The 134717-nt window shown below is 43.2% G+C and overlaps 1 protein-coding gene and 1 long non-coding RNA gene across 4 annotated transcripts; both read right to left on the reverse strand.

Annotated features, from left to right (window-relative positions):
- Positions 1-28004: 28004 nt before the first annotated feature.
- Positions 28005-107931, reverse strand: LOC118401379 (potassium/sodium hyperpolarization-activated cyclic nucleotide-gated channel 2-like). The gene is made up of 8 exons (XM_035798839.2): positions 107175-107931; positions 95556-95979; positions 81780-81941; positions 72004-72222; positions 44551-44697; positions 44044-44284; positions 41459-41623; positions 28005-30218 (listed from the first exon to the last, which is right to left on the reverse strand). Exons 1-8 carry the CDS (start codon positions 107252-107254, stop codon positions 29242-29244), a joined length of 2415 nt encoding a protein of 804 aa, XP_035654732.2. The 5' UTR covers positions 107255-107931; the 3' UTR covers positions 28005-29241.
- A 10278-nt stretch (positions 107932-118209) lies between these two features.
- On the reverse strand, positions 118210-133805 carry LOC118401380 (uncharacterized). 3 transcript variants are annotated; one of them, XR_008075538.1, is made up of 4 exons: positions 133506-133805; positions 120942-121057; positions 120729-120843; positions 118210-120472 (listed from the first exon to the last, which is right to left on the reverse strand). It is a non-coding gene; the product is annotated as an uncharacterized LOC118401380 (long non-coding RNA). The 3 variants fall into 3 exon arrangements; XR_004829247.2 differs by having other exon boundaries at positions 118210-119792; positions 133506-133737; XR_008075539.1 differs by lacking the exon at positions 133506-133805 and adding an exon at positions 131060-131874.
- Between the last annotated feature and the right edge of the window lie 912 nt (positions 133806-134717).

Below are 134717 nucleotides of genomic sequence, written 5' to 3' on the forward strand. Positions count from 1 at the left end.
CATTTGGCTTTTCACCCCAATAACAATTACATTTTTTCTTCATATTTTATCATTTCAAATTCTTTGTACTGAATGATAATTTGGGGAAATATAGATTATCTTAGGTCTGAGTATTTGTTACAGTGAAATAGGAAATGCAGCTCTGCCTCTGCTTCTCCCCTGGAGCAGAGTGAGCACAGCCTGTCCTCTCTGGGCAGCCAGGTTTGCCTGTGACGACAGGTCTCTATAGCCAGACTGTGCTCACTGAGTCTGTACTTAGTCAGTGTTTTCCTCAGTCACAGTGGTCAGATAGTCTGCCACCATGAACTGTCTGTTTAGAGCCAAATAGTATTGAAGTTTACTTTTTTGTTTACTTTTTTGTGGTGTCTTTCCAAAAGGTGGTATATTTTTATTTTTGTTTTGTGATGATTTGGTTGGGCCAGATTTTCCTAGTGATGTCTTGAGACTCTATTGGGTTGGTTTTCTTGACCTGAGCCTCAGAACCAGCTGGCTGAGGGGACTCCTCTCTTGTTTAATCTCTTGAAATTATAGAGCTGTGTGATGGAGTGTTTTGCAGTCACTTGTTTTTAGATGGTTGTAAAATTGTATGGCTCTTTTCTTCTATTCGAATAAGGAGGGGGTATTGGCCCAATTCTGCTCTACATGCGTTATTTTGAGTTTTTCTTTGCACTTGCAATTTAGTCTTGCAAAACTCTGCAAGCAGCATTTCGATTGGATGTTTGTCCCATTTGGTAAATTAATTATTAGAGAGCGGACCCAATACTTCGCTGCCATATAGAACAATTGATTCTATTACTGATTTGAACATTTTGAGTCAGATTCTAATTGGAATTCCGATTTTAATGTTCCTTTTAATGGTATAGAATGCTCTTCTTGCTTTGTCTCTCAGCTCATTCACAGCCATGTGAAAGCTACCTGTGTTGCTGATATTTAGTTCTAGATATGTGTAGTTTTTGGTGTGTTCAAATAGAACAAATCTTTTTTCAAATGTACACCTTCATTGCTGTTTGGAGAATGTTGAGGCTAAAAAGTTGTCCAGGAGAGATTGTCTTTTTTTACAACTAATTGCTTTTTGGTATATTTCTGTACTGTTTGCACTCCATCTATTGGCCTGTTTAGTTCCATGTAATTTATTGGGCCGTGATGCTTCATGGTTGGGTTCCCCTCTTCTCAGATACACTGTTACTGTGGTCTGAGAGAGGTGTTGGTGGGCTGACTGTGAAGTCTCTGAGAGACTCTGGGTTGAGATCGGTGATGAAGTATTCTACAGTACTGCTGCCAGGGGATGAGCTGTAGCTGTACCTACCAAAAGAGTCCCCTCTCAGCCTACCACTGACAATGTACAGACCCAGTGTTCGACAGAGCTTCAGAAACTGTACTCCATTTCTGTTTTTCACTTTGTCCTACTTGTTTCTCGGGGGGTACGTGTGGCGGGAAAGGTTGTTTCTTCCCAGTATGTGTTTGCCCCCATGACTGTTAATAGTGTCTGGTTCTTCTGCTGTTCTACCATTCAAGTCTCCACAGACTAGTATGTTGTCTTGGGCCGGAAAGTGACTAATCTCCCCTCTAGAAGGGAGAAACTTTCTTAATTGAAGTAGGGTGACTCTGAGGGGGGAATGTATGTGTCACAGAGGAAGACGTTTTTATCTGTTAAGACAGCCTCCTTGTTGATTTTTAACCAGATAAAGAATTCTCCTGATAAAGAATTCACCCAGGAACAGGTCGGCCTGCGGTTTAAAGCAACGTCCTTGGGAGTCTTAGCAAGGAAGGGGACTGTCTCAATGTACAGGTGAACATGGTCACAGAGACAGTCCAGACCCCTCTCTCTCTCTCTCTCTCTCTCTCTCTCTCTCTCTCTAATTAAAGGCTTAAAATAATGTAAATAAGTAATGAGGTGGAGTGATTTGCTGTGGCTACAGCCCTCTACCCATCTCTCAGGTACATGACCAACACTCAAATAGACTGGCTGGTGGTAGTGGTCTAACTCATACAATAACCAGCCCTGGAGTCACTAACTGTTGCTAAAATGCTTTTAGCTAAACTCACAGTCTATCCCGTTCTATCCCGAGTTTACAGCCTAGATAGGTAGAAGTTGCCCCTGAGCACTAATACAGGCTGAGCACTGATACAGTTCCAGCCAAATAGCCCAATAGGGGAGTGGAGTTGACACCTGTATAGATGGCATGCCTGTGTCTAGTCTGTGCTGCTGGGTGCAGCCCAACCTATTATCCCCCTGTACTCCATCCCCATTAAAAGTGCACTGGAGCAGAGGATTGGAATGGCAGGGGCCCATACTAATGAGGATAATGTGTGCATATACAGATTGAGAAAGTGCTCATTTTCAGCAGAGGTCAATGCACATTTACATTTCTCCAATCTGTCAGTTGGAAGACAGTGGCCAAAACAGCTACTAAGCCTGCAATATGTTTTCCTTACTCGCCAACACCCAATTAGCTGGGAGCTTACTAGTGATGGGGAAATCTATACAGTTACATATCAGGATATTATGTTTGCCAATATATTGTATCGATTTGGCATTATCGCTATATTATTTTTGTGCTAGTTGGCTGTACCTGCATCAAAATGCCAGTATTTTTCCTTCATAGCTTGTTCTCCAGCTTCTTTTTAAGTAGGGAGTCAACATGTTTTCAGGTTTTTTATTTACATGACTGATCAAAAGTCATTTTTTCTCATGGCTCTCTCTTGTCCATCAGCAGCAGACGTATGGTGAGCAATATGTTTGGAACATCGAACCGTAATAAAATCACAGTATTGATACGCAATACATATAGAATCATCAGAATCGCAATACATATTGTATTGGCACCTAAGTATCGTGATAATATCGTATCGTGTGGTCCCTGGCAATACCCAGCTCTAAAGCTTAAACACGACCTCTACCGGAAGTGGAAGTATAGAGTGCAGTTGTGTTGGTAAGACGCCTTCTTTGTCAGTTGAACATCGGTCCTGTTTGTTTGTCATTAGTTCATAAATCATACTGTGACCTACCTGTGCACTGATTCATGGACATAGACACCGGCTTTTCAGGCGCTTGCATCATCAGGGTCTTAATTGTGTGTGTGTGGCTGTGGCTGTGGCTGTGCGAGAGAGACACACTGTGTGTCTTCTCCTGTTGTGAACAACTGTCCTGTTTTCTTTCCGCAGGACGCCACAGTGACACCAAAGAATGCCTTCCCTCCTGAACTTCATCCACGCTCTGGACTCTATACACATGATGCTGACCGCTCTATCAACATTCAGCTGATACACTGTCTCTTAATACCCTTCGGAAGTCTCCAGGGAAGACCCATCTAAATAACCATCTCTGTTTGATCCCATAAACTGCTGTCGTAGTATGTCAAATCTCAGTATGTCTCAGGCTGTGTAACCTCATGTTACGGTATCCAGTTTCCACCACAATTTATTTCCACCCTATCCTATCCTATCCCTACGTCTCTTATCTACTTCTCTGTGCATCTCCAGCGCCAGCCTGATGTTTGGCTCTGTCCACGACTGCTTCTGGACCTATCCCCTCACAGTCGACATTAAGAACAAGGTACTGAATCAATCTACAATGATTAGCATTGAAAGGGTTATTTCACAGTATTGTTATTTCTTGTCATGTTTAAATCTCAAAGTGCTCTTCCCTCATTACATAGCCAATTGAACACGCAAGGGTCAGTGCTCTAAAAACATGATCAGGGTCTGTGACTGTCTTCCTATCCTTCCTCTCAGAGGGATTGTATTTCTGAGGCTCCATCAACCTAGTTTAGATCTTCTCATTCACACAATATAGACAGACTGGAGAGGACAAGTTGAGCGACCCCAAAGGAGACCATACCATAATTCACTAAAGCAGTCTGACTAGTCCTGTGTCAATTAAGCTGGAGAGTTAAGTAGTGGTGTTGGTTCGTGTTAGTGTTCTATCATCAAATCAAATCACATGTTATTGGTCACATACACATGGTTAGCAGATGTTAGTGCGAGTGTAGCGAAATGCTTGTACTTCTAGTTCTGACTATGCAGTTGTTACTGTAATTTAATTATGCCAATGTGCTTTCATCAATTGAAAGCCCTTGATCTATTTTATGAGAATTTGTAAGATTTCTTGTTTGCATAAAATAGACGCAGACCAGTCTTTAAATAATAGGTAATAGAATTTATTCTAGGAGTGCGCTCCCACATAAACACGTGCAGCAGTTTATATACAGATCATGCCGTCATTTCACTGCTTTAACAGAATCCCCTCCTCTCGACCGGGACAAAGTAAGGTGAAAAGTTCATTCTAACTTACTAACACACTCCCAGATAACTTTTGACCCCTCAACATTATCGATCACCACTGAACTGACAGTTTGAATTAACAGAAAACCTAGGAATGCACTCACTGCCTTATCTAAAACCCCCAGAGCTAAGTTTCAGTAGGGTCAACCATAGGCTAATGACCTTATGTGTTTACACAGTCCACAACCCATTTGTTTCTGCCTAGTTGGAATGGTGTTCATTAACTTTTTATTACTCCTTGTCCGTGTCACACAATCCCTTCTTATGAACTCATATTGTCAATCACTTATAAAACCAAGTATAAGTTTACCTAGTTACAATTCTATTTAAAATGGGGATATTGTTTATTCATTTATCCATAATAAATTCAACACAAGTAATCTAACGAATTCACAACTACTTTGTACACACAAATGTCAAGGGATGAATGGAATATGAACATACAGTTGAAGTCTGAGGTTTACATACACCTTAGCCAAATAGATTTAAACAAATACTGAAATTTAATCCTAGTAAAAAGTCCCTGTGATTTCTTTCACCACATTCCAAGTGGGTCAGAAATGTACATACACTCAATTAGTATTTGGTAGCATTGACTTTAAATTGTTTAACTTGGGTCATATGTTTTGGGTAGCCTTCCACAAGCTTCCCACAAAAAGTTGGGTGAACTTTTGCCCGTTCCTCTAGACAGAGCTGGTGTAACTGAGTCAGGTTTGCAGGACTCCTTGCTTGCACACGCTTTTTCAGTTCTGTCCACAAATTTTCTATGGCATTGAGGTCAGGGCTTTGTGATGGCCACTCGAATACCTTGACTTTGTTGTACTTAAGCCATTTTGCAACACCTTTGGAAAAATGCTTGGAGTGCTTGTCCATTCAGCTAACCTGATTTACCACGCTTTTCATGATTTCGAGCCAGCTGTCTCTGTGAATAAGCAACATCACTTCTCCTTGCAGTCGTGCAATACGGTAGTTGAGATTAACTTCTCTTGCCCTTCGGACACTTCCGCAAGCGCTGCAGCCGTCTCAGCAAGAAAAACATTGATACGCAGAGTATACTTTGCTTCCGATGATACACCTTCCGCTTTGTGTGGGACTGTCACCCCTTACAATGACACTAATGGTGTCAGTCCAGCAACTGACCCGATGACTCCCACTGGTGAAACACTTGGCGATATCACAGACCCATATCCTCGTCTCAGTTTGCAGGTACTGAAGAGGTTGCCACATGCGGACGCGGTGGTGACTGACAGGCTTGACAGCCACTAAGGGTGTTGAACCACAAACACCAGGAGATTTGGTTGAAAGGTTACAGCCATTCTCATAACGCGGCCGCTGACAACTCGTACATAGGGTCCGACCTTTTCGTTCGCGCCTCGGACACCAACACCACCTGCTGGTGGGGGGGAATAGTAGCCCAGACCCATGATGAGCCTCATCGAGGCCGGTGGGGGGGTCGAGACTACGGACAAAACCAAACGAGGCCGCCAGAGCATGAATCAAATCTAGTTGTAAACTCCCCTATGAGAACAGTGAGGAGCAGACAGGCCCCTAGACAGGGATTATCTTAGAACACATCTAAGATAGTACTGAGGTGTACCACACTGGTCGTAAAGGAAGTCCAGTGGACTTGTCCACCTCCAAAACAAATGGCAACAATAATCATTCCTTGCCATGTATAGGTTCAACTACAATACAACTAGTAAAATGCTCCAATCATGTGTTCCGATCAGGAGGATAATCGGGAGGATAACTGGTCCACTTGAGTACCAGTACCAATACCAGCAACAGTCAGTCCAGCTACAATCAGTAAGAAGGTTAGAGACCAAGCCAATCAAATTACCCTTGACAAGAGCGACATAGTAGTTAGGAGTCACTCAGAGTGCAACACGGGGAAGGGAATCTCCAGGGCACTCTTCCAATGATTAACACACATGCCACTAATAAATAGAATCCTCCATTCAGGAGGGAAATTATTAGAAGTCATGAACCATGATCACACCACGTACGACTGGTCCACGGGGCGGCAGGGTAGCCTAGTGGTTAGAGTGTTGGACTAGTAACCGGAAGGTTGCAAGTTCAAATCCCTGAGCTGACAAGGTACACAGCTGTCGTTCTGCCCCTGAACAGGCAGTTAACCCACTGTTCCTAGGCCGTCATTGAAAATAAGAATTTGTTCTTAACTGACTTGCCTAGTAAAATAAAGGTAAAATAAAATAAATAAATAAAAAATACTTAAAGAGTACTCCAGTCCTGAGGTCAGCTCCTCCGTGGATAACATAGCTATGAAATAGGCTTCTTCATACCTATCGCCACTACAACAGTGGAAGACACAGTGACTAGTAGTAAAAACACTACAGACTCCCTCGACACCAATTCTGACTGACCTCCAGGCATTGACCTGAAAATTACCAGACTCATTCTGAGCAAGTTGTAATCTGTCAGGGTACTTGGTTTTCTTCCCTTGACATGTGCGCTTGAGTATGCATAAACACACATGCACAACGGAACATCCAATTAGGATTTATGCTAGGATCACTTAAGGGTCCAAGCAAAATACCAGCCTTAGTAAAGTTGAACGTTTACTTTGAGGCCTTCGACTCTACAGCACTCACCAGTTTTCTTCCCAGAAGTCCATAGGTCATCCTTGTAGACTGCCCAAAACTAGTGCCTTACAGCTCTAGACTTATCATATAGTTATCAACTTAGGATAGTGCCTAAGCAACACACCAAGTAGGAAAACCTTAGATATGGCATTAGAGACAATGCCATGATAGTCATTTTGCCAGGATATTGGACGTATATAGAATACAGTTCAATTAGATGATTTTTGTGTAAGAAATATATTTTTTATATCTTTTGTTTATGCTTTCATTCCTTTTCGGTTCAGTTCCTTTGACACTTAGGAAGTGATAGAGCCATAAACAAAGTCCCCATATAACCATCACTTAGGGCCACAATGCCGCTCATTGGGGAATTAATGTAATTATATATATTTCATGAGTGTGTGTGCATTGTTAACATCTGCCTAAGTTACTGCCCAGATCTTCCAGTCTGGACGTCCATGCGACTGGTCTGGAACGGCGATGCCAAATCCGGACACCCACTGCCCATCCTTGTGGCAGCATGCCCCGCTGTCAGAGAGCCTACCAAGGTAGACCACTAGAGGGGACCGCAACGGCGATCACCAACCGGACATCAACTGCCCATCCTTGTGGTGGACTGCTCCGCCTTCAGAGAGCCTACCACGTTCAACCGCCAGAGGGGACCGCAACGATGATCTATAAATAGGACATCACGTGGTCATTATTTTTATGTTGATTTGTAACTTTGCAGGATAATCGCAAGATCCAAACCACAAGGGGGGACTATCATGACGTGGCCCTCTTTGGGTGCAGCAAGCACCATCCCCTCTCTCTCTCGCCGCCTCTCTCTCTTCCCTCTGCACCCAGGCTCTGTTGGGCAGGTCATAAATTCCTAGAGGAGTTCTCCCTCCTCATGTCCAGAGTTTAGAGTGAGTTTTCATAGAGTGAACAAAGGAACTTCTTCCACATCAGAGAACTTGAGAACTGAACAATATCCATGTTCTGGAGAAAGTATAAACAGTTGGTGAAGTAGCCAGCTACAAACTGGTCTGTTTTGAACAATTTGGTGACCTCAGGAAAAACAGTACAGCCACATTACCATAACTCTGTCGGTTGTGTAGCTTGCATCTAATTGTTGTATAAAATGAATGAGTAAATATGAAACTATTTGAAATTATGTGATGTGATTATAAACGGTTTAATGAAGGAAACTCCAATTCCCTTTGGAGTTATCTAGGTCATGGGCCTGCCCCCTGATCACAGACATTGGCCTGGTGTCATGGGACAGCCACTTTCTTTTTCTTTTACATTTTTTAATAATTTTTTTACCCCCTTTTTCTCCCCAATTTTGTGGTATGCAATTGTTAGTAATTACTATCTTGTCTCATCGCTACAACTCCCGTACAGGCTCGGGAGAGACGAAGGTCGAAAGCCATGCGTCCTCCGAAACACAACACAACCAAGCCGCACTGCTTCTTAACACAGCGCGCATCCAACACGGAAGCCAGCCGCACCAATGTGTCGGAGGAAACACCGTGCACCTGGCGACCTTGGTTAGCGTGCACTGCGCCCGGCCTTCCACAGGAGTCGCTGGTGCGCGATGAGACAAGGATATCCCTACCTTGGTTAGCGTGCACTGACTAATTGATCAGATATTAAAATGTCTGAAAGTTACAAGAGACACCTGAAACCCCACCTCTTCAAGGAATACCTAGGATAGGGTAAGTAAGGGTAAGTAATCCTTCTCACCCCCCCAAAAAAAAGATTTAGATGCAAGTGGCTGTTCCACTGGATGTCATAAGGTGTATGCACCAATTTGTAAGTCGCTCTGGATAAGAGCGTCTGCTAAATGACTTAAATGTAAATGTAAATGTTATATTAGGAAAATTATACCTTTGTAATCTGAATATTTCTTTGGTGCTCCGACTTCCTAGTTAACGACATTTACCTGATTAGTTAATCACGTAATAATAATTACAGAGAATTTATTTGATAAACTATCCGTCTTCAGTTTAATGATGCCAAAGACACGTCAGTGTGTAGATTGATAAGGGGGGGGGGGAGATATTCAATCAATTTTACAATAAGGCTGTAACAGTAACAAAATGTGGAAAAAAGTCAATGGGTCTGAAAACTTGTGGGAGTCGTAGAGCAAAACGGAGAACACCATCGTGTTTGTGACATTCTCATCTTTACATGGAGGGGTCATAATTCGGACGCTACGAATTATTTTATGAAAAGACACATTTTTATTTTATGAAAAGACGCACTCTCTATGCATCGTTCTCGCCCTCTGCATCTCTCTCGCTCTCTCTGTTTATCTTTCTCTGCTTCGCTCTCCCTCTCTTTCTCTCTATATCGCTGTCTCTCTCTCTGTCTTTCTCTCTCTCTGCCTTCTATGCAACCTGTGTATTCTGTCCATCAGATCCCAGGTATAATCCCCACAGCACAGACGATGATTGATTACAGTGTCAGTTGTACTGTCAGCACCACATCTGCCCTCCCGTCAGTTCTGAAGGAGGCTTTTGTGGTTGTGTAACCTCTCTCCGTCCATCTGTAGAGGATGGTTGGTACCAGCAGCTGAATTGCATAAAATTGATTACCATTAATTGTCTTCCCACCTCCATCCACCATGCATAATCTTCTTACATGTCTCAGGCAGGTGTGATGGTCTGCTTTGTGTCCAAACCACAGAGGCCATCACCAAGGTAACCCCTGGCTGCCTCCTCTAACAGGATACAGGGAATGAATACTAGTTGTACATTGTTATACAACAGAGGTACTCAAATACTATATGAGAAGGTCCTGTCACACAAATGTCTTATGAGACAATGGTCTGGGTGGATATTGTCATTTACTGGCATAGTGACTCATGCGACCCCAAACTGTTCAAACTGTTCACTTCCCTCTTGTTTCCAGAGACAACATTTTGCCGTTTTAAAGGAAATTTTCTGCAATTATACATATCTTGTCATGGGGCGTAGAGACACCGTAGCAGTTTTAAAGCTAATTTCCTGCAAAACCAGCGGACCAGTCTCGGGTCCACCAGTTGAGCATGGCTGTGATACAATATAATCAGATCATTTTGTTCCTCTCACATAATAGGTTCACCATCATACAGTACATGTAGTAGTTAAGATAGAACAGCTATGCACAGAGTGAGTGCCTAGCCTAGCTGTAATTTCCCCAACTCTGAATTATAGAATCAGTATAGTCATGACTGGCCTGTTCGGGTCAGGTTACCGTAGACCACACAATCCAACGTCACAACATATATGGCGCCCCGTGTTAATTCCATACCAATTGTGTAGCAAGATACACATATACCAATAATAACTATATGAAGAATTATTGTTGAGAGGGGCATATGTGTGGTTTTCCTTTAGACCCAGATACTGTGTTTGTGTTGTATATCTGACGAAAGCCAGTGTGTGTGGGTATTTACTGAATGCTACGAGCTATGGCATATGTACCAGCCGATGCAGACATTCTGAGAATAATACTGGTTGGGCCCAACGTAGTGTTTCAGTCTAGCGCTTTCAGGAGCGATAGAGCTGAGGACATATGAGCCAGCCATTACGGAAATTTGAGTAGATATATTAGTTTGACCGAAGTGAAGTCATTATCTCTCTACCTCTCGTGTTTTGGTAACGTGAAGAGCTTAAGGGTTGAACATGAGACGTCACTTAGTAAACCTGTTCCCTTGTTGGAGGGAACTTTCCATGTACTTGAACGTGGAAATCCCACACAAGTGAAGCTAACCATTGCACCTGATGCTAAGCTAACAAAGGGATGCTAAGCTAACAAAGGGGAGCAGCCCCTTTGTTCAAAGTGAAATCCCGCGTAGGGCGGGAATCCCGTGTGATTTCAGCGTGTGCTAACAGTGATCTCTGGTGGAGAATCGTAATTGTTTTTAAATAATTCAGGTTACACTGTATGGTGTCCAACAAATCTCAACTGATTGGATACCATTGTCTCGTTCAATTTCATACATAAGTTAAATTGCCATACCACCTTTTCAGGTTGTTTATTGAGATAATACACAAACTGATGTGTTCCATCAAATGAGACATTACTAAACTTACAGCAATGCTTTCAGGTTAATTCAAATTTAATTTCCAAATAGCCTATACAGGTTTGATTTATCATTCAAATGTATTAATCAATGAAATTTGCTTTTGCAAGTTTATTAATAGCCCAACTTCCACATTACTGGCCCAGTCTTGATGATTCATTGACATTTATAAACAGATTGAAATTGTGTTTGCAGCTTCCAGCTCAAAACCCAAACTTTACATACATGTAAATAACTGATAATCATAATAATGATGTCACGATTCCCACCGAAGGTGGCTCCCCTGCCTGTTCTGGCGGCGCTCGGCGTACGTCGTCGCCGGTCTACTATCCGCCACTGATCCCTTTTTCCTTTTCTGTTCGTTTGGTCTTATTGGTTGCACCTGTCTCTTATTTTGTTTCTTGATTTATATCTATTTAAGTCTGTTAGGCCCGCCTATGTTTGTGCAGGATTGTTCCTCTGTTAGATTGTGGATGTGCATTTGTATTTTATTTTCTCCGGACTGTTTGGGTCCTGTGTTTGGGCCTGTCAGTTTTATGCGCCTAGTGTTTTGGCGTGACCGTTTGTACCGGAATAAAATACGATTGTCCGAACCCTCTGCTCTCTGCGCCTGACTCCAAACCCACTACTCCTAGAAGATGTGACAAATGAACACACTATCAGATGGGTTTCCACCCATTCCCCCTCTAATAAGTGAACCTTCACCCACTGAAAGATTGATCGCTAACCTCAGCAGCGATGCAAATCCTAACTATGCATCCCAACTATGCCAAGGGGCTGAAAATGTTGGATTTAGATTGCCATAGGCGGAAAAAATGCAGACATTGCGACAGACACTCTCCATAATAGACCATCAGTGACAGGCCTTGTGAAGGTTCTCTACAGTTTAGCCCTCAACTATGTCCACCAGCAGAGATGTAAAGTCGTCCAATACCTCAGTGCCCAGCAGAGGCAAGAGCAGGAAGCTGTGGAGTTCAAGGGACAGCTGGAGAGGACCAAGAAGTTGGTGTTAAAAGCCAAAAAAGACAAGCTACTGCAAGCCGAGGAATTGCGTTTGAGAACAGATCAATTGAATGTTCTGGCTAACACTTATGACAAAGAACGCGAACAAACTCTTGACCAAGTCTGTATACTACAAGAACAACTAGTTTTAGCCAAAACTAAATACAATGAAATCCACGCAAAACTAGATGAAGTTGACGAGCGAGCTAAAAACAGGGACAAGCAACTTGATGCTCGGGCAAACGGATTTGAATGAAACCATTCAAATCAATAATGTTCTATTCCAAAAGTTACAGACCAAAGACAAGCAGTTAAAGAACACAAAGTTGTATGGCAAAACAGCAGAACTCCTTGAAGTCGCTGATTTAATGAAGGACGAGATGACCAGGTGAGAAAGTTGGAAAATGTGACCTCTAAGCAAAAGGAGGACATCTCATCACTGGATCTCTCGCTCCACACTCGAGACCTCTCCCTGCAAACCATGACAGATAAGTATGAGGCCAAGCAGAGTAAGTGCAACACCTATGTGTCTAAAATGAACACCCTCTACTCCCAGGTGGACTCTGCGACGCAGCAGAATACCACCCGTAGGTATCATCTGGAGTAACTCCAGAACAGTCACGCGTTATCGTGGGACGACCGAATCAAGCAACCTAGCTCCCATCCGGAGCTCAGGGAACGAGGGAATGTAGACGACAGGAGATGTCAGCCTTTTCCTCTTGGCCATTCAGCCCAGAGTGACATGGTGCCTCTTCGCCAACACAACCACAGCTTGACTTGAACGGGGTGCAGATTCTCCCCATGCTCTTGGCAGAGATCGCCTTGACAAAATCGTAAAAAACTTCTCCTTGACCCCATTCCAGGAAAGCCAAACGACACTGAGACATTCTTAGCAGACATAGAGGACACCTTGGATGGCTACCCAAACACTACGAATGCCGACAGGACAGGCTCTACTTGTTGAAGCGAACGTCCAACAGACACATGACAAGGTTCATCCGTCTACAAGAGCAACACGTGCAAAACAACTAAGGTAAACTTGCCACGGTTTTGAAAATAGAATTCAGTGGTTCTGCAACTCGCAAACACTACAGCTAACAATATCAAACAAACTCGAAATGAACACCCACAAACCAACGGAACATTTTTGAGAAAGAGGACAAGGATAAGTCATCATGACTAGTCGCTCTGGATAAGAGCGTCTGCTAAATGACTTAAATGTAAATGTAAATGTAAATGACTAGGCGTAAAATTGTTGTCCGCCGAAATTCACGCAATTAGTGAGGACGTCAACATTCCCATTACCCCCGCCCTCACTCAAATCCCTGTCCAGGGACCGCTCATTCTAGACACAAGCCCGCAGGTTTTGTCTACAGACTTTGATACGAATGTGGAGACGCACAATGTAAGCAGCGTTGCAACAGATGATTACTCTCCTATTCCAATAGAGGACCCACTGGGTCACGAAGGTGGGTTATCTGTCTTGAAAATCGACACAGATCGACACAGATATGATGAGATTAACCTCTTGCTCCTACCTGACACGCAGGCGTCCCATCTAGACATCTGGAAATGCAAATGCGCTACGTTAAATGCTAATAGCACTCGTTAAAACTCAAACGTTCATTAAAATACACATGCAGGGTATTGAATTAAAGCTACACTCGTTGTGAATCCAGGCAACAAGTCAGATTTTTAAAATGCTTTTCGGCGAAAGCATGAAAAGCTATTATCTGATAGCATGTAACACCCCAAAAGACCCGCAGGGGACGTAAACAAAATAATAGGCATAGTCGGCGCTACACAAAACGCACAAATAAAATATAAAACATTCATTACCTTTGACCATCTTCTTTGTTGGCACTCCTAGATGTCCCATAAACATCACTATTGGGTCTTTTTTTTCGATTAAATCGGTCCATATATAGCCTAGATATCGATCTATGAAGACTGTGTGATCAACGAAAAAAATAGCGTTTTATAACGTAATGTCATTTTTTTAAATTAAAAAAGTCGACGATAAACTTTCACAAAACACTTCGAAATACTTTTGTAATGCGACTTTAGGTATTAGTAAACGTTAATAAGCGATCAAATTGATCACGAGGCGATGTATATTCTATAGCTGTACGTCTGGAAATAATGTCTGCGTAAATCTCAACCAAAATATCCGGTCAGAGACCGGAAGAACTGCGCTGCCTAAATCAAATCAAATCAAATCAAATCAAATTGTATTTGTCACATACACATGGTTAGCAGATGTTAATGCGAGTGTGGCGAAATGCTTGTGCTTCTAGTTCCGACAATGCAGTGATAACCAACAAGTAATCTAACTAACAATTCCAAAACTACTGTCTTATAAACAGTGTAAGGGGATAAGGAATATGTACATAAGGATATTGTGTCTGTTTGACCAAGAAACAAATTGTAGACAAATGACAAGACTGTTGACATCGTGTGGAAGCTGTAGGTATTGCAACCTCGGCCCCATTTAATGTGGTTCACGTTTAACAATTGGTTGAAGTGGCGCATGGATATATTTTCCCATTTTCAGTGATCAGATTTTCCTGCACTTTTCAATGAAACGCACGTTCTGTTATAGTCACAGCCGTGATTGAACCAGTTTTATAAACGTCTGAGTGTTTTCTATCCACACATACTAATCATATGCATATACTATATTCCTGGCATGAGTAGCAGGGTGCTGAAATGTTGCGCGATTTTTAACAGAATGTTCGAAAAGGTAGGGGGTAGGAGTAACAGGTTAAACCAACTCCAACAGGCCATACCTCAGAGCAGTCTTAGAGGACTGTTTGACCTGTGATGCTATGATAGATTTGGGTTCGACAATTTCCCTCATTTCTGAAATTTTGCTGGATGAACTTAAAAGGGCAGTAGACCCAGCAAAACATTGTTTGAAAACGGAACGTTGTGACACGAATCTTCAAAGTTTCACTCAAGCTACCTCGCCCATGACCAAGCATCTCCAACTTAAACTCAACTTCGAAAGGATGTCACTGATCCAAACTGTGTACATGACTTGCATAGACACTGAAAGATATGCATATAATTATATTATTAGTAGATTTGGATAGAAAACACTCTGAAGTTTCTAAAACGGTTTGAATGATGTCTATGAGTATATCAGAACTCATATGGCAGGCAAAAACCTGAGAAAAAATCCAACCAGGAAGTGGGAAATCTGAGGTTTGTAGTTTTTCAACTCTTTGACGATCCAATATACAGTGTCTATGGGGTCAAATTGCAGGCTTCCACTAGATGTCAAGTCTTTGGAACTTTGAGTGACGCTTCTACTGTGAAGGAGGGGGGAATGGGAGCTGAATGAGTCAGAGGTCTGCCAAAGTGGCATGAGCTGATCACGTGCGCTCACGAGAGTTAGCTTGTGTTCCATTGCATTTCTACAGACAAAGGAATTCTCCGGTTGGAACATTATTGAAGATTTATGATAAAAACATCCTAAAGATTGATTCTATACTTAGTTTAACATGTTTCTACGAAGTGTAATATGACTTTTCGTCTGAACTTTCGCCTGGACTTGCCCGCGCGTCGTGAATTTGGTTTTGTGAACTGAACGCGCTAAACAACAGGAGGTATTTGGGCATAAATTATGGACTTTATCGAACAAATCAAACAGTTATTGTGGAACTGGGATTCCTGGGAGTGCAATCTGATGAAGACCATCAAAGGTAAGTGAATATTTATATCGCTATTTATGACTTCTGTTGACTCCACAACATGGCGGTATGGCTCGTTTTGTTGTCTGAACTCTGTACTCGGATTTTTGCATGGTTTGCTTTTTCCGTAACGTTTTTTTAAATATCTGACACAACGGTTGCATTAAGGAGAAGTATTTGTCTAATTCTGTGCATAACACTTGTAGCCTATATTAAAGTTTATGATGACTATTTCTGTAAATTGATGTGGCTCTCTGCAAATTCGCCTGATGTTTTCGAGGCACAACATTACTGAACAGTAACGCGCCAATGTAAACTGAGATTTTTGGATATAAATATTAACTTTATCGAACAAAACATACATGTATTGTGTAACATGAAATCCTATGATGAAGATCAATAAAAAGGTTAGTGAATCATTTTATCTCTTTTTCTGCTTTTTCTGACTCCTCTCTTTGGCTGGAAAATGCCTGTGTGTGTTTTTGTGACTAGACTCTGATCTAACATAATCATATGTTGTGCTTTCGCTGTAAAGCCTTTTTGAAATCGGACACGATGGTGAGATTAATCTGTTATGGCTGCAATCACCCTATCGGGATAAGTGTCATCAGCAACCGCTGAATAGCATAGCATACAATAAATATGACTATAAATATTTATATTCATTAAATCACAAGTGCAATATAGGAAAACACAGCCTTTTGTTAATCCACCTGTCATGTCAGATTTTGAAATTATGCTCTACAGCGAAAGCAATCCAATCGTTTGTGTAAATTTATCGATCGCACGATAAAACATTACGTACACTTAGCATCAGGTAGCTCGGTCACGAAAATCAGAAAAGCAATCAAATTAATCGTTTACCTTTGATCTTCGGATGTTTTCACTCACAAGGCTCCCAGTTACACAATAAATGTTCCGTTGGTTCCATAAAGATGATTTTCATATCCAAAATACCTCCGTTTGTTTGTTGCGTTATGTTCAGAAATCCACAGGAAAGAGCGGTCACGACAACGCAGACAAATTCCAAATAGTTTCCATTATGTCCACAGAAACATGTCAAACGTTTTTTACAATCAATCCTCAGGTTGTTTTTAAAATATATCATCGATAATATATCAACAACAAATGTCTTTCACAGTAGGAGAGGGGAAAACAATGGCTGTCCAAAATCTGTTGCGCAAGCAAAACTCATGTGACCACTTGATGCGATGTTATCGTTCTGGCTCATTTTTCAAAAGCCTGAAACTATGTCTGAAGACTGTTGACACCTTGAGGAAGCGATAGGAAAAGGAATCTGGTTCATATCCCTATAAATGGAGCAAATGGAGGCTATGGAACATGGAGTTTTCAAAATAGAAGCCAATTCCTGCTTTGATTTTCCTCAGGGTTTCGCCTGCAATATCAGTTCTGTTATACTCACAGACAATATTTTGACAGTTTTGGAAACTTTAGAGTGTTTTCTATCCAATACTAATAATAATATGCATATATTAGCAACTGAGACTGAGGAGCTGGCCGTTTACAATGGGCACCATTTCATCCAAGCTACTCAATACTGCCCCTGCAGCCATATGAAGTTAACAAGAAGTTCATCTTTCATTTGGTGTATTGCACTTGTTAATGTATGAAAGTTACATATTTCAAAAAATATTTTGGAATTTCGGGCAGCGGAATGCTGTCAAGGGGAAACCCCAAGCCATAAGAAGTTTTTAACTTGTCTCATTGTAGAAACCCAATCAATTTGGATACTATTTAAAAGATCGACTTGAAAGGTAAATCTGGCAATTTCACTTGTTAGTTAAATTGAATGAGACGTCGATATCCAATCAACTACGATTGGCTGGATATCTTAATGTGATCCACGTTTGGGTGTCACATACTTCTTTTTCCAAGAGATGTACTGGAGACTCTTCAGCAGCCGTGATCACAGAATGCTGAAATCAAATGGAAGTACAAAAGGTGGGACTGCCGTCACGCCAGGCGGAGGAATTTAAACAGGACACAGGAAAAATAAAAATAAAATCCCCGTTGTTAGCTTAGCATCTCGTGCAAGCTAATCCTACTTTGTTCAGAAATCTCACTTCCAAGTGCAAATTAGGGTCCCCTTCACCCTGGAAAGGTTTTTTGTTTTACTAGTGACGTCTCACATTAACCCATTTGGCATACTTTGCTGGCCTTTTATTGGCATTTTATTTTATTTACCCACACTGCGGTAGGCCGACAGAATACTTTGGCTCGGTCGCCGAACAGATCTATAATCTAATTTATAACCTTACTGGCTCTATGCCCTTACTTACAGAAATTAATATTGACCGACAGAAATATTCCCGTTTGGCCTGACTGACTAAATCATGGAATTTATCACTCATTGCTCTGATGCTAACAACACACGACCCGAGGCACTCTCCGTAGCTTGTTCAAATGGAAACACACAAGTAATTAATTTGTATACAAAGCAGTCTGTTTCTACAATTTCACAATTGATTTATAAAATTCAACAGCAAAGTCCAATTCTATCTTAGATTCCTCGCACGGGGCATCATATAAGTTGCATCTTTAGTATCATTAAAGTGAAGACGGTTATTTTATCAAATCAATTCTCTGCAATAATTATTACGTGATTAATTATTAAACTAATCATGTAAATGTAATTAACTAGGAATTCGGGGCACCAAGGAAAATCTTCAAATTGCGTTGTGCAGACCGCACCACCCTCTGGAGATCCTTGCGGTTGAGGGCGGTGCAGTTGCCGTACCAGGATGTGATACAGCCCGACAGGATGCTCTCGATTGTTCATCTGTAAAAGTTTTAGTTCCCCGGCGTAAATATCACAGACAAACTGAATTGGTCCACCCACACAGACAGCGTGGTGAAGAAGGCGCAACAGCGCCTCTTCAACCTCAGGAGGCTGAAGAAATTTGGCTTGTCACCAAAAACGATTCACAAACTTTCCATCTTCTCCACTACTGTCCCGTTGATGTGGATAGGGGGGTGCTCCCTCTGCTGTTTCCTGAAGTCCACGATCATCTCCTTGTTTTGTAGACGTTGAGTGTGAGGTTATTTTCCTGACACCACACTCCTTGGCCCCTCACCTCCTTCCTCCCTGTAGGCCGTCTCGTCGTTGTTGGTAATCAAGCCTACTACTGTAGTGTCGTCTGCAAACTTGATGACTGAGTTTGAGGCATGCATGGCCACGCAGTCATGGGTGAACAGGGAGAACAGGAGAGTGCTAAGAACGCACCCTTGTTGGGCCCCAGTGTTGAGGATCAGCGGGGTGGAGATGTTGTTTCCTACCCTCACCACCTGGGTGCAGCCCGTCAGGAAGTCCAGGACCCAGTTGCACACGACCCATCCTAGCTGTTGAAGCAGCCTAGGGCTTTTAGCATGGCTCAAGCAGTAAGGCAGTGTTTCCCAATCTCGGTCCTGGAGTCCCCAATAGGTGCCTGTTTTGGTTTTTGCTTTTGTGCTACACAGCTGATTCAAATAATCAACTCATCATTAAGCTCCCCAGGACTGAGTTTGGGAAGAACTACTGTAAGGGATCAAAATGTCCCCATGTGCTAGCCATTGTCAGATAGCCAGGCCACTCACTCATTGAGAGAGCACTTACAGTCGTCTGCCAGGCTCCTCCAGTATCACTGCTTATCTGCTGCCCCGTGGCGTGATGTGTGTCCACCTCTCAGCAGGGCCGGCTGGGGGGCTCTGGGACTGGCAGCCCCAGAGGCGGGTAAGGGGGCAGTGGGCAAGGGTGCAGAGAGGTAGAGTGCTGTGCCTGGAGGGTAGAGTCTGGGGAGGAGTGTACTTGTTCTGACCTTGGGCTCTGACGCACAATGATGGGTGGCGTGGCTCACTGACTGTCACACACACCTCATCACTGATGCAGCGAACCTAGCTACTTTCACTGACTGCTCAATACAAGCCATAGAGTTGGAGGAGTGATGAAGCAGCTTGAGTGTGCCTGTGTGTGTGAATCCGTAATATTATTGGGCTGGGACATCATTGCGTTGAGTAAATTGACATTGGAAGAATGTATTCAAAACCTTGCCAATATTTCGCTGTGTACAATTATAATTCAACCAAGAACAGTCTAGAGGATGTTCCATCAATATAGACATTGACAATTCATGTCATGGGTCATGACCACTTAGTCATGTTGATGCAGTTAAATTGTCATTAATGGAGGAAAAAGCAATGCGATCTTATGAGTCAATGCTTTATTACACAATAAATGGTGTATTTGAAATATGTCCATCAAAAGTAGGGGTGCGGAGAACAGGGAAACACCAGTTGATTATTATAACAATATAAAAATCCCTTTACACATCTATTAGTAGTGCAATGTGTGCATTGTTATGATCTGGTCAGAAAACAACAAACATTGTCATTTAAATGGTATTTATTAACTTTCCTCATTACATGTAGTGCAATCAGATATAAATCACAACTGGGTTGGTTTGTATTTGCAGACCTTCCGTTTTATAGCCACTCACAGAAAATAGTCTAAATGTACAGTATATGGGAACTAGGTAAGCTAGGCACTAGGTATATACAGTACATGTTATTGGGGATGACTTTTAAAGAAATATGACACATTTACTGTTCTATAAAATAACTAGGACCTTATTCCCATGAGCATTTGTACCTTTATTGTTTCTGTCATAGTCTGTAATATCCTCTGACTAGCTGTAAGTAGCCTATTTGCTTCATGGCAAGCCTGGGTTTCCAAAAAGCTTTTAAAAGAGGCCATCAGCTGTTAAATTAATTGAGTGCTGTAGTTTAGGGCCAAGGTTTGGCAATGACAGTCTATGCTGCCACTTTGTGCTCAAAGCGTAATTTGTCTGGTCTCCTCCCCCCAATCTCTCTCATTGTCCATATACACTCAAACACTCACTCAAATGTTATCAATAGTCTGTGACACAGCTAAAAGGGGCAGGTTACATGTGTTCAGCATAGAAAAGAACAGTAAAAAAGCAGCATACTGTACATGTTGCATTCATGTAATCACATCAGTCACAACAGTGTTCACCAATAGAGATGTCATAATGGACAGCACCAAACAAACAAAAGTCAACTGTTAGTTCTATACAGAGTATTCTCCAGAGAGAACTACTGGATGAGAGTAAGATATGCAGGTTATGATTATGAGAAACAACACTACACACAAATCTGTGGCTGAACATGTGAACTGATCAGAAAAGAGAGATTATTTCCTACTTGCTACTTAAACATACAGCCCTTTTAGAATAACATTCATGAATACCATCTATCTTGTTGCTTAAAGTTTAGAATATCGGTAATAAACCAAGAAAAACGGATTTTGTCCAAATAAATGTCTCAAATATTTGTGTAATATGGCATCACTTGCACACAAAGTTCAACTGAAATGAATAACTGATCATGTATTTGATTTGGTGGAGTGATTATTCCACAGGCAGGTATTTTCATTACTTTCACATACATTTCAAAGTAAATATTTAGATATAATTGCAAAGAAAGTATACAGTGCCTTGCAAAAGTATTCATCCCCCTTGGTGTTTTTCCTATTTTGTTGCATTACAACCTGTAATTTAAATTGATTTTTATTTTTCAAGTAGTGGACATACACAAAATATTCCAAATTGGTGAAGTGGAATGAAAAAATAACATGTTTAAAAAACAACAAAACAAAAAAACTGAAAAGTGGTGTGTGCATATGTATTCACCCCCTGAGCTATGAAGCCCCTAAATAAGATATGGTGCAACCAATTACCTTCAGAAGTGACATAATTAGTTAAATAAAGTCCACCTTGTAACGGGTTTTCTTCTTCCTCCTCTGAGGAGGAGTAGTAGGAAGGATCGGAGGACCAAAATGCAGCGTGGTATGTATCCATAATGCAATTTAATGGAAAAATGAATACAAAATACAAAAGAACAAGAAAATCAAAATGAAAACCGAAACAGTCCCGAATGGTGCAAACACTGAAACTGAAAAATAATCACCCACAACTCAAAGGTGAAAGCAGGCTACCTAAGTATGATTCTCAATCAGGGACAACGATTGACAGCTGCCTCTGATTGAGAACCATACCAGGCCAAACACAGAAATCCCAAATTATAGAAAAAGGAACAGACTGCCCACCCCAACTCACGCCCTGACCATACTAAAACAAAGACAAAACAAAGGAACTAAGGTCAGAATGTGACACACCTGTGTGCAATCTAAGTGTCACATGATCTGTCACATGATCTCAGTATATATACACCTGTTCTGAAAGCTCCAGAGTCAACACCACTAAGCAAGGGGCACCACCAAGCAAGCGGCACCATGAAAACCAACTTTCCAAACAGGTCAGGGACAAAGTTGTGGAGAAGTACAGATCAGGGTTGGGTTATAAAAAATATCAGAAACTTTGAACATTCCACAGAGCACCATTAAATCCATTATTAAAATTGAAAGAATATGGCACCACAACAAACCTGCCAAGAGAGGGCCGCCCACCAAAACCCACAGACCAGGCAAGGAGGGCATTAATCAGGGAGGCAACAAAGAGACCAAAGATAACTCTGAAGGAGCTGCAAAGCTCCACATCGGAGATTGAAGTATATTTCCATAGGACCACTATGAGCTAAAAACCCATTGCATAAAGAAAAGAATAAGCAAACACATTTGGTGTTCACCAAAAGGCATGTGGGAGACTCCCCAAACATATGGAAGAAGGTACTCTGGTCAGATAAAATAAAAGATAAGATAAAGCTTTTTGGCCATCAATGAAAATGCTTTGTCTGGCGCAAACCCAACACCTCCCATCACCCCGAGAAAACCATCCCCACAGGGAGGCATGGTGGTGGCAGCATCATGCTGTGGGGATGTTTTTCATCGGCAGGAACTGGGAAACTTGTCAGAATTTTAAGGGATGACGGATAGTGCAAAAGGTGGCTCTACAAAGTATTGACTTTGGGCGGGTGAATAGTTATGCATGCTCAAGTTTTCAGATTTTTTTTCTTATTTCTTGTTTGTTTTAACACAACAAAAAAAATGCATCTTCAAAGTGGTAGACATGTTGTGTAAATCAAATTATATAAACCCCCCAAAAATCCATTTTAATTCCAGGTTGTAAGGCAACAAAATAGGAAAAATGCCAAGGGGGTGAATACTTTCGCAAGCCACTAAAAGTAGTTGAATATTTGGAAATGTATTTGGAAATACACTTGGAAAATATTTTATTTTAAATTTCTCAAATACACAGACAAGTGTAATTTCAAATATAAGTATTCAAATACATGCATTTGAACCCAGGTCTGCTTGGTCCTATGGGTATTTGAAATGTATTTGGAAACAATTATTTGAAAATCATTTCAAATCGTATTTATATATATTTTGATAATACCTTCAAATACTTCAAATAGAAATAGTTGATTCAGCCAAATTATTGTAAAATACCAAAACACACGAAAATTTAAAAAAATAAACACTTAAATAAGCTTATATTTCTACCCAGGTCTGGGCCCCCACCACGCAGAAATGTCAATGGGATTTATTTAAAAATTCAAGTTTGTATCTCAAATTTGAAATTAAGCCCTACTGTGTTTGTAGTAGTTCTGGCCCCGGTCAGGATGTCTGTCTAATTGTGAGTTAATATCTCCTCTAGAATTGAGTGTGAGGTAGATTACAAAGCCTGAAAATGTCAACTCACGCAACACTTTCTCCAAACACTCTCTCTTCACCATGATTGGCCCACTCTTCAAAATTACCCCGGAGCAACTATATGAATATTTCATTTGTGAGCATTAAATCTCTGTGTCATCCTTCTCTAATCCACGTTCTTCCTGGATTTATCTCCCAGCTTTACATGCTCATTCTCCACAATTACTTACTCAGCATCATAGAAAAAACTGCCAGTAATACAGTGCATTGGAAAAGTATTTAGACCTTAACTTTTACAAATTTTGTTAGTCTTATTGTAAAACAGATGCAATATGTTTCCCCTCATCAATCTCCACACAATGCTCCATAATGACAAAGCAAAAACAGTTTAATTTTTATCAACCTTATATAAAAAATAAAAAATAAAATACATTTGCATAAGTGTACAGACCGTTTACTCAGTACTTTGTTGAAGCACCTTTGGCAGCGATTACAGCCTTGAGTCTTCTCGAGTATGACACGACAAGCTTGGCACACCAGTATTTTGGGAGTTTCTCCCATTCTTCTCTGCAGATCCTCTCAAGCTCAGTCAGATTGGATGGGGAGCGTCGCTGCACAGCTATTTCCAGGTCTCTTCAGAGATGTTCAATCGGGTTCAAGTCCAGGCTCTGGCTGGGCCACTCAAGGACATTGAGACTTGTTCCCGAAGCCACTCCTGTGTTGTCTCGGCTGTGTGCTTAGATTGGTTGTTGTCCTGTTGGATGGTGAACCTTCGCACCAGTCTGAGGTTCTGAGCGCTCTGGAGCAGGTTTTCATCAAGGATCTCTCAGTACTTTGCTCCGTTCATCTTTCCCTCTCCCAGTTCCTGCCGCTGAAAAACATCCGCACAGCATGATGCTGCCACCACCATGCTTCACCGTAGGGATGGTTCCAGGTTTCCTACAGATGTGACACTTGGCATTCAGGACAAAGACTTCAATCTTGGTTTTATCAGACAAGATTTTTTTTTTCTCATGCTCTGAGAGTCCTTTAGATGCCTTTTGGCAAACTCCAAGAGGGCTATCATGTGCCTTTTACTGAGGAGTGGCTTCTGTCTGGCCACTCTATCATACTGATTGATGGAGTGCTGCAGAGAAGGTTCTCCTATCTCCACAGAGGAACTCTAGAGCTCTGTCAGAGTGACCATGGTCACCTCCCCTGATCAAGGCCCTTCTCCCCTGATTGCTCAATTTGGCTGGGCGGCCAGCTCTAGGAAGAGTCTTGGTGGTTCCAAACTCCTTCCCTTTAAGAACGATGGAGAACGCTGTGTTCTTGGGGAACTTCAAAGCAAAATTATTTGGTACCCTTCCCCAAATCTGTGCCTTGACACAATCCTGTTTCGGAGCTCTACGGACATTTCCTTTGACCTCATGGCTTGGTTTTTACTCTGTCAACTGTGGAACCTTAATTTAACAGGTGTGTGCCTTTCCAAATCATGTCCAATCAATTTAATTTACCACAGGTGGACGCCATCCAATTTGTAGAAACATCTCAAAGTTGATCAATGGAAACAGGATGTACCTGAGCTCAATTTCAAATACGATAGCAAAGGGCCTGAATAATTATGTAAATAAGGTATTTCTGTTTTTTATTAGTACATTTACAAACATTTCTAAAAACCTGTGTTTCTCTTTTGTCATAATGCGGTATTGTGTATAGATTGAGGAGAAAAATATATAATTTCATCCATTTTAGAATAAGGCTGTAACCTAACAAAATGTGGAAAAAGTCAAGGGGTCTGAATAGTTTCCGAATACACTGTACATCAGCATCTCCATAAGTTACCATATTTTTCAAACCGTCACAGTTCCTATAAAGTACACTGAATTCGGACAGGGGGTAATAAACTATTTGGAGAACATAGACACTTAACTTAGCATCGGGGTGACATTTTTAAACTTTCTCTGAAGTCTGACAGTGAGAAAATGTCTACACCAGAGTCAGGTGGTGATTGGTTTGAGGATACTTCAGGAGAAGTGTTCAGGAAAATTTGCAAAGCTGAGAGACAACAATGCCCTGAAGATAGTATTTACATATATTTCATGTTAGAATTGTTGTATTGCACCGGAAAAATAACTTGATGCTTTCAAAAATAAATAAGCAAATATGCACATCTGTCAAATTCTTGATAGAGTTGCTGCTGTGTATAGAGTTGAATAACACAGTGCCACAAGTTTAATAATTTCAGTTCCTCTGAATAGAACAAAAAATATACTAATTGTTATAAAACATGACCCATATGTACAGTTAAGCCTCAAGGCTTAAAGTTAATTAAAAGTCTCTCCCTGGAAATGTAAACCAAAACATCAATAACTTTTTCTTATTTCACTTGTTATTGCTTCATATATTTATTCAAATTACAAGTTACATCAAACATCCCAAGAAAGATGTTGGAAAAAGGCTAAACACATGACAGCAATATTAGCTATTGGAGAGGATAAGTGTTATTTGAGAAATTAGACCCTGAAAAAAATGTATATAGGGGCTTCAGAACGGATTTGCCATGTACTTTTAAGAAAGGCTTCCGAAAACAAACATTAATCGGCAGTTCAAAATTCCACAACATTTTATGATATTGTATTTATAGATTTTTTTTGTAAAGGTTCCTCATTTATTGCTCTTCAAATAGTCTGACCAGAATTTAGCCATTAAAACCATCTACAGTGCCTTCAGAAAGTATTAACACCCCCTTGACGTTTTTCACATTTTGTTGTGTTACAGCCTGAATTTAAAATTAATTAAATGAAAAAATGTCTCACTGGCCTACACACAAAACCCCATAATGTCAAAGTGAAATTAGTTTTGCCTCGTAAAAAAGGGCACCTATTGGTAGATGGGTAAAAAAAAAGAAGCTGACACTGAATATCCCTTTGTGCATGATGCAGTTATTAATTACACTTTGGATGGTTTATTAATACACCCAGTCACTACAAAGATACAGGCATCCTTCCTGTTGCTGGAAAATAAGGAAACTGCTCAGGGATTTCACCACGAGGCCAATAGTAATTTTAAAACAGTTACAGAGTTTAATGGCTGTGAGAGGAGAAAACTGAGGATTGACCAGCAACATTGCAGTTACTCCACAATACTAAATACAAATTGGGGCGGCAGGGTAGCCTAGTGGTTAGAGTGTTGGACTAGTAACCGAAAGGTTGCAAGTTCAAATCCCCGAGCTGACAAGGTACAAATCTGTCGTTCTGCCCCTGAACAGGCAGTTAACCCACTGTTCCTAGGACATCATTGAAAATAAGAATTTGTTCTTAACTGACTTGCCTAGTAAAATAAAGGTTAAAAAAAAAAAAAAAATCAGCCTGTATTGAATACACATTTTCCAAAACATGTATCCTGTTAGCAACAAGGCACTCAAGTAATACTCCAAAAAATGTGGCAAAGTAATGAACTTGTTATCATGAATACAAGTGTTATATTTGGGGCAAATCCAATGCAGCACATTACTGAGTACCACTCTCCATACCATGTTATGGGTATGCTTGTAATCGTTAAGGACTGGGGAGTTTTTCAGGATAAAAAGGAAACAGAATGGAGCTAAGCACAGGCAAAATCCTAGAGGAAAACCTGGTTCAGTCTGCTTTCCACCAGACACTGGGAGAGGAATTCACCTTTCAGAAGGACAATAATCTAAAACACAAGGCCAAATCTACAGTGTAAGAAGACACGGCTTACTAAAAAGACAGGGAATGTTCCTGAGAGGCCAAATTACAGTTTTGACTTAAATCTATTTGAAAATCTATGGCAAGACCTGCAAATGGTTGTCTAGCAATGATCAACAACCAATTTGACAGAGCTCAAAGGATTTTGAAAATAATAATTGGCAAATGTTGCACATTCCAGGTGTGGAAAGCTCATAGAGACTTACCTAGAAAGAATCACAGCTTTACTCGCCGCCAAAGGTCTTCTACAAAGTATTAATTGTGACACAGGGGTGTGAATACTTACGTAAATGATTAACTTTGCCATTATGGGGTATTGAGTGTAAACGGCTGAGAAAATCAATCCATTTAATCCATTTTGGATTCAGGCTGTAACACAACAAAATGTTGAATAAGTCAAGGGGTATGAATACTTTCTGAAGGCACTGTACTTCCCCTTAAAGCACATGAAAGTTTCCAAATAAGTTTCACTGGGCATAATTTCCAGCAACGGATCCTTTCCAAACCCACAACCTTGTACTACTGTCTTTCACCACCCTCAAGGTGAATGATACAGTAAAACTCATGACGAAACACAATTGAAGGAAAGTAATAACAGTCAAAACTAAATGGGGCCTGGGGGGGTCCAATCTTCTCTCTCATTACATAGTAATGGAGGGGGAAGGGCGGGTGATTGAGATGCAGATAAATTGGATATTGGGGCTTGGGAAGCATCTTCCTCTAATGCTTTTGGACACTAATCAGCGGAGGCCACTCAGGCCGATAAACACATTTAGTGGCAACACTTGGGGTAGGAAACACATCACCCTCCAAAATGTCTGCACTGCCTTTGCTACAGATTAGAATAGAATGGGAGCATTTAGCTGGGAGCATTGCAGAAGCATTATGCACATTGAACACCCCGTCTACCTTAATGAGATGTTATATTACTGTATGACTTTGGTTTGAAAGTGGGGAAAAAATTGATTTGTTTAGAATTTCTATTAATCTAAAAAAAAATCTTATAATGGATGGACAATACAGACGAGATTAAATTTATCAATGAAATGTTTAATGTATTCATTAAAAGGAATTATTTATGCAATCTAACCTCGAGGCATCAGTCTCTGTCTGGACATGCTCTGTCTGGATATTAGCATCGTCAATTACATTGCAAAGTGCATTCATAACTTCAGCCAGACTATTATCTTGGATATATTTCAAAGAAAGCAAAACTATGAACTGCCTATTCTAAACTTAACTATGCAAATAACCTGATATGAAATTACATCAGGGTTTATTGAAATACAGTATGTTGATTTACAGTATGTTGATATTCATGTGACTCATAACCCATATCAACATGCATATGCATGTATCACTTGATCCCAAGCTGTAGTGTTTTGAAAAGGCAAAGTCAGAATGGAATGTCATGTATGATATGGTAGATCCCATAGCAAAAAAATTAAACATACCTCCACCATCTTCTGCAAAGACCATTTGAGAGAGGGGGGATGAGTTATATATTATATGAATTCCCTATGAAGAAACTCAGTCATACTTATACCCATACACACACTTATGGACGAAGGGCATGGCTTCAAATGTTACAATCATAGTTTTCTTTTCTTCAGTGATATATTACTAATCCCAGGCCATATAGTGTTTGTACAAGTCTTGATTAAAAATACAAATGTCAAACAATTCCCTTTATAGCCTTTGAATGCATTCATTTAAGATGTGGTGTGGAAAAAAAATAACATTTAGCCTTTTCTTGTTTTCTGAAACAATATTACGGTGGCATGAGTAGAACTTGTGCTAAAGCCGGTCCACAGACAAAAGAGGAAATCTCAGAACACTTCTGCAAAGTGTGGATGTCATCGTTGTCATCTGAAGCAGGTCACAGATTTTCTTCTTGTCCCAGCCAGTTTTTATTGTTGGGAGTATATAGATAGTGGGTGACAGATGTTATGTATGTTGAATATGGTTACAGTGAACACAGAAAATAAAGGAGAAGAGATGTGGGGACAAGGTGCTACCATTACGTATGGTCAGTATCTGTCTGTGGATGGAGTAGAAACATCCCAACTTTGACAATAACTCTGTATACAGACTTCATATGGTTAGTCATACATTTTCCATCAGCTCTTTTCTCTCTCTCCCTGTTATCACCAGTCACACAGCATACATTTTAAGTCAGATTTAGGGAGAATTATAGGGTAGAAGGAAGAAACGACTAGAGTTCCCACAACCAAAAAGCACTGGCTCTGCAGGAATCTAATAAAGGTCACAAATTGGAAGAGAGCCTCGATCTGGCACGGTCAGTCTCAGGGAGGCTGGCTATAAAATCACTCTTGGGTAATCCTGAGTCCAGCAGGGCTGGTGCCAAGCCTGCCCCCATGCCCACTCCCATGCCCATGCCCATCCCCATGCCCATCCCCAGCGATGTAACAGTCCCCGGGAGGGAGGCTAGAGGGAACGCCCCCGCAGACATCTGGTGAGGAAGCACCATCCTATGAGTCATAGCGCTCCTGACCCCTGCATTGCCCGAGGAGGCCTGAGGGGGCCCGATGGAGGTGGAGGAGACACGGGCGGACTGTGATGGGCAGGGAGCCACGGGCTGAGCCTGGGGCAGGGAGGGCTGAGAGGCGGACAGTGCCCTGGCATTCTGACCCAGACTGCCCATGTGCAGAGACCGGGTGCTGTTATGGATGTTGGGCCTGTGTGTGGGGCTGGGCACAACTTGCTGAACCAGGGAGACCTGGGAGCCAGAAGAGGGCCCGTACTGGAATGTCCGTCCCCCAGCCGCTAAGGGGCTCTGGATGGGGGGGCTGGAGAGTGCCGCGACGAATGCACCACTGGCGTATAGCTGGGGATGCATGGTCTGCTGGGTCTGGGGGGGAGGGGAGGCTGGCACTGGGCTGGATACACTCTGCATCACCTTGAACCTCCGCACCATCCGAGGGGACTGCAGGCCCCCACCCCCTGCCAGAGGGCCTACCATGGGGGGACAGAAGCTCATGGCCACAGCCTGCTGGAGAGTGGCGATGGCTGAGCTCTGGGGAGGGCCAGGGGGGGTGAAGATGCCGCCATGTGTGGGTGGGTTGGACATGGACATGGCACGTGGCCTATTCAGGTCCACCTGCTGCACCATCTCACGGTCATATTTCACAATCTCCTGGATCATCTCGTTCTCCCGGTTGTTGAAGACGCCCGAATTGAGGTCATGCTGAACCTTGTGCATTAGGATCGAGTTCGTCTTCCCTGCGGAGGTGAGACAGAAGACGGGAGATGAGACTGAGCAGACACTGTTCCTCTGTAGAATCAGCATAATCAATACATTATACAAAGTAATAGCCAAATGGTTCAATGACTACTCCTGATAGTGCCCTACAATTCTCCCCCCTAATTGGTTGGTATTAGAGCAGTAACTGGCATAGCAGAAAAGAGTCTGGGGCAGCTGGAAGCAAGACAGACATGTATTTATACACTGTTTCAGCCTGCCTATCTGGAGGTTAGTCTTTAATTGAATTCACAGACGGTAATTTTGCACTGACAAGGGAAGAGACACTTGAGCATCAGTATGTGTGTCAGTGAGTTCACTGTAGATGTTTTGACTTGTGTGTGTTTGTGTTGTGTGTATGCCCCCAAGCTGAATTGTAAACACAAATTATGTCACACACACAGATCTCTTGCGGTGAGGATGGGTGGCCAGTATTTTTGCAGAGTCACCCAGAAAAGACGTGAGTAGGAGGAACACGTGCCCATGGCATGAGTGTGTGTTTGTGGTGTGTGTGTGTGTGTGTGTGTGTGTGTGTGTGTGTGTGTGTGTGTGTGTGTGTGTGTGTGTGTGTGTGTGTGTGTGTGTGTGTGTGTGTGTGTGTGTGTGTGTGTGTGTGTGTGTGTGTGTGTGTGTGTGGGGCTGGGTTGGTAGTGGTGTAGGGGGAGAAACCAATTTGCAGCTGAAATTGCTTCCTTCACGGAGCTTACACAGGCAGCCAGTGAGATCCCAGATCCATCTCTCCCCAGCTTTCAAACCATTTCTAATTGAACACACATAAAAACTCCTCTGATTATTACTTCCGCTCCCCTCTCATGTTTCTGAGTTGCATCTTTACGCTTTGTTTTTCCCATCAGCAGGGGATTTTCAACTTGTCTGTCTCTATTGGGCTCTTAAAAACAAATAGCGCGACACCCACATAAAAACATCAAGTAGAATTGGGCTCCAACTGGTACATGAGATAGTCTGAGGGACTGGGAGGAGATGGAACACAGTCTGACAGGCACATACATTAACTCTCTCTTATTCAAGCTGCATAACTAGCTAGTATGATACAACTTAGTCTAGTTCACAGCAGTGGGCGGATGCTCTGTACAGTAGCCTACACGTCAAGTCAAAAAGGCTAATTGCATGATGAGTCTTTAGGGTCAGGATAGAGTTCAGTGAATCCGGTCTACTTCCAGCAAGCCAAAATTGGTTCAGTGAAAGTTACCAGAGCGTTTGTTAGGTCTGGCAAATGTTCTCATAACACAAAAAGTGTCCAGTCGTCCTGATAATTATAGAATATTTGAATAAAACATTTGTCTGGTGCTGCAAAAACCTTCCTAGAACCCCTTTAATCTTTAAAGGTTTTCCAGAATTTTTCATTGGATTGTGGGGACATCACAAACGATATACAGTACTGTGCAAAAGTTTTAGGCAGGTGTGAAAAAATGCTGTCAAGTAAGAATGCTTTCAAAAATAGACATGTTAATAGTTTATATTTATCAATAAAAAAAATGCAAAGTGAGTGAAATTAAGAAAAATGTAAATCAAATCCATATTTGATGTGACCACCCTTTGCCTTCAAAACAGCATCAATTATTCTAGGTACATTTGCACACAGTTTTGGAAGGAATTCGGCAAGTAGGTTGGACCAAACGTCTTGGAGAACTAACTACAGTTCATCTGTGTATTTAGGCAGCCTCGAGTGCTTCTCTCTCCATGTAATCCCAGACAGACTCAATGAAGTTGAGATCGGGGCTCTGTGGGGGCCATACATTTACATTACATTTACATTTAAGTCATTTAGCAGACTTACATACCATCGCTTCTAGGACTCCTTGTTCTTCTTTACACTGAGGATAGTTCTTAATGACTTTCACTGTATGTTTGGGGTCGATGTCATGCTGCAGAACAAATTTGGGGCCAATCAGATGGTTCCCTGATGGTATTGCATGATGGATAAGTATCTCCCTGTATTTCTCAGCATTGAGGAGACCATTAATTCTAACCAAATCTCCAACTCCATTTGCAGAAATGCAGTCCCAAACTTGCAAGGAACCTCCACCATGCTTCACTGTTGTCTGCAGACAATCATTCGTGTACCGCTCTCCAGCCCTTTGGCAAACAAACTGCCTTCTGCTACAGCCAAATATTTCAGCTTTTGACTCCTCAGTCCAGAGCACCTGCTGCCCTTTTTCTCCACCCCAGTTCCTGTGTTTTCATGCATAGTTGAGTTGCTTGGCCTTGTTTCCACATCGGAGGTATGGCTTTTTGGCAGAAAGTCTTCCATGAAGGCCACTTCTGACCAGACTTCCCCGTACAGTTGATGGGTGTACCAGTGTCCCACTGTTTTCTGCCAATTCTGAGCTGATGGCACTGCTGGACATCTTCTGATAGCAATGGGAAGTAAGCATGATGTGTCTTTCATCTGCTGCAGTAAGTTTCCTTGGCCGACCACTGCGTCTATGGTCCTCAACATTGCCCGTTTCTTTGTGCTTCTTCAAAAGGGCTTGGATAGCAAATATGGAAACCCCTGTCTGCCTTGAAATTTCTTGCTGATGCAGTATAACTACCTTGGGTCTTGTTGCTGTGCATAGTCTTGCCATGGTGTATGATTTTTGACAGTAAACTGTCTTCAGAAACCTCACCTTGTTAGCTGAGTTTGGCTGTTCCTCACCCAGTTTTATTCCAGCTACGCAACTATTTCTGTTTCAGTTAATGATTGTGTTTCAACCTACATATTGGATTGATGATTATTAGTACCTGTTTGGTATAATTGTTTTATCATACACCTGACTATATGCCTACAAAATCCTTGACTTTGTGTAAGGGTAACTACCCTGGTCAACCTACAACCAAGCAGCACAGGAATTAAATCATCAACATGTATTGATCACATCTTTACTAATGCTGCAGATATTTGCTTTAAAACAGCACCCAAATCCATAGGATGTAGTGATCACAATATAATAGCCATATCTAGGAAAGCCAAAGTTCCAAAGGCTGGGCCTAAAATAGTGTATAAGAGGTCATACAATAAGTTTTGTAGTGATTCATATGTTGATGATGTAAATAATATTTGCTGGTCTGTGGTGTGTAATGACGAGCAACCAGACACTGCACTTGACGCATTTATGAAACTACTTATTCCAGTTACTAATAAGCATGCACCCATTAAGAAAATTACTGTAATAACTGTTAAATCCCCGTGGTGTCACGCCCTGGTCAAGAATTTTGTGTTTATCTTTATGTATTGGGTCAGGCCAGGGTGTGACATGGGTTTTTGTATGTGGTGTGTATATATTGGGATTGTAGCTAGTGGGGTGATCTAGCAAAGTCTATGGCTGTCTGGAGTGGTTCTCAATCAGAGGCAGGTGTTTATCGTTGTCTCTGATTGGGAACCATATTTAGGCAGCCATATTCTTTGAGTTTGTCGTGGGTGATTGTCCTTAGTGTCCTTGTTCCTGTCTATGTGTTAGGTTACACAAGTATAGGCTGTTTCAGTTTTCGTTACGTTTTTTGTAGTGTTTGTATTTAGATTTGTGTTACGTTTTGTTTTATTAAATTATGGATCGCAATCTACACGCTGCATTTTGGTCCGACTCTCCTTCACCACAAGAGAACCGTTACACGTGGATTGATGAGGAATTAAAAAATTGTATGGTTGAGAGGGATGAGGCAAAAGGTATGGCAATTAAGTCTGGCAGCCAAACTGATTGGCAAACGTACTGCAAATTAAGAAATCATGTGACTAAACAAAATAAAAAATAAACTACACTATGGAACAAATATAAATTATATAAAGAATAATAGTAAAAAGCTTTGGGGGACCTTAAATAGAATGTTGGGGGAAAAAGCCAACTCGGCTCCTTCATTCATTGAATCAGATGGCTCATTTATCACAAAGCCCACTGATTTTGCAAACTACTTTAATGACTTCTCCATTGGCAAGATAAGCAAACTTAGGGATGACATACCAGCAACAAACGATGACACTACACATCCAAGTATATCGGACCAAATTATGAAAGACAAGAATTGTACTTTTGAATTCCGTGAAGTCAGTGTGGAAGAGGTGAAAAAAATATTGTCTATCGACAATGACAAGCCACTGGGGTCTGACAATCAGGATGGAAAATTACTGAGGATAATAGCAGACGATATTGCCACTCCTAAAGTTATTCCGATACCCAAGAATAGTAAAGCCCCCTTTACTGGCTCACATAGCCGACCAATCAGCCAGTTATCAAATTGTGTTTGACCAGATACAATGCTATTTCACAGTAAACCAATTTACAACAGAATTTCTGCATGCTTATAGGGAAAGACACTCAACAAGCACAACACTTACACAAATGACTGATGATTGTCTGAGAGAAATTGATGATAAAATGATTGTGGGGGCTGTCTTGTTAGACTTCAGTGCATCTTTTGACATTATCGATCATAGTCTGATGCTGGAAAAACGTATATGTTATGGCTTTACACCCCCTGCTATAATGTGGATAAAGAGTTACTTGTCTAACAGAGCATTGTGCTCTTTAATGGAAGCCTCTCAAATATAATCCAGTTAGAATCTGGAATTCCCCAGGGTAGCTGTTTAGGCCCCTTGCTTTTTTCAGTTTTCACCCACGACATGCCACTGCCTTTGAGTAAAGCCAGAGTGTCTATGTATGGGGATGACTCAACACTATACATGTCAGCTACTACAGTGGCTGAAATGACTGCAACACTCAACAAAGAGCTGCAGTTAGTTTCAGACTGGGTGGCAAGGAATAAGTTAGCCCTAAATATTTCTAAAAGTAAAAGCATTGTATTTAGAACAAAACACTCACTAAACCCTAAACCTCAACTAAATCTTGTAATAAATCATGTGGAAATTGAGCAAGTTGAGATGACTAAACTGCTTGGAGTAACCCTAGATTGTAAATTGTTATGGTCAAAACATATTGATGCAGTAGTAGCTAAGATGGGGAGAAGTCTGTCTATAATAAAGCAATGCTCTGCCTTCTTAACAACACTATCAACAAGACAAGTCCAACAGGCCCTAGTTTTGTCACACCTGAACTACTGTTCAGTTGTGTGGTCAGGTGCCACAAAAAAAGGACTTAGTGTCACGGCTGGCTGAAGTACTGGACCAAGATGCAGCATGGTAAGCGTACATTTGAACTTTATTTAAAAATGACGCCGACAGAACTTCCCACCACCAACGGACCAAGCAGCATGGTAAGGTGGACTCCTGGACATGGGAGGACGTTCTGGACGGCAAGGGAGTCTACACGTGGGAGGAGATCCTGGTGGGAAGGGATTGCCTTCCATGGCAACAGGTGGAGGCAGCTAGGAGAGCAGAGGCAGCCGGAGAGAGGAACCAGCGGTATGTGGGAACACGGCTGGCAAGGAAGCCCGAGAGGCAGCCCCAAAAACCTTTTTGGGGGAGCACACGGGGAGTGTGGCAGAGTCAGGAAGTAGACCTGAGCCAACTCCCCGTGCTTACCGTGGCGTGCATGGGACTGGTCAGGCCCCATACTATGGGGTGATGTGCACGGTACTGAGGCGGAGTATTCACAGGCCTGTATGCTCGGTGCCAGCGTCCCGCATTTGCCGGGGGGAAGCTGGCATCCAGCCAGAATGGGTGGGGCCAGCTCTGCGCTCGAGATCGCCAGTGCGCCTCCATGGCCCTGTTTATCCAGTGCCTCCACTACGCACCAGGCGTACGCACCAGGCCCCTGAACAGGCAGTTAACCCACTGTTCCTAGGCTGTCATTGAAAATAAGAATTTGTTCTTTAACTGACTTGCCTGGTTAAGTAAAAGAAAAATAAAACAAAATTATATCAGATTTGATTACATTCATCATTTTCCCAGTGGGCCAGAAGTTAACATACACTCAATTAGTATTTGGTAGCATTGCTTTTAAATTGTTTAACTTGGGTCAAATGTTTCAGGTAGCCTCCCACAAGCTTCCCATAATACGTTGGGTGAATTTTGGCCCATTCCTCCTGACAGAGCTGGTGTGACTGAATCAGGTTTGTAGGCCTCCTTGCTCGCACACGCTTTTTCAGTTTTGCCCACAAATTTTCTATGGGAATGAGGTCAGGGCTTTGTGATGGCCACTCAAATAAATTGACTTTGTTGTCCTTAAGCCATTTTGCCACAACTTTTGTTGTTGTTTCTCTTTGCTTTTTTGAGCTTTTCCTGCCATAATATGGTATTTTACCAAATAGGGCTATCTTCTGTATACCACCCCTATCATGTCACAACACAACTGTTTGCCTCAAAGGCATAAAGAAGGAAAGAAATTCCACAAATTAATTTTCAACTAATGCATTCCAGGTGACTACCTCATGAAGCTGGTTGAGAGAATGTCAAGAGTATGCAAAGCTGTCATCAAGGCAAAGGGTTGCTACTTTGAAGAATTATTTTGATTTGTTTAACCGTTTTTTGGCTACTACATGACTCCATATGTGTTATTTCATAGTTTTGATGTCTTCACTATTATTCTACAATGTAGAAAATAGTGACAATAAAGAAAATCTACAATCAATCTAAGCTTGATGCCCTAAATCTCACACAAATTATCAATGAACCCACCAGGTACAACCCCAAATCCGTAAACACGGGCACCCTCAAATATATCATCCTAACCAACTTGCCCTTCAAATACACCTCTGCTGTTTTCAACCAAGATCTCAGCGATCACTGCCTCATTGCCTGCATCCGTAATGGGTCTGCGGTCAAACGACCATCCCTCATCACTGTCAAAAGCTCCCTAAAACACTTCAGCGAGCAGGCCATTCTAATCGACCTGGCCGGGGTATCCTAGAAGGATACTGACCTCATCCCGTCAGTAGAGGATACTTGGTTATTCTTGAAAAGGGCCTTCCTCACCATCTTAAATAAGCATGTCCCATTCAAAAAATGTAGAACCAGGAACAGATATAGCCCTTGATTCTCTCCAGACCTGACTGCCCTCGACCAGCACAAAAACATCCTGTGGCGTTCTGCATTAGCATCGAACAGCCCTCGTGATATGCAACTTTTCAGGGAAGTTAGGAACAAATATACACAGGCAGTTAGGAAAGCTAAGGCTAGCTTTTTCAAGCAGAAATTTGCATCCTGTAGCAAAAACTCCCAAAAATTCTGGGACACTGTAAAGTCCATGGAGAATAAGAGCACGTCTTCCCAGTTGCCCCTCTTCCCAGCTGCCCACTGAACGTAGTGGGCAGCTGGGAAGAGGTGTCATCACCGATAAATCCACTATAATTGAGTATTTTAATAAGCATTTCTCTACGGCTGGTCAAGCTTTCCACCTGGCTAACCCTACCCCGATCAACAGCCCCCCACCCCTCACAGCAAACTCCTTCACTTCTCCTAAATCCAGATAGCTGATGTTCTGAAAGTGCTACAAAATCTGGCCCCCTACAAATCCGCAGGGCTAGACAATCTGGACCCTCTCTTTCTAAAATGATCTGCCGAAATTGTTGCAACCCCTATTACGAGCCTGTTTAACCTCTCTTTTGTATCGATTGAGATTCCCATAGATTGGAAAGCTGCCGCGGTCATCCCCCTCTTCAAAGGGGGAGACACTCTAGAACCAAACTGCTACAGACCTATATCTATTCTACCCTGCCTTTCTAAGGTCTTCGTTAACAAACAGATCACTGACCATTTCGAATCCTACCGTACCTTCTCCGCTATGCAATCTGGTTTCAGAGCTGGTCATGGGTGCACCTCAGCCATGCTCAAGGTCCATCGATAAGAGACAGTACTGTGCAGCCGTATTCATCGACCTGGCTAAGGCTTCCGACTCTGTCAATCACAACATTCTTATTGGCAGACTCAACAGCCATGGTTCCTCAAATGATTGCATCGCCTGGTTCACCAACTACTTCTCTGATAGAGTTCAGTGTGTCAAATCGGATGGCCTGTTGTCCGGACCTCTGGCAGACTCTATGGGGATACCACAGGGTTAAATTCTCAGGCCGACTCTCTTCTCTGTATACATCAATGATGTCGCTCTTGCTGCTGGTGGTTCTTTGATCCACCTCTACGCAGACGACAACATTCTTTATACCTCTGGCCCTTCTTTGGACACTGTGTTAACCAACCTCCAGACGAGCTTCAATGCCATACAACTCTCCTTCCGTGGCCTCCATCTGCTCTTAAATGCTAGTAAAACTAAATGCATGCTCTTCAACCGATCACTGCCCGCAGCTGCACGCCCATCCAACATCACTACTCTGGACGGTTCTGACTTAGAATATGTGGACAACTACAAATACCTAGGTGTCTGGATAGACTGTAAACTCTCCTTCCAGACTTACATTAAATATCTCCAATCCAAAATTAAATGTAGAATCAGCTTCCTATTTCGCAACAAAGCATCCTTCACTCATGCTGCCAATCATATCCTCGTAAAACTGACCATCCTATCAATCCTCGAGTTCGGCGATGTCATTTACAAAATAGCCTCCAACACTCTACTCAACCAATTGGATGCAGTCTATCACAGTGCCATCTGTTTTGTCACCAAAGCCATAAATACTACCCACCACTGTGACCTGTACTCTCTCGTTGGCCTTCGCTTCATACTCATCGCCAAAACCACTGGCTCCAGGTCATCTACAAGTCTCTGCTAGGTAAAGCCCCACCTTATCTCACCTCACTGGTCATCATAGCAGCACCCACCCGTAGCACACGCTCCAGCAGGTAAATCTCACTGGTCACCCCCAAAGCCAATTGTTCCTTTGGCCGCCTCTCCTTCCAGTTCTCTGCTGCCAATGACTGGAACAAACTGCAAAAATCACTAAAGCTGGAGACTCTTACCTCCCTCACTAGCTTTAAGCACCAGCGGTCAGAGCAGATCACTGTACCTGTACATAGCTCATCTGTAAATAGCCCATCCAATCTACCTCATCCCCATACTGTATTTATTTATTTATCTTGCTCCTTTGCACCCCAGTATCTCTACTTGCGCATTCATCTTCTGCAACATTCTTCCATTCCAGTGTTAAATTGCTATATTGTAATTACTTCGCCACCATGGCCTATTTATTGCCTTACCTCTTATTCTACTTCATTTGCACATGTTGTATATAGATTGTTCTACTGTATTATTGATTATATGTTTGTTTATTCCATGTGTAACTCTGTGTTGTTGTAGGTGTCGAACTGCTTTGCTTTATCTTGCCAGGTCGCAGTTGCAAACTAGTTGCAAACTAGCCTACCTGGTTAAATAAAGGTGAAATATAAAATTAAATAAATAAAAAGGAGAATATGTTCTCAGTCAACTTACCTGGTAAAATAAGGATCAAATAAAAAATCTAACAATTCCCACAATGTTCCACAATTTCCAAAATAGTCCATTTGATGTGGTTAAAATAACATATTTGTTTTAGGTTTAACATAATATTCCATTGATGTTCACGCAATATACATTTTACCTGGTCTTGGAGGTCCTCAGAAAATGTCGGTTTTACCACAACATTCTCAGCACACAAGTTTGTAGCTCCTTAAAACTTAAGCAGATTGGAAAACATCTCCATTATGTTTCTCTCCAGATTTAATGGCAATTTACATTGTATAATTATTCGCATAACTGGACAGTTTCTTCTGTTTTAAAACATATCTTTTGTGACGCCCCCACATGTGTTCTGGAAATGTTCTGGCAACATCAGGTGAATATTTTATACAAACATTGTATAATCATCAGCACGACTGGACAATTTTATGTTAACATTTGCTGCAATTAACAATTAACCATGTTAACATTTGCTGCAATTAACAATTAACCATGTTAACATTTGCTGCAATTAACAATTAACCGTGTTAACATTTGCTGCAATTAACAATTAACCATGTTAACATTTGCTGCAATTAACAATTAACCATGTTAACATTTGCCGCAACCTAACGAATGTTCTGGGAACTTTCACAGAACCATTTTCTTCTGGTAAATTGGGTTATTACATTACCTGGAAACCTAATGAGAACTTTTGAGGAATGTTCTGTTGTGGTTGTTAAAGATGTTGTGCACAACATTTTTGTGAATGTTATGCGAACACAAATATATGTTATCAATTGAATGTTTTTGGGATGCTATCATACTAATGTTAGATAAAACCCTAACTAGAAAGTAATGGGTATCTTAGCTAATGTTCTGGGAATGTTCCCAGTTTGCTGGGCTGTCTCTCCCATAGACATCTAAAGGAGCCAGAGCATTGTAGTACACAATATGTAAACTGTGAGACAGCAGATATTAAATATATAAACATGATTTCTTTGGGGCTTCAGTTGAAGATCTCGGAAAAAGACTCTGTGTTCCAAAAAAACTCCTAGGTTGAAAGATAATTGTCATCCTCCTTTGAATTTCTGTTTAGATTTGGAATTAATTAGCTTTCTATACTTGTTAGTCAGGCCACATGAAATACTGAGCCTTTGATGCAAGAGACTTCTGCTGTCAGGAAACAGCAGGCAAATTAAACAGAATAGTCCTAGTCCTATGTTCCACTATGCTCTGTTCAGGGTAGCTGTTAGCCTGTTGTCAATGACCAAAGACACCTTAATCTCCTCCAAATGAGTGAAACGAACAGCTCGTACGTGATGTGGAATCTAGCTGCCATGGCAACCACTGGCAGGTGGGGGATGCAGGGCCCCTTTTGTAAACATGTGAAGTCACGTGAACGAGGGATAACGTCATCATCACATTAACCTGGGCGAGACAGGGGGGCTTGCCTGCTCCGTTTAGCAAAAATATATGATTTGTTTACACTCATGGCACGGAATTCACTAACCAGGTGCTTTCCGATGACAGTTGAGTGACTGACAGCGTAGTAACACTGGCGGTAAGAGCAGCAACTGAGGGAAAACGGCTCCCTCCTTCCCACAGCATAGACAGCTGTTTAGACAGTGTGCTGATAAATCACTTTTACAAATGAGCATCACTCATCCTGTGAGCACATTTAGTGTAAACCCAGGGGAGTATGGCACACTCAAGTCATAGACAATAATCATATCTTGCAAAAGTCATATCCTTTAGATAGCTATAAATATGACATGTTAATATGACATATAAAAAAGGGAAATCAAAGATTAATTTATTAGTTGCATAGTTACAATAGGTTTCATCGATAGATATGTTCGTCTTTGTTCTGCTGATTCTATGAATGACACAAAATGCCTCAACTATGCCCATAGCTAATCATGTATCAGCTTTTTTTATTGGTGGTAGGCTGGTCTCACCTATCCGGTCCAGTCGGTCGATGGCCACAGTCTCGAAGGCTCGTCTCATCATGGGATACTCCTCCAGCACCTCATTAAAGTTATCCACAGACAGGGAGTAGAGACGGCAGTACGTGTCCGCTCGCACACTGGCCGTCCGTCTGCCTCGGGTCAACAGACAGATCTCTGTGGGAGGGAGAGAGAGACTGGAGTGTCAGAGACAGACACAATTACTACACAGCCAGAGGGACCATCATTAATGTATCTCAGCTACAGAAACATGTCAAATAAACATGAGCCATTTGAATGTCATGCTCATGACAAAAGTCACTTGGACATGACACGCTCATTTAGTCCTGTTGTTCTAACCTCAGAAAAAACATGGTTACACTAGTAGGAATCAAATACAAAGCACACACAATCTTACAGTATCAATTTATCGCACATGGAAATGGGTCATTTACTGAGGAGATGGGTCTTTGTTTTAACGGCCTAACTGTGACAGCTTAGTGAAGGGAGGGAGCTGCAGGGCTGGAGAGGTGGTGGAGCCAAGGTTCATTTCATTCAGGTGTTACCCTTCCTTCTCTGGCCTTGTGACTGACTGTTGTCTTGGCAACCATGTGCTCTTTACTCCGCTGCCTCCCCGGCTTTCCCGACTCACTCCCCTGTCACGTGTGAAAGGTATCTTCTGGCTCTTAGTGAAGAAAACCCCCCACTGGAATGTAATATACTGTATGCAGTAATTTACTTGCTTTTACTCATTTTTAGAATATCGCCTTTGTGGCTTTGGTAACAAGTGGAAACCCTGCACTGGCTCCACTGTACAGATCAGCCTCTCCAGCAGTAGGCAAAACCCCTGGGGGCCATAGAAATAGAGGAATTAACAAGCTCAGTCAATATCAGCTTCCACCCGCGGGATAGACGCCCACACACCATTAAATAGCAACAAAGTGATGTTCTATACATGAGTTATACATTTACATAATAACCTCAATGACCTTCTCCACCCCAGATCTGCTCCCCCACTCTCGAAATGGCTCCTTATTCAGAGGGTATTAAAGTGTGACCTTGAGTGTCAGCGCAGCCATGTGTCTCTTCGCTATTTAGTGGGGGATTTACAGTTCTTCACAAGATTAAACATACTCTGTTTTCTCAGCTGTGCTGAGCGATGCAGAGGCAAGCAGCAGAACTCAATGCTGGGATGTGACTTTTCTGACCCTACACCCACTTACTCACCCTTTAAAAACAAATATGGGCTATGTCATGTAGAGATGACATATACTTCCCTAATGCCCACATTTAATCCCTCATCATTGAAAATAAGAATTTATTCTTAACTGACTTGCCCAGTTAAATAAACGTAAAATAAAATAACATCTTTGATCAACTATTACATTATTTTACTAGGCAAGTCAGTTAAGAACAAATTCTTATTCACAATGAATGCCTAGGAACAGTGGGTTAACTGCCTTGTTCAGGGGCAGAACGACAGATTTTTACCTTGTCAGCTCAGGGATTTGATCAAGCAACCTTTCAGTTACTAGCCCAACGCTCTAACCACTAGGCTACCTGCCACTCCATTAACTTGTTTCTACCTTCATTCCATATTCCCTCTTCCTATCTTCTCCAGCAATAATATAAATTGTCAGCAATAGCAGATGAATCAACCACAAACACCACCACAAATCTAACAAATATTCTGATCAAGTATTCTCCTCTTAACCCATGCCATGTAAAAAAGGTTGGCTTCCTAGTGGTATATAATGGCTCTGTCATCAGTGTTCTGTGGACTAATTAGCTGTTATTAATGGGCATTTGTGCTGCTGTGGATCTCAGACATTCCTTCAACACCCGCCCATGCTCCACACCCGCCCATGCTCCACACCCGCCCATGCTCCTGTCACCTCACAGCCCAACCCACAGCACCACTGAAGTGAACTCTGCTCTTCTAAAGGGTCGTCACTAGTTACCACAGCCACAAAGTCATGGACCCTGCCTAATTTCTACAATTGATCTTCTTAAAATGTGATTTTAAACCTAACGTTAGCCTAACCTTGACCACACTGCTAAGTGATTAAAGCTAATTTTCGATTCATACATTTTCACAAATGCCTTTGTGGCTGTGGTAATTAGTGGAAACTCATCTGAAGAGGAGCCGGGTGTGAAGAATGTCCCCAGACCCTAAGAAAATGACTGCTTTTTTGTGGATCAACAACAGCGCTGAGTCCCCAAACAGGCAGGGGGGAGGACAGGCTGCATGGGGAAGTGGGATAAAACTGGTTGCGGGGCGAGAAGACTAGCGAGAAGAAGTCAAACTCAAATGTCAGGGTGTTTTTCTTTTCCTTTTCATTCTCTTGTCTGCTACAGTTTTAATGTAAACCATTGGATTTATACAGAGCAAAGAACATGAATTAAGTCTACATGAATGTACTGTAATGTATGCAACTTCTGTTCTATAGTAGATGTGTGTTATTAGCACCGTTATAGAATAGAATAATATAGAATCTATTTATCCCAGGTTTTCCAGCAACAGCAGATCTTAGGAAAGTTGTAGAAAATTAAATCCTAGAAAAGTAGTAATACTGTATATTGTTGACCATCCACACCTCCAAAATAGGATCCATCTGAGAGCTTCATGCCCATGGTTCCTTTGGTCAGGACACTGGTCACACCATGTTGGGTGAAGTACATCTTCTTGCCGATGGTGCCCTCCCTGATGATGTAATCTCCAGGCTGGAAGACCTCAAAGCGGAGCTTAGTCAACATAGCCGTCACAAAGTTGGGGTCGGTGTTGGCAAACAGGGGCATGGACGCCACCAGCTTACGGCAGTTGAAGTTGACAATTTCCTAAGGGTAAATATCATGACTTTCACTGAATTGCAATTTTGTTAGGTCTAAATCTAACATAGCAAAGGTGGGGAAATGGAAACAAAATGTATGGACTCATTTGTTTGGTTTAATGAGGCTCAGAACTTCAAATGTTGTTAAGGGACATATTTGCAAAAGACAACGATGAAGCTTTGTAGAGAAATCAATTTATTTTTGGTTCCTTTGTTCCACTCTTTAAGTGTGAGACATTGTCAGAGTTTTGATGGTGTGTTTTGTTGTTTTACCTCCCGCAGTGGTTCATTAAGCTCCTCCAGGATGCTCTCCTCATCAAACATCTTGCCCTGGTATCTGTGCTCGTAGTAGTCATGGATTTTCTGTCGGAAGTCAGCTGGCAGTTTGTGGAAAGACATGTACTGCTCCACTTGTTTGTACTATAGAATGAGAGACAGAGGGAGAGAGACAGAGGGAGAGAGACAGAGGGAGAGAGACAGAGGGAGAGAGACAGAGCGAGGGAAGAAAAAGGTCAAAGTAAACAGCATTCTGTTTATATGAATGGAGAATGTGGAATATGCTCTACAGCACCTGCTTATTAAAGGAAAAAGTTATTCCCCAAATTAAAGTTTGGGGGACAAAGACGTGTGTATATATAAGCTAGTCCAACATTTCCGAAAGTCAATATTCAATGGCATCTGTAGACTGTATAAGACGATGTTTGACAAATGTACATTTTAACCAAACTATTCTTTCAATGTCATACGAACATTAATACTAGAATTCAACGCATTGTGGTCGATATATGCATTCTCATTCAATATAATTCACCAATATAATTTTGCATATCTCTAAACCATGAGCTAAACATCTTTCAGTGATACTATATGTTTCCTATGCCTCATGGTGTACATTGAACATATAGGAAAGACTGGGAGGACACGTTCACAGCCATCTCCTGACCTATATATGCTAGAGAGCTGTTGGGAGGACCAAAAAAAGTTTGAGGAAACGTGACAGCTCCGGAAACCTACAGAGATTTATTCATGCTCTACTCTGTCAGTGGAGAAGTGTACCTGCTATATTTAATGTCTATCCAAACACAGGCCTGCTCTCAGTCAACACAAACCAACATAACCCTGCCACAACTGTTTAGCTGCCGACAGTAGTCCTATTATTGGACATGGAACCACTCTTTGGTATGATGATGACTGTATTCAGTGGAAGACAGGGTTAGTCATTAATGTGAGCAGCATGCATTTCTGTACTTGGACACAGTTCTAAGAGGCTTAGATGTACACTATTTTAAATGGAATTGATGGGTATATGCACAGGGGTAGCTTACAGTTCTGAACTGATGTTTGTAGTGGTAGCTGGCTAAGTATATTCTATGCTTATTCATAGAGAGAAGATCGCTGCTAAAATGTAATTTTTATGATTTACACAATTTAAGTTTAATTTAGTGTTTCCTTCTCTCTCTTTGAGGGAGCTGCCAATCAAATTGTGTCAATTGTGCTCGCTTAAAACACACTTTACACCTACTTTTATGAAAGATATACTGTAGCTCCAGTATTGTCTTATGATGCCCTTTAATGTTCACTAAGTGTACAAAACATTAAGAACACCTGCTCTTTCCATGACATAGACTGACCATGTGAATCCAGGTGAAGCTATGATTCCTTATTGATGTCACTTGTTAAATCCACTTCAGTCAGTGTAAATGAAGGGGAGGAGAAAGGTTACAGAATGATTTTTAAGCCTTGAGACAATTGAGACATGGATTGTGTATGTGTGCCATTCAGAGGGTGAATGGGCAAGACAAAAGATTAAAGTGCCGGGGTGTGGTAGTAGGTGCCAGGTGCACTGGTTTGAGTTTGTCAAGAACTGCAATGCTGCTGGGATCCACCTCCCAAAGGACATCCAGCCAATTTGACACAACTGTGGGAAGCATTGGAGTCAACATAGGCCAGGATCCCTGTGGAATTCTTTCGACACCTGTAGAGTCCATGCCCCGATGAATTGAGGTTGTTCTGAGTTCAAAATGGAGTGCAACACAATATTAGGAAGGTGCTCCTAATGTTTTGTACAGTCAGTGTATAATGTCTTTGTTGCTGAACAGAAGAATAAACAGGGTATTTGCTAATCTGCTGTCTAGGTTTTATAAGATACGTAGAATGTATGCACACATGACTGTAAGTCGCTTTGGATAAAAGCGTCAGCTAAATGGCATATATATATATATATATATATATATATATATATATATATATATATATATATATATATATAAGAGCAGATAATTGGGTTTTCTCCCAGTTTCGAGCATCATTGGGTTTCAGTAAACAATGCACACTCCTGTCACACAACAAAGCTAGTGGTGAGAGAAGAAAACGGTAGCCTAACCATGTGACGCAGCTTGTGTATTAGAGCAATACAGTGAACAACACCCCTCCAACCATGGACAACCTTTGCCCTTTCCATTTAGTTATAAAACATGTGAATAAAATATTGTACAAAAACAGATGCAGAAACAGCCACAAACAATGGGGAAATATGTTGTGTTTGAAATCAACAGCCTTGTTTTTCATACCACCCATTTGGCCCTACCCACCATAATATCATGGAGGGGGAAGTGTTAATGAATTTACACATGAATGAAAAAACAGGAAGTTGTGGTCCTATTGATTCAAAGTGACTAATTGACAAGCCACATGGACTGATAATAGTGTAGTGATGCTAGCCCTATCTGAAGTAGGAGGATGTTGCATAATCTCTCTCTCTCTCTCTCTCTCTCTCTCTCTCTCTCTCTCTCTCTCTCTCTCTCTCTCTCTCTCTCTCTCTCTCTCTCTCTCTCTCTCTCTCTCTCAATTCAATTCAATTCAATTCAATTCAAGGTCTTTCTTGGCATGGGAAACATGTGTTAACATTGCCAAAGCAAGTGACGTAGAAAATATATAAAGTGAATATATAAAGTGAGAAGCAATAAAAATTAACAGTAAACATTACACATACAGAAGTTTCAAAACAATAAAGACATTACAAATGTCATATTATATATATATATACAGTGTATTAACAATCTCTCTCTCATTGCTGCAATACAGATTCAGGACTCACTACTGGGCTCACTGGGGAGGTATATTATTTGCTTAGCTTTTTCATTGTACATACTGTCGAAGTTAGTCACACAGTGGATTGTCATAGTACTGATGATTGTTTATACTGTCTGGCTCAATTGCAAATATTCCTTTCCACTTTATATCAACAATATGAAATATGTGCTAAAATGGACTTTTCCTGTCAAGCAAGAAATCAATCAAGGCTACACGAGTAACATGTAACACTCCCATCGTATAATCATGGCATCTAGTGAATAGGGTGTAATGTCAGACGCAATCCTTGTTTCTTTCAGACTGACAGATGTGTATCGAACATGGATGTATCCTTTCAACATATAGCATGCATCACATAAGACATGCATCACATAAGACATGCATCACATCACCAAATGAGGGGAATTCAGTAAAGTATCATCAGACACGTAATGCATGCATTCATTTAGAGTGCTGATGTTTGCCATGCATGTCAATAGCCCATCCCAACAGGCAGGATTTATATGAATGGGAGGATGGAAGCAACAATGACCTCGCCTGTTTTGCCACTGCTGAGGAGGTAAGTGACATATGGGCAGTTTGATGTGATGAGATGTGACCCTGTCTGCTTCCATCGCCTGGTATCATTACTCTCTTCAGGACAACACAGAGTCCGTCCTCCCCAACCATCTTTCCTTTATACCTCTATCTCCTCTCTCTATCTTTATATCCTCTCCACACTTCTCTCCATTCTACCATTCTCTACCTCTACCTCCGTACTGGTCCCTCCTCTCTTTACCTCTCTTCCATATCTCTGTCATCTCTCTCTCCTTTCTACCTCAATTTCCTCTCTCTTTGATCTACCTTTCCTCTATCCATCATCCCTTTTTCTCTCTAGTCTCTCTCTCATCTCTACCCCTCCCCTTCTACCTCTCTTCATGTTTTGTTGTTGTGAATAACTCGAGGGGCAGGCTGAGCTAAAACAGAACGGTAGTCGGGCCTGTGTCTAGGCCCGTTTGTGCCGTACAGCGGGATGTCAGTTTCTTTGGGGTATGAATGTGCTTTCCTGTATTTCTGCCTGCAGTATTTCTAAGTCCTGATACACGACAGAGTTACATGTTCATGCTGACCCTGAGCTCACAGATTGGCTCTCTGTCTGTTGACTCTCTGCTAGAGTAGTCTTACGGTTGACAAGCCATGCAGATGTAGCCTATAATGCGCTCTCCTCTGTTAAAGCACCTTCATTGTATTACAAGCACATTGGACAAGTGACAGTGTAACACAATGGGAAGGTTAGAGAGGGTAATGTCAGAAACACAGTTGTGACCCTATGTAGGGCTCCAGTCCTTGTGGCAGGGACACACACACTCACTCACATCTGGATACCTATAAGAACAAGTAGCTGTTAATATCACTCTCTCTAATTAACTAGGTATGGAAATCCCCCTTGAAACATTTAATTTTATTATTTTGTTTTCCTCATAATCATAATCTAATTCATTCTTAATTGCAATCGGTCCTGGCATAAACATCCACGGAAGCATGTCATTCTCACTCCTTGTACCTTCCTATAAAACATTTAGCAAAATCAATGTTCATAGATTATTTAGTTATCTCTATGATGCTTGTAATTTGTCATGCTTGAAAGTTTAAAATGCTTATTAATATTTATGACTGCTTATAAAGTTATTCAAAAGTGTTAAACAAGGCTGCTTGACTGGAGAGATCAGTATTCAGTTCACAATCATCTTCCATAGTAGTCAATATCAAGGTAGGTAGGACAATGTAAGGGTGTCTACTTTTCTTTTGTAGTGTAGCTAATGGGGATCCATAATAAATACAATTATACACTCGACTCACTATCTCTATTCCAAGGTTTTGGAGGATGTTGCCTTTTATCAACTGCCAGCTCTATGGGTTTTACCATCCTTTGAAAACTGGACGTTTGGAATAAAGAGAATGGAGAAAATTAAGGTCAGTGGCATCATTTTAATCTTACAATTTCCCCTAAAAAATAAACTGCCACAACTCCAAACTGAAGTGAAATGATGGTAATGGTGGACTGATGCAGGGGAATGCTGTCACGGTCTTCCTCCTCTTCATCTGAAGAGGAGAGGCGAGAAGGATCAGAGGACCAATATGCCATGAATACAAAAACAATCCTGCACAAAACAAGGGTGGGACAACCTACTACATATAAGGACGTTAATTAATCTAAAATACACACAGGTGAAACTAATAAGACAAAACCAACAGACAAACGAAAAAGGGATCGGTAGTGGCTAGTAGGACGGTGACGACGACCGCCGAGCACCGCCCGAACAGGCAGGAGAGCCAACTTCGGCGGAAGTCGTGACAAATGCATTCACTATCCCAGTTCACAGCACCCTAGCAAAAGCTGCCAGCCTACTCGAAGGTAATAAAGTTCACCGTTGCCCCTAGTGGCTGGTTTTGAAGGCAATTCTAGACGTTCTTGCGACCAGGATGGGATGTCGAACTTAGACTTAAAACTTGAGCGATCTCCCAGCAGATTTACCATGAAGGCCAAGAGCAGTGGTGTAGTGGTTCCTGGAAAAGTGGGTATACTCTAATTTTGCCAAACATTTCCCAAACAGCCCACCCGGTGAAGGAAATGTGCCCTGTGTGAAACATTCTATATGAAACAGTGACAGTTTCTGAAATACCTAAAACGCCGTGCACTCCCTAGATAGCCAGCTATTAGGGTCGGGGTTGGTCAGGGAGGCCACGGTTCCACTGGACATGGTGACGCAGGGGAATCAGGGAGCGCATAAGTCTCTTTATTATTGATTTGCCTGCGTTTCCAGTGGTGCTGGGGATTCCCTGGCTGGCTCGGCACAATCCTATGATTTCGTGGAAACAGGGGGTTCTCCAGGGGTGGTCAGAGGAGTGTTCTGGAAGGTGTCTGGGAGTTTTCATCGGTGCCACGGTGGTGGAGAGTCCAGACCAGAGTTCCACAGTGCGCATCCCCCCGAATATGCCGATTTGGCGATCACTTTCAGTAAAAAGAAAACTACTAAATTACGACCTCATAGACCGGGAGGGGATTGTGCGATAGATCTCCAGGTAAACGCTGCGCTTCCCAAGAGTCACGTGTACCCATTGTCCCAGGAGGAGACGTTGGCTATGGAAATATATGTCACGGAATCTCTGGGACAGGGGTACATTCGGCCCTCCATCTCACCCGTCTCCTCGAGTTTCTTTTTTGTGAAGAAAAAGGAGGGAGGTTTGCGTCCGTGTATTGATTATAGAGGTCTAAATATCATCACAGTGGGGTTTAGGTACCCACTACCTCTCATCGCTACAGAGGTGGAATCATTTCACGGAGCACAGTTCTTCACAAAACTGGATCTCAGGAGCGTGTATAGTCTGGTGCGTATTCGGGATGGAGACGAGTGGAAAACCACGTTTAGTACCACATCAGGACACTATGAGTACCTCGCCATGCCGTATGGGTTAAAGAATGCTCCAGCCATCTTTCATCCTTTGTAGACGAGATTCTCAGGCGTGGTTTATATCGATGACATTCTGATCTACTCAGCCACCCGCGCCGCGCATGTGTCTCTGGTACGCAAGGTGCTTGGTAGACTGCTGGAGCATGACCTATACGTCAAGGCTGAGAAGTGTGTGTTCTCCAAATGAGCTGTCTCCTTCCTGGGCTATCACATTTCCACCTCAGGGGTGGTGATGGAGTGTGACCGCATTAAGGCCGTGCGTAATTGGCCGACTCCGACCACGGTGAAGGAGGTGCAGCATTTTTGGGGGTTACTACCGGAGGTTTATCCGGGGTTTTGGCCAGGTAGCGGCTCCCATTACCTCACTGCTGAAGGGGGGCCCGGTGTGTTTGCGGTGGTCAGCAGAGGCGGACAGAGCTTTCAACAGGTTGAAGGCGCTGTTCACGGATGCACCCGTGTTAGCGCACCCGGACCCCTCTCTAGAATTCATAGTGGAGGTGGACGCGTCCGAGGCTGGGGTGGGTGCCGTGTTATCACAGCCCTCGGGTACGCCACCAAAACTCCGCCCCTGCGCTTTCTTTTCGAGGAAGCTCAGTCCAGCGGAGCGTAACTATGATGTCGGGGACCGGGAGTTGTTAGCGGTGGTCAGGGCTCTGAAGGTGTGGAGACACTGGCTTGAGGGACCAGAATTTCTTATCTGGACCGACCACCAGAATCTGGAGTATATTCGAGCAGCTAGGAGACTGAAACCACGTCAGGCAAGGTGGGTCATGTTCTTCACCCGATTCCGTTTTACGTTGTCATACAGACCGGGCTCCCAGAACGTAAAGGCTGACGCACTGTCCCGCCTTTACGACACGGAGGATCGGTCCACTGAGCCTACTCCCAACCTTCCCGCCTCGAGCCTGATGGCACCAGTGGTATGGGAGGTGGACTCGGACATTGAGCAGGCGTTACGGGCGGAGCCCGCACCTCCTCAGTGTCCGGCTGGGCGGAAGTACATGCCGCTTGGTGTCCGGGAACAACCGATTCGGTGGGCTCACATCCTACCCTCCTCGGGTCACCCTGGGGTGGCAAGGACAGTGGGGGGGCCTCCGGGAGAAGTATTGTATAGTATAGTGGCCCACCTTGGCTAGGGACGTTAGGGTTTATGTCTCTTCCTGTTCGGTATGCGCCCAGAGTAAGGCTCCTAGGCACCTTCCTATAGGGAATTTACAACCCCTCCGCGTTCCACAACGACCATGGTCTCACCTATCCATAGATTTCCTGACCGATCTCCCCCCGTCTCAGGGGAACACTACGGTTTTGGTGATTGTGGATTGGTTCTCTAAGTCCTGCCGTCTCCTCCCGTTGCCCGGTCTCCCTACAGCCCTACAGACTGCGGAGGAATTATTCACGCACGTCTTCCGGCACTACGGGGTAACGGAGGACATCGTCTCTGATCGGGGTCCCCAGTTCACGTCTGGGGGTCTCGGTCAGCCTGACCTCCGGTTATCACCCCAAGAGTAATGGGCAGGTGGAGAGAGTGAACCAGGAGGTGGGTAGGTTTCTGCGGTCGTATTGCCAGGACCGGCCAGGGTAGTGGGCGAGATACATCCCCTGGGCTGAGATGGCCCAGAACTCACTACGCCACTCCTCTACTATCGTGTCCCCATTTCAGTGCGTGTTGGGGTACCAGCCGGTCCTGGCACCATGGCATCCGAGCAAGACCGAGGCTCCTGCGGTGGAGGAGTAGGTGCAGCGCTCCAAGGAGACCTGGAGGACCGTCCAGGGATCCCTCCAAGAAGCCAGTGGATGGCAGAAGAGGAGTGCTGACCGCCACCGCAGTGAGGCCCCCGTGTTTGAACCGGGGGACAGGGTCTGGCTCTCGACCCGAACCCTGTGTCTGTCAGCGTAGTGTCCTGAGCATGGAGGCGCTACCAGGAGACAGGCCAGTACATCAGGAGACGTGGAGGTGGCCGTAGGAGGGCAACAACCCAGCAGCAGGACCACTACCTCCGCCTTTGTGCAAGGAGGATCAGGAGGAGCACTGCCAGAGCCCTGCAAAATGACCTCCAGCAGGCCACAAATGTGCATGTGTCTGCTCAAACGGTCAGAAACAGACTCCATGAGGGTGGTATGAGGGCCCGACGTCCACAGGTGGGGGTGGTGCTTACAGCCCAACACCGTGCAGGACGTTTGGCATTTTCCAGAGAACACCAAGATTAGCAAATTCACCACTGGCACCCTGTGCTCTTCACAGATGAAAGCAGGTTCACACTGAGCACATGACAGACGTTACAGGGTCTAGATACGCCGTGGAGAATGTTCTGCTGCCTGCAACATCCTCCAGCATGACCGGTTTGGCGGTGGGTCAGTCATGGTGTGGGGTGGCATTTCTTTGGGGGGCCGCACAGCCCTCCATGTGCTCGCCAGAGGTAGCCTGACTGCCATTAGGTACCGAGATGAAATCCTCAGACCCCTTGTGAGACCATATGCTGGTGCGGTTGGCCCTGGGTTCCTTCTAATGCAAGACAATGCTAGACCTCATGTGACTGGAGTGTGTCAGCAGTTCCTGCAAGAAGAAGGCATTGATGCTATGGACTGGCCCGCCCGTTCCCCAGACCTGAATCCAATTGAGCACATCTGGGACATCATGTCTCGCTCCATCCACCAACGCCACGTTGCACCACAGACTGTCCAGGAGTTGGCGGATGCTTTAGTCCAGGTCTGGGAGGAGATCCCTCAGGAGACCATCCGCCACCTCATCAGGAGCATGCCCAGGCGTTGTAGGGAGGTCATACAGGCACGTGGAGGCCACACACACTACTGAGCCTCATTTTGACTTGTTTTAAGGACATTACATCAAAGTTGGATCAGCCTGTAGTGTGGTTTTCCACTTTAATTTTGAGTGTCATTCCAAATCCAGACCTCCATGGGTTGATAAATTTGATTTCCATTGATAACTTTTGTGTGATTTTGTTTTCAGCACATTCATCTATGTAAAGAAAGAAAGAAGAATATTTCAATCATTCATTCATTTATTTTAGTGTTCCCTTTATTTTTTTGAGCAGTGTAATATAATATAATATAATATAATATAATATAATATAATATAATATAATATAATATAATATAATATATATATATATATATATATATATATATATATACAGTTGAAGTCGGAAGTTTACATACACTTTAGTTTTTCACAATTCCTGACATTTAATCCTTGTAAAAATTCCCTGTTTTAGTTCAGTTCGGATCACCAGTTTATTTTAAGAATGTGAAATATCAGAATAATAGCAGAGAATGATTTATTCAGCCTTGATTTCATTCGTCACGTTCCAAGTGGGTCAGAAGTTTTACATACTCTCAATTAGTATTTGGTGGAATTGCCTTTAAAATGTTTCACTTGGGTCAAACATTTCGGGTAGCCTTCCACAAGCTTCCCACAATAAGTTGGGTGAATTTTGGCCCATTCCTCAAGACAGAGCTGGTGTAGCTGAGTCAGGTTTGCACACGCACACACTTCATCAGTTCTGCCCACAAATGTTCTATGGGATTGAGGTCAGGGCTTTGTGATGGCCACTCCAATACCTTGACTTTGTTGTCCTTAAGCCATTTTGCCACAATTTTGGAGGTATGCTTGGGTTCATTGTCCATTTGGAAGATCCATTTGCGACCAACCTTTAACTTCCTGACTGATGTCTTGAGATGTTGCTTCAATATATCCACATCATTTTCCTACCTCATGATGCCATCTATTTTGTGAAGTGCATCAGTCCCTCCTGCAGCAAAGCACCCCCACAAGATGATGCTGCCACCCCTGTGCCTCAAGGATGGGATGGTGTTCTTCGGCTTGCAAGCTTCCCCGTTTCTCCTCCAAACATAACGATGGTCATTATGGCCAAACAGTTCTATTTTTGTTTCATCAGACCAGAGGACATTTCTCCAAAAAGTACGATCTTTGTCCCCATGTTCAGTTTCAAACCTTTGTCTGGCTTTTTTATGGCGGTTTTTGAGCAGTGGCTTCTTCCTTGCTGAGCGGCCTTTCAGGTTATGTTGATATAAGACTTCTTTTACTGTGGATATAGATACTTTTGCACTTGTTTCCTCCAGCATCTTCACAAGGTCATTTGCTGTTGTTCTGGGATTGATTTGCACTTTTCGCACCAAAGTACGTTCATTTCTAGGAGACAGAACGTGTCTCCTTCCTGAGTGGTATGACGGCTGTGTGGTCCCATGTGTTTCTATTTCCATGTGTTTATACTTGTGTGCTATCGTTTGTACAGATGATGAACATGGTACCTTCAGGCGTTTGGAAATTTCTCCCATGGATGAACCAAACTTGTGGAGGTCTACAATTTTTTTTCTGGGGTCTTGGCTGATTTCTTTTGATTGTCCCATGATGTCAAGCAAAGAGGCACTGAGTTTGACGGTAGACCCTGTAATATATCCACAGGTACACCCCCAATTGACTCAAATGATGTCAATTAGCCTATCAGAAGCTTCTAAAGCCATGACATAATTTTCTGGAATTTTCCAAGCTGTTTTAAGGCACAGTCAACTTAGTGTATGTAAACTTCTGACCCACTGGAATTGTGATACAGTAAATTATTGGTGAAATAATCTGTCTGTAAACATATGTTGGAAAAATGACTTGTCAGCACAAAGTAGATGTCCTAACTGACTTGCCAAAACTATGGTTTGTTAACAAGAAATTTGTGGAGTGGTTGAAAAACAAGTTTTAATGACTCCAACCTAAATGTACATACACTTCTGACTTCAACTGTATTATCCTTGACAAACTAATTTATTCTCCTCTTTGACTGTGAGTTTTCGACAGTTTTTACTTTTGGACGATTGTCTGAGGGTCCATTGGTTGCTTCTCAGCCGTTCGCAGCCAATGGCTAGCAGTTTCTTACTTACTTTATTGATTTTTGCCATAATTTTTTTGAGTCATTATTGAATTATTTAATGGAACAAATCAAACAAATTTCATAAACAATTCATGGTAACCTCATTAACAATTAATTTAGACCAGCCGTTTATTTGAAACAGGCATTTATTTTGCTGAAATGTGACTGAGTTTGATTTAAGTTTTATGGTAGTTAACATTTAATTTAGATGGTTTTTGGGAAAGCCTTTCCATCTTCCAGAAGACGGTTAGGTCTATTTTTCCTGTTCCTTAATTGTTTGAAACCTGGTTTTACTTAAAATTGAGGCATGTCTTACCTTGCTTCAAAGTTCCCTATAGCTAAAATCCCACCATAGAAACATGGAGGCAATTATTTTATAAAGACTTCCTCATATGCGTTCTCCTGTTCTATTGGTTTCCTTTCAACTTACTATCATTGTCTAGCAGCCAAAGGCATTATCCTAGTCATAAAATATAAGCAATCCATGACAATTGTTGCATCTTTAGATCTCCCCTCTTTCTAAATTTCGAATGGACATTTCCATCTCTGTCCATGAAACCACTCACATGTGCAGTGCTCATTTTAGAACAGCGTTCTACAACCGTGCACATTGCTCCGCCCAAAAAATTGAAGAAATAATAGCTTATCAACATTTTACGCTAAACATTCTGATCTGTTCCATCAGCCCAATTAATTTATACAGCGTATACCTCCACTAGACTACTTTGGTATGCATAGTGGGGATTAAATAATGACTATACACAATGTCCATTGAAAAGTAAGTGGTATATACGACGTATGCCTGCATATACCCTCCACTACATCACTGGCCAATAGTTTTTCCTGACCTTTTGACCTGACCAGGAAAATGTTTGGGTTCCCCCACTGGGTTTGCGGTTTTCCTGAACCAGAGTGTGTACTGTACCCAGCCCTACTACTAAATTTTCGGGCTGTTGGTGGGTGCAGGTAGCTGATGGATGTTAGTCTGTAGCTCTGATCTCTACAGCTCTGACTCACTGTTTAACTGCAGGCCAATGAGCAGCAACATCAAACTGAGCAGGACGTATATGATAAAGGGACCCCATAGCAATCAAACACACACATAGAGCCTGCAAACAGTGCACAAGACAAAGACCCATACAAATCTTGTGTGAGAAGGACCCCTATGTGAGTCTATGGAGAGTCCGTCATACGACAGTTACTGTTGTTTTAGATATTCCACTTCACTAGAAGTCAGACAGAAGGAGTAGGTCTTTAAAGCTTGCTCAATTTTTCTAGACTATTATTACTACGAGCTTTCACAAGTAGCAAAGGTTCGGGCAAATACATACCCATCACACTATGGAAATATTGGCTCGTTAGGGGTTGCGTTGAGTAAATGGTGACAGTCGGCTGAGTGGAGCACTGTACCTCCCTAAAGGCCGCTTGGATCACATTTTCCTCAGAAACTATTTAGAAGTGCTGCTCCATCCCTCCATCCCTCCGGAGGAGGACAGTAACAGTTACATGACGCCTAATGCTCAAGGTGGGGTGGCCGCGGGAACGCTGTGTCCTCAGGCAAATTGTGTTTCACCCAGCTAGACGTCAAGGACCCCAAGGACGTCAAGATGAGAGAGGGATGGAGGTTGTGTCACCTCCAACAGTAGAGGAGAGGACACAGGGACATGCTGCTGCTGCACTCTTTCTGCACTGTCCTCAATATGACAGACAGACAGGTTAATGACAGTGAATCCTATATGAGAAAACTAGAGAAGCCACGCAGCAGACATGCCCATGTGTGTTTATGTGTGTGTATCTCAGTGTATTTGTGTGTTTATGTGTGTGTCTGTGTATCTCAGTGTGTGTATCTCCATGTGTCTGTGTGTGTCTGTGTGTGATGCGTTCATATGTGCATCCATGTGAGCATGTATTCACCTACATGGACTGTGTGACCGAGAGAGGTAGATTGAGAGGAACAGAGTGTACATTTAGTGTGTCTAATCAGAAACAAAAAGCCCTGACCGCCTAATGCACTGAAGCCTAGACACGACACTGTGTGCATTCTGATAAATCAGTAGCCTACGCAATGTCTAACAGTGTGGACCGTGCAAACAATGACTATAGCTTTTTCTCATTTGTGATGCTAGTATCTGGAAAAGAGGATTGCTGGGTGCCAAAAGTATTATGGCAATTCTGTCTCAACACCGAAACCATGACCAACTGTTTACACTGAGCTGAATCAATACTACTCTGCATTGTCATCTGCTTTTACACTATCCTGTACAAAGAAACTTTCAGACTCATTGTACCATTATCACTATGTTATCTGATGGCTGCTTCAGTGTGTATCACAGTATACTATAGTTAAGAAGTTGATGATTAATAAAAAGCCATAATGTATGTGGGCCTGAGGGAGATCTGGATGTGATGAGCTGTCTTAGCTGGACCACGATAGTCACATAGTTCAGACATTATAGAAGTGGAGCATGAGAGAGAGTGCAGTTCCAGGAAGAACGGGGGCCTTCGTGGCTTTGCATGCTTTTCCAGTTACAGGAGACGTGTGCATCTCTTTAGCTAGCGATCTATCTCTCTCTCAAATCAAGTTGAATCAAATTGTATTTGTCACATGCGCCAAATACAACAGGTATTTCACCTTACAGTGAAATGCTTACTTACAAGCCCTAACAAACAACACAATTTAAAAATAAAATAAAAATACCTTAAAAAAACATTAGAATAAGGAATCAAAGTTAAAAAATAATTAAAGAGCAGCAGTGAAATAACAATAGCGAGGCTATATACAGGGGGTACCGGTACAGAGTCAACGTGCGGGGGCACCAGTTAGTCAAGGAAATCTTGGTCCCTGAATAGGGAGTAGTAGGGATGGATGTGTTGTGTCAGGTCATCACTAGTTACCACAGCCACAAAGTTATAAACCCTGCCTATTTATACAACTGATCATCTTAACATGTGATTTTAAACCTAACGTTAGCTTAACCATAACCATACTGCTAATCTTATTCCCAACCTTTATAAAACTTAGCAGAGCTCATGCCTTTCAAGCAACTCTTTTCAAATCATCATTAGACTCGCATCTCCCTCAACGTCAGTAAGACAAAAGAGATGACCGTGGACTACAGGAAAAGGAATGGAGGTCGAACACGGCCCCAATCACATCAATGGGTGGAGCGGGTCGAGAGTTTCAAGGTCCTTGGTGTCCACATCACCAACAAACTATCATGGTCCAAACACAACAAGAAAGTCGTGAAGAGGGAACGACAATGCCTTTTCCCCGTCAGGAGACTGAGAAGATTTGGCATGGGTCCTCAGATCCTCAAAAAGTTCTACAGCTGTACCATCAAGAGCATCCTGACCGGTTGCATCACCACCTGGTATGGCAACTGCTCGGCATCCGACCGTAAGGCGCTACAGAGGGTACTGTGCACAGCCCAGTACATCACTGGGGCCAAGTTTCCTGCCATCCAGGACCTATGTACTAGGCGGGGTCAGAGGAAGGCCCAAACAACTGTCTTGGTGTATTTGGACCATGATAGTTTGTTGGTGATGTGGACACCAAGAAACTTGAAACTCTCGAACCGCTACACTACAGCCACGCTGATGTTAATGGGGGCCTTGCTAGAAATAGACAAAGAAATAGGAGTATCTATTTATTTGTTATTTGTTGACCGCTCAACACAGAATAGCCCATGTGCGCACTCCCTCAAATCGTTTGGAGAAAATATCCTTTCTATTTTATTCAGCTTTGTTCAACTGTATTCGTCATACTATAAAATAATGCCACAAAATGTTAAGAAAATCCTGTCAACTAATAAGAACTAGTGTAGCGCACAGCCATTTGGCATAGCCAGACCAGGACTTAACCTAAGGACAACTCAGAGTATGCTATTCTGTTCTTCTGAAATAGACTACATTTTCATCATATCATGTTTCTTTAGACCTGTCTAAAATAAATCATGGATTCATTGTGAAGGTATAGGCTATATTACATGGATTTATTAGACTTTTTAAAATGTAGATGTTCCAAAGGTCGGCAGTGGCTGGAAGCCAGGAGATGCTAAATGTGTTTATGTTAATTAACGGTCAATTACTGTGAGACCAACAGTTATTTGCTTGACAATACCTAGGTGTCTGGTTAGACTGTAAACTCTCCTTCCAGACTCACATTAAGATTCTCATATCCAAAATTAAATCTAGAATCAGCTTCCTATTTCGCAACAAAGCCTCCTTCACTCATGCTGCCAAACATACCCTCGTAAAACTGAACATCCTACCGATCCTTGACTTCGGCGATGTCATTTACAAAATAGCAACACACTACTCAGCAAACTGGATGTAGTCTATCACAGTGCCATCTGTTTTATCACCAAAGCCCCATATACTACCCACCACTGTGACCTGTATGCTCTCGTTGGCTGGCCCTCACTACATATCCGTCGCCAAACCCACTGGCTCCAGGTCATCTACAAGTCTTTGCTAGGTAAAGCCCTGCCTTATCTCAGCTCACTGGTCACCATAGCAACACCCACCCATGGCACACTCTCCAGCAGGTATATGGCACTGGTCATCCCCAAAGCCAACACTTCCTTTGGCCACCTTTCCTTCCAGTTCTCTGCTGCCAATGACTGGAACGAATTGCAAAAATCTCTGAAGCTGGAGTCTTATATCTCCCTCTCTAACTTTAAGCGTCAGCTGTCAGAGCAGCTTACCGATCACTGTACCTGTACACAGCCCATCTGTAAATAACACACCCAACTACCTCATCCCCATATTATTACTTACCCTCTTGCTATTTTGCACCCGTGTCTCTACTTCCACATCATCATCTGCACATCTATTAAGGCTAAATTGTAATTATTTATTGCCTACCTCCCTACTCTTCTACATTTGCACACACTGTACATAGATTTTCAATTTTTCTTTTGTGTTATTGACTGTACGATTGTTCATGTGTAACTCTGTTGTTTTTGTCACACTGCTTTGCTTTATCTTGGCCAGCTCGCAGTTGTAAATGAGAACTTGTTTTCAACTGGCCTACGTGGTTAAATAAAGGTGAAATTATTACTTTTTTTTTAAACAATCACCAACTGACAAAATTCCATGACAGCCAAAGCCCTAATTATAGTATGGCTTATCCTATATAACTACTGCTTTACACACCTTTTCTATTCATATACGGTCCATACTGTCTTTACACACCATAAAGACATTCAGAAAGTATTCACAACCCTTAACTTTTTACACATTTTGTTGTGTTACAGTCTGAATATAAAATGGACTAAATTTCGTTTTTTTGTCACTGGCCTACACACAATACCCCATAATGTTGTGTTCGGGCAGCGTTCGGGGATCGACGTCACTGGCTTTCTAGCCATCGCCACTCCATTTTTCATGTATCCATTTGTTTTGTCTTGTTCCCTGCACACCTGGTTTTCATTCCCCAATCAATCTACATGTATTTATTCCTCAGTTCCCCATCATGTCTTTGTGCAAGCTTGTTTGTGTCATGTGTGTATTGTTGACGCGCCAAACTGGCTTGTTTTTTCCATGTAATTTTTCACAAAAATGTTTATTGTTAAACACAATTTTTGTGACTGTTTTGCGTGTTTTGCACTTTTGCTTAAATAAAGTGTGCGCCTGTTCACAAATCTCTGCTCTCCTGCACCTGACTTCGCTACCAGTACGCACACAGCTGACAACAATTTAGCCCTCTATGGCATGAATGTTTATTTTGGGGGGAAAAAAATATTTCACTACATTTTTTGGGGAGCTTGGGGGTCCCTGATAATATATCTATCCATCATTAAATTTGCTACGAGGTTACTGAAACACCAAGGTTTTCTATAGTACATATGATAAGTGGAATAAGGAAAACAGGCAATATATGCATTAGAAAAAGTTATATTTTGACAAACATCAACCACAAATGGTTCCAACCAATCACAATTAGAAGCTTTAAAGTCAAAACGTCAAACAATCAAATTGTCACGTTCTGACCTTTATTTCCTGTGTTTTGTATTTAGTTAGTATGGTCAGAGCGTGAGTTGGGTGGGCAGTCTATGTTTGTTTTTCTAGGTTTTGGGAATTTCTATGTTTCGGCCTAGTATGGTTCTCAATCAGAGGCAGGTGTCATTGGTTGTCTCTGATTGAGAATCATACTTAGGTAGCCTGGGTTTCACTGTGTGTTTGTGGGTGATTGTTCCTGTCTCTGTCTTTGCACCAGATAGGACTGTTTTGAGTTTTCACATTTCTTGTTTTCGGAAGAAGAGGAGGAAATTCATTACACAAATAAACAAACTACTACTAATTACAACGAACACCTCGTATAAATGTTTCTCACATTTCATATAAACATATAAACCAACATCCAAATGACTGTCTGTGTGTGTGAGAGTGTGTATTTGTGTGTGTGTGTGGAGGGGTTAGCCTGTGTGTGAGAGTATATGTGTGTTTCAGTGTGTCTGAATGTGTGCTTGTGTGGGTTATTGTTTGAATCAGTGTTTCTCTTTTTGACAAAGCACACTCTGATTTCCTATTCTGTGTGGAACCTCAGGAAGCAGTTGCTGGTGGATGTAAAACAGAGGTGGACATCGCATTTCCGGCACTTGGCTTTTGGTGTACCTGTGACCCTGGTATGTCAGGGCCCGGTTACGAACCCGGGTCTCCGGAGTGAGAAACAGTCACTTAACCAACTGAGCCACGAATAGTCGGCAGAACCCAGAAGATGAGGCAGACACAGCAGTACTTGAGACGGTGTATTTAATGAAGTAAAAAATGAAGTTCTTCAGGAAAACATGTAACTCCACAACCTCAAAAGGAATCCTACAAGAACAAAGGTAATCCTCCAAGACAAAAAAGGTGAATCCACAAGGTGGAAGGTAAAGCACAAAAAGCCTCAAAAGATACTAAAAAAAAAAAAAAAACAAGAACAAAAAAACTGAATTCCACAAGAGAGTCCACCGGGATCAACAAGAGTTCTCAGAGTACTAGGGCTGGGTGCTAACATACAAACACAGAGCAAAGAACAGAGGAAAACAGGTGCAAGTAACAGGTGCAAATAATAATGGGGATCCAGGGAAAACAAAAAGTCAAAAGGCACAATGGGGGCATCTAGTGACCAAAAACCGGAACAACCCTGACCAAATCCTGACAGAATCCCCCCCCCCTAGGAACGGCTCCTGACGTTCCTACCAGCTCTCTCAGGGTGGAGGGCCCTGAACTGACGAATGAGGTCAGGGTCCAGTATGTCTTTGGCAGGAACCCAGGAGCGCTCCTCGGGACCGTAGCCTTCCCAGTCCACCAGATACTGCCAGGACCGCTGCACCCGGCGGGAATCCAGTATCCGATGGACGGTATAAGCCGGCTGGCCTGCAATGACACGAGGCGGAGGGGGAGGTCTGTCTGCCGGGACAAGGGGAGAAAAAACAACAGGTTTTAATAAGGAAATGTGAAACGTGGGATTAATCTTAAGGGATCTGGGTAAGTGTAGGCGATAAGAAACTGGGTTAACTCTCCTGGCAACCTTAAAGGGGCCGATGTATTTTTGGGACAGCTTGCGAGACTCCACCCGTAGTGGTAAGTCTCTTGTGGAGAGCCAGACTCTCTGGCCGGGGCGCAGGGTAGGCCCGGGACGGCGACGTCTGTTGGCTTGTTGTTGGTACCTCTGTGAGGAACGCATAAGATTAAGACGGGTCTTCCTCCACATAAGCCGACAGCGTCTGACGAACTTCAAGGCTGAAGGCACTCTGACTTCTGCCTCCTGGTCCGGGAACAATGGAGGGGCATAGCCAAACTGACACTCGTGCGGGGACATACCAGTGGAGGAGGAGCGCAAGGTGTTGTGCGCGTATTCGGCCCAAACAATGAAGGACGACCATGTGGACGGGTTGTTACGAGTCATACATCGGAGGGTGGTTTCCAGCTCTTGATTCATCCTCTCAGTTTGGCCGTTGGACTCCGGATGGTACCCTGAAGATAGACTGGCAGAAGCCCCCATGAGTTGGCAGAAGGGCTTCCAAAACCTAGAGGCGAACTGGGGACCTCTGTCAGAAACCATATCTTGAGGAATGCCGAAGACTCGGAACACATGATTAATTACCAACTCAGCCGTTTCCTTGGCAGAAGGTAACTTAGTCAGAGGGACGAACCTGGCCGCCTTTGAAAACCTGTCGATAATGACTAGGATAGTAGTATTTCCATGGGATGGAGGAAGGCCAGTAATGAAGTTAAACAAGATATGGGACCAGGTTCTGTGGGGAACAGGTAAAGGGTGAAGGAGTCCTTGCGGGCGGAGGTGAGAAGATTTGCCCTGGCAGCACACGGGGCAGGCATTGACGAAAGTGGCAACGTCTTCTCTTATGGTAGGCCACCAGAACTTACGCTGGATGAACTCGAAGGTGCGACCTACGCCCGGGTGACAGGTGAGGCGAGAGGAGTGCCCCCACAGAAGGACCTGAGTCCTCACTGCCTTGAGGACAAACAACTGATTGGCAGGACCTCCTTTCGGGTCCGGTTCAATAGCTTGAGCTCGTCTCACGGTATCCTCAACTTGCGACGAGATCGGAGCCACGATCTTAGCAGCAGGAAGGACAGACTAGGGACAGGGCATCCGGTTTGAGATTCTTCCACCCGGGCCGATAGGTGAGGATAAACTGGAATCGATTGAAGAAAAGAGACCATCTAGCTTGTCTAGAGTTCAACCGCTTCGCCTGCTGGATATACTCCAGACTTTTGTGGTCCGTAAGCACTTGAAACGGGTGAGAAGCCCCCTCGAGCCAGTGTCTCCATTCCTTCAATGCCATCTTAACCGCTAGGAGTTCACGATCCCCCACATCGTAGTTCCTCTCAGCCTGGGTAAGCCGGTGTGAGAAGAAAGCGCATGGATGAAGCTTCTTGTCTTCACCCCTTTGAGACAGGACAGCTCCAACACCAACCTCTGAGGCGTCTACCTCCACCACAAACGGTTCATCCGTAGTCGGTAGTATCAGGATGGGAGCAGAGAGGACGCGCTGCTTGAGTCCTTGGAAGGCCGTCTCAGCTTCTCTTCCCCACAAAAACCTTGCATTGCCACCCTTGGTTAAAGCTGAGAGAGGGGCTGCCACCAAGCTGAAGTTCTTGATGAACTTGCGGTAAAAGTTAGTGAAGCCCTGGAAACGCTGAACTTCCTTAAAGGATTTGGGGTGGGCCAATCCGCTACCGCCCCCTACCTTCCTGGGGTCCATTTGGGAGAGTCCACCGGGATCAACAAGAGTTCTCAGAGTACTAGGGCTGGGTGATAACATACAAACACAGAGCAAAGAACAGAGGACAACAAAGGGTTTAAATACAATCAGGGGAAACGAGGCACAGGTGCAAATAATAATGGGGATCAAGGGAAAACAAAAAGTCAAAAGGCACAATGGGGGCATCTAGTGACCAAAAACCGGAACAACCCTGGCCAAATCCTGACATGGTACCTTGCATTACCCTTCTATTTCAGCCATAATCATCCAGTAGGCTGTGGCATCCAGGAGCACATCAGGGACTGGAATTGGAGCAGCGGGTCATTTTCTCCTCCTCTCTTCATACTCACCAGCAATTGTGGAACTGGGACGACCTTTCTTGCACTCCAGACTCTTTCCACTTTTCCATAGGCCTTCAGCGATGTATGACTTGAAGGTATACAGCTTCATTTCTTCCTTCTTGCTCATACCAGTGGTGACGATGATCATATCCAGGAAGTGGAACACCAGCCGGTGGTACCACTACTTTGATCTGATTTTGTTCCGGTACAGTGCAATCAGTGAGTGAGCAGATACACCCAACCCATATTCTTGTTGTATTCTTTCACCACAGCAGGGCAAGGGACTTTGGTGATCATCTTTTACTTGCAATCCCACCTGTCAACCTCGGTAACTGGGAGCTCTCCAGTGTAATCACTCAGACGGGTCACTGAGCAGTTATCGTACTACTTCACAACGTGCAAGGTGGTTTCTCCATCCATGACCATCTTCTGTTCAAAAGATCCACGTCCTGCTCTCTTCAGCTCAGCATCGCACATCAAGTTGACGCCTGGTAGTCTGTTGCCACGAACAGTACCAGTGCAGTGAATTCCCTGCTGAGCCAGTATGAGGACAAGAGGGACACTCGTAAACCAGTTGTCGAAGAAGAGCTTGTAGTTCTTGCTTGGGTATAGGCTGGGCCAGGCAGAGGACAACGTTGCCACTTGCTCCCACATCTGCTAGCTCAGGGGGTTATACAACTCTCCCTGTGTAGATTTCTAAGTTCTGCGGGACACCATCAGAGCCAGCCAAGACGAGTATCTTGTAGCCCCATGTCTTTGGTTTTGATGGCAGGTATTGCTTCAATCTATTTCTTCCCTTGAATGGGACCATCTGCTCATCAACAGCCAGTTTCTCACCCATTGGGATTGACTTCAGTTTTGAGGTTAGATGAGTGATCAGTGGTCACATCTTGTGGAGTGGATAATATTTTCCTTCTGTCTCTCTTCACTGTTACTGAAGTGCAGGGATTTTGATGGCCTCCCATCTATTCAGTATCATGGTGTCAGCTACTTGGGACACTCGGCAGGCTTCGTTCCAAAACATGTGGGTGCCTGGTAAACCAAACAATGACATGTACACCACAATACCCAGAAACTGCTCCAATTATTTTGTAGTGAGGTTAAGGGGATTGTTTGCGTTACATTGTATCACATATAGATTTGACTACCCTACAATATCTTACAGAATGTCTTTAGAGAAAAACAACTTGAAGTACTGGAGGGGGGACATGATATCATCAGATCTTGAAAGCAAGCCCTGACATTCTGGGTAAGCATTGAAGTATGCAATGTGGAGTGTTCTCCACCGGGGTAGGTGTGGAACATCAATCTCTGCTACATCTTCATCCTCAGACTCAGTCTCATTGTCAACAGACAGGTATTCTCCTTGAAAGCAGAAAGCACACATTTGAATGTGTCATATACCCTTCTTCATCCACTGACACGCATGCAAACAAACACACACACCACACACACACGTGCACACACACGTTACTTTGCTGACTGACCCCTAACTGACCCCTGACCTCCTAACTGTCTCTCAAACTGGATTCGGGGATCCACTCTTCCTGACTTTCTTCAAGCTCACTGTCTTTATTGTCAATCTCCTCAAGCTCACTGTCAGAGGGAATGACCCTAACTGCTCGCTCATGTTCCTTCCGCCCATACAATGTTCTTGTGTCCATTTCCAGTAAATATCAGTAGATAGTAAAGTAAAAACATTGGCTATGGTCATAAATATGCATCTAAGCACATCTCCACACTTTAGCATGATATTGCCTGGACAAAAGTGGTCTAACTGCACAATGTTTCCCTGAGGCAATGAACCAAAAAACACAGTTTTGATATACAAATGAAAACCAAATGTCTTTAAACAGTCACAAATACTTCTTTACATACTCATACTTTTTCATATACAGTTATTGAAATATAAACATGTTAAAAAGTGATTTTATCTTACCAATTGGGGGCACTGTGTCCCATGTGGCTTTGCTTCCTGAAAGGACTGCTCCACCCCTAGACAAAAGGCCATACCCACTTCAGCTCCTCATTTCATTGGACACAGACATGTTGTGTGATATTATATATAATTTTTTTTATTTAAAAAATGGCGGTGTGGGCGGTGTGAGGTCCAAAAAGGTTGTTTGTTGCCTGAGGGCAACACCATACCATAGAGAGTTCAAATTAAATGTAAAAATGTTTTTTCAAATAATACAAATAAAAGGGCACCTATTGGTAGATGGGTCAAAATAAAAAAGCAAACATTGAATATCCCTCTGAGCATGATGAAGTTATTAATTACACTTTGGATGGTGTATCAATACACCCAGTCACTACAAAAATATAGGCGCCCTGCCTACTGTAACTCAGTTGCCAGATAGGAAGGAAACTTCCGGCGCCGACAGAGATGGCCGCCTCTCTTCGCTTTCCTAGGAAACTATGCAGTATTTAGTTTTTTACGCGTTATTTCTTACATTGGTACCACAGGTAATCTTAGGTTTCATTAAATACAGTCAGGAGGAACTACTGAATATAAGAGCAACGTCAATTCACCATCATTACTACCAGGAATATGACTTTCCCGAAGTGGATCCTGTTTTCTGCCTTCCATCCAGGACAATGGATCGGATCCCAGCTGGCAACCCAAAACAACGACATCATAAAAGGGGCAAACGAAGCGGTCTTCTGGTCAGGCTCCGGAGACAGGCACATCGCGCACCACTCCCTAGCATACTACTCGCCAATGTCCAGTCTCTTGACAACAAGGTTGATGAAATCCGAGCAAGGGTAGCATTCCAGAGAGACATCAGAGACTGTAACGTTCTTTGCTTCACGGAAACATGGCTCACTCGAGAGACTCTATCTGAGTCGGTGCAGCCAGCTGGTTTCTTCACACATCACGACGACAGAAACAAGCATCTTTCTGGTGAGAAGAGGGGGGGGGGTATGCCTTATGATTAACGAGACGTGGTGTGATCATAACAACATACAGGAACTCAAGTCCTTCTGTTCACCTGACTTAGAATTCCTCACAATCCAATGTTGACCGCATTATCTACCAAGGGAATTCTCTTCTATTATAATCACAGCCATATATTCCCCCCCAAGACGACACATCGATGGCCCTGAACAAACTTTATTTGACTATGTAAACTGGAAACCACATATCCTGAGGTTGATTCATTGTAGCTGGGGATTTTAACAAGAATAATCTGAAAACAAGACTCCCTAAATTCTATCAGCATATCGCAACCAGGGCTGGTAAAACCCTGGATCATTGTTATTCTAACTTCTGCGCAGCTCAGCAGCTCAGCATTTAACACCATAGTACCCTCCAAACTCACCCCGCCCTGTACAACTGGGTGCTGGACTTCCTGACGGGCCACCCCCAGGTGGTGAGGGTAGGTAAAAACATCTCCACCCGTTGATCCTCAACACTAGGGCCCCACAAGGGTGCGTTCTGAGCCCTCTCCTTTACTCCCTGTTCACCCACACTGCGTGGCCATGCAGACCTCCAACTCAATCATCAAGTTTGCGGACGACACCACAGTGGTAGGCTTGATTACCAACGACGACGAGACGGCCTACAGGGAGGAGGTGAGGGCCCTCGGAGTGTGGTGTCAAGAAAATAACCTCACACTCAACGTCAACAAAACAAAGGCGATGATTGTGGACTTCAGGAAACAGCAGAGGGAGCACCCCCCTATCCACATCGACAGGACAGTAGTGGAGAGGGTAGTAAGTTTTAAGTTCCTCGGCGTACACATCACGGACAAACTGAATTGGTCCACCCATATAGACAGCGTTGTGAAGAAGGCGCAGCAGCGCCTCTTCAACCTCAGGAGGCTGAAGAAATTTGGCTTGTCACCAAAAGCACTCACAAACTTCTACAGATGCACAATCGAGAGCATCCTGTTGGGCTGTATCACCGCCTGGTATGGCAACCTGCTCCGCCCACAACCGTAAGGCTCTCCAGAGGGTAGTGAGGTCTGCACAATGCATCACCGGGGGCAAACTACCTGCCCTCCTGGACACCTGCACCACCCGATGTCACAGGAAGGCCATAAAGATCATCAAGGACAACAACCACCCGAGCCACTGCCTGTTCACCCCACTATCGTCCAGAAGGCGAGGTCAGTACAGCTGCATCAAAGCAGGGACCGAGAGACTGAAAAACAGCTTCTATCTCAAGGCCATCAGACTGTTAAACAGCCACCACTAACATTGAGTGGCTGCTGCCAACACACTGACTCAACTCCAGCCAATTTAATAATGGGAATTTATGTTAAATATATCACTAGCCACTTTAAACAATGCCACTTAATATAATGTTTACATACCCTACATTACTCATCTCATATGTATATTTATATACTGTACTCTATATCATCTACTGCATCTTTATGTAATACATGTATCACTAGCCACTTTAAACTCTGCCACTTTGTTTACATACCCTATATTACTCATCTCATATGTATATACTGTACTCGATACCATCTACTGCATCTTGCTTATGCCGTTCTGTACCATCACTCATTCATATATCTTTATGTACATATTCTTTATCCTTTCACACTTGTGTGTATAAGGTAGTAGTTGTGGAATTGTTAGTTAAATTACTCGTTGGTTATTACTGCATTGTCGGAACTAGAAGCACAAGCATTTCGATACACTCGCATTAACATCTGCTAACCAAAATCCAGCACACAGCCATACAGTCTCCATAGACAATCAATGGCAGTAGAATGGCCTTACTGAAGAGCTCAGTGACTTTCAGCGTGGCACCGTCATAGTTTGCCACCTTTCCAACAAGTCAGTTCATCAAATTTCTGCCTTGCTAGAGCTGCCCCGGTCTACTGTACAGTAAGTGCTGTTATTGTGAAGTGGAAATGTCTAGGAGCAACAACGGCTCAGACGTGAATTGGTATGCCACACAAGCTCACAGAACGGACCGCCGAGCGCTGAAGCGCATAAAAATCACCTGTCCTTGGTTACAACACTCACTACCGAGTTCCAAACTGTCTCTGGAAGCAAGGTCAACACAAGAACTGTTCGTCGTGAACTTCATGAAAGGGGTTTCCATGGCCGAGTAGCTGCACACAAGCCTAAGATCACCATGTGCAATGCCAAGCGTTGGCAGGACTGGTGTTAAGCTGGCCGCCATTGGACTCTGGAGTGATGAATCACGCTTCTGGCTGTTCAACAGACCAATCTGGGTTTGGGATAGGCCAGGAGAATGCTACCTGCTCAAATATATAGTGCCAACTGTAAAGTTTGGTGGAGGAGGATTAATGGTCTGGGGCTGTTTTTTATGGTTTGGGCTAGGCTCCTTAGTTCCAGTGAAGGGAAATCTTAATGTTACAGCATAAAATTACATTCTAAACAATTCTGTGCTTCCAACTTTGGGGAAGGCGCTTTCCTGTTTCAGCATGACAATGCCCCCATGCACAAAGCGAAGTCCATACAGAAATAGTTTGTTGAGATCGGTGTGGAAGAACTTGACTGGCCTGCACAGAGCCCTGACCTCAAGCCCATCGAACACCTTTGGGATGAATTGGAACACCAACTGCGAGCCAGGCCTAATCGCCCAACATCAGTGCCCGACCTTACTAATGATTGTGGCTGAATGGAAGCAAGTCCCTGTAGCAATGGTCCAACATCAAGTGGAAAGCCTTCCAGAAGAGTTGTTGTTATAGCAGCAAAGGGGGACCAACTCCATATTAATGCCCATGATTTGGGAATGAGCTGTTCGATGAACAGGTGTCCACATACGTTTGGTCATGTAGTGTATATTAGTGCTTTATTTTTCATCTTTATTTTTATACATATATATTTTTACAGATGTTTGAATTTTTCTTCCACTTTGATAAGAGTATTTTGTGTATATCGTTGACAACAAATTACAATTAAATACATTTTAATCCCACTTTGTAATAACAAAATGTAGCAAAGTTCAAGTGTGAATACTTTCTGAAGGCAACTGTATTACTGCACTATAGGAGCTAGAAACACAACAATTCCTCTACACCTGCGATAACATCTTTAAATCTTAACCAAAAATACTGAATACTGTATAAACTCCTTATTTCCCCTTGTTGCTCCCTGATACTGTATTGTGACCCAGAAAACAAGATGATTATCTCTCCAAGATCATTTTAAAAACTACGTTTGAGAGGGCCAGGAACAAGAGACAAGAGGAGCCAAACAGTAGATGACAGAAGCAGAGTTGGAGGTACTGTTCTCATCTGTGCTCCTTTGTTCTCAACATTAGCCAGATGCTGCAATTAGACAACAAAGCCGGACCAATTACTGCGACCCAGGGGGACGTGCTGCTACGGACTGAATAACACACTGCCAGATCACAGAGGATCTAAGAAGCAATATCCTTATAGAGCAATGTTCTCCTTCTTAAGAGACATGACCACGTGCTTTGATGATCTGTGAGGACACTGAGACTGAGTGACACTGGCAGTGACAGGAATTTTCCTGAGTTTGTGACTTAACCAGGGAAAACTCCAGGCCATAGTTATATGTCTATGGCCCTGAATTTTCTCCTGGTCATTGTAAATTGGCCCAGCATCCTCCGGGTTTGGCCGGGGTAGGCCGCCATTGTAAATAAGAATTTGTTCTTATTAACTGACTTGCCTAGTTAAATAAAGGTTCACTAAAAATAATTCTTTTTTTGTTAAATGTCTTAGACCTCATTGACGGCCTGGGATGAGTTGGAAGGTGTACCTACCTTCTCCTGGTACTGGCGCCGGGATGAGTCCAGGGACTGGATAAGGGCGGTGGCGTGGCCGATGAACATGGCGTAGCAGGTGGCTCCCACGATCATACTGAGCATGGTCAACCAGATATCAGACATGCTCTCTGGGGCTTGGCGCCCATAACCGATACACAGCATGTGACTCATGGCTTTGAACAGGGCAAAGGAGTACAGCTCGCTCCACGAGTCATTCTGTTGGGAGAGAAAGAGCAGGGTTTCTATTACAAAAGAGTGCATTATAGAGAAAGAGTAACACTGCAATAACACCACATTTTCAATATTACTGTGCCGAAACAAGACTACGGTCAACCTAAAACTCTCAAATTCTAAGGCTTCAGTGAGAAATGAAAAGATAGTGGGAAGACAGAGAGAGAAAGATGGAGATAGAGAGAGAGGCAATAAAAGAAAGTGTGTGAAAGAAAGCTGCAATCCCACTTCTGTAGTAGCTAAGACATTATGACTCCATTGTGCAAGCTAGCTGCTTGTTGAAGGCCTAATCACTCCAGCACAGTGCTGTTGGTTCAGGTGTAGAAGGCCACATCAGACTGGGCTCTAATGAGGAGCCACTCTGCCTTTGATTTGTCTATACAGTGAGACTAGAGAAATGTTAAACACTCTCTCCTCAGCCCGCCAACAGCAACAATGACTAAGAAACGCTGCCTGGCTACGGGTGTAATCCTTTAGAGTGATGTCACTGCTTCTACTCAGCTAATTGTAGGACTGTTGGTTCGGAGTTAGACTGTCCTGGCTGTACAAAGCAGAGCCAAAGAGAGCAGTCCCAACTGTCATTGATTGACTACTTCTGGATTGGATTGTATCCATTTTGAATTTCATTCGACCCCATTTGCATTCCATTAAAAAATATTTTGTTGGGAAATGGTTCAGGGGGAAATAAAGGGAAATGTGAGGGAGGCATCAGATTGTTTTAAAATGTGACAGAGGGACGTGGATGGAAGGAAATAACGGGACGGTGATAGATAGGTGCTGATCTTGGGGGCACTCAGCACTGCCAACGGATGTGTATGCATGTGTGCTCATATGGCCCTTCCTCTCTCTCTCTGTGCTAGGGGCAGCTTCAGCCCCCGACCTGGTCCCAACGCCTTGGGTGTGTGACAGAGGCAGAGCTCTCTCTCTCTCTGTGCTAGGGGCAGCTTCAGCCCCCGACCTGGTCCCAACGCCTTGGGTGTGTGACAGAGGCAGAGCTCTCTCTCTCTCTGTGCTATGGGCAGCTTCAGCCCCCGACCTGGTCCCAACGCCTTGGGTGTGTGACAGAGGCAGAGCTCTCTCTCTCTGTACTAGGGGCAGCTTCAGCCCCCGACCTGGTCCCAACGCCTTGGGTGTGTGACAGAGGCAGAGCTCTCTCTCTCTCTCTGTGCTATGGGCAGCTTCAGCCCCGACCTGGTCCCAACGCCTTGGGTGTGTGACAGAGGCAGAGCTCTCTCTCTCTCTGTGCTAGGGGCAGCTTCAGCCCCCGACCTGGTCCCAACGCCTTGGGTGTGTGACAGAGGCAGAGCTCTCTCTCTCTGTGCTAGGGGCAGCTTCAGCCCCTGACCTGGTCCCAACGCCTTGGGTGTGTGACAGAGGCAGAGCTCTCTCTCTCTGTGCTAGGGGCAGCTTCAGCCCCGACCTGGTCCCAACGCCTTGGGTGTGTGACAGAGGCAGAGCTCTCTCTCTCTGTGCTAGGGGCAGCTTCAGCCCCCGACCTGGTCCCAACGCCTTGGGTGTGTGACAGAGGCAGAGCTCTCTCTCTCTGTGCTAGGGGCAGCTTCAGCCCCCGACCTGGTCCCAACGCCTTGGGTGTGTGACAGAGGCAGAGCTCTCTCTCTCTCTGTGCTAGGGGCAGCTTCAGCCCCCGACCTGGTCCCAACGCCTTGGGTGTGTGACAGAGGCAGAGCTCTCTCTCTCTCTGTGCTAGGGGCAGCTTCAGCCCCCGACCTGGTCCCAACGCCTTGGGTGTGTGACAGAGGCAGAGCTCTCTCTCTCTGTGCTAGGGGCAGCTTCAGCCCCTGACCTGGTCCCAACGCCTTGGGTGTGTGACAGAGGCAGAGCTCTCTCTCTCTCTGTGCTAGGGGCAGCTTCAGCCCCCGACCTGGTCCCAACGCCTTGGGTGTGTGACAGAGGCAGAGCTCTCTCTCTCTCTGTGCTAGGGGCAGCTTCAGCCCCGACCTGGTCCCAACGCCTTGGGTGTGTGACAGAGGCAGAGCTCTCTCTCTCTGTGCTAGGGGCAGCTTCAGCCCCCGACCTGGTCCCAACGCCTTGGGTGTGTGACAGAGGCAGAGCTCTCTCTCTGTGCTGTGGGCAGCTTCAGCCCCTGACCTGGTCCCAACGCCTTGGGTGTGTGACAGAGGCAGAGCTCTCTCTCTCTCTGTGCTAGGGGCAGCTTCAGCCCCCGACCTGGTCCCAACGCCTTGGGTGTGTGACAGAGGCAGAGCTCTCTCTCTCTCTGTGCTAGGGGCAGCTTCAGCCCCCGACCTGGTCCCAACGCCTTGGGTGTGTGACAGAGGCAGAGCTCTCTCTCTCTCTGTGCTAGGGGCAGCTTCAGCCCCCGACCTGGTCCCAACGCCTTGGGTGTGTGACAGAGGCAGAGCTCTCTCTCTCTCTGTGCTAGGGGCAGCTTCAGCCCCTGACCTGGTCCCAACGCCTTGGGTGTGTGACAGAGGCAGAGCTCTCTCTCTCTCTGTGCTAGGGGCAGCTTCAGCCCCCGACCTGGTCCCAATGCCTTGGGTGTGTGACAGAGGCAGAGCTCTCTCTCTCTCTCTCAAATCAATTTACAGGCTTTATTGGAATGGGAAACATATGTTAACGTTGCCAAAGCAAGAGAACTAAACAATAAACAAAAGTGGAATAAACAATACAAATTAACAGTAAACATTACACTCACAAAAGTTCAGAAACAATAAAGACATTACAAATGTCATATGTGCAAATAGTTCAAGTAAAAAAGGGAAAATAAATAAACATAAATATGGGTTGTATTTACAACGGTGTTGTTCTTCTCTGGTTGCACTTTTCTTGTGGCAACAGGTCACAAATCTTGATGCTGTGATGGCACACCCTGGTATTTCACTCAATAGATATGGGAGTTTATAACAATTGGGTTTGTTTTCTAGTAGCATTCTAGTTTGATAATAGCATTCTAGTTTGATAATTGCATTCTAGTTTGATAATAGCATTCTAGCTTGGTCAGTTAGTTTGGTCAGTTTTTTTCTTAATTCTTTCCAATGTGTCAAGTAATTATCTTTTAGTTTTCTCATGATTTGGCTGGGTCTAATTGTGTTATATTCTCCAGGACCAGCTTGCTTAGGGGACTCTTATCCAGATTAATATTTCTGTAGGTGATGGTTTTGTTATGGAAGGTTTGGGAATCGCTTCCTTTTAGGTGGTTGTAGAATTTATCGTCTCTTTTCTGGATTTTGATCATTAACGGATATCGGCCTAATTCTGCTCTGCGTTCATTATTTGGTGTTTTACGTTGTACACAGAGGATATTTTTGCAGAATTCTACATGCAGTCTCAATTTGGTGTTTGTCCCATTCTTGGTTGGTGAGTGGACCCCTGACCTCACAACCATAAAGGGCAATGGGTTCTATAAATGATTCAAGTATTTTTAGCCTGACCCTAATTGGTAGGTCAAATTTTATGTTCCTTTTGATGGCATAGTAGACCCTTCTTGCCTTGTCTCTACGATCGTTCACAGCTTTGTGGAAGTTATGTGTGGCGCTGATGTTTAGACCAAGGTATGTATCGTTTTTGTGTGCTCCAGGGCAACAGTGTCTAGATGGCATTTGTATTTGTGGTCCTGGCAACTTGACCTTTTTTGGAACACCACGATTTTTGTCTTACTGTCAGGGCCCAGATCTGACATAATCTGTGCAGAAGCTGTAGGTGCTGCTGTGGGCCCTCCTTGGTTGGGGACAGAAGCACCAGATGATCAGCAAACAGTAGACACTTGACTTCAGATTCTAGTAGGGTGAGGATGGGAGCTGCAGTTCTAGTGTCCTCGCCAATTCATTGATATATACATTGAAGAGGGTGAAGTTTAAGCTGCATCCCTGTCTCACCCCACGGCCCTGCGGAAAGAAATATGTGTGTTTGTTTGCCAATTTTAACTGCATACTTGATGTTTGTGTACGTGGGTTTTATAATGTTGGATGTTTTTCCACCAACACCACTTTCCATCAATTTGTACAGCAGACCCTCAAGCCAAATTGAGTCAAAAGCTTTTTTGAAATCAACAAAGCATAAGAAGACTTTACCTTTGTTTTGGTTTGTTTGTCAATTAGGGGGTTGTGCAGGGTGAATAAGTGGTCTGTTGTAAGGTATTTTTGTAAAAAGCCAGTTTGACATTTGCTCAGTACATTGTTTTAATTGAGGAAATGTGCGAGTCTGTTAATGATAATGCAGAGGATTTTCCCAAGGTTGCTCTCTCTCTCTGACTCTCTCTGGTCTATCAGCATGCTGCCTACAGAGTGTGCCTGCCAGGCAAACACCAGCAGCAGCCCCTCACAAAGCTCTGAGATGGAAATAAACACGCACATTCATGCACACACATACACTATGTGCGAGGAAACACACACATCCATCTAATGGAAGATGAAGCCCCAATTTTTTTTAAATCTATCAGTATGGTGTGTGTGTGTGTGTGTGTGTGTGTGTGTGTGTGTGTGTGTGTGTGTGTGTGTGTGTGTGTGTGTGTGTGTGTGTGTGTGTGTGTGTGTGTGTGTGTGTGTGTGTGTGTGTGTGTGTGTGTGTGTGTGTGTGTGTGTGTTCTTGTCTGATGCTGCAGGGGTTAAAGATAAAGAGACAGTGATATAACACACACATCAGTCAAGTATACTTTGTGTGTGTGTGTGTGTGCATGCACACGTGCGCACGCATGTGTAAGTGCATATGTCATTCATATGAGTAATTGTATTTCCCATGGCTGTTCTGCGTCCTCTAACCGGATGATCCCTGGCAAGGGATTCGGATTACTCTACCCAGATCTAGGGATGTATTATAATTCCATTGATCTAAGACCTATACAGTATACGGTACATCAGATGAAAGCACCTGGCCCTGACTTACATAACAGAGGGGACATTTTTTATTTTATTTAATTTGATCAGCCTGCTGTAAACTTAAATCCTGGCTTATAGCAGAACAGTCTGTGTCAATGGTCAGATCAGGGAGGGTCAGGTAACGCATACTAACATGATGACTGACTGTTTGATGGAGAGACCTTCTGGCAATTCTCTCCCACCGGGCCTAAAGCTAGTCGGCAGAAAGCCTCTCACACCTGAGTCTACAACAAGAACTCAAAGGGTTAAGTTTAGGTCCAAGTGGTTAAAGTTAGGGCTATGGCTTGGGGAAGGCATAAAACAAAAAGGTGTGTGTATTTCTCTCTGTTCTCTGAGCAGCATGGAGGTTGCAGAGCTTGCCGTGTAGGGGAGCGGGATGCAGTGAGTAGTCAGGCAGCCACTCAAAGTGAACAAGTCTCTAGTGACATGGAGATGGATCATTTAACGCTGCGTCTTTCATTTGAAGCCATTCGCCTCTGGAGAGATGATGACCTTGATTGCTAGAAGATGCCTGCTCTGAGGCTGCAACTGATCACCGGGACAACTGTTCTCAGGGAAACTGGCGCGGAGTACACACAGAGAGAGAGCCCAGCTCTGAGCAACGTAAAGGGACCGAGATGCGTGTGTTCGTGTGTGTGTTTTCTATGTCTTTTTTTAATTTAACCTTAATTTTGGCACGGTGTCAAGCTGAGACCAAGGTCCCTTTTACAGATTCCTGTACACACATCAATACACGATACACATCAATATTCCGAGTCACATCAACACACATTAATATAGACATTAATCTTCACATCAATACACTGAACTCTAAACACAATCATAGAAAACAAACACATTCTTCAGTAAAAAGGTCCTCAGTCAGCCATTTCAATTGCCTTAGAGTCACCAATTCGTCACATTTTAGAGAGCCTTGGAGATTATTCAACAAGGAAGGCGCGAAAAAACTAAAAGCAGATTTACAGAATCTCCCAGGATAGCTATATATACTAAATATATTCACATCACCAAATAAAACACACTGTTTTGCAATGAAGGTCTACAGTATCCTCAGCAGCATTCTGTAGGGTAGCACCATGGTGTAGCCAGAGGACAACTAACTTCTATCCTCCTCTGGGTACATTGACTTCAATACAAAACCTAGGAGGCTCATGGTTCTCACCCTCTTCCATAGACTTACACAGTAATTATGACAACTTCCGGAGGACGTCCTCCAACCTCTCAGAGCTCTTGCAGCATGAACTGACATGTTGTCCACCCAATCAAAGCTTCAGAGAATTTATCTAGTACTGAAAGCATAAGCTACATCTTGCTAGCGCTGCAGTTCATAAAATGTGATGAGTAGTTGACTCAAATAGGGAGAAAGACAACAGTTTTGAACAAATTAATTTCTTCCAAAATTAAGGAGAAGCGAGAGAGAGAGCTAGCTATATTTCATAGTGTAGATTTTCTTCACTTCACTTTCACCTTCTTAGCTAGCATCGAATGCTGCAAGCTAGTTTAGCTTACTCAAACACCTGGATCAAACAGAAAGGGATGCTATGTTAGCTAGCTGACTATGGCAATCCAACACTAGAACTCTTCCACCAGTTTAACCGCTAAATTGCTTGCAGCTGAGTGTACACTGTGCTGCATGATTGTAGCTGGTTTACTAACGCGTTACTTCTACTAGCTATGTTGACTATGACGTGACAATGATGTAGGCTGTGTGTAGTGGTTAGCAGTCATGATATGCAGGTTGCAAATGTTTTTTCGCCTGGTCACAGACAGCTGATGTGTTTAGGTAAATTATCTAAACACGTCTGGTCCACAAGTGAAAGGAAAAGGTGAAAGGAGGAGAGAACATAGATAGATGTGAGAAGGAATTATATATACAACAAGCTGTTTGTAAGTGGCTGCTATGAAAGTGATCTGTGTTTGCACGTGATCAGGGGTGTATTCATCGTTGAAAAACGTTTCTTAATGGAAGCAATCCAAACGGAGATAAACATACCTGAATTTGTCCAATAGAAACTCTCATTTGCAACAGTTGGACTAATGATTATAACCTAGATGCAGGCAAGAGTGTGCAATCCGGTATTGAATGTGTCACTGTCTGTCACCTTGATTACAAAAAATTATCATGACCTGTGCACCCACGTTGCAAACTTTCATTCATAGGCTAGGTTGTAGCAATCTCTTGATGGGTACTGGGAAATTTTTAGTATCATGTAGTAGCCTAAACCTATCGATGTTACATTGAGCTGGGCTAGTGGGATATGAATGATAGTCATCCAATATGCTATAATAAAAATAAGGCTATGTTCAAGTGTAGGAAAGGATGAAACAGAGTCTGTCTGTGCCACCAGTAAGTACAGATAGTATGATAAATCCCCTCGCACAGTCCCTGCAGCCGGATAACTTTCTCATAGCTTATGGAAGGAAATGCTGTTGGAATGCTCAACCGGTGCTCATTCAGCCGACAGAAACTTTCAACCGGTTCTCCCCATTAAGCAGCGAGTCGGAGTCAGAGGCCGAGCCTTCTCTGGTCTCTACTCCTCCCATTACGGGGTCTGGGACGCCGAAGCCTCCCACCATTAGCTCTGACCAATTGAAAACCCTAGTCATCGGCGACTCCATTACCCGCAGTATTAGACTTAAAACGAATCATCCAGCGATCATACATTGTTTACCAGGGGGCAGGGCTACCGACGTTAAGGCTAACTTGAAGATGGTGCTGGCTAAAGCTAAAACTGGCGAGTGTAGAGACTATAGGGATATTGTTATCCACGTCGGCACCAAAGATGTTAGGATGAAACAGTCAGAGGTCACCAAGCGCAACATAGCTTCAGCGTGTAAATCAGCCAGTAAGATGTGTCGTCATCGAGTAATTGTCTCTGGCCCCTTACCAGTTAGGGGGAGTGATGAGCTCTACAGCAGAGTCTCACAACTCAAACGCTGGCTGAAAACTGTTTTCTGCCCCTCCCAATAGGTAGAATTTGTAAATAATTGGCCCTCTTTCTGGGACTCACCCACAAATAGGGCCGCCCCCAGGTGGTAAAGGTAGGTAACAACACATCCGACACGCTGATCCTCAACACAGGGGCCCCTCAAGGGTGCGTGCTCAGTCGACTCCTGTACTCCCTGTTCACTAATGACTGCACGGCCAGGGACGACTCCAACACCATCATCAAGTTTTGCCAATGACACAACAGTGGTAGGCCTGATCACTGACAATAATGAGACATCCTATAGGGAGGAGGTTAGAGACCTAGCTGTGTGGTGCCAGGACAACAACCTCTCCCTCTGCGTGATCAAGACAAAGGAGATGATTCTGGACTACAGGAAAAAGAGGACCGAGCATGCCCCCATTCTCATCGACGGGGCTGCAGTGGAGCAGGTTGAGAGCTTCAAGTTCCTTGGTGTCCACATCACCAACAAACTAACATGGTCCGAGCACACCAAGACAGTTGTGAAGAGGGCACGACAAAACCTATTCCCCCTCAGGAGACTGAAAAGATTTGGCATGGGTCCTCAGATCCTCAAAAGGTTCTACAGCTGAACCATCGAGAGCATCCTGACTCGTTGCATCACTGCCTGTTATGGCAACTGTTCAGCCTCTGACTGCAAGGCACGACAGAGGGTAGTGCAAACAGCCCAGTACATCACTGGGGCCAAGCTTCCTGCCATCCAGGACCTCTATACGAGGCGGTGTCAAAGACTCCAGCCACCCTAGTCATAGACTGTTCTCTCTGCTACCGCAGGGCAAGCGGACAAGGCTCTGCTGATAGCCAGGTGTAGCAGTGGTAAAGTTTTGGGACTGCTGTTGGTACTGCTGTTGGGACAGCTTTATGTTGGTCCTAACAGTTTGTGGGTACCGTTTGTCACCGTTATAGTGTGATTCATGTATTGTTTAGTGTTGTGTTGTGTAGTGATTTTGCTGGCATGCACACCCCAATATATATATTTTTTGCCCCACCAATATTTATATGCTAAAATTGCCGCAGCTCCTACGTAACCTTCTGTCTTCAGTAGCCAGTGAAAATGTAACACATCATACTTTTGTAGATGCAAACATTAACATAAAATACCAAACGTGTGTCCAGTGTGTCCAGTCTGGTGTACGGTAACAGGGCCCTAGAGTACGGAATGGATCTAAAATCTAGAGCAGGGTTGCCAAACACACAGCCAGAGGGGGAAACAAAACCCAGTATACTTTTAAATTACTAAAACCAAATCGAAATTGTATAAATTATAGTGGACTTAAATTCATACAGTCTCTTGACTGTGTCCAGCTCACAATAATCACAGAAATGAAAGCTAGACTTTCAGTGAGCGAAAATTCAAAAAACGATTGATACAGGACTATGTTTAGCATTTGGACCGCGAGGAAATGTAACCTATTTTCAGTGCAGCCCTCCGGACCTCATTGAAGACAGAATGCGGCCCTCAGGGGACATTTGTTTGACACTCCCGCTCTAGAGTCTGTATTAATGCCGCGTTCAAAACAACTGGGAAAGGGGAACTCGGAAATCCTCGATATCTAACTTCAGTGCATTCAAAACAACTGAGAACTCAGACTGGGAAAATCGATTTGAGCGGTATTCCAACTCTGAATTCCAACTCAAGAACTTGGGCCTCTTTCGCGAGCGCCACTTTCTGACCTGAAGATCACTGACATCATGATTAGCAGCACTTAGCAGCACTTACCACCATCTTGTTAAGGGAGACCCAGCAGTCCTGGGGGAAATCCTGCAGCATGGGAACCAGGAACTGCAAACAGCCATCCCAGTGACACAGCAGCAACATCATACCAATCAGGTTGAAGATACGCATCACTGCACTGGCCAGGTCATAGGTCATATGGAAGATCTGTCACGAGAGGGACAGAAAGAGAGGACAGTCAGTGGTGTGTAACACCTTATTCATTCACCATTTCACATGGATTTAGCTTACGTTAACCAAGACAATGAACACATGATAAAAAATGTAAAAAGATGGAGCCAGATTACATTATTTGCATTATCTGGTTACAACAGGATATGGACAGGATTTGGATTCATGATTGGATTAGTTATCGAAATTCAGTAAGTAAGTTTGCCGATACCGATTATGCACAGTTGCTTTTCTGAACACACAGCTGTTGCATTTTCGTAAGTTACCTTGAGAAATGAAGCACACCAAATAACTTCTGCGATGATGACACTAATTTCCTGCACTCATCAGGCACTAATAGCTCTGTTGATATGAACATGATCAAGAGAGATACAGTAAGTGTGGAATGTCAAAAATCTCAATCAATCAGACATAAGACAGCTATCCTCCCTCATTCTCCCTTCCTTCCTTCCCTTCCTCCACCCACCCCTCCTCCTCTCCCTCCCTCCCTCCCTCCCTCCCCTCCCCTTTCCTTCCCTCTCCAAGACCAATGCTTGTCCTATTATGGTGAGTGTGTTTAGAACACCCAGCCCAGAGTGATGCACTGGTGTTGTGGTCACAGCCTTGTAAACACTTCTCAGCTGTGGCCCTTTGGCTGTGGTCAAAGGGCCTGTCTCCCTATCGTGCAAGTGTGCATGCGTGTGTGTTCCAGAAAAGCCCTGCAGGAGAACCAATTAAGCCCCCAAAAACATAAGACCAAAAGGCTACCACACCTGAGACAGGAGCCCTATATAGTAACTAGGCCATTAACACCCCTCTACGAAGACAGGGGAGAGAAGAGATGCTCCCGACTGTTGTTTACAATGTAGAGCTCCAACAGAGTGTGAGCCAGGCGATTCAGTCATCTTACAAGACCTCATTCACGCCAACCCGTGGGTTTAAAGCTTAACTGAATGCAACATTAGAACCTGTTCTGATATACAACAGAAGGCTGGAATGTATCCCTTTGCTGTTTCTCCAAGTGACTGTATTGGAATATCTGTGGTGAAAAAGGCCAAGCACGCATCCTTTTGTATCACCTCTTTCCAGCTTTGTCTCAAAAGCCCTACAATTAAAAACAAACTCCCCGTGTTACCGAGGCACCTGTGTTTCCTGTGTTTGGGTGGTACTGTATGTGGGTGTTTTTCAAAGTGCCTGCACAGCTGTTTCTGCTTGTGTATAATTTACCCGCAATGCACACATATCTAAATAAATGCAGTGGCTTATCACTGTTAAAATGTAGTGTTTATGTAACACTAAAACACTAAAACTAGTGGTAACTGAGCTACCAATACCTTAAAGGAGACAGCACCTTAACTTTGCTGGAGGTTTGAAACACATGGTTGTGAGGGTATTGGGACAGATTTAAGGTGTACTGAAACATTCACCCTGAGGTGTTCTGAAACATGAAATGGTACCACACACCACCTAATCAGGAGATGTGCAACACCTTGCCAGAGGCTGGGAAAAGTTTAAAAACACTATTATGGTGTTTCAGGGGCAGAACGACAGATTAATACCTTGTCAGCTCGGGGGTTTGAATTTGCAACCTTCCGGTTACTAGTCCAACACTCTAACCACTAGGCTACCCTATCAACCCACAAACTCCTCATTCCAAAATGTCAAAGTACTATGCTCAAGCAAGGGACACAAAAATATATAGTTTTGCAAAAATAAAAATACTTTTTTCCCCCCATGATAATAATTGTGTACTAAATACTTTTTTCAAGTCATGATTGAAGGTTAAAATGCTTGATCATTTATTTTCTAATTATCAAATGACCACAAAACATCAACAGGTCTAGGTAGGACAGTTCAAAGATTTGTAAGGTATTTATCACATTATTCTTCGAAATCAACAGAAAAGTGGCATAAAATCAAATCAAATTTTATTGGTCACATACACATATTTAGCAATGTTATTGCGGGTGTAGTGAGATGCTTGTGTTCCTAGCTCCAAAAGTGCAGTAATATCTAAGAATTCACAACAAAACACACAAATCTAAAAGTAAAATAATGGAATTAAGAAATATATACAGTAGAATAGAATACAGTATATACATATGAAATGAATAAAGCAGTATGTAATCATTATTAAAGTGACTAGTGTTCCATCATTAAAGTGACCAGTGATTCCACATCTATGTATATAGGACAGCAACCTCTAAGGTGCAGGGTTAAGTAACTGGGTGGTAGCTGGCTAGTGATGGATATTTAACAGTATGATGGCCTTGAGATAGAAGCTGTTTTTCAGTGTCTCGGTACCAGCTTTAATACACCTGTACTGACCTCGCCTTCTGGATGATAGTGGGGTGAACAGGCCGTGCCTTGATGATCTTTTTGGCCTTCCTGTGACATCGGGTGCTGTGGGTGTCCTGGAGGGCAGGCAGTCTGCCCCCATTGATGCGCTGGGCAGAGTGCACCACCCTTTGGTTGCATGCGGTGCAGTTGCCGTACGAGGCAGCCCAACAGGATGCTTTCAATTGTGCATCTGTAAAAGGGTCTTAGGGGCCAAGCCAAATTTCTTCAGCCTCCTGAGGTTGAAGAGGTGCTGTTTGGCCTTCTTCGCTAAACTGTCTGTGTGGGTGGACCATTGCAGATGGTCAGTGATGTGTACACTGAGGAAATTAAAGCTTTCCACCTTTCCAATGTGGATAGAGACGTGCTCCCTCTGCTTTTTCCTGAAGTCCATTATCGTCTCTTCATTGTTGGTAATCAGGCCTACTATGGTTGTGTCATCTGCAAACTTGATAATTGAGTTGGAGACATGTGTGGCCACACAGTCATGGGTGAACAGGGAGTACAGGAGGGGGCTGAGTATGCACCCTTGTGGGGCCCCAGTGTTGAGGGTCAGTGAAGGGGAGGTGTTGTTTCCTACCTTCACCACTTGGGGGCGGCCCGTCAGAAAGTCCTGGGCCCAGTTGCACAGGGCGGGGTTCAGACCCAGGGCCCAGAGCTCGATGATGAGCTTGGAGGGTACTATGGTGTTGAAGGCTGAGCTATAGTCAATTAACAGCATTCTTACATTGGTATTCCTTTTGTCCAGATGGGGTAGGGCAGTGTGCAGTGCAATAGCGATTGCATCGTCTGTGGATCTATTCGGGCATTGCGACTCCACTTTGTCTCTGTACTGGCGTTTGCCTGTTTGATTGCCTAATGGAGGGAATAACTACACACTTTGCATTTGACCATATTCCCAGTCACCTTGCCATGGTTAAATGCAGTGGTTTGCGCTTTCAGTTTAGCACGAATGCTGCCATCAATCCATGGTTTCTGGTTTGGGTAGGTTTTAATAGTCACAGTTGGAACAACATCCCTTATACACTTCCTGATGAACTCAGTCACCATGTTTGTGTATACATCAATGTTATTATCCAAGGCTACCCGGAACATATCCCAGTCCGTATGATCAAAACAATCTTGAAGCATGGATTCTGATTGGTCAGACCAGCATTGAATAGACCTTAGCACAGGTACTTCCTGTTTGAGTTTCTGCCTATAGGAAGGGAGGAGCAAAATGGAGCTGTGATCTGATTTGCCGAAGGAAGGGCAGGGGAGGGCATTGTCGGTATCCCGGAATAGAGAATATTAGTGGTTGAGTGTTTTTCCAGCACGGCTACTACAGTCAATGTGTTGATAGAACTTCGGTAGCGTTTTCCTCAAATTTGCTTTGTTAAAATCCCCAGCTACAATAAATGCGGCCTCAGTATATGTGGTTTCCAGTTTGAAGAGAAACAATATTTATAAATCAATGCTCCAAGAAGCACATCTGCTCCAAAAACACTTATATAGTCATTTCTACAAGCTGCTGCTTTTTCATCAGCCCCAAACAAAACTGAAGCTGTAATCATAATGATATTAATAAACTTTCTTGGGTAGAGGCGAAGACAAAGAAGGCAGAATCAATTTCCTTAAATGTATCCATAATGGAAAGAAAATTGCCTTTATTAATGAGTATACTCCAAATTCATATGATCCTATGTTTTTTGATTCTCTGAACAGCATATTGTTAGAATTAACTGACTTCCATCTGGTTATTGAGAAAGGCATGAATTCCATTTTGGACATTCAAAACAAATTTAATAAGACCAACTACAACCAAGGCTCTCCAGTATATACTCTCTGATTACAACCTTATTGATGCCTGGTGAGCACATAATCCTGAATCAAAACAGTGCACTTATTACTTATTAGCCATAAATCTTTCTCACTACGCTTACTACTGACAATTTCACGTTTCGGAATCTCCTAAAGGAGCCATAAGATGGCATTTCAACATTTCATTTCTACAGAATCAAACATTCTTTGATCGATTTGAAATGTGACTAAATTAATTCATAATGATCAATAAAAATTAAGTCGATGACCCCTGGATACTATGGGATGCTGCCAAAGGTTTTATTAAAAATAATGCAAATGTTGTTAACTGCATTAGAGCGTTCTCAAAAAACTCTTTTCAGACCAGGTAGCTATTACTCTTTCCAAAGTCAAGACAGAACATATTTATTGATCAGGCAGAGAGCAGAATTTGCCATCCATTAAGTTAGACTCAACCATTACTTCCATTGTAATTATCCCAGTTGTTTACTGGCCAACACGCTATGCAGTAATGATCAATTAACTGATTGAATCTATTGAATTTGGAACAGAACCCAAATTCATCAGCAAAGATTCTCAAGCTTCTATAAAGAACTGTACACCTCTGATTGTAAATCCACACCAAGCCAGACTAGGTACTTCATAAAATAATTACGAACTCTTCTTCTCTCAATAGAGGAAGCCACCTTGCTGGGAGCCTAAATCTCTCTCAATGAATTAAAAAGGGGATTGGATAGCATGAATAAAGGCAAATCACCTGGATGGGACGGCATTTCTTCCTGAGGTCTTTTTAAAATGTTGGAATCAATTAGGTCCACTATTGCTCAAAAGTATTAATATAGCAGTTCACAAAGGTTCATTTGGGAGAGATGTGAATAGAGCACTAATTTCACTTTTATGAAAGAAAGGTAAGGATACCACCCAGTGTTCTTAGACAAATACAGATAAAAAACTGTTTTCCAAAATGCTGTCGTCTCGAGACCTACCCAAATTAGGCCACACAGACCAAGCGGGTTTGTTATAAAGTGTTTATACTCGGATAACCTCTGTCGACTATTACATATTTTAGATTCTTCATCAGAAACAACAGTTCCTTGGGCTGTATCTCTTGATGCAGAAAAAGCTTTCAATAGACTAGAATGGTCATACCTCTTGGTCTGTCTTGGAACATATGGGTATTGGCTCCAATTTCATTAATATGATTAAAATACTTTTTGCAAAACCCTCAGCCATACTGTGTATTCCTTAATGCAACCTCTGTGTCAGATTTCAAAAAAGCTTTCCTGAAAAAGCACACCATGCTATAATCTGAGAACAGCGCTCAGAGACCAAAACAAGCCATACAGATATCCGCCATGTTGTGGAGTCAACAGAAGTCATAAATAGCATTATAAATATTCACTTACCTTTGATGATCTTCATCAGAATGCACTCCCAGGAATCCCAGTTCCACAATAAATGTTTGATTTGTTCGATAAAGTCCATAATTTATGTCCAAATACCTCCTTTTTGTTCGCACCTTTAGTTCACAAATCCAAATTCACGACGCGCAGGCCAGACGAAAAGTAAAACAATTCTATTACAGTTCGTAGAAACATGTCAAACGATGTATAGAATCAATTTTTAGGATGTTTTTAACATAAATCTTCAATAATGTTTCAACCGGAGAATTCCTTTGTCTTTAGAAATGCAATGGAACGCAGCTACCTCTCACGGGAGCGCGCCTGACTGAGCTCATGGCCTTCTGGCAGACCCCTTACTCAATCAGCTCTTAATCTCTCCTCCTTCACAATAGAAACCTGAAACAAGGTTCTAAAGACTGTTGACATCTAGTGGAAGCCTTAGGAAGTGCAATTGGACCAAATTTACACTGTATCTTGGATAGGCAAAGAGTTGAAAAACTACAAACCTCAGATTTCCCACTTCCTGGTTGGATTTTTTCTCAGGTTTTTTGCCTGCCATATGTTCTGTTATACTCACAGACATCATTCAAACAATTTTAGAAACGTCAGAGTGTTTCCTAGCCATATCTACTAATAGTATGCATATCTTAGCTTCTGGTCCTGAGTAGCAGGCAGTTTACTCTGGGCACCTTATTCATCCAAGCTACTCAATACTGCCCCCAAGCCATAAGAGGCTTTAATGGCTAGCTCAGAATATGAGGTTTTAATGGCTAGCTCAGAATATGAGCTTTCCAAAAGTTGTTTATATATTGGAGTCATCATGCCAGACTACCTGGCCTGATGACTCCTTGCTGTCCCCAGTCCACCTGGCCGTACTGGTGCTCCAGTTTCAACTGTTCTGCCTGCGGCTATGGAACCCTGACCATTTCACCAGATGTACTACCTGTCCCAGACCAGCTGTTTTCAACTCTCTAGAGACAGCAGGGGCGGTAGAGATTGGCTATGAAAAGCCAATTGACATTTACTCCTGAGGTGCTGACCTGTTGCACCCTTGACAACCACTGTGATTATTATTATTTGACCCTGCTGGTCATCTATGAACATTTGAACATCTTGGCCATGTTCTGTTATAATCTCCACCCAGTACAGCCAGAAGAGGACTGGCCACCCCTCATAGCCTGGTTCCTCGCTCAGTTTCTTCCAAGGTTCTGGCCTTTCTAGGGAGTTTTTCCTAGCCACTGTGCTTCTAAGCTGGGTTTCTGTACAGCACTTTGTGACATCAGCTGATGTAAGAAGGGCTTTATAAATACATTTGATTGATTGATTGATATTAAAGAGCTCATTAATTTCGGGAGCCCAGATAATCTACTTATGAATCCCATCATTGGATGGTTCGGTAGTTGGGTTTCCCAAGGGACTCCATAGGCCAGCATAGTTTACCTACACTACATGACCAAAAGTATGTGGATTAATATGAAGTAGGTCCCTACTTTGCATCTTTAAAAGCTTACACTATAGAGAAGGCTTTCCACTAGATGTTGGAACAGTGCTGCAGGGACTTGCTTCCAATCAGCCACAAGAGAATTACTGAGGTCAGGCAGTGATGTTGGGCGATTAGGTCTGGCTCGCAGTTGGTGTTCCAACTCATCCCAAAGGTGTTCAATGGGGTTGAGGTCAGGGCTCTATGCAGACCAGTCAAGTTCTTCCACACCGATCTCGACAAACCATTTCTGTATGGACCTCGCTTTGTGCACAGGGACATTGTCATGCTGAAACAGGAAATTACCTTCCCCAAACTGTTGCCACAAAGTTGGATGCACAGAATCATCTAGAAAGTCATTGTATGTTGTAGCATTAAGATTTCCCTTCACTGGAACTAAGGGGCCTAGCCTGAACCATGAAAAACAGCCCCAGACCACCAATTCCTCCACCAAACTTTACAGTTTGCACTATGCATTTGGGCAGACAGCGTTCTCAGATTTGTCCGTTGGACTGCCAGATAGGCAGTGGAGATTGCATGGCTGTGTGCTTGATTTTATACACCTGTCAGCAACAGGTGTGGCTGAAATAGCCCAATCCACGAATTTGAGGGAGTGTCAAACTTCCTTTTGTATATATAGTGTATGTTGTAAATATAGAAAAAAGGAGTTGCCTGGTAATGTGTATGTATCTTTCAAATCTTGGGATGTTCATTACTGTCCATGATATTGGCATGGGTATGGATTGCACATTTACACCATTGTGGGGATGCAAAAGGTCACCCTCGAGATTGCAAAGCATTATTGTGTAATATTTCAGTATGGGCATGCCATTTTGTTTCCCAGTTACATTGTTTTTTAATTTTGTGCCAAATATAAATTGTGTGAGTAGTAATAGGACCACAGCTTAGTTTACATTGTTTAACCTCTCTGGGATCATTCGGGACGCTAGCGTCCCACCTCGCCAACAGCCAGTGAAATTGCAGGGCGCCAAATTCAAAACAACAGAAATCTCATAATTAAAATTCCTCAACCATACAAGTATTTTACACCATTTTAAATATACACTTCTCGTTAATCCAACCACAGTGTCCGATATCAAAAAGGCTTTTCAGGGAAAAGCAGAACATATCATTATGTTAGGTCAGCAACTAGTCACAGAAAGCATTCAGCCATTTTCCAACCAAAGAGAGGTGTCACAAAAAGCAGAAATATAGATAATATTAATCACTCACCCTTGACGATCTTCATCAGATGACACTCCCAGGACTCAATGTTACACAATACATGTATGTTTTGTTCGATCAAGTTAATATTTATATCCAAAAACCTCAGTTTACATTGGCGCCATGTTCAGGAATGCCTCCAAAACATCCAGAGAAATTGCAGAGAGCCACATCAAATAACAGAAATACTCATCATAAACTTTGATGAAAGATACATGTTTACATTGAACTAAAGATAAACTTGTTCTTAAGCAACCGATGTGTCAGATTTCAAAAAACCTGTTTGGCAAAAGCACAATATTTAATAATCTGAGAACAGGTTCAGCCACAAAAGCAAGCCATACAGTTACCCGCCAAATTGTGGAGTCAACAAAATAAATAGCATTATAAATCTTCACTTATCTTTGCTGATCTTCATCAGAATGCACTCCCAGGACTCCCACTTCCACAAGAAATGTTAGTTTTGTTCGATTACGTCCATATTGATTCCCAAAATCCAGACAAAAAGGCAAAAGAGTTCCATTACAGTTTGTAGCAACATGTCAAATGATGTTTACAATCAAACCTTAGGGTCTTTTTATAATAAATCTTCAACCGGACAATAGCGTATTCATTACAGAGGAAAAAGAAGGAAAGGCGCGTCCGCGTGACCGCACAGTAAACAACTGATTGGCCTCAGCCTAGTCCACTTGTTAAACAGCTCTTATTCGACACCCTTCCACAATAGAGGCCTCAAACAACTTTCTCAAGACTCAAGACTTCTCAAGACTGTTGACATCTGCTGGAAGCCGTGGAAGTGTAATCTGGCCCCATAGACACAGCATATTGGATGGGCAATCACTTAAATGAAACTACAAACCTCAGATTTTCCACTTCCTGGTTGGATTTGTCTCAGGTTTTCGCCTGCCATATGAGTTCTGTTATACTCACAGACATCATTCAAACAGTTGTAGAAACTTCAGAGTGTTTTATAACCAATACTACTAAACATATGCATAGACTGTATTAGCATCTGGGACAGAGTAGCAAGCAGTTTACTCTGGGCACCTTATTCACCCAAGCTACTCAATACTGCCCCCCTGTCACCAAGAAGTTAAACGACCACAAAAAAAAACATCTGGGTCAGATGGTTTAGACCCTTTCTTCTTTAAGGTTGCTGCCCCTATCATTGCCAAGCCTATCTCTGACCTGTTCATGTGCTTATCATGTGCTTTCACCCATGGAATTAGCTGTTAGGGGGTCAAAGGTTAGGGGGGGTAGGAGGACCTGAAATATTCTCCTTTTACAAAATGTGATGCTGTTTTCAAATGAAACACAATACATTGCTCTTGTTAAAGCTATTAGAATGTATTTGTTGCAGCATTTTCTACCACTGAACATAACCATTTCAAAGATCACACCTGTCAATGATTGATATAAAAACAAACATGGACTTCTTCATCGAACATGAATCAACGTGCAAATTTGTTAGTTTTCCAAAACACATACATCATTAAAAACATTCGTAAGTAAGATCCTCCTCTCTGGGGAGGTTCCCATTGCTTGGAAGGCAGCCACGGTTCGATCTTTATTTAAAGGGGGAGACCAAGCTGATCCTAACTGTTATAGGCCTATTTCGATTTTGCCCTGTTTATCAAAAGTGTTGGAAAAACTTGTCAATAATCAACAGACTGGCTTTCTTGATGTGTATAGTATTCTCTCTGGAATGCAATCTGGTTTCTGCTCAGGTTATGGATGTGTCACTGCAACCTTAAATGTCCTCAATGATGTCCCCATTGCCCTTAATTCTAAGCAATGTTGTGCTGCTATTTTTATTGAATTGGCCAAAGCTTTAGATACGGTAGACCATTACATTCTTGTGGGCCAGCTAAGGAGAATTAGTTTCTCTTCGGGCTCTTTGGCCTGGTTTGCTAACTACCTCTCTCAAATAGTGCAGTGTATAAAGTCAAAACATCTGCTGTCTCAGCCACTGCCTGTCACCAATGGGTGTACCCCAAGGCTCGATCCTAGGCCCCACGCACTTCTCAATTTACATCAACAACATAGCTCAGGCAGTAGGAAGCTCTCGCATCCGTTTATATGCAGATGATACAGTCTTATACTCAGTACTCAGCTGGCCCCTCTCCGGATTTTGTGTGAAACGCTCTACAACAAAGCTTAAGCTTAAGCCCTTAACCTTGTTCTGAACACCTACAAAACAAAGGAACGGGAGATACCTAGTCAGTTGTACAACTGAATGCCTTCAACTGAAATGTGTCTTCTGCATTTAACCCAAGCCCTCTGAATCAGAGAGGTGCGGGGGGCTGCCTTAATCGACATCCATGTCTTCGGTGCCCGGTGAACAGTGAGTTAACTGCCTTGCTCAGGGGCAGAATGACAGATGTTTACCTTGTCAGCTCAGGGATTCAATCCATCAACCTTTCGGTTACTGGCCCAATGCTCTAACCACTAGGCTATGGTCATGTGGTTTGGTAAGAAGAATGCCACTCTCCCCACAGGTGTGATTACTACCTCTGAAGGTTTAGAGCTTGAGGTAGTCACCTCATACAAGTACTTGGGAGTATGGCAAGATGGTACACTGTCCTTCTCTCAACACATATCAAATCTGCAGGCTAAAGTTATATCTAGACTTGGTTTCCTCTATCTCTCCTCTTCCACACCAGCTGCCAAACTAACCCAGATTCAGATGACAATCCTACCCATGCTTGATTACGGAGATAAAATGTATAGATCTGCAGGTAAGGGTGCTCTCGAGCAGCTAGATGTTCTTTACTATTTTGCCATCAGATTTGCCACCAATGCTCTTTATAGGACACATCACTGCACTCTATACTCCTCTGTAAACTGGTCATCTCTGTACACCCGTAGCAAGACCAACTGGTTGATGCTTATTTATAAAACCCTCTTAGGCCCCTATCTGAGATATCTACTGCAGCCGTCATCCTTCACAAACAACACCCATTCTGCCAGTCACATTCTGTTAAAGGTCACCAAAGCACACACATCCTCCGGTCGCGTGTCTTTTCAGTTCGCTGCAGCTAGCGACTGGAACGAGCTGCAACAAACACTCAAACTGAACAGTTTTATCTCAATCTCTTCATTCAAAGACTCATGGGACACTCTTACTGACAGTTGTAGCTGCTTTGCGTGATGTATTGTTGTCTCTACCTTCTTGCCCTTTGTGCTGTTGTCTGTGCCCAATAATGTTTGCAGCCTGTCTTGTGCTGCTACCATGTTGTGCTGCTGCCATGTTGTGTTGCTACCATGTTGTTGTCATGTTGTGTTGCTCCCATGCTGTGTTGTCATGTGTTGCTGCCATGCTATGTTGTTGTCTTAGGTTTTTCTTTACGTACTGTTGTGTTGTCTCTCTTGTCGTGTTATGTGTTTTGTCCTATATTTCTTTTTCTATTTTTTATTATCTGAGCTCCTTCCCCGTCAGAGGCCTTTTGCCTTTTGGTAGGATGTCATTGTAAATAAGAATTTGTTCTTAACTGACTTGCCAATTAAATAAAGGTTAAATCAAATCAGTTATATTATTTAACGATGATAGCCCCTTCAATCTCAAAATCAATCTCCTCGTCTGAGGTCCTGAGCACTCTGAAGCAAGTTTTCATCAAAGATCTCTCTGTACTTTGCTCAGTTCACCTTTGCCTCGACCCTGACTAGTCTTCCAGTCCCTGCAGCTGAAAAACATCACCATAGCATGATGCTGCCACCACCATGTTTCACCTTAGTGTTGGTGCAAGGTTTCCCCCAGACGTGATGCTTGGCGTTCAAGCCAAAGAGTTTAGCCTTGGTTCCATCAGACCAGAGAATCTTGTTTCTCATGGTCTGAGAGTCCTTTAGGTGCCTTTTAGCAAACTCCAAGAGGGCGGTCATGTGCCTTTTACTGGGGAATGGCTTCCGTCTGGCCACTCTCCCATAAAGGCCTGATTGGTGGAGTGCTGCAGAGATGGTTGTCCTTCTGGAAGGTTCTCCCATCTCCACAGAGGAACTCTGGATCTCTGTCAGAGGGACCATCGGGTTCTTGGTCACCTCCCTGACCAAGACCCTTCTCCCCCGATTGCTTAGTTTGGCCGGCCGGCTGGATCTAGGAAGAGTCTTGGTGGTTCCAAACTTCTTCCATTTAAGAATGATGGATGCCACTGTGTTCTTGGGGACCTTCAATGCTGCAGACATGTTTTGGTACACTTCCCCAGATCTGTGCCTCGACACAATCCTGTCTCGGAGCTCTACGGACAATTCCTTTAACCTCATGGCTTGGTTTTATGCTCTGAAATGCACTGTCAACTGTGGGACATTATATAGACATGTTTGTGCCTTTCCAAATCACGTACAATCAATCATGTACAAACCTTTCTTAAAACCTATTTTCGCTTTGTCATTATTGGGGTATTGTGTGCAGATTGTGTGCAGATTGATGAGGATAAAAAATTATTTAAGCAATTTCAGAATAAGGCTGTAACGTAACACAATGTGGAAAAAAGTGAAGGGGTCTGAATACTTTTCGAATGCACTGTATCCTTAATATAAATAGATTATCCAGTGTAGAATGGAAACTTGACTTATTCCTGTCAGAGATGTGTAATAGAGCTGTTTGTCTATGAAGGCACCATTAGAAGTTCCCCTGTGCTGTATTAGGCAGTCCACTTAATCACATCTCATTAACATTCACACCTCAGATTCAAGACAGTCAATAAACACACATGCTGATCAAATGGGATATTTGGTTTTGATCTAAGACAGGAAATATACATGAAGACAGCGAGACTGTGTGATTAATAAGCCATACTGCTTGTCTGGACAGCTGCTGATCACAGGAATTTATTCAAAACCGCCTTTGTTGTGGGTATGCTGTTTTCATGTTCTTTTCCTTTGAACATGAACTGCGGTCTTTCATGTTGTCGCTATATGTGACTGGCTGCACTCCATGGCCCAATGCTGTGATGATGACCGCTGACTGCTGAGAAAGCAAAGCTGTGAATCTCAGCATCCTGCTGATATACATCACTTCAGGTACAGAGACAGCAGTGTTGAAGGCCTGTGATAGTGAGACTTGCCTATTATTAGAAAAACACTTCCCAGAAATAGGATGGGTTGATGATGTTCAATCTGACTCACTTGTGTTTTATTCTTGCTACTGCTGCCTTGAAATTGTATTATAAAAGGGATTCTGGCCTATGCCTTGTCCATCCTACCCCCTCTTTCCATTGGTCAATGCAAGTACTTGACCCATAGTGTGTAGCCTCTCATAGACGGGCTGCCTGACAACGTCACGAAAATAATGCTTGTGCATGTTGTTATGTTGTATTGCAAATCCCATCTCCTCCTGCTATTGGACAAAGTAAGTTTTAGAGCCCAGCTTACCTCTTCCCATTGGTGGACATAGCGAATTAGCCTGGACAGCCTGAGCAGCCTCAGCAGACTGAGGATCTTGGTAAAGCGCACGATCCTCAGGGCTCTGGCTGTTTTATACACCTCAGAGTCGATCCCCTTCTCCACGATCAAGAAGATATAATCAACAGGGATGGAGGAGATAAAGTCCACCACAAACCAGGTCTTCAGGTACGTCCTCTTGATCTTCTTGGGGTCCAGGATGATCTCAGTGTTGTCCTCTAAAACGATGCCTGTGCGGAAGTTGAGGACCAGGTCCATGAGGAAGAAGGTATCAGAGACCACGTTGAAGATGATCCAGGGCGCGGTGGTCTCGTCCTTGAAGAAGGTGATCCCCACTGGGATGATGATGAGGTTGCCCACCATGAACATCAACATGGTGAAATCCCAGTAGAACCTAGAGAGCAAAGTGGAGAAGCAGGTTAGGGGACAGAGAGACAGTTAAGGTGGAGGAACTCAGGAAACCTGAACTTCAACTCCAGGTAAGGTTAGGTGTAAACAGTTGACTCCCACAATGGCATTCTTCATAAACTGTTCGATCAGGGGAGATGGAAGATTATACAAAATATCCACCTTCCCCCTCTCAACTGGTTATCACAACAAAACAAAAAAATCTCACAAATATATGAATTGAATTCTTATCAAAGTCATCTGTTGTATTGTATTCTATTGTATTCTGTTGTATTCATCATTCTATTGTAGGAATGATGATGTGGATCAATTGGCAATTCAATTGTCCATTCAAAAGTGTAGAAATTGATGGGCTGTTACTCATTGTAATAACAGTAAAAGTACAGTAAGTCACTGGGGTATATCATGAGTTTGAAACTGTTGTTTTCATTATGAGAAAATGTTCTCTGTTGCTGTTTGCTGTGCATATCACGCCAGTAAAGATATCATGCCAGTATCCATCTGACAAGTACCCTCTCTGCTTACTCTAACTAGGGGAGCCGAGAAGAGAGAGGGGGTCTTATGAGAGTAGCGCTGGATGGTGAATTGATTCTAAATCCTTGCTACAATAACAAAGGGTGACGTACACTAAATGACCAAGAGTATATGGACAACTGCTCATCAAACATCTCATTCCAAAATCATGGGCATTAATATGGAGTTGGTTCCCCCTTTGCTGCTATAACAGCCTCCACTCTTCTGGGAAGGCTTTCCACAAGATGGGGACTTGCTTCCACTCAGCCACAAGAGCATTAGTGAGGTTGAGCACTGATGTTGGGCAATTAGGCCTGGCTCACAGTCTGCGTTCCAATTCATCCCAAAGGTGTTTGATGGAGTTGAGGTCAGGGCTCTGTACAGGCCAGTCAGGTTCTTCCACAACGATCTCGATAAACCATTTCTGTATGGACCTCACTTTGTGCATGGGGGCATTGTCATGCTGAAACAGGAAAGGGAAGGCTGTTGCCACAAATTTTGAAGTACAGAATTGTGTAGAATGTGATTTTATGCTGTAGCATTAAGATTTCCCTTCCCTGGAACTAAGGGAATGTAAAAAATGTAAAATAATTCTTTGTCACGATTTCTTCCGAAGTTGATGCCTCTCCTTGTTCGGACAGTGTTCAGTCTTCTAGCCATTGCTGATCCATTTTTCATTTTCCATTTGTGTTGTCTTGTTTTACCACACACCTGGTTTCATTTCCCTCATTATGTGTTGTGTATTTAGCCCTCTGTTTCCCCCATGTCTTTGTGCGTGATTGTTTATTGTTAGGTCGGTACGTTTCCGGGCTGGTTTATTCCCGGGTGCTCTATTACCCGTGTTTAGTGGTAACCGTTATTTTGCCTTTATTAAAGTGCGTTGTTCACTTATCTCTGCTCTCCTGCGCCTGACTTCATGCACCAGCTACACCCACCGCCTGACAATCTTAGGCTTTTGTGCGGCTGCTCGGCCATGGAAGCCCATTTCATGAAGGTCCAGACAAACAGTTATTGTGCTGACGTTGCTTCCAAAGGCAGTTTGGAAGTCATGAGTGGGTGTGGTAACCGAGGACAGACGATTTTAAAGCGCTACGGGCTTCAGCACTTGGTGGTCCTGTTCTGTGAGCTTGACTGGCCTACCACTTCGCGGCTGAGCCGTTGTTGCTCCTAGACTTCCCCTTCTCAATAACATCAATTACAGTTGACCAGGGCAGCTCTAGCAGGGCAGACATTTGACAAACTGACTTGTTTGAAAGGTTGCATCCTATGACGGTGCCACATTGAAAGTCCCTGACTCCTTCAGTAAGGCCGTTCTACTGCAAATGTTTGTCAATTTAGATTGCATGGCTGTTTACACGATTTTATATACCTGTCAGCAAGGGAGTCCACATACTTTTGTATATATAGTGTAAGTGTAACCAGGATATTATCAGCATATTTGAATTATTGTGACTGCTAAGTTCTTTTTTATTTATTTTTATTTCACCTTTATTTAACCAGGTAGGCTAGTTGAGAACAAGTTCTCATTTGCAACTGCGACCTGGCCAAGATAAAGCATAGCAGTGTGAGCAGACAACACAGAGTTACACATGGAGTAAACAAATAACAAGTCAATAACACAATAGGAAAAAAAAAGTGGAGTCTATATACATTGTGTGCAAAAGGCATGAGGTAGGCGAATAATTACAATTTTGCAGATTAACACTGGAGTGATAAATGATCAGATGGTCATGTACAGGTAGAGATATTGGTGTGCAAAAGAGCAGAAAAGTAAATAAATAAAAACAGTATGGGGATGAGGTAGGTAAAAATGGGTGGGCTATTTGCCGATAGACTATGTACAGCTGCAGCGATCGGTTAGCTGCTCAGATAGCAGATGTTTGAAGTTGGTGAGGGAGATAAAAGTCTCCAACTTCAGCGATTTTTGCAATTCGTTCCAGTCACAGGCAGCAGAGAACTGGAACGAAAGGCTGCCAAATGTGGTGTTGGCTTTAGGGATGATCAGTGAGATACACCTGCTGGAGCGCGTGCTACGGATGGGTGTTGCCATCGTGACCAGTGAACTGAGATAAGGCGGAGCTTTACCTAGCATGGACTTGTATAGCCTGAGATAGTCACACTTTAAATGACAAGTAGGCCTGTATGGAATATTACATTTGACAATAACATAGATTAATATTGAAGAGCACAACTTAAAAAACATATTGAATATTGCACCTAGTATAATATCAGTGGATATCAATATTGCTGTCTAATCAACTCAAGGTAACGGGAGTCTAATGCTTGTGAAGAGCATAACTGATAGGTGAGTGGTGCTGAGTCATGTCTTGACTGACTGATCCTGCTAGATTGGAATCTAACATTGATGACTCGACTGTGTAAGTGATGAGATGTAGGCCTATCATAATTATAACGGGAAGTTTCTGCAGTTGGCTACATGACAAAAATGCCATACGTTTTGCAGAAAAGTTTTCAAATGACTTGACCATATGGGAGAACCACCCTCGGTCTAAACACCAAGCCTGGTGCACAGTAGGCTATGTGTCAGTATGGTATGTCATGTTGGCAGTTTTGTCTGTCAATGGAAAATTAATAACTTCATAACAGGCCGCAATCAAACTCAAACATATGGCTATAGGCTAACTGTCAAATGTGCATATTCTACAAAACCATGACTATCACATTTGCAATCAAGACTTTTCAGAGGTCACAACACAGGAGCCCATTGTTCGCAGTCGTAACAGTTCCGAGTAACCTCCTTTGGCTATAAAGTGTCTCTGTCAAGTTTACAAGAAAGTCAAACTCACCACTGACATGTCAACACATAGTTTTAAAGCAGTTTCATCAAAGCTGCCTGTAATATTAGAGTAAAACCCTTGTTTCTCCCCATTTCTCACCAATGACCTCATGAGAACGTATCCTAAATATTTCTTCCTATGTCAACCTAGCCTGAAAACTGTACGCTACCTTACAAACATGACATAACAGTAATGCTTTACATTTACATCACTAAGAAGTCTTATGGGTCATTGTAAGTCCCTTTTGGTAATTTTTATTTCTCCAAAAGATGAGTTCATGATTAGGAAAGAGTGGAGGGTGCGCTGTTTAATAGCATAATTCATCCTTCACATTAAAAACCACTCCTACATTAAATCTAGAATAGATAATATCTTAACTCTTTCTTGGCAAATCAAGACCTGGAATCGACTAAATAAAAAATCCTGGAGCTTCTTAGAATGGCATTGATTATCAGTTGGCTTAAAAATAGCTGTCACCATAGGAGGGAGATGCTGTCTTAGACAGAGGCCTCTGATTTGGGAGCAGGGGCAGACGGGCCTTCTGGCAATTCTGTCAAATGCCAGATGGGCCAGACAAAACATTTTTGGGGGTGGACTGGTCGAAATTGACACTCACAAATATACATATTTTTATATACAAATAAAACAATGAAAAGGATGATATGGGCATATTTTAAAGACAAAATATTTGAGTGCAATTTCTGGTAATCAAATCTATAATGAGCCATTGGCTGATCAATGGGAAATGGCCGGCCTGCCCACCTATCAAGATGGGCCAGCCCGGTTTTCTCAGCCAGGTCACCCGTGATACAAGTCCGTATTCGAGGTCCATCCATGTCTGAATCCAGCAATAGAAAGTAGTTTTTCAGATTTTTATTTTAAACCTATCCCAAACCTTAATCCTTAAACTTAAACATTCAGAGTTAATGCCTAACCTTTAGAATTCTGAGTTAATGCCTAAACTTAACTTTAAACACTTCAAAATGTGATGTTTGGAACAACTTCAACATTTTCTGTACGAGAAACATGGATGAACGTTTAATTCTGATGTGAGAGTGTGAGAGCTTGTTGTGTTTGCTGATAGGCTGAGCTGAGGTCAAGCAAACTCACATTAAACGTAAAACATGGCATTAACAAAGAGCAAAGAGACCAGCTCTGATTCTGTCATCAGTTAAACCGCCATGGTCATGGATTGTAAAAAAAAGTTGGTGACACATGCAGTGGTGTGGGCTGGATAAAATGCCAGGGTCGAATTCATGTCCCAATCCGCCCCTGTTTGGGATCTGTGAAAATGGGATGAGAATAGTGAGGGATAAGGACAAAGCAGGTGAGGGGATATACACTGTGTACAAAACATAAAGAACACCTTCCTAATTTTGAGTTACATCCAGCATCCAACTCAGAGTTACATCCAGAATCCAGCTCAGCTGAGTTACATCAAGCATCTGGCTCGGCTTAGTTACATCCAGAATCCAGCACAGAGTTACATCCAGAATCCAGCACAGAGTTACATCAAGCATCCGGCTCAGCTTAGTTACACCCAGAATCCAGCATCCAGCTCTGAGCTGGATGTAACACACTTCAAAATAAGCGGCCCTTAATGTTTTGTACACTCAGTGTAGCTCAAGCTGATGATCAGTGGGGGCTGTGACACTGAGCTGGATGCTGGATGTTACATCCAGTATAGCATCCCGTGCAGAGTTAACAACATCCAGCATCCAGCTCAGAGTTATATCCAGCATCCAAGTCAGAGTTACATCCAGCATCCAGTATCCAGCACAGAGTTACATCTAGCATCCTGCTCAGAGTTACATCCAGCTTAACACACTTCAAAATAAGAGGCCTGTATTACCGATTTCGAAATAAGAGTCCCTTGATTTGTCATGCTAAAATAAAAGTCCTGTGGTTTCTGGTGGAAGAAAAGAGAAAGAAAGAGCATACGTGTTCTGTTTTTTTATTGTTGTAGTATCATCTTTCACATGTACTAGAATAGCCATACAGGCGGATAGGATGCTGGAGATTACTTTGATGGATAACACAAGAGGGCAACTGTGGGTGTACAAAGTTTCAGACTGATAACTTCAGGAATGGGTGAGCTACATGACATTTAGCATGAAGTCACCCAGGTGTCCCACAAGTCGCGCAAATGTACCCAAGTGGCCGAATTGGTGAAATTACCTATATCTATATACAACAGTGCAAATAACTACATACAACATATCAAAAAGCAATTGTAACACACACACACACACACAAAACAAATGTTTAAAAAAATATCAGAAAATATTTTTATTTTTTTAAACAGTACACACATTGGAAGTCCTCGACACAATATTTTACTGCCTGTGCCATGTCCCATAGCAGTCTCTTTCTGATGTAAAGCAGAGGTAAACTGAACAAGTGGTGCCGTTCATGCGACACAGAACACAATGACGCCTCCATGATGTGCCCTTCTGGCCCTGAGGCACAGTCATGCCTGCAGTAATGAACTGTGGCATATGAACACCACTGGGGCAGAGGTAGAGCGGGCAGCTTGGCAGCAGGGGCTCCCAGTCGGAGTCGCTATCACTGTGAAAGAAAACATTTAAAAAATATTTGTATTGTATGGTGTCACGCCCTGGTTGAGGTATTTTGTGTTTATCTTCATTTATTTGGTCAGGCCAGGGTGTGGCATGGGTTTTTTGTATGTGGTGTGTTGGTATTGGGATTGTGGCTTAGTGGGGTGTTCTAGTTAAGTCTATGGCTGTCTGAAGTGGTTCTCAATCAGAGGCAGGTGTTTATCGTTGTCTCTGATTGGGAACCATATTTAGGCAGCCATATTCTTTGAGTGTTTCGTGGGTGATTGTCCTTAGTGTCCTTGTTCCTGTCTCTGTGTTAGTTGACACAAGTATAGGCTGGTTTGGTTTTCGTTACGTTCTTTGTTTTGTAGTGTTTATAATTGATTCGTGTTTTACGTTTGTTTATTAAACATGGATCGCAATCTACACGCTGCATTTTGCTCCGACTCTCCTTCACCACAAGAGAACCGTTACAGAATCACCCACCCTAACAGGACCAAGCAGCGTGTCAACAGGCAGGAGCCGCAGGAGAAGCAACAAAGGCAGCAACAGCGGCGCAATGAGGAATGGACATGGGATGATATATTGGATGGCAAGGGTTGCTACACATGGGAGGAGATCCTGGCGGGAAGGGATCGCCTTCCATGGGACCAGGTGGAGGCAGCGAGGAGAGCAGAGGCAGCCGGAGAGAGGAGCCGGCGATATGAGGGAACACGGTTATAGCAAGGAAGCCCGGGAGTCAGCCCCAAAAATGTTTTGGGAGGGGCTCACAGAGAGTATGGCTACGCCAGGTAGGAGACCTGCGCAAACTCCCTGTGCTTACCGGGGGGCTAGAGAGACCGGGCAGGCACCGTGTTATGCAGTGGTGCGCACGGTGTCCCCAGTGCGGGTGCATAGCCCGGTGCGGTATATTCCAGCTCCTCGTATCGGCCGGGCTAGAGTGGGCATCGAGCCAGGTAAGGTTGGGCAGGCTCGGTGCTCAAGAGCTCCAGTGCGCCTGCACGGTCCGATCTATCCAGTACTACCTTCACACACCAGCCCTCCGGTGGCAGCTCCCCGCACCAGGCTTCCTGTGCGTGTTCTCGGTCCAGTCCCACCAGTGCCAGCACCACGCATCAGGCCTACAGTGCGCCTCGCCTCTCCAGCGCTGCCGGAGTCTCCCGCCTGTTCAGCGCAGCCAGAGCCTTCCTCATCTCCAGCGCTGCCGGAGTCTCCCGCCTGTTCAGCGCAGCCAGAGCCTTCCTCATCTCCAGCGCTGCCGGAGTCTCCCGCCTGTTCAGCGCAGCCAGAGCCTTCTTCCTCTACAGCACTGCTGGAGTTTCCCGCCTGTTCAGCGCAGCCAGAGCCTTCTTCCTCTACAGCACTGCTGGAGTCTCCCGCCTGTTCAGCGCGGCCAGAGCCTTCTTCCTCTACAGCACTGCTGGAGTCTCCCGCCTGTTCAGCGCAGCCAGAGCCTTCTTCCTCTACAGCACTGCTGGAGTCTCCCGCCTGTTCAGCGCTGCCAGAGCCTTCCTCCTCTACAGCGCTGCTGGAGTCTCCTGCCTGTTCAGCGTAGCCAGAGCTGCCAGCCTGCATGGAGCAGCCAGAGATGCCAGCCTGCATGGAGCAGCCAGAGATGCCAGCCTGCATGGAGCAGCCAGACCTGCCAGCCTGCATGGAGCAGCCAGACCTGCCAGCCTGCATGGAGCAGCCAGACCTGCCAGCCTGCATGGAGCAGCCAGACCTGCCAGCCTGCATGGAGCAGCCAGAGCTGCCAGTCTGCATGGAGCAGCCAGAGCTGCCAGTCTGCATGAAGCAGCCAGAGCTGCCAGTCTGCATGAAGCAGCCAGAGCTGCCAGTCTGAATGAAGCAGCCAGAGCTGCCAGTCTGAATGAAGCAGCCAGAGATGCCAGTCTGCATGAAGCAGCCAGAGCTGCCAGTCTGCATGTAGCAGCCAGAGCTGCCAGTCTGCAAGGAGCTGCCACTCTGCACGGAGCCACCAGAGCTGCCAGTCTGTAAGAAGCTGCCAGAGCTGTCAGCCTACATGGAGCAGCCAGAGCCGCCAGTCAGCATGGAGCATCCAGATCCGTCAGTCTGCCAGGATCCGCCAGTCAGCCAGACTCTTCCAGATCTGCCAGTCAGCCAGACTCTTCCAGATCCGCCAGTCAGCCAGATCTGCCAGTCAACCAGACACTTCCAGATCCGCCAGTCAACCAGACTCAACCAGGATCTGCCGGAGCCAACGACCTGCCTGAGCTGCCCCTCAGTGCCGAGCTGCCCCTCAGTGCCGAGCTTCCTCTCAGTGCCGAGCTGCCCCTCAGTGCCGAGCTGCCCCTCAGTCCCGAGCTGCCCCTCAGTCCAGTGGGGTTCTGGGTGAGGACTACTAGGCCATGGTCGGTGGCAAGGGTGGACTATCCAAGGACGTGAGGAGGAGGGGCTAAGACGGTGATTGAGTGGGGTCCACGTCCCGCGCCGGAGCCGCCACCATGGTCAGATGCCCACCCGGACCCTCCCTATTGTTTTGAGGTGCGTCCGGGAGTCCGCACCTTAGGGGGGGTGGTTCTGTCACGCCCTGGTCGAGGTATTTTGTGTTTATCTTTATTTATTTGGTCAGGCCAGGGTGTGGCATGGGGTTTTTGTATGTGGTGTGTTGGTATTGGGATTGTAGCTTAGTGGGGTGTTCTAGTTAAGTCTATGGCTGTCTGAAGTGGTTCTCAATCAGAGGCAGGTGTTTATCGTTGTCTCTGATTGGGAACCATATTTAGTCAGCCATATTCTTTGAGTGTTACGTGGGTGATTGTCCTTAGTGTCCTTGTTCCTGTCTCTGTGTTAGTTAGCTGTTTCGGTTTTCGTTACGTTCATTACGTTCTTTGTTTTGTAGTGTTTTATAATTGATTCGTGTTTTACGTTTGTTTATTAAACATGGATCGCAATCTACACGCTGCATTTTGGTCCGACTCTCCTTCACCACAAGAGAACCGTTACATATGATCCTTTTATCATCACATAAAATAAACAGATATGTATTGCATTTATTTTTACCTTTATTTAACTAGGCAAGTCAGTTAAGAACAAATTATTATTTTCAATGACAGCCTAGGAACAGTGGGTTAACTGCCTGTTCAGGGGCAGAGTGACAGATTAGTACCTTGTCAGCTCAGGGATTCACTCAAAGATTCCTCAAACAAAAAATCTTTCTCACTTTCACTTTTTCACTTTCACTTTAGACTTTTACTTGGCTTTTCCTGATTTATTCGCCATGATGTCTTCAATGAAATCGTTGAAAATACAACTTTCCGAAATACAGCTGCGCGTAACAAGCCTCACAGCAACTCCTCTGACCGTCAAGGCGAGAATGGAGTTCGTTACGCATGCGATATCAAACAAGGAATGGTGCTCCAACCCAAAACCATTACATACTGGCGTTTACCTCAGCTCATTGGCTATCTACCCAGCTAGATTTCAAGAAGATCAGTGGTAATTGGGCAGAAATACAGTCCAGTCCATCAACGAAGCTTCGCTAAAATGATTGGTGCGCAAGGTAGTCATTGCTCGTTGTCTTCAAATCAGTTCACTTCGGTCAATACTCCCCACAAAAAAACAATGACGTTTGGCTGTGTTGCAAACATCCAGAGGAATGCACTGAAACCAACCATGACTAGATAAACAATGGTTTACCGTGTGTAATTATGTCGAATGCTCCGTAAAAAATTGATAGAGATGGAATTCACGGCACAAACAGGTTACAAAATGCTTCGATTTAAGCTATAAAAATTGATTTTATCAAAGAAAACGGCACTTCATTTGATCACTGGGACCCTCAGGAAGAGAAATAAGAGCAAGATATCAGAATGTAAGTCATAATTTTACCTTCAGATGTGAATGTGTAAAAACTGTCATGGTGGAAAATGTTTCTGTTGTTGATTGCTCTTCTCAAACAAAAGCATGGTATTTGTTCTCTGTAATAGCTATTTTAAATTGGAAAATGTAGTTTGATTACCAAGATTCTAATCTTTTGAAGGGTGTAAGACACTTGCATTTTCAAGAATGTTTAATGTTACGACGTTGTATTTTTAGTTGTCACATGTTGATCCCTGTACAGGGATCGCAGCCATAACAGGTTTTAAGGCACAGATATACAAATCAAATCAAATGTATTTATATAGCCCTTCGTACATCAGCTGATATCTCAAAGTGCTGTACAGAAACCCAGCCTAAAACCCCAAACAGCAAACAATGCAGGTGTAAAAGCACATATACACAACGTCATGCTGTTAACCCACCCTTTTGTTTGTGTTAACCAAAATCAAGTTTGGTTGCCTCTGACCAGAACGGATGCATCTACATCAGCAACAGCCCCAAAACATCACTGCTCTAGAGGAGATCTGCATGGAGGAATGGGCCAAAATACCAGCAACAGTGTCTGAACCTTGTGAAGACTTACAGAAAATGTTTGACCTCTGTTATATACCCTTTGTTGGCAATGACAAAGTATTGAGATAAACTTTTGTTATTGACCAAATACTTATTTTCCACCATAATTTGCAAATAAATTCATTAAAAATCCTACAATGTGATTTTCTGGACTTTTTTTTCTCATTTTGTCTGTCATAGCTGAAGTGTACATATGATGAAAATTACAGGCCTCTCATCTTTTTAAGTGGGATAACTTGCACAATTGGTGGCTGACTTTTTTTTTTTTTTGCCCCACTGTATACAGTAATCTCCAAATGTATTGGGACAGTGACACATTTGTTGCTTTGGCTCTGTACTTCAGCACTTTGGATTTGAAATTATCAAATGACTATGAGGTTGAAGTTCAGACTGTCAGTTTAGTGAGAAAGTTAGAGATGCACAAATACCATACTCCCAAGACATGCTAACCTCTAACTATTACAATAACAGGTGAGGTTAGCATTTCTGGGGGGGGTGTGATATTTGTACGTTTGTAACTTTCCCACTCATCATTATTCAAGATTCATTCAGGACTATCCATAATCATTGTAGTATCCACATTAACCTCTTGCTTCTTCCTGGCACGCAGGCGTCCCATCTAGAGCTCTGGAAATGCAAATGCGCTACGCTAAATGCTAATAGTATTAGTTAAAACTCAAACGTTCATTAAAATACACATGCAGGGTATTGAATTAAAGCTACACTCGTTGTGAATCCAGGCAACAAGTCAGATTTTTAAAATGCTTTTCGGCGAAAGCATGAGAAGCTATTATCTGATAGCATGTAACACCACAAAAGACCCGCAGGGGACGTAAACAAAATAATTAGCATATTCGGCGCTACACAAACCGCACAATAAAATATAAAACATTCATTACCTTTGACCATCTTCTTTGTTGGCACTCCTAGATGTCCCATAATCACTATTGGGTCTTTTTTTTCGATTAAATCGGTCCATATATAGCCTAGATATCGTTCTATGTAGACTGTGTGATAAATGAAAAGAAATAGCGTTTCATAACGTAACGTCATTTTTTTAAATTCAAAAAGTCGACGATAAACTTTCACAAAACACTTCGAAATACTTCTGTAATGCAACATTAGGTATTAGTAAACGTTAATAAGCGATCAAATTAATCACGAGACAAAGTGTTTTCTATAGGGATCCATCTTGAAATACTGCCCGTCTATTTCTCAACCAAAATATCCGGTCGGAGACCGGAAGAAATGGGCTGTCTCTTGTTTGTTTGACCAAGAAACAAATCCTAGGCAAATGACAAGACTGTTGACATCATGTGGAAGCTGTAGGTACTGCAACCTCAGCCATATTTAATGTCTTTCGCCCATAACATTGGGTTGATGCGGCAGATGGATATATTTTTCCACTTTCAGTGATCAGATTTTCCTGCACTTTTCAATGAAACGCACGTTATGTTAAAGCCACAGCCGTGATTTAACCAGTTTTATAAACGTCTGAGTGTTTTCTATCCACACATACTAACCATATGCATATACTATATTCCTGGCATGAGTAGCAGGGCGCTGAAATGTTGCGCGATTTTTAACAGAATGTTCGAAAAAGTAGAGGGTAGACTGAAGAGGTTAATGTAGAAGTGTTTAGAAACATATCTACAATAAAAGTGATTCCAAAATGATACAATGCATTATTTACCATTAATTTCTATTAGGCACAAAATAATCTGAAACAAAACCAAAACAAACAGCAAATGCCTCCAACACATTTGTAGAGTCACAACCTTGATGTAATCACTTCGTGCTAGGAATATGGGACGAAATACTAAACTTTTGACTACTTTAATACACATATAAATGAATTTTTTGGTCCCCCTAAAATGGGGGAACTATGTACAAAAAGTAAATTCTAAACGGTTCACCGGAAATGGATGAAAATACCCTCAAATTAAAGCTGCCAGTCTGCACTTTCAAATCCAAAGTGCTGGAGTACAGAGGCAAAAAAAAAAAAAATGCCACTGTCCCAATACTTTTGGAGTTCATTGTATAAACAGTACCAGTCAAAAGTTTGGACAACTACTCATTCAAGGGTTTTTCTTTATTTTTGACTATTTTCTACATAATAGTGAAGACATCAAAACTATGAAATAACACATATGGAATACTGTAGTAATCAAACATTTTTAAACAAACTAAATATTTGTTATAATGTTATATATACATTATTTAATGTAGCCACCCTTTGCCTTGATGACAGCTTTGCACACTCGGCATTCTCTCAACCAGCTGAGCACTTGTTGGCTGCTATTCCATCACTCTGCGATCCAACTCATCCCAAACCATCTAAATTGAGTTGATGTCGGGTAATTGTGGAGGCCAGGTCGTCTGATGCAGCACTCCATCACTCTCTTTCTTCATTAAATAGCACTTACACAGCCTGGAGGTGCGTTGGGTCATTGTCCTGTTGAAAAACAAATGATAGTCCCTCTAAGCACAAACCAGATGGGATGGCGTATCGCTGCAGAATGCTGTGGTAGCCATACTGGTTAAATGTGTATTGAATCCTAAATAAATCACTGACAGTGTCACCAGCAAAGCACACCCGCACCATCCCAAATAAAAACTCTGGAATGAGTAGGTGTGTCCAAACGTTTGACTGGTACTTTATATTTTACAGCGTATGAGTTAGTTTCATCAACAAGTAATATTATATAGAGAGAAAACCCTACAGAGTACACAACTTAAGATGTGGGAACTGGCACCAAGACCAAAATCAAAGAAAGAAAATGAAAATACATTTGTAATGCTTGTTATTTTACCCATTGCAACTGTCAACACAGGGAAAGAAATACCACAACGTATCACACACAGACATTTATTTGAGATACACAGAATGAAACAGCATGGGAATGGCAATGTTTCTGGCACGGTATTAGCAATGCGTTCAGCTACAAGTGTTTGTTCAAGCCTCTTACGTAATTGTGCCACTTGAAGCATTTAGGTTGGGCAGGATCCTTCAAAACAGTGTATGTATTGTAGATACAACATGGACCATAGCTGCAGCCACCTCTTCCAGTACAGCTTGAGTTATTGGTGTGTGGCATCCATCCCGTTCACCCATGCAAAGGAATAGAAAAAGCAGTATGAGTCAACACATTCAGTGCTACTGAAAGCATCAACATGTTTTTCAATATTGTCCAGACTAAACTAAAGTTGTGGGTCTACATAAAAGTCGGTAACAGTACAAATTCAAAATGATCAACATGGTAACTACAGTTATGATCACTGTAAAGTTCCCTCATACCCTACTATTAGAAAAGTACATGCTACCCTAACTGAGTGGGTAACTGCCCCAACATTCATGAATTAGAGACATTCGTTATAAAACAACAACACATTTAGTATAGCAAAGAGCCAACTGGCTACTTAGACAAATGGAAAACAGATAACTAGGCAAGTAGGGTCTATCTGTGGACCGCCGACTGGGGGGGCATGGCTTGTAGTGTAGTGGCGATCGACTACACACCCCGCCCACCAAGTAGTGCAATGCGAGAATAGGGTTCAATAGGGTCTGGCTCCAGCAGATATGTGTATAACCTTGCTGGCTAATGCTGGTGAGCACGGCCTGTAGCGATGTAATGCTAATGAGGGTCGTACTGCCATGAGTACCCACAATGGCAGTGGGCACAACATGTAGTGGGCACGGCTTGTAGTTGCTCCAGTCCCCAGATATTAATGGGATAGCTATTCATAAAGATAAACCACTTCAGTTACTATGGTAGTTAGCTAGCAGAAATTATTAGTTCATACAGCTACAAACTCCAAAAGAGCACTTACATATGAAGCAACATTTGGACATGAAATTCATAATGAGTAAATAACATAACTAGGAGGTTAATGTCTTTTAACTGTCGACATGTAATACAGGCTAAAAACGAAAGGTCTACTGTCACAACAGCTAGTGAGCGAGCAGTCCGAAATGTCCTTTAGCTAGCCGCTAACCATTAGCTAGTATGCTAACAACATTAGCTGACGAATTCCTGAGCAAACAACACATTTTGCAATGATCACAAGTTCATCACTGTGTCAATTGTGTATGTCTTTGTTAACATGTCATTCGTGGGGGATACTTGCTGATAGATATTAAATTAATTGACACGATCAGATTAGTGTCTTTTACTGCATCAGCTTCATGAGTTATGAAGCCAGGAGGCTTCGCTTTCTTAGAAATTCCTGGAGTAGCTGCGTCCTCAACTGTACACTTGGTGAACCTAGCCAGACCAATCAATTTACACTTTCTTAGCTGTTCAACAAATCATGCTAAAATAGCGAATTACAGTTAAAGTCGGAAGTTTACATAGACCTGAGCCAAGTACATTTAAACTCAGTTTTTCACAATTCCTGACATTTAATCCAAGTAAAAAATCCCTGTTTTAGGTCAGTTAGAATCACCACTTTATTTTAAGAATGTGAAATGTCAGAATAATAGTAGAGAGAATTATTTATTTCAGCTTTTATTTCTTTCATCACATTCCCAGTGGATCAGAAGTTTACTCAATTAGCATTTGGTAGCGTTCCCATTAAAATGTTTTAACTTAGGTCAAACGTTTCGGGTAGCCTTCCACAAGCTTCCCACAATAAATTGAGTGAATTATGGCCCATTCCTCCTGACAGAGCTGGTGTAACTGAGTCAGGTATGTAGGCCTCCTTGCTCGCACACGCTTTTTCAGTTCTGCCCACAATTTTTCTATAGTATTGCGGTCAGGGCTTTGTGACGGCCACTCCGATAACTTGACTTGTTGTCCGTAAGCCATTTTCCCACAACTTTGGAAGTATGCTTGGGGTCATTGTCCATTTTGAAGACCCATTTGTGACCAAGCTTTAACTTCTTGACTGATGTCTTGAGATGTTGCTTCAATATATCCACATAATTTTCCTCCCTCGTGAAGCTATCTATTTTGTGAAGTGCACCAGTCCCTCCTGCAGCAAAGCACCCTCACAACATGATGCTGATTCATGGTTGGGATGGTGTTCTTTGGCTTGCAAGCCTCCCCTTTCACCTCCAAACATAACAATGGTCATTACGGACAAACAGTTCTATTTTTGTTTCATTAGACCAGAGGACATTTCTCGATCTTTGTTCCCATGTGCAGTTGCAAACTGTAGTCTGTGTTTTTATGGCGGTTTTGGAGCAGTGGCTTCTTCCTTGCTGAGCGGCCTTTCAGGTTATGTCGATATAGGACTCGTTTTACTGTGGATATAGATACTTTTGTACCTGTTTCCTCCAGCATCTTCACAAGGTAATTTACTGTTGTTCTGGGATTGAGTTGCACCTTTCACACCAAAGTATGTTCATCTCTAGGAGACAGAACATGTCTCCTTCCTGAACGGTATGACGGCTGTGTGGTCCCATGGTGTTTATACTTGCATACTATTGTTTGTAGCGATGAATGTGGTACCTTCAGGCGTTTGGAAATTGCTCCCAAGGATGAACCAGACTTGTGGAGGTCTACAATTATTTTTCTGAGGTCTTGGCTGATTTTTGATTTTCCCATGATGTCAAGCAAAGAGGCACTGAGTTTGAAGGTAGGCCTTGAAATACATCCACAACTATACCTTCAATTGACTCAAATCATGTCAATTAGCCTATCAGAAGCTTCTAAAGCCATGACATAATTTTCTGGAATGTTCTAAGCTGTTTGAAATCACAGTCAACTTAGTGTATGTAAACTTCTGACCCACTGGGATTGTGATACAGTGAATTACAAGTGAAATAATCTGTCTGTAAACAATTGTTGGAAAAATGACTTGCCAAAACTATAGTTTGTTAACAAGAAATGTGTGGAGTGGTTGAAAAACTAGTTTTAATGACTCCAACCTAAGTGTATGTAAACTTCCGACTTCAACCGTATGTAAATAAGGTATTTCTGTTTTCTGAAAACCTGTTTTCACTTTGTCATTATTAGGTATTGTGTGTAGATAGCTGAGAATTTGTTTTATTTAATCAATTTTAGAATTAGTCTGTAACGAAAAAGTCAAGAGGTCTGAATACTTGTGACATTTGAAAAATGTTTTTATTTTTTTATTTTTGTATTATTTAGTTATTTTTCTCAAACTTGTGTTTGGTATGTATTTGCATTTTTTATGTATAATCCAACTGCCATTTATAGTTGTACAATTTGAAAAGTTAATAATAAATAAATAAAATATTTACAAATAATCACTTGGATGTAACTGAGCTGGATGCTGGATGTAATTCTGATCTGGATGCTGAATGTAATTCTGAGCTGGATGCTGAATGTAATTCTGAGCTGGATGCTGGATGTAACTCAGCTGAGCTTATGCTGTTCCCAAGACATCCAGGTAGCTCATCCATCCGTCCAGCTCATTCCAATTCGGCATCCAGTTCAACATTCACTCGAGTGCTCACACTGGGCGGACATCCAGGTGAGACTTTACAGTCTGTCCACATCTTCCTGAATGTTACAGCTGCCTCTGCTGATGATTTTGCATTCATGAGAGAAATTCTTCTGAATTGAATTAAAGAGTATTCGACACTGATATGCACCCAAACGAAATCCCAAAGTTCAAACTAAATTGGTGCATTAGAATATTTATAATATGGCATCTGATATTTGCAGGACAATAATATCATTGCAAGCATGGTTCTGTTCATGTAACATAATTTTATGAATATGTAATGGTGAATAAAAAAATAAATAAAAAATATGACCCATAAAACCTAGCGGTCAAACACGGAAATGGTTCCAATGATCCTTCCACCATTTATTTTACACATTATGAATTTTACAAACACTTCAAATAACACTTCAAACACTGATATCCACCCAAACAAAATCCCAAAGACCAAACTAAATTGGTGCATCAGAAAATGTATAATATGGCATCCAATATTTGTAGGATATCATTGCATGCATGGTTCATGTAACATAATGGGGCAGCAGGGTAGCCTAGTGGTTAGAGTGTTGGACTAGTGGTTGCAAGTTCAAATCCCTGAGCTGACAATCTGTTGTTCTGTCCATGAACAGGCAGTTAACCCACTGTTCCTATGCTGTCATTGAAAATAAGAATTTGTTCTTAACTGACTTTAAATAAAGGTAAAATAATTGTATTAATATGTAATGGTGCCAAAAAATTTTTTACGTATGACCCATAAAACTTAGCAGTCAAACACGGAATGGTTCCAATGATCTTTTCATCATTCATTTTACACATTGTGAATTTTACAAACACTTCAAATAAAGTATGTGTTTCGTGTAGGCTTACCTTGGCGTCAGTTTCATCAATATATTTGCTTCAATTTACTATCAAAAATGTAAAATGCTAATTAGCAACAGAGAAGACCTCAGCAGGACTACAAATGTATGCAGGAAGCTCCTGCACGTCATCTCTAGCCGACACTGTCAGCTACCGTTCACAAGCACGATCATATACCTGTGCACAATACATGATGAATCCATGTGCTGTATTGAAATGAATTGAATAAAGTGTTGAACTTCTTCTGTCCCCTTTGTCTTAGCTAGCCACTGACTAAACTCCAGCAGATCAAAAGTGTATTTTGTATTACTTAGATAATTACTAGATAATTGTTTGTACAGTATATCACCTTTGGTGTCTATTTCAGACCTTATGGCATTTTTCAATGATGCGCATTAGATCATTTAAAAGGGGAAAATACCACTATAAGTCTGGCCATGTGTCACACCCTGATCTGTTTCACCTGTCTTTGTGCTTGTCTCCTGCCCTCTCCAGGTGTCGCCCATCTTCCCCATTTATCCCCAGTGTATATATACCTGTGTTCTCTGTTTGTCTGTTGCCAGTTTGTTTTGTTTCGTCAAGCCTACCAGTGTATTTCCCGTGCTCCTGTCTTTCTCTAGCTGCTGTCTTCTAGTTTTCCCGGTTTTGACCATTGAGCCTGCCTGCTGTTCTGTACCTTGTCACATCCCCCTGGATTACTGACCTCTGCATTTACATTTACATTTACATTTAAGTCATTTAGCAGACGCTCTTATCCAGAGCGACTTACAAATTGGTGCATTCACCTTATGACATCCAGTGGAACAGCCACTTTACAATAGTGCATCTAAATCTTTTAAGGGGGGTGAGAAGGATTACTTTATCCTATCCTAGGTATTCCTTAAAGAGGTGGGGTTTCAGGTGTCTCCGGAAGGTGGTGATTGACTCCGCTGTCCTGGCATCGTGAGGGAGTTTGTTCCACCATTGGGGGGCCAGAGAAGCGAACAGTTTTGACTGGGCTGAGCGGGAACTGTACTTCCTCAGTGGTAGGGAGGCGAGCAGGCCAGGGGTGGATGAACGTAGTGCCCTTGTTTGGGTGTAGGGCCTGATCAGAGCCTGGAGGTACTGAGGTGCCGTTCCCCTCACAGCTCCGTAGGCAAGCACCATGGTCTGCCTGCCCTGACCCTGAGCCTGCCTGCCGTTTTGTACCTTTTGGACTCTGCTCTGGATTGCTGACCTCTGCCTGCCCTTGGCCTGTTGTTTGCCTGCCCCACTGTTTTTGTAATAAACTTTTCTTACTTCGAAATTGTCTGCATCTGGGTCTGGCCATGACGGACAGCAGACTTGGACCAGCTCCGCAATGCCCTCTCCTCCCAAGGAGCCACCATTGGAAGGCATGAGGAGTTGCTTCGTGGTCTTATGGAAGGGTTCCAAACCTTGGCCGAACGCCATGACCACATGTTGAACACATTGCTGGAGGAATTCCGCAGGTTGTCTCTCTGGCCGCCTACCACGATGGTAACCTCCCAGCCCCTCAGTAACCCGGCTGTTAGCAGCACGGCCGCCCCGGCCACCCCCGGTTTCCCAAGAACTCTGCTTACCTCCCCCAGAATGCTTCGCTGGAGCTACGGCCGTTTGGGAACAACAGTCGGCCAAATGCTTCAGTCTGGAGGAGTTTGTGGTGGAGCTGAAGAAGGTTTTAGATTCTCCATTGTCTGGGAGAGAGGCTGCCCGGAAGTTACTGCAGCTTTGGCAAGACTCCCTCAGTGTGGCAGACTATGCGGCGGATTTCTGGACTCTGGCAACTTACAGTGCCTGGAACCTGGAATCGCTGTTCGACACGTTCCTGCACAGATTATCGGAGGAAGTTAAGGACGAGCTAGCAGCCCGAGAACTACCGACGGATCTCTACTCGCTCATTGCCTTGACCATCCGGATCGATGGGAGGCTACGGTAATGTAGGAAGGAGGAGGGCATCCCCACTGAGCCCCTCTCCATTCCCATGCATCTTAGAGCACTGGACGGGCGCTCTATAGGCCTGGTCACCCACAATACCACTCCCATCAACCTACGAGTGTCAGGGAAACAGAGCGAGGCAGTCCAATTCATTCTAATTAAGTCTCTTCAGGTTCCTGTGGTATTGGGATCATCTTGGCTCCAGCGACAGAATCCCCTCATTAACTGGACTGCTGGAGCCATCATGGGCTGGAGCCTGTTCTGCAACACCCATTGCTTGAAGTCAGCGCAGCCTGCCCTGGGAAGTCTTCCTGTGGACTCGGTAGTTGCCCCGGACCTCTCTGCCATTCCCGTGGAATACCAGGATATACAGGAGGTTTTCAGTAAGGCCCGGGCCACTTCACTTCCTCCGCATCGACCCTATGACCGTGGGATCGACCTTCTCCCTGGCACCACCCCGCCCCAGGGATGACTGTACTCTCTGTTGGGTCCGGAGACCAAGGCCATGGAGAACTACATTGAGGACTCCGTAGCTGCAGGGTGTATCTGTCCTTCTGCCTCCCCCGCTGGCACAGGGTTCTACTTTGTGGAGAAGTAGGACAAAACCCTGTACCGGTGCATCGACTACCGGGGCCTCAATGACATCGCAGTGAATAACCGCTACCACTCATCACCTCGGCCTTCGAGTCACTCCAGGGGGCCACCGTTTTCTCCAAGTTGACCTGCGGAACGCCTACCATCTGGTGCGGATTCAGGGAAGGGACGAGTGGAAGCCTGCCTTCAATATAGCCAGCGGTCACTACGAATATCTGGTCATGCCATTCAACCTTACCAATGCTCCAGCTGTGTTCCAGGCCCTGGTTAAGGATGTTCTCTGCGACATGTTGAACCGGTTCGTCTTCGTCTACCTCGACGACATCCTCATTTTCTCATACTCAGACCAAGAACACGTGCTCCACGTCCGACAGGTCTTCCAGCGCCTCCTGGAGAACCAGCTTTTTGTGAAAGCGGAGAAATGTGAATTCCATCCCCTCTTTTGTTACATCATCGCTGCAGGAAATTAACAGATTGATCCCGGGAAGGTGAGAGCGGCAGTGGATTGGCACCAGCCTACGTCCAGAGTGCAGTGTGTAACGTCTCCTGGAATTTTGCCAACTTTTATAGCCACTTTATCCGGGGCTACAGCACCCTGGCTTCCCCGCTGTATGCACTCACCTCGCCCAAGGTTCCGTTCACGTGGTCCCCAGCTGCTGACCGGGCATTACAGGACCTCAAGCACTGCTTCACCACAGCTCCCATATTGGTTCCTCCTGACCTGTCCCGTCAGTTCGTGGTGGAGGCCGATGCTTCGGATGTCGGAGTGGGGCTGTCCTGTCCCAGCGTTCTGCCCTGGACCTCAAGTTACACCCCTGCGCCTTCTTCTCCCATCACCTCAACGCCACAGAGAGGAATTACGATGTGGGGAATCGTGAGTTTCTCGCAGTGAAGATGGCGTTGTAGGGGTGGAAACACTGGTTGGAGGGGGCGGAACATCCGTTCATTGTGTGGACTGATCACAAGGACCTGGACTATCTCCACACCGCCAAGCGTCTCAATTCCAGGCAAGCTAGGTGGGCCCTGCTTTTCACCTGGATTAACTTCTCCCTCTCCTACCAACAGGGATCCAAGAATATCAAGCCGGATGCGCTGCCATGCCACTATAGCCCCGCGGCTACACCCTCGGACCCCGAGACCATCCTTCCCTCCTCGTGCCTGGCGACGTTAATCAGCTCGTGAATAGAGAAGCAGCTCCATGAGGTGCAATGTTCCCAGCAAAACCCGGGGGGCCCAGATAACCAGATGTTTGATCCTGATGCTGTCCACCCCTCGCTCCTGGAGTGGAACCTATCCTCCAGGCTAGACTACCACCCGGGCTCCCATCAGACCCTGGCCTTTGTGCGGCAACGCTTTTGGTGACCTACCATGGTTCCGGACATCTCCGCATTCATCGCTGCCTGCACTATCTGTGCGCAGAACAAGACTCCTTGGCAAGCTCCAGCTGGTCTCATTCAACCATTGCCTGTCCCTCACCGTCTCTGGTCTCACATATCCCTGAACTTCTCCACAGGTCTGCCACCGTCTGATGGCAACACTGCAATCCTGACAGTAGAGGACCTGTTTTCCAAAGCCTCCCATTTCATTCCTCTCCCCAAGCTACCCTCTGCCAAAGAGACGGCCCAGCTCATGGTGCAGCACGTCTTCCGGATCCATGGACTCCCGGTGGACATGGTCTCCGACCGGGTTCCTCAGTTCTAGTCCCGGTTCTGGAAGGTGTTCTGCACACTCATTGGGTCGTCGGCCAGCCTGTCCTCCAGGTTCCACCCTCAGTCCAACGGCCAGTCAGAGCAAGCCAATCAAGACCTTGAGACACTCTTCGCTGCCTTGTCTCCGCCAACCCCACCACCTGGAGCCAGCAACTCGTGTGTGTTGAATAAGCCCGCTACACCCTCCCCTGCTCTGCCACCGGACTCTCGCCTTTCGAGGGCAACACCCTCCCCTGCTCTTCCCGGAGCAAGAGGAAGAGGCCGGCATACCCTCGGGCCAGATGTTTGTCCGCCACTGTCGCCGTACCAAAAAGAGAGTCCAGTCGGCTCTTCTCAAGACGACCTCCAGGTATAGGCGACAAGCGGACTGACACCGGACTCCGGCTCCCCGGTGTCGTGTCGGGAAGAGGGTATGGCTGTCTACTTGAGATCTGCCCCTCCGGGTGGAGTCCTGCAAACTTTCCCCCCATTGTACTGGCCCTTTCCCCATCCTCACAATGATTAGCCCCTTCTGCTGTTCATCTTCTGTTGCCCCGTACCCTCCGTATACATCCCACTTTTCATGTGTCTAGGATTAAAACTATGTCTCACAGCCCTTTGTCTCCTGTTTCGGACTCTGATCTGGATTGTTGACCACTGCCTGCCATTGACCTGTCGTTTGCCTGCCCCCGTTTTTGTTATAAACTTTTGTTACCTCACAACTGTCTGCATCTGGGACAGTTGATACCTTGATACCATGTGTAGAAGTACAGCTATAGTGAGGGGCAACTTATTGGTTTGGTCAGGGCCAATATGAGAGATAAAGTTTATCCTGTATCGGAGTGTAGCTATCAAGTTAAGTTTGAGAATCTTAGCAATACAATGTGTTCTATACAGCTGTCAACATTCTACAAAGAAAGATACACTTAATCAATTATCATTAACCAGAATATGTCATCATTCAAATCAAACTTTATTTATACAGCACATTTTTTACAACAAATGTATTTCAAGATGTTCAAATGAATGTATTGAAAGGCATGTGGCACTTAACATCTTCCATCTTGGCAGGTCTCTGTAGGTGACCAGGTGATTCCCTCTATGCCTCCGTGGAGCTCATACAGGTAGCCATGCAGCCTATTTTGGTGGGTCACAATTTCAGCCGTACGGATGTGGAATGCTAATGGAGGAAGCCAGCCGTGCCCAACGAGGTGCAGTCAGTGGAGGACCTGTACCTGGCTGAAGACAACAACCCTCTGTCCAGAGAGCCCACAGAGGAGGATCTTCAGTAGCTAAGGAACCATCTCTGGGGCAGGTTCAGTGGAATGGCATGTCTCCCTGAACCTGAGCCATAACAACTGCTACCCTCCCTGTCATTCCTGTCTGTACTGGAAATTGTAAAAAATAAAATAAAATTTAAAAAGGGCACCTCGGGCAAACCGGCATCCTGGTTGGCATGGCGCTGTTGGTGGAGCAGCCGAAAGCTATATGGCAGGTAACAGTTCGACATTGCACCAACCCCAACTGACACACCATGAGAAGATGGAGGTTGACAGCCATAAATTATGGAGCAGTGGTTAGGGCCAAGCGTGTTACTCCATCACTGCTAAAAAAGGGTCCTCAGATCACAGTCGTTGGATGGGTGTCTGTAAAGTGGGGCACAGGTAACAAAGAGGAGGGCATCAAGGCATTTAAAATGGCTACAGGGATGGATGTGCAGGAGGGCTTTTGTTCACGGGGTCTGGGATTCTGGGTGGGCACCACAGCTGTGTTGGAGGTCAAGTGTCCCTATGGTGCAAGGGACCTTACTATTGAAGAGACAGTGAAGTTTAAGGATTCCTATATGAAGGAAGGAGGGTTTTACTGCCTCTGTGAAGACAATCCTTCCTGGCACCAGGTCCAACGTCAACTCCACATCATTGGAAGGGATATCAGCTTCTTCGTTGTGTGAACCACCAAAGCCTCCATCACCATCCCCATCCAGCATGACAACGTCTGACAGACTCCTATTGCTCCGCTTGTCAGCAACTGTTTTCAGGGAAGCCAATGGTCCAAAATTATTCCACATAGTTCATACAGACACACTAGGCTCCCAGAATAGGTAATTGTCACACCCTGATCTGTTTCAGCTGTCTTTGTGCTTGTCTCCACCAACCTCCGGGTGTCACCCATCTTCCCCATTATCCCCTGTGTATTTATCACTGTGTTCTCTGTTTGTCTGTTGCCAGTTCATTTTGTTTCGTGAAACCTACCAGTGTTTGTTCCCCTGCTCCTGTTTGTTCTTGCTCCTGTTTTCTAGTCCTTCAAGGTGTTGACCATTCTGCCTGCCCTGACACTGAGCCTGCCTGCCGTTCTATACCTTGCCCCACCTCACTGGTCTGGAGACACCCCTGCCCAAACCCTGAGACTGCCTGCCGTTCTGGACCTTTTGCACCCTCTCTGGATTACTGACCTCTGCCTCCCTTTGACCTGTTGTTTGCCTGCCCCTGTACTAGAAATAAACTATTGATTCTTCGACACTGTCTGCATCTGGCTCATACCTGAAAAATGATAGTTATATTACATACAAGTTTTGTTCAAAGCAGCCAACTAAAGTAATGTAGTTAATTTGATCATGGGCACAGTGGTAATTTATATCTGTGATGTTCAAATAATGTCTTGCTCCCTGTGTCTTACTAGCTGAAGGTCCCAGTCATCCCTGCCTATACCTGAAATTGTTGAAAAACAAGTGAACAATGAATAAAGATCATACACAAACAATAGGCTCCTAGAATAGGTTATATTACATTCAAGTGTTGCTCAAAGCAGCCAACTAAAGTAATGTAGTTAACGTAAGTTCAATCACAAAGGCTGGTCTGAGTGCATCTCCTCCCAGTTTCATTCACTAGTACGACACAATTCATATTGCATTTTATAATGGGCACAGTGGGAATTTATAGCTGTGATGTTTAAATTACGTCTTACCCCCAGAGTTAGAGAGAGTAACTAATTTCCAGCATATCTCCTTGCTGAGGATGGCGTTGATTATGCACTGCTTCTCTTGGGGTGAGCCTGGTGTTTCGCATGTCACTCCACATGTCTAAACATGGAGAAAAGGGGACATAAAGTAAAAATGTGGATGCATTTATGAATTCTATGTTTTACACAATATTGTATCATATTTGATGAGTTACTGACCTGTCCGTCCACAGGCTCGATCTGTTGTAGTCTCTACAACTTGACACTTGCACTCGGATCACACTGGCAAAGGATGTCCATGCACCAGATGGCACAAGGGCTGCACTCCTTTTGGACTGGAAAACAAAGAGACATTAGGTCAGTGGTGGGTCTTTCTCAATGCCCTATCAACATCTTTATCTGGACAGAAAATGCATTGTTTATCATAACACAAACCCACCTTGGACAATGTGACAAATGGTCCCTCAACACCCAATCCTCATGCCTCATTGTTTGTTATTTTTTCCCAATCAACAGTCTGGATCTTTCTCTGGTAAATACAGGGCCATTTCTCTTTCCCACCGGAAAATTACAGATACAGACCTGATTGTTGCCACAGGGTTTCCAGTCCACCAATCGGAAATATATATATTTTTTTACTTTTACTAGCTAGCGAAGTTGATTACTAAAATGGTCAAATCTATATTAAAATTCCATAACCCACAGACCTACACTTGACTAAAGTAACTGTAAAATGAACTGGGCTTTCATCTATCTGCACATCTAAAATCCTACAATGTGAATGGGACATTTCTGCTGGGATGGAATTATCTGGAATGCTCAACTAGATGATCAGGACTGTCTAGGGTACTATTTGCCGAAGAGGTTTAGTATTGTGATGAGCTATACGACTGTACTTCTGATTCTAATTATCAAGGGGGAAGTTAAAACCCTCAGCGGTGAGGTCATTGAGGAGGACAAACAGTGATAGGGGGATCATCTGAAAGGGACTGACATGCAGGGATGGAACATAAGGATTTTGGGCACTGGCCAGCAGACCACAATTTTCTACTAGCCCGGGTCCTAAATCTGTGGCATGTGATGTTTGTAAATTTTGGCACATTTTCATTTCACAGCCATTTCACTGTTGTGTCAGGCTAGTTTGGCACATTGTCTACTAGCCCAGTCTGAAAAGTACTATTCTCGGGCTAGTTTGATTTCCATCCCTGTTGACATGTATAACTGACTTCACAGGTCATTTTATTAGTCGTGTAACTATGCACTCGTGGAACAAAACCGTTTTGTGTTTTGTACGGGAAAACATTGAACCCACAAGTCCTTTGATAGCCAGCTAGTGAACATTAGTTCACCGTTCATGTAGTCACACTTTTCCCTGTGGTGACATGTTAATTCATGTTAAATAATGTTAGCTAGTTAGCGCTAATCACTAACGTTAGTCACATTTGTTAATTCAGAAGAATGGCGCCGGAGGGGATGTCTGCCGTTTTACGGGCTCTTAACCAATTGTGCTATTTTGTGTATTTTTTCACACTGTTTGTAACTTATTTTGTACATAATGTTGATGCTACCATCTCTTATGACCGAAAAGAGCTTCCGGATATCAGAACAGCGATTACTCACCTCGAACTGGATGAAGATTTTTTCTTTAATGAGTCCGACGCAAAGGATATAAGTAATGTTGCTCCCAGACAAGGCCCAAATCCCTGTCATTCACGTGAAGAAAATAAGTAAATACAGGGGGCGGAGATCAGGGTGCCTTGTGAGAATTCGTTGGTGAGTAGTTAATGGTAGTCTCGAGGTATAGTACCTCATGATAACCTGTAGGCCACACTATCTACCGAGAGAGATTTCATCTATATTTTTCGTAGCCGCCTATTTACCACCACAAACCGAAGCTGGCACTAAGACCTTACTCAACGAGCTGTATAAAGCCGTAAGCAAACAAGAAAATGCTCATCCAGAAGCGGCGCTCCTAGTGGCCGGGGGCTGTGTGGTGGCAGGAAAACAACCTCTCCCTTAACATGAACAAGACAAAGAAGATGATTGTGGACTACAGGAAAAGGAGGACCGAACAAGCACCCATTCACGTCGATGGAGCTGAAGTGGAGCGGGTCGAGATTTTCAAGTACCTTGGTGTCCAAACTATCATGGTCCAAACACACCAAGAAAGTAATGAAGATGTGGCCTTTTCCCCCTCAGGAGACTGAAAAGATTTGGCATGGGTCCATAGATCCTCAAAAAGTTATACAGCTGCACCATCGAGAGCATCCTGGTTGGTTGCATCACCGCCTGGTATGGCAACTGCTCGGCATCTGACCGTAAGACGCTAACAGGGCTAGGGAGTAAAGGATTACATGTTACATTTAAGGGATTACAAAAAAAATGGTAACTGTAATCCATTACGTTACCAAGAAAAAATTATATAATCAGATTACAGATACTTTGGAAAAACTAGATGATTACTTCAAGGATTACTCTTAAATTCAGAAAGGATGTTTCGGGAAAAACATATTTCACACTTTCCTGTTTTCTCAATGACATTCTAATCAGCATTGAAAAATTGCGCAAGTTTAAGTTTGTTCGTCCTGAGCGAGTCTGACCACAAGACAGAGACCACTATGATGAAACACCAAATGTGTTTGATCGATCATGGGAAAAGCACAGCAATAGGCTTTGGTCCAAGGTATGTCTTCCAATGGTGCGACTGCTGTCGGCATCCAAAGATTATCCAACTTCCATAAACGCTTAGAGGTAAGGATGACAGCAGTGATGTAGTCTACGGCGATACAGATATCACTTATTGATTTCTACATAGCGCGTGTATGTGAATCACACTGCTGCTCCCTCGTTTAGCTATTTGCGATTTACGGATTGTGGTCGTTGTGGATGGTGGTTCACAAATCTAAATGTGTATTTGAACCCAATAATGGTTGAATTGAAGAAGTTTAAGCTGCTTATCAATCATTGTTTTTGAAACCAGTGGACAGCCAGTGAAAAATGCGCTCTTGCAACAGCTGCATAGTGCGGATCCCAGCCAATGTAATATACGCTGATAAAAAAAATCTATAGGCCTAATGGACACATGCTCACACTCGCACACATTTGATAGACTTAAAGGGGTAACCTGTAGTTAATAAATGACAGTCTATCATTACTTTAAGACATGAAGGTCAGTCAATGTGGAAAATTTCAAGAACTTTGAAAGTTTCTTCAAGTGCAGTAGCAAAAACCATCAAGCACCATGATGAAACTGGCTCTCATGAGGACCGTCACAGGAAAGGAAGACCCAGAGTTAAATCTGCTGCAGATTCTTTTATTTATTTCACCTTTATTTAACCAGGTAGGCTAGTTGAGAGCAAGTTCTCATTTACAACTGCGACCTGGCCAAGAATAAAGCAAAGCAGTTAGACACATACAACAACACAGAGTTACACATGGAATAAACAAACATACAGTCAATATTTACAGTAGAAAATAAATCTATATACAGTGTGTGCAAATGAGGTAAGATAAGGGAGGTAAGGCAACAAATAGGCCATGGTGACGAAGTAATTACAATATACCAATTAAACACTGGGGTGATTAATGTAAAGATGAATGTGCAAGTAGAGATACTGGGGTGCAAAGGAGCAAGATAAATAAATAAATACAGTAGGGGGATGAGGTAGATTGGATGGGCTATTTACAGATGGGCTATGTAATGGTGCAGTGATCTGTGAGCTGCTCTGACAGCTGGTACTTAAAGCTAGTGAGGGAGATATGAGTCTCCAGCTTCAGTGATTTTTGCAGTTCATTGGCAGCAGAGAACTGGAAGGAAAGGTGGTCAAAGGAGGAATTGGCTTTGGGGGTGACTAGTGAGATATACCTGCTGGAGCGCGTGCTATGGGTGGGTACTGCTAAGGTGACCAGTGAGCTGAGATAAGGCAGGGCTTTACCTAGCAGAGACAGATGATAAATGAATTACAAATAACTGCACCTCAGATTGCAGCCCAAATAAATGCTTCACAGAGTTCAAGTAACAGACACATCTCAACATCAACTGTTGACAAACAAGGAACAAAGAAACTACTACTAATGGACACCAATAAGAATAAGAGACTTGCTTGGGCCAAGACACACGAGCAATAGACATGAACCCTGTGGAAATCTGTCTGATGAGTCCAAATTCGAGATTTTTGTTTCTAACCGTCGTTGTGAAATGACGAGTCGGTGAAAGGATGATCTCCGCATGTGTGGTTCCCACCATGAAGTATGGAGGAAGAGGTGGGATTGTGTGGGGGTGCTTTGCTGGTGACACTGTCTGTGATTTATTTAGAATTCAAGGCACACTTAACCAGCATGGCTACCACAGCATTCTGCAGCAATACACCATCCCATCTAGTTTGCGCTTAGTGGGACTATCATTTGTTTTTCAACAGGACAATGACCCAATACACCTGCAGGCTGTGTAAGTGTTATTTGACCAAGGAGGAAAGTTATGGAGTGCTGCATCAGATGACCTGGCCTCCACAATCACCTGACCTAAACCCAATTTAGATGGTTTGGGATAAGTTGGACCGCAGAGTGATGGAAAAGCAGCCAACGAGTGCTCAGCATATGTGGAAACTCCTTCAAAACTGTTGGAAAAGCATTCCAGGAGAAGCTGGCTGAGAGAATGCCAAGAGTGTACAAAGCTGTCAACAAGGCAAAGGGTGGCTACTTTGAAGAATTTCAAATATAAAATATATTTTGATTTGTTTAACACTTTTTTGGTTACTACATGATATCATATGTGTTATTTCATAGTTTTGATGTCTTCACTATTATGAAGAAATTTAGAAAATAGTCAAAAATAAAGAAAAACCCTTGAATGAGTAGGTGTTCAAACCTTTGACTGGTACTCTATATATTTTAATTCTTGAAGAATATAACATAACTGTCACACTCCATGAGAACCCAAAATATAAGCTTGTTTTTCTCCAATGTTTGTAAACATTGTAAATGTAAACACACACTGTATACCCTCATAACATGGTTAAAACAATCATGTTGCTATCATGGATGGTCAGTCTTTAAATTCATAGCACTGTCTATTAATCTGAGAGTGGTTACATTTCTCCAGGCCTATCCCTCAGCTTTTTACCAAAACAGAGGTCCAACAATTTTGTTATTTTTTCATCTGTTGATTTTCCCTTTAAACAGCTGCATATTATCAAGATATCAAAGTGTCACCAACAAAAATGTAAACAATAGGCCTATAGCAAATGCAGCATATGACATACATTTTTCACATGTAAATAGCACTTTTAAGTAGCGCTCAAAACATGCCATTCCATGAACGCAGCATTTATTTTTCATTTGGAATCAATGAGCCCCAATCAGGTCTCTATGACAACAAAATCATAAACAACAGAGTAGGGCTGGCTAATAAGTCCTTAGTTTTGGGGTTATGCTCAGGTAAAAACTATCTGGCTAATCTATACTTCCATATCTCCAAGTACTATTCTTGACGATCAAGGGGTATAACATTTATTGAAATGACTGGAACTCTGATAAGACTTTGGTTTTTAATGTAAAGATATAATTTAATAATATTATTATATGTAGTAGAAAGCAATGGGTTAGAAGAAGCCTACATTACCAACACACACACAAACATTTTTTAACATCTATATATGGCCAGCTATGTAAACTTTAACATTGATTTATCCTGCAATAGATATCGTTCAATTGGTAACATACAGTTGAAGTCATTAAAACTAGTTTTCAACCACTCCACAAATGTCTTGCTATCAAACTATAGTTCTGGCATGTCGGTTATGACATCTACTTTGTGCATAACACAGGTAATTTATCCAACAATTGGTTAGAGACAGATTATTTCACTTACAATTCACTGTTTCACAATTCCAGTGGGTCAGAGGTTTACATGCTCTAAGTTGACTGTGCCTTTAAACAGCTTGGAAAATTCAGGAAAATTATGTCATGGCTTTAGAAGATTCTGATAGGCTAATTGATATAATTTGAGTCAATTGGAGGTGTACCTGTGGATGTATTTCAAGGCCTACCTTCAAACTCAGTGCCTCTTTGCTTGACATAATGGGGAAATCAAAAGAAATCAGCCAAGACCTCCACAAGTTTGGTTCATCCTTGGGAGAAATTTCCAAATGCCTGAAGGTACCACGTTCATCTGTACAAACAATAGTACGCAAGTATAAACACCATGGGACCATGCAGCTGTCATACATCGCAGGAAGGAGACACGTTCTGTCTCCTAGAGATGAACGTACTGTGGTGCGAAAAGTGCAAATCAATCCCAGAACAGTAAAGAACCTTGTGAAGATACTGGAGGAAACAGGTAAAAAAGTATCTATATCAACAGGAAAACGAGTCCTATATCAACATAACCTGAAAGGCTGCTCAGCAAGGAAGAAGCCAGACTATGGTTTGAAACTGCACATGGGGACAAAGATCGTACTTTTTGGAGAAATGTTCTCTGGTCTGATGAAACAAAAATATAAATGTTTGGCCATAATGACCATCGTTATGTTTGGAGGAAAAAGGGGGAGGCTTGCAAGCCAAAGAACCGTGAAGCACGGGGGTGGAAGCATCATGTTGTGGGGGTGCTTTACTGCAGGAGGGACTAGTGCACTTCACAAAATAGATGGCATCATTAGGGAGGAAAATTACGTGGATATATTGAAGCAACATTTCAAGACATCAGTCAAGAAGTTAAAGCTTGGTCGCAAATGGGTCTTCCAAATGGACAATGACCCCAAGCATACTTCCAAAGTTGTGGCAAAATTGCTTAAGGACAACAAAGTCAAGGTATTGGAGTGGCCATCACAAAGCCCTGAACTCAATCCCATAGAAAATTTGTGGGCAGAATTGAAGAAGCATGTGCGAGCAAGGAGGCCTACAAACCTGACTCAGTTACAACAGCTCTGTCAGGAGGAATGGGCCAAAATGCACCCAACTTATTGTGGGAAGGTTGTGGAAGGCTACCCAAAACATTTGACTCTAGTTAAACAATTTAAAGGCAATGCCACCAAACACTAATATAGTGTATGTAAACTTCTGACCCACTGGGAATGTGATGATAGAAATAAAAGCTGAAATAAATCATTGTCTCTACTATTATTCTGACATTTCACATTCTTAAAATAAAGTGGTAATCCTAACTGACCTCAGATTGGTAATTTTTACTTGGATTAAATGTCAGTAATTGTGAAAAACTGAGTTTACAAGGTGTATGTAAACTTCCGACTTAAACTGTACAGTTTTGTCTTCTTCTAATGCCTCTTAAGGGGAAAGTAATCTAAAAGTAACTGAATGTGATCAAATTACGTTACTGAGTTTGGGTAATCCAAAAGTTACGTTACTGATTACAATTTTGGACAGGTAAGTAATAACTGTAATGGATTACATTTAGAAAGTGACCTACCCAACCCTGGGCGCTACAGGGGGGTAGTGCGTACATCACTAGGGCCAAGCTTCCTGCCATCCAGGACCTATATTCTCAGCGGTGTCAGAAGAAGGCCCCAAAAAATGTCAAAGATCCCAGTCACCCAAGTCATAGACTGTTCTCTCTGCTACCGCACGACAACCGGTACCGGAGCGCCAAGTCTAGGTCCAAAAGGCTTCTTAACATCTTCTACCCCCAAGCCATAAAACTGCTTAATAATTAATCAAATGGCCACCCAGACTATTTGCATTGACCCCCCTCCTTTGTTTTTACACCTCTGCTACTCGCTGTTTATTATCTATGCAGTCACTTTACCCCTAACTACATGTACAAATTACCTCGACTAAACTGTACCCCTGCACATTGACTCTGTACCCCCTGTATATAGCCTCATTATTGTTATTTTTATTTTATTGTGTTACTTTTTATTTTTCACTTTTGTTTATTTAGTAAATATTTTGTTTACTCTATTTTCTTAAAACTGCATTGTTGGTTAAGGGCTTGTAAGTAAGCATTTCACGGTAAGGTCTACACACCTGTTGTATTCGGTGCATGTGACAAATCAAATTTGATTTGTTTCAACATGTCACCACTTATTGTTAACGTCCCACTACACCAGGGTGAGATATCGTGCAACGTTAGCTAGCTAACGTTAGCTAATGTAGATAACTAGCCAACCAAGGTGCCTAACTACCTAGCTCACCAGGCGATATTCAGCTAGCTGTATATCTGCCCTGGTAGGCTAACGTTAGCTAGCATGTCACCAAGTGAAAAAGTATGACTACGCAAACTGTGAGCTAACGTTATGTAGCTGGCTAGCTCACAAAGAACTTAATAATAGGTAAATAATAAAAGATCAAAACAGTCATTATGCTATCCTATTTGGTTTTCTTTTTACTTGTAAGGAAAGTAAAGTGTGTTGTACACGTAACTACAGTCGTGATTATCTAGCTAATTTTCAAAAGCATCTAGCTAACCACAGCTCTTTGACCAAAATAGCTTGTTAGCAGCTAGCAAACAGGGCTTACCTTATCTCACAACTCCAGCGAAGCCTCTCACTCAGAGGACGGAAAACGATCAAATACACGTGTGCTTATCAAAGTAACGTTACTGGTTACAATCCGGTGTAGAGCACAGAACCATCCTTGCTTCTGATCGACGGAGAGACCTAAGGTTAGCTAGTTAGCTAAAAAGGCCAAGGTAATTTAAAAAATGAGAGTAATGAAAAATGCTATGATAGCTAGCTAGGTCATTTGAAAAATGCTAAACAAGAATACACACAAGAAATACAAAATATCAATTATTTACACGAGAAACTAGAAAGGCTGTAATATCTACTTGCTAGGTTACTTGTGGATGAGTTTGCATGAAGAAATGTGGAGGTTCTTTCCACCCTGCACCTTGAGTGGTTACGTCAAAACTTGCATCAGGATGTGTAGTTCTGTATGATAGCCACATTAGCGGCTAATTAGCATTTTATTTTTGGAAAGTTATTACAGAAGAAAAAGCCTGACTTTAATAAAAATAAACTGAAAGCATGCTTAATAAATTGCCCATAAAGCATTTTTTATGAAGGAACTATAGGACAATTATTTCATGTGTATTTAAAGATACACTATGCAGAAATCGTTCCTCCGTTTCCTGCTTGCTCATTTCAATTTATGTGATAAAACAAGCAAGGATAGTGTAGATAATCATTGTACCATCTAAACAGCTGTGAAATATATTGTATGTTCAGCTATTTGAAGCTGGTGTACAAAACCGAAAGTAAAATACAAAAAGAATGAAACTTAAGAACGGGAAGCATGGAAATAGCTCACATAGAATAGATCTACTGCTTCTTAATCTTGCTTTCAATGAGAATGACAGATCTATAACTCACTTTTCTATGTGAATTTGATCTAGTCCCCAAAAAGTTCCATATTGCAGCTTTAATATTTTATTTAACTAGGAAAATCAGTTGAGAACCAATTTGTATTTACAATGACCGCCTAGGAACAGTGGGTTAACTGGGCAGAAGGACCGGTTTTTTTTTACCTTGTCAGCTCGGGGATTCGATGTAGCAACAAATCAAATCAAATCAAATGTATTTCTATAGCCCTTCGTACATCAGCTGATATCTCAAAGTGCTGTACAGAAACCCAGCCTAAAACCCTAAACAGCAAGCAATGCAGGTGTAGAAGCATGGTGGTTAGGAAAAACTCCCTAAAAAGGCCAAAACCTAGGAAGAAACCTAGAGAGGAACCAGGCTATGTGGGGTGGCCAGTCAACTTCTGGCAACCTTTCTGTTACTGGCCCAACGCTCTAACCACTAGGCTAGCCTGCCTAAATAATAGTTTAATATTATGTTTACCAAGTATCTTCACCACCAACAAGTCATTTTTGGTCAGTTGATTTATGCAGGAGGCATCACTGCAAGTCCCCGACTATTCATTACAAACGTGAGACATTACTAAATAGGCCTTTCCTTTGTATGTTAACTACTAAGTTTTGAGCAGTACACAACACGCGTCCCTAAACCAACTATGTTCCATCATGGAAAAGGTCATGAGACACAAATCTATCAAAACTGCGCAATGATGAGGAGAATGTGTAAACGACTTTTTCGGGTTTTAGATTCGGTGTTTTGACAATATCTTTTGGTCTATAATTTCAGATTTGCATTTAGTGGCGATACATTACTGATGAAAAGCTGCAAACCTCACTGACAGCAAAAGATGGATGTCAACAAATCTGCACATTTAACATTCCTCCATAGTTTACTTCCAATGCGTAATATCAATTTGGTTAATTGTGATTTAAATTAAAGTTATGTGTCTTGGTTAAATGATTATACTTGTTCAGCCCATGGATGACCAATTTGCGCCCAACCTCAGTGCCACTTTACACTTACCTGAAATCGCTGTATGGATGAATAATCCAATTACCGGCCGATTTGACGCGCTGTTGTTCCTTTTCAACAGCTTTTTGGCTCCCAAACATACGCAGTGAAAATTTATTAACTCCAGGCTGAAGCATGGAACTAAATTGCCGCTGCATGTATGTTCGATTGTCATTTGGTTCCCATTCATCTGTCACAACCTGGGAAATATCCTCAGATTTAAAACATGAGACAGAATTCATCTTCTGTTGGTTCTGCACAGAGGACGATGCTTTTCTACTAGGGGCATTTGAGAAGGAAACTCGGGGGTCCTTTTTCACAGTGGCAGTAGTTGTTGCCCCGGCCACCTCGGTCCCTTGCCCCTGTGCTAATGTCCCCGCTGAGGTAATAGAACCGTCCATGCTGGCGACTCTTGAATTACATCTAGACTGCCTTTTCCCGTCGTCGGGTTCAACTATTCCTGCTGTCTGCTTCTCCTGCCTAAAATATGATGGAGGACAGGCTCCCAGAAATGTTGGGGTCCCTTCTGCAATCTCCGCTTTTATTGCATATCATACCGGTAATGCCTTCCTTCACCTGTCCAACCAGTAGCCAACCCGGTTAGCGCTGTTCCTGTGGCTGAGTCCTGTTCAGCCCTGTAGTCTGAGGCGCCACCGCCAGCAGTATCTCCCTGGCAAAACAGAGCACAGTTTGTGGCGCGTGTAGGAACACTAGGTGCGGACTCCTCGCCTTGCATGAGCCACAGCTCATTGTTATTCGAGTTCTTGCAGTTCCTGTTGACGCTGCTCCCCCTCCTGGTGTAAATGTCTTAATCTTTATACTTCCAAGGTTCCTATCACCTCCACCACCAAAGGAGCCGGTGTTGTGCCGAAAATTTCCCCCCTGGCAGAATCCCCCTCCCCACTTCGCGTGAACGCACACACACTCAATTCTTCATTGCTTCGATTTGCATGCTAATTGATATTTCTGATCTCGTTAGGCTGCGTTTCATTAATTTTTTTTATATCGGTTTGATCGCGGGGGAGGCACTAGTAATGTCTGCAGTTTTCGGTTTGGCTATTTGTTTCAAGTGTATTAGTCTATAAATAAATCTATTTGCCAAACTTCGTCATCTCTCCCATGTCTTATTCGAATAGTAGTTGATCTGAAATGTTTATTTCTTTTCTACATTTTACTCCCTCTCTGTTTAATATAACACACATACATTCATTATTAATTTCGGTTGCCTATCCTGAAATGAAGTTTGTTCAATAGAAAGTATTTGACTCTAGACACAAAATTAAGGAAATTAGAAGTGGGGATTTTGGCAGGCTAAAAATCGAGGAGGGAGTACAATGTAGGCAAGCAATAAATTACAATATTCAATGATTACATTTCTTATTAACAGGTTATAGGCTTCATGTGAACCACAAAGTCAGAACAGCAGCGGAAATTAAGAGGGGAAAATAGACTAAATTATTATTATTAGGTTTCGTCTCTGGTAGCACCAGTTAAGGCAGGTGAGGTCTCCGCATGTGTGTGGGGTGGGACAAAAGAGCTATCAAAGGCATTTTGAGCGGGACTCAGGGCTCTATAGTGAAATAAAACAATAAGTACTAGCCAAGACAGAGAGGCATATTGTCATTAGAGAGACGCATAAAGCAATCACAGTTGTTCATCAGGAGAGCTAAGACAACAATGGGTAAATGGCAATGAATGGGCAGAGCGGGTCAGTTCCGTACATACAGGACCTCAGTTTGAGGCTGGGGCCGACAGGTAAACAAAATGTTTACCGTGTTATTGAAACAGTCCAGGGGGCATCAGCTGTGTCGCCGAGTGATCATAGGGTCACAAGAGCAGCAATAGGTGAGTCAGGGTGCCGTTCGGTAGTCACTACTACGCTTGGCGAGCAGGGGACACAGCGTTTAGAAAAGTTAGCGGGCCAGGGCTAGCAGATGGTTCTTTGGTGACATCGTAACAGAATAGCCTGTTGAGACCACATCGGGCGATCACGTCGGCAGTCCAGTCGTGATGGCTGGACTCTGTGTCGACAATAAAGGGTCCAGGCCAATTGGCAAAGGAGGTATTGTAGCCCTAGAATTAGCTGGTATATGGGCCTAGCTCAAGGCTAGCTGGTGCTTGCTTCGGGACAGAGGCGTTAGTTAACAGTAGCCACTCGTTTGCAGCTAGTTAGCTGCGATGAACCGGAGTAATGATCCGGTGTAATGATCCTGAGCGGCAGGAATCCGGTGATATGGTAGAGAGAAGCAGTCCGATATGCTCTGGGTTGATATCACGCTGATATCGAGCTGATATCGTGTTGATATCATGCAGTCCGATATGCTCTGGGTTGATATCGCCCTACTAACAGCTTACTACAAAACATATACTTAGCATTTCTTTATTAGCTACAGTATGCATATCTCTCTGGTATATTGCATCATTTATGCAGCGGCATACAATACATTTTTGGACTCACCTTGTTGTGCTGTTCTCACTTGAACAGGAAGGTGGTGTAATGGTAATTTCTTTTGTCATCAAACTTTGTCATCAAAGTCTGGCATTCTCTGGATTAATGGTGCTTTCAAAACAACTGGAAAATCGAAGAAGAAGAAAACATTTTGAATCATGATGACGTCAGTGACGTAGCTCTAGAAAGAGGCCTGAGTTCCCGATTTAAAATTCCGAGTTGGATGACCGTTCAAAATATTTTTTCCCAGTCGTAGCTCGTTTTTCCAGAGTTCCCAGTTGTCTTGAACTTACTAAAGTCAGATTTTGCAGTTCCAAGTTAACAGTTGTTATGAGCGGGGCACAAATCATTCTTCATTGACAGCATGGTCAATGTTGACTGTTTATAATTTTAAACTAGGAAAAAAGACCCTTAATCTTAGACTTGGGACCACACAGTCAGAGCCACTCCACTGAATAGAAGGCTAATGATTGTTTGGCGATGCCTGCAGTTAGCCACTGATTCTTTCCAAACCACTCATTGTTGAATTTGCGATTTCCAACTTTTTGTGTAACGTTTATGTGCAACGGCCGATGATCACCAATACGTTTTATCTATCATTTCTCTTCATTATTTCTCTTCAATTGACAAGCATTAAAAAGGATTTGCCAGTAGATTGTCGACTTGATTCATTCATGATGACTGCTAGCGAAGATTTTGAAAGTGTGATGTTGACATAATCAGTCCAATCAAAGCTACTGTAGATATGAGGATTTGACATCATTTTATCTATGGCCAATTAATTACCTTGAGCCTTCTTGGATGGAGACTTCTAATGTAACTCTATGGCAGCACCCAAGGGGCTAGAATTATCTACATCTACCCTTAGACTTGGTAGTGACGTAGTGTCCCCATGAGTGAGAGAACACTGAGCCAATCACGGCACAACGCTCCGTATTTACTGCTGGCTTGCCCCACCACCACAAAAAGCAATGAGCTAAGCTGCAACAGCTGCATTTTTGAGCTGCCTTACTCAAGAAAACAAAAAAAGAGACCATGTTTATATGCAGCGTTATTAACTCAATGATATACAGTACCAGTCAAACGTTTGGACACCTACTCATTCCAGGGTTTTTCTTTATTTGTACCATGTTTTCTATGGTAGAATAATAGTGAAGACATCAAAACATCATGAAATAACACATGGAATCATGTAGTAACCAAAAACTGTTAAAAAAATTT

This window comes from Oncorhynchus keta, chromosome 22, assembly GCF_023373465.1.
Source record: "Oncorhynchus keta strain PuntledgeMale-10-30-2019 chromosome 22, Oket_V2, whole genome shotgun sequence".
NCBI lineage: Eukaryota > Metazoa > Chordata > Actinopteri > Salmoniformes > Salmonidae > Oncorhynchus > Oncorhynchus keta.

What these genes read in the sequence shown, in the direction of transcription:
- LOC118401379 (XM_035798839.2), bottom strand. Translation starts at nt 107,254, where the DNA reads ATGGACCGATTTAATCGAAAAAAAAGACCCAATAGTGATTATGGGACA. An exon ending in TTAATGAACCACTGCGGGAG is followed by an intron (nt 44,285 to 44,550) that starts GTAAAACAACAA and finishes ATTTACCCTTAG; the next exon opens with GAAATTGTCAACTTCAACTG. An exon ending in CGACCGACTGGACCGGATAG is followed by an intron (nt 30,219 to 41,458) that starts GTGAGACCAGCC and finishes TCACCTCCGCAG; the next exon opens with GGAAGACGAACTCGATCCTA.